Genomic DNA, 139,797 nt, shown 5'->3' on the forward strand with positions numbered 1-139,797 from the left:
GCGGGGCTGAGCGCGGGGCGCTGGGGCAGGAGGGGGCGGGCGAGGGGCAGCGGGGCTGAGCGCGGGCCGCTGGGGCAGGAGGGGGCGGGCGAGGGGCAGCGGGGCTGAGCGCGGGGCGCTGGGGCAGGAGGGGGCGGGCGAGGGGCAGCGGGGCTGAGCGCGGGCCGCTGGGGCAGGAGGGGGCGGGCGAGGGGCAGCGGGGCTGAGCGCGGGGCGCTGGGGCAGGAGGGGGCGGGCGAGGGGCAGCGGGGCTGAGCGCGGGGCGCTGGGGCAGGAGGGGGCGGGCGAGGGGCAGCGGGGCTGAGCGGGGGCCGCTGGGGCAGGAGGGGGCGGGCGAGGGGCAGCGGGGCTGAGCGCGGGGCGCTGGGGCAGGAGGGGGCGGGCGAGGGGCAGCGGGGCTGAGCGCGGGGCGCTGGGGCAGGAGGGGGCGGGCGAGGGGCAGCGGGGCTGAGCTGGGGCAGGAGGGGGCGGGCGAGGGGCAGGCAGGGCAGTGCCATGTGTACTTTCCGGGAGGGGAGCAGGCGGCCCAACCTGCTGGGCGCGTCCCGCGGTGAGTCAGCGAGGGACCGGGCCGGGACCGGCCGGGCGCAGCGCAGCGCAGGAGCGGGCCGGGGCCGGGGCCGGGGCCGGCGGCAGCAGCATGGCGCTGAGTGTCAGTGTGAAGCGGGTCACGCAGCTGCCGGGGGCCGGGGAGCGGCAGGTGCAGCTCAGCTTCCGAGGTGCGGCGCGGGGGTCGGGCGGACAAACCCCGCGCGGGGCGCAAGCGGAGCCGGTGTCAGGGCGTCTGGGTGCCGGGGCGCAGGGGGGGGTTGATAGTCGGGGGGTGTCTGGGTGCCGGGGCGCAGGGGGGTTGGTAGTTGGTGGGTGTTGGGGCGCAGGGGGGGGTTGATAGTCGGGGGGTGTCTGGGTGCCGGGGCGCAGGGGGGGTTGGTAGTCGGGGGTGTTGGGGCGCGGGGGGGTTGGTAGTCAGGGGGTGTCTGGGTGCCAGGGCGCAGGGGGGTTGGTAGTCGGGGGGGAGACAAGGTGCCAGGGCACGTGTTGGTAGCCAGTGGGGTGTCTGGGTGCCAGTGGAGAGGGGGTGGGTGGTGTGTGTGTGGGGGGTTGGTAGATACGGGGTCTGGGTGCCGGGGTGTGTGCATGGGGTTGGTAGATGTGGGTCTGGGTGCCAGTGTGCAGGTGGGGGGTTGGTAGCCGGGGGGTCTGAGTGCCGGTGGTGGTGGTGGTGGTGGTGGGGGGTTGGTAGCTGGTTGGGTCTGGGTTCTGGGGTGCAGGGGAGGGTTGGTGGTCAGGGGGGCTGGGTGCTAGAGTGCGGGGGGGGAGGGTGCTTGGTAGCTGGGGGGTCTGAGTGCCGGTGGTGGTGGTGGGGGGGTTGGTAGCCGGTTGGGTCTGTGTTCTGGCACACGGGTGGGGGTTGGGAGTCGGGGGGGATCTGGGTGCGGGGGTCGGGGGGTGCCAGTGTGCAGGAGGGGATGTTAGTCCATGGGGGGGAGGCCCCCGGGAGCCAGTGTGCTGTGGGGTTGGGAGCCAATGTGCAGAGGTCTATCATGGGGACAGGCCAGTTTCTATCTTCTGCCCCTGCCCAGGGTTCTGCGCTGCCTGGTTCCCCCCCTCCTCTCGTGGAGAAACCCTCCTGCTCCCAGGCTCTCCTCTAGCTCAGCTGCCCAGTCTCGTCTCCTCAGCGCTCTGGGCCTCAATCCCACCTGCCGCTGAGCGTCAGCAGCCTTGGGTTTGGTGAGGGGCCCTTTGCATCATGGCTAGGGCTCCGGGCAGGGATCTTGCTTCTTTTCTCTTCCGTGCCAGCACCTTGGACTCAGCGTTGGTTTTGGTGCTGCTGGGCTTGGGGTGAGCGTATCTGCAAATTGTGCTGTTTTCTCCCAGCTGGCTTTGGAGCTGTACAGTCCCCGGCAGTGGTTCAGCCACAGAGGAGAGGAGTCAGCACCCCATCTCCTGCAACAGCCCGTATCCACTTCCCTGGCAGGGCGTGTCCCTGACAGCAGCCTGCCCCCTTACCCCAGCAAGTCTCATCCCCTTACAGCCTTGCCCCCCCTCCCAGCAGGTCTCATCTCCCTGCCACAGCCCCCTTTCCTTCCCCCTTCCAGCAGGCCATATCCCTCTGGGAAGGCCTGTGGCTTGGTCTGCCCTATGCAGAGTTAGGTCGACATAAGGCTGCTTACGTCAGTGTCCACACCTCAATGCTGCCTCTGCCGACCTAAGACCCCCGCTACACTGATCTATGGTGAGAGGCGCAGTGCTTAGGTTGATGTGGTTAGGGCGACACAGTGTCTGTATAGACACTGCATTACTTACACTGGCTGTTGGCAGGCAGCCCTGGGGTGGGCTGGGGGCTCCAGCTGTGAGCCCCCTACAGGCTGGCAGCTGGAGCCAGAGCCCAGATGTGAAATAATTGCAGCTATGAAACTGACAAAAATGTCAATTTCACAGCTGGTAGGCTCCCTGCTGTGAAATTGAGCCCAAGGGGGCTCACAGCTCAGGGCTGGGGGAGGGAGGCCAGCCGTGAACCTGGCACCTACCTGACAGCGGGGGGTGGGGGCGTGGGGAGGGCAGATGTGAGCCCTGTGCCTACAGCTGAGGCTGTCAGCCCCAGGGCTCCAGCTGTCAGTGCCCCACAATGCCCCACTTCAGTCGATGAAAGCTCCTGGTGAGGATGGGACAGAAGGAGTATAGCATGGACATGAAGTACCACTGTAATTACTGTGGTGGCTGTATACCGACTTAACTTATGTTGACTTAATTTTGTAGTGCAGTCAAGTCCTATGCCCAGTGCTTAAATTCTCATAGAGTATTTCCTGGAGCCCTGGGGCTCAGGGCATCTGGCCTACGGGGGGTGCTGGAGCTTGGGGCTTCTGCCCTGTGGATTTGCAAATATTTACTGGAGCTTCGCTCCGGACAGCTCCACGTGAATTGAAGCCCTGCCTGGGCCTCATGGCCTGTTCTCTGCAGCCCGTCTTGTGCCGATCCCAGCGTTCTCTCTCTGCAGCAGTTCTGTAGGCCTGGGCGCTGCAGTTTCTGAGCACAGTGGCTAGCCCTGCACTGCACAGCACCCCAGAGCCGTGGAAATCTTTTAATCATAATGGACGCCCTGTTGCACCATGGGAGCCAATGGATCCTGTGACTCATCTATGGGCTTTCCTGCATAGTAGCCCCATTGGGGAAGCTCACTTAATATGGGCTGCGGGGGGCCCAGGGACCAGGTGGGAGTGATCAGGATCAGCTTAGTGCTGAAGGGAGGAGATGGCAGGGAAACACCCCCAGTATCGAATCTGCCATGGTTCCCTCTGCTGGAAGATGGAGGAGGGGAGCTTCAGCTCCAGCAGGAGTCCCTGGGTCCCCACACACTAGCCAGTACCCACATGCTGCAGCCTGGGAAAGCTGAAATGAACATGAGACCCAGTCCTGAGATGTGCTGAGCACTCCAGTACTGGGCTCTTAATGAATTAGGCATAGCTTTGGCATAGCTAAGTGTTCTGGCCTCCCAACTGGCAGATTTTTTATTTCCTGGCAGTTGGGGCCCAGAACCAGGAGGAGGAAACTCTGCATCTGACCATTGTCTTAACATTCTGCGTGTGTTGTTTCCCCAGGGTTTATTCAGAAGACGAAGAAGGTTCGCTGTGGCCAGGAAGCTGTCTTCGGAGAGGTAAGGGAGCATGGGACAGCAAGTGTGTGGGGCTAGGCTGAGCCATCTCTTCATATCCTTGGTGAAGTCCTGCCCAGGCTCGCCCTGCGGTGACCAGATGAGCTGGATCCATAAGGAGCCTGACTCAGTCCTCCTGTCCTGGGGCTCTGAAATGAAGCAAATGGCCGAGAAGGGTTCAGCTCCAGGCAGTCCTTAAGCCCCGCACTGCAACCTCAGGCCCGTGGAGTCCTGGAGCAGGGTGGAGATGGGGTTGCAGGGGTGGGAGGGTGTCAGTTATCATTCAATGGATTTTTGTAAAAGAAAATTACCAAACACAAAAGAATGTCATGGGCTTGGCAGAGAGGTGCAGCTCCTCAACCCCAGCAGCAATGCAGCTACTGCTCTAGAACAATGGCGTTTCCAGAGGAAAGATCCCAAGTCATTTACAAGCTATAAATAGAGAAATAACCAGCCCTGCTAGCCCGGCTGCCGTGTCCCTGGGCTGGGAGGCTCGCTCCCTGCTGCGGTGCAGACGCACCCCTAGAGACCAGTGCTACTTGCAAGCTGAAGCAAGGGGCCCAGTGTCTCCCCTTGCTGTCTCATTGCAGTGCGCTGGGTCTCACTGGGCCGTTGGAGGGGTGTGAAGGAACGCGTCCTTCCCCCTGCAGGTTCGCAGCACGGCCATTAACGCTGACATGATGACTCTTGGGGGAAGGCGCGGAGGGAAGCGCCCGCTGACTTTGATAAGCGCAGGCTTTCTAGTATCCAAGGGCCAGATTCTCATAGGTAGTGAGGCCTTGTAGGTTCTGTCTACACTGCAATAAGACAGCTGCAGCTGACCCTGTTGGGTGGCTTGGGCTCCTGGAGCTTGGGCTGCGGGGCTGGTTAATTGTGAGGGATGGCTGGGGGGGAGGAGATGGGGAGCGAGGGGTATCAAGTGGAGGGGAAGGGATGGGGAGTGAGGGGTGTCCGGCAGAGGGGAGGGGATGGGGAGCGAGGGGTGTTGGGGGAGGGGAGGGGACGGGGAGGGGGGGAGGGGAGGGGACGGGGAGGGGGGGGTGTCGGGGGAGGGGAGGGGATGGGGAGCAAGGGGTGGCTGAGAGGAGGAGCTGAGGGGGGCGCGGGTAGGAGAGGCTCTCTCTTCAGTCACACCACAGAAACGGCAGGTGTGGTCCATGGATGTTACAGGCTGCACAGCTGCCCGGCTCCTTAGGGTCAGGTTCTCCCTCTCTTGGGGGCTGTTTCACACCCACCTGCCCAGTGCCCGGAGAGCTGGGATCCCAGAGGCGGCTCTGGCCCTGCCTGCACGGTGCTCCAGCCCCTCCTCACCCAGGTCTCTGTGCTGTGAGGGGCGCCTGGAGGCGGGGCGCCGGCTCTGCCCACACTCCTCTAGTAGGGATGGGCCCAGCAAGCCTTTTCAGTGTGTGGCAGGAGCAGCCTCGCTGAGTGCATGAGTTGGCCGGTTCGTGGTGAAAGCAACTCCCCATTGCCCTGGTTCTACGGGAGGCTGAGGCTCCCAGGCGAGAGCGCCCCGAATCTGGCTGTCAGGTGTGGGGAGTGGTGCAACGCAGCCTCCTTTCCGGGCTGGGGAGTCCAGCTGGCCCCAGAGCGTCAGAGCGTGGCAGGAAACCTGCTGCTTTGGAAGCTGCACGTTGCCCTGGGGGCCCACAGAGGGAAGCAGGGCGCACAGGGCAGCCGGCCCCAGGCTGGGGAACGGCCTGCCCTGCCCTCTCTCTGTGTGGGCTGCCCTCTCATGTCCAGCACAGTGCTCTGCGGTGGCACTTAGCGACCCCGGGGGGCTGGGCCATGTTCTCAGCACAGCTGGAGTCCCTTGGCAGGGCTTTCTGGCTGCTCCTGTTTGTACTTAACATTACTTCCCTCCCGCCTCTCCAGTGTTTGTTATCAAGAAACTGAAAATGCGGAAGGGAGTAATGCTAAATATAGACAGGAGCGGCCAGAAAGCCCTGCCCGGAGCTGAGTCCCAGAAGTGTCACTGCTGGGACCTGGGGCAAGTTCAGGGTGAGGGTGGCTGACAAGGGGAGGTGGGGAAATGGGTGCACACCCTGTTTTATAGGTTGTAAAGGCGGGGTTTTCAGCCAGAGGGGGGATTCTGCTTGTTTTTACATTGGGAATTCAGATCTCACCCCACTTTTCCCTGGTAGACTCCAGGGCTGACTGGAGAGCTGGGAGGCTTATGAAATCAGAGCCCCTAGGTAAGCACAGCTAAGTGGTGGAGAGAGAGGGAGCTTTAGGCCTAATATTTGAAACACTTTGAACTGAATTTGTTTTTTTATTGCCTGTTTAATTCAAGTGCCTGAATAAACAGTGTGAAGGAAAGCTCTGTTAAACACTCAGCACCCAGCCCTTTCCAATAAGGCTAAAGAAGTCCCAGTTCACTTCCCTGAGTCCTCCAACTAGACCTCCAGCAAAACCATGGGAACAGGAGACTTGAGACCTAAACAGGGAGAATGTCCCCTGCCCAGAATAGTCAGTCTCCCTCCTCTGTCCCCCCGGCCCATGCCTAGCGCTGCAGGGCCCTGGGGCAGTGCTGGGGGCCAGGTGCCCTGGCTCATCCTCCAATTGGCTCACCTCTCCTTTTCTGCTCTTGGCTGCAGGATGGAGTTGGGCTTATTTTGCAATTTATATTTTAGCAATTTTATTTTGCAGCCTTGCACCCCCTCACTAGCTGTCCTTTGACAGGGCCTCACGCCCAGTGGAAGGGCGAGGAGGGGAAGGCAGTGGGTGTCCCAGCTCTCACTTGGAACACATGGGGTCTTCCTGTCCTAGGGCTTGGCTAGACCAGGCAAAGAGCTCGAGTCCCTGGAGCACCTCAGGTGCCCACTACTGAAAGGCTCTACCCCAAAGAAGACTCTGCGACCGTGAAGCCAATGGGGTGTATATTCTCACTCATCCAGGCGTTTATTACAGAATCTCTCACTAGAGTGGGAGCGTTAGGAGGAAAATAACCTAGGCCCTAGGAAATGGGGACAAATTGAGAATTAGTGGTGATCCCCTGTGTCTGTGAGGTGCTGCAGAAGCTCTGAAAATTCACCGTATGTTTGTGTTTGTTTTTAGCTCTTTCGCTGGCCACATTATGGGAAGCTCATTATGGAAGAGATGCTGCTGGTTAAAGTTTACAACTGCAGTAAAGTTTTCAGTAACAGGTAGGTTCTTGTAAACTGGATGACCTGGGTAAATAGAGGCTGGTTCACCTGACATTAATCCCAGAAAAAATCACGCAAAACCTGATATGGGATGCAGTCGGGAAAGACTGAAAGGATCAGAACATAACACCAGTGAGCGTGTGTATGTTTTAGGGAACATAGGTCTTGTCAAACAAACTTGATTTTTTTTATGAGATTGCAGATTTGGTTGAGAGAGGCACCCTGGTGATGTCATATACCTCGACTTCTGTAAGGCGCTGGGCTTAGCACCGCACAACTGTCTGATTAAAAACTTAACATGGTACAAAATCAATGTAGCACATATTGGATGGGTTGATAATTGGCTAACTGGTAGATCTTAAAATGCAATTGTAAATAGGGAATCATCATCTAACGGAGGGGTTTCTAGAGGGCTCTTGTTCTTGGCCCAATGCTCTTGAATATCTTTATGATCAGGAAGAAAATATAAAATCATTGCTGGTAAAGTTGGCAGATGACACAGATACTGGCAGAGTGGTATGTAATGATGGGGGCAGATCAGTTATCTAGACTGATCTGGGTTGCTTGGTAACCCAAACAACATGCAGTTTATAATACAGCCAAATATAAGATCATACATCTAGGAGCAAAGAACATAGGTCATGCTTAGAGGATGTGGGACTATCTGGAAAGCAGTGATTCTGAAAAGGACTTAGGGATCATGGTGGATAATTAAAGAACATAAGTTCCCAGTGAGATGTTGTAACTAAAGAATATTGAGTAGGATTAGGGAGGTGGTAGTGACCTCTATATACAACATTTTTGGTGAGCCCATTACTGGATACTGCGCATAGTTCTGCTGTTCAAAAATAATGTTGACACATTGGAAAGGGCTCAGAAAAAAGCTACAAGAATAACCTGAGGCCTGGAAAATCTGCATTACAGTGAGAGACTTAGGAAGTTCAATCTATTTAGAGAAGATTAAGAGATGGTGTGATCATGATCTCTAAGTACCTGCAAAGAGAGAAGATTTCTGATATCAGGGAGCTCTTTAATGTAGAAGAAAAAGGCATTACAAGATCCAGTGGCTGGAAGCTGAAGCTAGATAAATTCAGGCTAAAAATAAGACACAAGAGTTCACCAGCAAGGGTAATTAGCCACTGGAACAGCTGACCAAGTACGTGATGGATTCTCTGTCACCTTCAGATTGGAGGTTTTTAAAAAAAAATCTGCTCTAGCTCAACCACAAGGCATTGGGCTGCTGCAGGAACCTCTGGGGGAAGTTCTCAGGCCTATGCTGTGCCGGAGGTCAGACTAGATCATGGCGGTCCCATCTGGCCTTAACAGCTACAGTTCCTGGTTTTGTAATGTTTGGTTCTGAGATAATCACAACATCCCTGAAATGTCTTTACCCTATCTCTTATTTCTTTCCCCCCCATCTATTTGTGGGAAGATGTAACACACAGTGTCTTTGTTCTTTGTTCACATACATTAGTATAGGATATAAGAGTATCAAAAGTCAAACCCAAAATTCTATCTCAGGCTAACAAACAGGCCTATATACTAACAGTCCTCCAGGAAATACTCTGGTAATATTATAGATACAACCACGATGTGAGTTGCCAGGGTGGAGACTGTACGATGAGTTACCTCCTTAGCTCTGATAAGTAGCTGAGACTGAAACCATAATGGAATGTTCCCCCTCTGACTGTTGTTTTGTTGTAGACTGCTTGGTACCTTAGTCATCAGCCTTCAGCACCTAGTGACATCTGGACGCCTGACCCTCAGAGAGGCCCTCGTTGACAAGAACCACAGCATCACTGGGGTAAGGCATGTGGTTACCGTAGCATTGGTTAGATGTTAGAAAGCACCAAAGGAGAGAGCACCAGGACACCAGAAGGGTCCCAGGTGCACAGCCAGCAAATGTCTGACTTGTTAAAGTTTGTCCTGCTCTCCCGTGCTCTGATTTCCTCATATCAGAAAATATCCAGCAACTCTGTGTAACTTGGTTAAGGCCTCATCCTGTCAGAGATCAAGAACAGTTTAGACAAGACATTATTGGGAATGAGGTACTGAGAAGTCCTGCAGAATGCTGGGCTTGATATGGCCTCGTGGGGTCTTTTCCAAGCCTATTGACTAGGGCATTTTTCTATGTGAATATGCACCAAATAACAGTTGTAATGAGACGTTGCTAGAGGCTACTCTGCCGTGCTGACCTTTATGATCTGAACTGAGGTCATCCCAGGTGCTTCCTGTTGCTCTTGCTGACATGTGGCTTTTTTGTGGCTCATTAGTTTTCACATTGACAATCTATCATGTTAGTTGATACTAAATAGGCCCGAGTGTGTATAAATCCTTGAATTTGCTTAAAGCTGAACCATAGCGCAGGGCTATGAGGTCTTACTAGACAGCCTGGCCAAGCAGGTCAGAGGACTGGGATCTGAGTTAAGGAGAGAGAGGCAGAGCTGCATGGAGATGGGGACATCACTGTGAACCAAGGCCAGAGGCCAGCCCCTCAGCTGATGTAAGTCAACACCAGTTTATGCCAGCTGAGGACTGGCTGTTTGTTTTTAAAGATAGAAACGGGGACAAAATTGTAATAGAAAATGATTTTGATTGAAAGAAGTAGAAACGTGGGAATTCTGTTCATTTTCATTCTGGGTGTCTCTGAGACAGACCGTGTGTCCTGTGAGCCAGGGGCCTCAAAGGAACTAGATGGACGGTGAATTAGAAACACGAGCCATTACAAAGCAAACACAGAGAGGATTTATTAATGTGTCAGTTTCGAGCTGGAAGCTCTGCCAGGGGCGTGGCTCAGTGGTAGCAAAGGTATTCATTTGCGACTGGGAGGCTGGAATGTAGGCAGCCTAATCAGAGAAGTGGCTGGGGAGAAGCTGGGAGGTATCACGCATGCATTGGAGTGTGGGAGCAAATATAGAATGATGAGGCAGCAGCAGAGAGAGACACTGAGAAGTTCTTTGAAGCAGATCTGCTTGCCAGATGTGTCGGCACATTGGAAACATCCAGAATGGTTCCCGGGGGAACTAAGTAGCCTGCTAAGGCTGATGGGGATCGGCGTTGGCTTCTATGGCTCCAGGCTGGGCTGAGCCCCCAGCAAGCCTCAGGGTCAGGAGTGTGGTGATGGCCCCCACTGAGCCTCCATATTACATGGAAGCTCAGGTTCCCAGCAGCCCTTGGGCATCCTGGACTAAGCTCACCACAGTGGAAAACGATAACACAGTTCGTAATTTTGCATTCTTTAGCTATGTTTTGGGGTTGGCCCTGGATCTGAGGGAGGGGACCCAGAGATCTCTCTCCTTCTTCCGGCTTTTTTTGTTACAAATGGTCAAATAAAGAAGTTACACTGCTGGAACTGCATTTAACACGGGGTTTTTATGGAGCCATTATCCATGAACCGCTTGTCCAATTCACTTCTAGCTTAGCAGGGAGATTCTACCCCAGTCCCAGGGCTAATGTAACAATTTGGAGGCTGATGTGACTTTTTGGGTCAATTGTGGATGCAGAGTAAAATAGCACTTAGATTGGAAACTTAATTGTGGAACACCAGTTGCCACTCCACAACACGCAGTGCTGCAGAGGAGCAAGATCTCTCCCGCTGAAGTTACAGGCTACGCTTCCTTTGCCTGCCGTGGAACTTTACGTTAACCTCACGTGTCTGGAGATTAGCTCATTTAATTTTTCATTCGATCCTGACTGGCAGGTCCCCTCAGCCAGTGCTAAACAGTCACTCCAAACTTGGGAAAGGCCTTCTGCATAAAGATGGGAAATCTCTTCTTGCACTTGCTGTATAGCAACCTAGATTGTTATGACTCCGGGAAAAATACCTGCTGAGATGGTCTGGGAGATGATTCTGAGCCCCGGGCAAGTGAACAGCTATGGGAGTGAGGTTTTCCTCAAAGCAGAACAGCCACAGCCTGATCACCTCTAGGCAGAGCGACCTGGAGTATGCTCCCCTTGTTTGTTCACACAGTACATTGCAGTGGTATTGTCAGTGAATATGTGAACCACTGAGTCTCTGATATGGTCCTGAAAAGCGCAGCAGCCTTTGTAGATGGCCCGAAGCTCCAGCTCATTGATATGGAATGAGACCATCCTGAGCCATATCTGAAGGGGGCAAAAGCGCAACCTTGCAAACTGGACCACCTGCGTGCAAGTGGACATGCAGCCCAAGAGCCTCAGGCATGTCCAAACTGTCGTGGCAGGCTGAGACTACAGACTGAGGCAAAGCTGGTGAACGGTCTGAAAATGGTCGGTCAGCAGAAATGCTCTCGATATCGTGGAACCTAACAGGGGCCCAAAGAACTCAATGTTCTGAATGGGAGCCAAGGTCGACTTTCCAGTGTTTAACATGAGACCCAGATGGCCAAGCAAGCACAGCGTGGTGCTGACGTGAGTGAGAACTTCCTTTGTGGCTCTGCCCTTCAGTAACCAGTCATCCAGATATGGGAAGATGTGAATTCCCTCCTTCCTGACCTACGCCGTAGCAACAACCGTGCATTTGGTAAAAACCTAGGAGGCAGAAGAGAGGCCAGATAGGAGCACTGTGCACTGAAAGTGGCACTCTGCCATGACAAATTGAAGGAACTCTCTGTGGCTCAGCAAAATCACCACATGAAACTAGGTGTCCTGACGGTCCAGAGCCCAGACCACTCGTTCTGAGACAACGTGGGGAGGGCAGTCGATAGTGTGACCATTTGGAACCTCATGTACCTGATGTATTTGTTGAGGCCGCAAAGGTAGGTAGGTCTCACCCCTCCCTTGGATTTGGGTACCGGGAGTAGGAGCTGTGACTGCGGTGTTGAACAGAACCTCCTTCACTGCTCCCAAAGCCACTAGAGAGCAGACCTGCTTGAGGAGCAGTATCTTGTGAGAGGGGTCTCCAGAGGGATGGGGAGGGAGGGAGGGTGGGAGGAGGTGTGAAGAGGAACTGGATGGCAGATCCCAATCTGCTCGTCCTTAGGACCCAGCTCTTGGTGGTGATGGAGCCCCAAGCAATGTGAAAGCGGGCCAGCCTGTCCACTGAGGGGGGAAAGGAGGAAGAAGGAGCCAGGGCCAGATTAACCTTTTGTAGGCCCCAGCGCCTGGACCATGGCCCCGCCCCCTGCCTGCTCTGTCCCGAGGCCCTGCCCCTGCTTGGCCTCTTCCTCCTGAGGCCTCCCCGCTGCTCGCACAAGGGGAGGGGGCGGAGAGGAGCAAATGACAGGCAGGGCCTTGTGGGGAAGAGGCCGAGTCTCGTGGCTCGCAATCAGCTTACCCTGATGGGCTGCCCGCAGGCCAGAGGTTGCCCACCACCGCGGTACTGGGAAGAGCAACTACTGGAACAGTGCTCTGGACCAAGGAGTCAAAATGGACGCTTGGAGGGTGCCAGGGGAGTGTGCGTGAACTGTCTGAACCCTGAACCTGACTGCTTTCTCCTGTGGGCTCTATCCCTCTTTCTTGGGTCGTCTCATTGCCTCGGATGAGGGAAAGACTGAGCAAACCTGCACTGTGGATAATACTACTGTTGCTGTTGAATTCCACAGTAGCACCTCTGCACCGCCAGCACGCACACCCCAAGGACCAGAGGTAGCCCTGGAGTCTCAGAAGGAGTGCAGCATCTCATCGGTCTTGTCCGAAAATAGCAATTGGCTATCGAAGGGCTAATCCTCGATGGCTTGCTGGACATCGGGGGCAATGCACGAATTGTGTAGCCAGGAAGCTGCCCTCACAGTGGCCAAGGTGTCCGCGACATGTAGCACGGACTGCAAGGACGTCTTAGCCACCAAGTAGCCCTCAGTGACAAATGCCTGAAGTTCCTCTTGGGAGGCCTTGGGCAGCTGGACTGCGAACTTTGACACAGCTGGGCAAGCGATGAAATAGTGCTGAGACAGCGAGACTTGCTGGTTAGCAATTCGCAACTGTAAGGAAGAGGAGGTGTAAATCTTCTGCCCAGGAGATCCAATTGTTTAAAGTCCCTGTCCTTGGAGGTGGACTTGACCCTGCCCTGCTGGGCTCTGTTATTCATTGCAGTTCTGACTAGGGAATTTGGGGCCAGATGGGAGTAAAACCCCTCAAATCCCTGTGTGGGAATGAAATAGTACTTCTCCAGGCGGTATTGAAGTCAGTGCGCTCCAGAGGGCCTTAGCTGGTTCAAGGAGTGCATCACTGATAGGAAGGGTGACTCTCCCTGGGGCGGATGGCTGCAGGATAGCCACTCATTTCTGGTTGGTATCTTTCAAGAATTCTGCTTGGATTCCAAGGGAAGCAGCTACACTACACAAAAGATCTTGGTAGGCCTTAAAATTCTCCGGTGCCGAAAGGAAGGAAGAGCCAGAGAGTACAGCATTGTCTGGAGATGAAGACGAGACCTTTAAGTGGGCCAGAGCCGGATCCTGTTCCAGGGCTGATGGACCTGGACGGGATGACTCTGGAGGCTCTGCAGAGAGGAGGACTGCTGGTGCCAGGCCTGCAGGACTGAGGAGCATCCCAGGGAATCCATGGAGGCCACTGACATGGATAAGGCATTGGTGGCCAGTAGGTGCTAGGTCAGTGGCCTCCATCTTGACCACAAGACATGCGCCAATTCTAATACCTGTTACGGGCTGTCAGCGGCCCCTGATGCTGGTCATGTGATGGACAGCAGGAGGATGATGACCCGGACTCAGACGCAGAGGAGTCTTGGGATCCGAGAGATAAGGGCAGAGCGAGACCACAGGGAGTGAGTCACCGGTCTGACTCCTCCATTGCCAGAAGGAGGCAGGAAGTGGCATTTCTGATGGAAGCAGTACCATTGGTACTGAGCATGCTGGTGCCGGAAGCGGTGTCGGTGCCAAAGTGAGTAGCAGTACTGGAGTGCCTGACGGTACTGATGCTGAGGCCAGTGAAAGTCGCCACGGAAGCCTTTGCAGTGTCAACAGTTCCCGGTACCTAGGTCCCCCACACTGACCCCAGTACTGGCCCTGCCTCCACAGCCTGTGAAAGGGGAAGATTGGGGTGTGCTGCCGACAGACGCAAGGGCTCAGGAGCTCAGTCAGTCGATGGGGCTATAGATCAGTGATTCTCAACCAGGGGTATGCGTGCCTCTGGGGTACACAGACGTCTTCCAGGGGATACATCAACTCATCTAGATATTTTCTTATTTTTACAATAAGCTACATAAAAAGCACTAGCAAAGTCAGTATAAACTAAGATTTCATACAGACGAAATAAGAAAGTAAGCAACTTTTCAGTGATAGTGTGCTGTGACACTTCTGTATTTCTATGTCTGATTTTGTAAGCAAGTAATGTTTAAGTGAGGTGAAACCTGGGATAAGCAAGATAAATCAGACTCCTGAAAGGGGTACAGTAGTCTGGAAAGGTTGACAGCCATTGCTGTAGATGATGCAGCCCTGGCTAAGTCCTGGACCAAAGGAGAGGTCAGGACTGAAAGGCAGGGGTGGTCTGTAGCTGCCTGATAAGCTGCTGATGTGGAAACAGTACTGGCATCTCCCTCATTGGTACCGGTCTCAATGGACACCCAGAGGCTGGAACCGGAGTCATGGTACAGAGTTTCTAACCTCCTACCAGGGAAGGGTTAGAGGCACCTGGGCCAATCTGTGTGGACTCCATGCTGGTCCACGCTTTTCCTGGGGGAGGTGGAAGAGTCACCCTGAGATCTGGAGTGGTCTAGATTGGTCTTATGTGACCTTTTCCTCAGCGCTGTCAGTGGGGAATGGGTCCTCCATTTCTTGGAGAGGTGCCTGCTCTGGAATATGAAGTGTCAGAGCTCTCAGAACCTGAGGGGAATCTCTGACCCAATAGGGCCTTGGTGCCAAAGCAGGCTGCGTGTCCATTCGAGGAGAGTTTGAGAGCATGGTGTGCTGGGATGTTTTTGTCTGTCCTGGTGACCTGGCCAAAGAGCATACAAAACCGCTTTTGAATGTAGTGAGCGATTTGAGGAGGGCCAGAGCTCTGCAAGATTATGGCATTTCATACAAAGTCAAACCACTTTATGCTCAGAATTTGGTGAGGATGACACATATGGAATGTATCAAGCCGCTCCAAGTCTGCTTCTAGGAGGGTTCAGGTTTCTGACCCATATAGCAGTACAGGCAGGACCCAGCTTTGATAGATCCTGAACTGTCTCTCCGTGCAGAGACATTTTTTGCGTCCACAGGTGAGACATGGACTTCATGCAGGAGCGGTAAGACCTATTTGTTGGAGGATGTCCAGTTTGCTGTGAACACTTTAATTCTGTTTGCAGCCTATGTAGGCGAACTTGTCAATACTCTCCACAGTGCATGACAGCATCGTCGGCATAGTCTTAGCTGGTGAACGTTTCTTGACCAACCTTTTCTGACATGTGGAGCGGCATGTCCTAATATCCAGTTGATAGCTTGACCTAATAGTGCCAGGGCAACAATACATTCCTGTCACATGTGAGGTTGTGTTGAGGACAGTGAACCAATGCGCACACTTGCAATGGGACTGGTGTGAAAATTGCGTGCCAGATTTAGCAGAACATCTGGGATGCCAGCTCTTTTTAGTGCAAGCCAAAGCTCTCACCTGTCGACCAAATCAAAAGCAGGCTTGATGTCGATATATGGCACATGGAGCGGGCAGTTAAATGCTTGGTGCAGTCAGAAGCTGGAAGCTAAGAACAGCATCCATTATCAACTGCCCAGCAGTGAAACTTGATTGTTGTGGATGACAATGTCTGTCAAGGAGTGGCTGCATCCTACCAAGCAGGACGTGAGTGAAGACCCTTACGGGGACTGTAGCAATGAGATTGGCTGGTAGTTGCCACATTTGGTGCAAGATCCTGTACCCTTGTACAGGGATGCTATGATGCCATCTTTCCATTTTGCTGGCACTTGGCCTGGTGCCCGCACTTTTAAGAACAGTTGATGCAGGCCAGTGCTCACTGTTTCTGAGGCATTTTTGAGCAGCTCAGGTGGAATACTATCAGGTCCAGCAGCATGTTGATTCCATAACTGTTGGATGGCCTTTTGTACTTCCTCGAGCGATGGAGGATCAGTATTCATCCCTGGGTGTGCTGCTGTATGGTTAGCCAGGTCATATAGCTCTGGATAGTTGTTGGCAGGTGTGTGCTTTCATCATGTGTTTTCCATCTGTCCAGGTCCTCGTTGGATAGTGAGTAGGGAGAGCTGTCTGGTTTTGTGATGAGGATGTTAGAAGATGTTTATGGCTGCCAGCCAGGTGCGCGATAGCTTTGTAGGCAGGACAGGTTGTTATACTTCAGGCTGTCCTCTGCTTTGTCGGCCAGGGAATTGATACAGATCTCACAGTCATGTTGTGCTAAGGCCTGGAAAATGCCTTTCAACTGTTTAGGTTTTCAGACAGCTCCCTGCTTGTTTACTGCCTTTTTCGCTCATCTATCAAAGTCCTCTTCAGAAAGCCAAGATGTCTTGTGTGACTTTCTGAAGCCGATTGTTCCAGAAACAGCCTGTGATATAGTGTTACGTATACCACTCAATGCGATCTCCATGTGGTCTGTGTGGTCATGTGCTCTTTAACAGCTGGTGTGTATTTCACAGCTTTAACAGGATCCTTGGTGAGACACTGGACATTGCTAGTTTGCAAGGGTTTCACATCCCAGAAACTCTCCACCTTTCTCCCTGGTGTCAGGCGTGGGTGCCAGGCAGTCAGGCCTGGTGATTGGAGCAGAGGTTGAAGCCGGGTGGTTATAGTCCATGGACAAGCCAAATCAGTACCATAGCTGGAGTCCAGATGCAGGCCAAGGTCAGAGCCGGGGGTCAGGAGGTGGATGCAGGGTGGAGCAGGTCAGTAATAGAGCTGGAGCAAGGTCAGGGTAGGACATGGGCAAAGCTGGAACAGGGATCGGGCCAGGAACAGGAACCGGATCTGGAGCAGGCTGGGAGTCTAGAGAGTCTGCTTCACAGTGAGGCCACAGGAGGGTTCCTGGCTGGGTAGTGCTGTTGCATGGACTAACTTGCAGCTCTGACATTGGGGAAATATGTGAGTCTGGGGGTCAGCTGACCCAGGCTCTGCTCAGGCATAGGCTGCTGCCGCATGCCTGAGGGCTGAGTCACTTGCAGGCTCTGTTGGATGGGAGGTCAGTGCAGCTGAGAGAGCAGCCCTGCTATGGCTGCAGGTTTGCCTCACACCAGGCTTCTGCAGCCATGTACCCTGCACTTCCAAGAGATGCCTGTCAGCTTGGTATCCAAACGCTGAAATTCCCACCCTGGGCTATGCCTCTCCGTATGGACACTGATGGTCTGTCTGGCCTTGTGTCTCCTCCAGCATCCAGGATCTCTGCTTCTGACCAGAGGTTCTCATGAACATCATGTTAATTTGGGGTCAGGCTGCTTATCCCAGGGACTGTGGAGAAAGCCATTCCTATCCCAGTGTGGCACTCCCAGCTCCTGTCCCACTGCCTCTGAAGCTTTAGGCCAAGACAGCTTTTTTCTGGTTCTCCTCCTCTTTGTTGTTATTTTTCTCTCCTCCTACATGCAAGGCTAGTCCCAAAGCAAAGCACACCAAACCCCTGAAGAAAAACACTCTCACCCTTCTGACGAGGAGGAAATTGTGACGGATTGGATCACAGAAACCCCCTTTGGGACAGCCACCTGATGTGCTGAGACTACCTCTGAGCCTGTTTCCCCTGCCAGCTTGGGACTTCAGTGCCCTGCCTGGTTGTGCCAGACTGCTACAAACCTGGACCCAGGTCTGAACCCACATCCCCCCAAAACTGCAGGCTTAACTGAAAACAGCCTAAGCAGTGCTCCTGTCTCCAACACCCAGATGCCCAGTTCCCAATGGGGTCCAAACCCCACAAAAATCCGTTTTACCCTGTATAAAGCTTATACAGGGTAAACTCATAAATTGTTCACCCTCTATAACACTGATAGAGAGAGATACACAGCTGTTTGCCCCCCCCAGGTATTAATACGTACTCTGGTTTAATTAATAAGTAAAAAGTGATTTTATTAAATACAAAAAGTAGGATTTAAGCGGTTCCAAGTAACAACAGACAGAACAAAGTGCATTACCAAGAAAAATAAAATAAAACACGCAAGTCTAAGCCTAATACAGTAAGAAAACTGAATACAGATAAAATCTCACACTCAGAGATATTTCAATAAGCTTCTTTCACAGATTGGACACCTTCTTAGTCTGGGCACAATCCTTTCCCCTGAAACAGTCCTCATTCCAGCTCAGGTGGTAGCTAGGGGATTTCTCATGACTGCAGTCTCTTTTGTTCTGTTCCACCCCTTATACATCTTTTGCATAAGGTGGGAATCCTTTGTCCCTCTCTGGGTTCCCACCCCTCCTTCTAAATGGAAAAGCACCAGGTTAAAGATGGATTCCAGTTCAGGTGACATGATCACATGTCACTGTAAGACTTCATTACCCACTTGCCAGCACACAGGTATACAGGAAGACTTACAAGTAAACACAGCCATCCACAGTCAATTGTCCTGGTTAATGGGAGCCATCAAAATTCCAAACCACCGTTAGTGGGCCAGACTTTGCATAATTACAATAGGACCTCAGAGTTATATTTCATATTTCTAGTTTCAGATACAAGAATGATACATACATACAAATAGGATGACCACACTCAGTAGATTATAAGCTTTGTAATGATACCTTACAAGAGACCTTTTGCATGAAGCATATTCCAGTTACATTATATTCACATTCATTAGCATATTTTCATAACATCATACGGAGTACACCGTCACAGAAATCTCCTCCCCTTCTCCCGCCCCAAAGAGCCAGCTTCCAATGGAAAGGGAGATCTTTGGTTTCTAATGAACTCCAAACACTCAACGGAGCTCTCCACAAACCGGGAGTGAGAGTTTTAGAATCCAGTCCCTGGCAATGAGGAAATGGCTAGATGAGGCCATAAGGGCCTGAGAAGAGATTATCCACATCAGGGCCCACAGGAGCGAATCCCTGATCTTCTCTCAAATTACTTAGTTAGATTCCTCCATTTCTAGACACCCCCAAAAGGCCCCTATTTCATGTGGGAAGGCGGGGGCTGCCCTGCAGCACTGTAGGGACTGGACGCTAAAATAGTCTGAAAAAGGATTATTTCCTCCCAGTAGGCACGCCCAGAACAGCCATGGCTGGGGCAGTAAGCCCAGGATAGGAGGCTCTGGAGCAAAATCTCTTGGGAGTCTCTCTGAGTGCAAGTCTAACGGTACATGCAGAATGTGTCCGGGAACCAATTATGGGCCTTCCCGTGTCTGTATCCTGCCTGTGTGATGCCAGCTGTGCAGCAACTAAACGTGCCTCATGCTTAATGGGCTGCTTCGCAGTGACGAGAAGCAGCCTGTGGCTCCGAGTCGGGGAAGCTGATACCAGAGCTGTTTACAGTCCAGTAAGCGCAGAACGATGGGAGCGAGTAAGAGCAGAATGCCTGGCGACAGGGCGAGAAATGCCATCTGAGGGACTACAGGTCCCAGTGTCATGTACAGCCATTTCTTCCTTTTTGTTCCTCCAAGGGCTGCTCCCCTGGCTCTTCCACGTACCAAGCCAAAATTGTCCCTCAGCCGGTGAGCGGCAGTGAGAAGCTGCCAACTCAGACCTTTCTGCCAGCGGCTGGAGAGACATGCAATTTCTTTTCCCTTTGTCTATGCGGGTCTGACTGGGGGAAGGTTGTGAGGAAGGGTCACTACCCAGGGACATGGCTAGAGCAGTGGTTCTGAGTCGAAATGAGCTGTAGGTGTCTCTGAGAGCTGTTGGTTCAGGGGTCTGCAGACACAGGCAGACATCACTGCAGTGATATCACTTGCTTCCTGTTTTGAAGTCTTATCTTGCAACCATATGGGCTAGAGCAGTGGTTCTCAACCTGTTTACCATCGTGGGCCACACAGGCAGCTCTCTGTTATATGGGCTGCATCCACACAATATATATACTATCTGTACGGCCCTGAGGATGTCACATGGCCCGCAGCTGTGTGCTGATCGGGCCACAAGTGGCTGCAGGTTGAGAACCACTCGGCTAAAGTCTTCATTTTTTGAAGGAAAGCTGAAATTCTGCAGTCTAAGGTGGTAGGATCCTGAAAAAAGTAGTGGCTTGCAACACCTGCACCTGCAGAGAACCAATAGGTCAGACGGGGCCTTCTCCTGGTTTCCAGCCGCTGACCTGATTGAAGATATTTCCTGTGTGCTCCTCTGCTAGGTGTGGAGGTAGGGGTGAAAGTAATATAAACTTCTTTCTGGTAAAGGGGCCCAGCTCCGGGCCCCGGAAGGGGCGGGGTCTCAGGGGGAAGGGGCGGGGCTGGGGTCAGCCTCCCCCAGCCAGCCCATCCTAGCTGCCTGACTCCGGCCGGGAGCCCCTGGCACTTTTAAATCGCCTGCCCCGGGGAAACTGCCCCTTTTGCCCTGCCCCTGTCGGTGGACTGGGGGCGGGGGGGGGCAAAAGGGGAAATGATATTAAAGCGCTGCCTCAGTGCTTTAGCATCGCTGCCCCTTCCCCGCCCCCTGTTAGTGGCAGCCCTGCCGGTAGGCTCCCTACCAGCAGGCCTGCCGATGGGGACGGGGAAGGGGCAGCAACAGCCGTGTTTTAACATCTGCTGTGTACGAGCCAGTACCGGCTTCTTACCAGTACACCGTACTGGCCCACTTTCACCCCTGTGTGGAGGTGCACACGGTTCTCACAGAAACGTCCTGGAGGGGAGGATCTATTAATGGGGATTCTCTATATTCTGGTAAGGAGGAGAGGATGGAAGATGATCAAGTACAAGCAGGAACTGGCGAGAAACTGTCAAATGCAAAAAAGTTGCATTCAGTGACATCACATAATGGCAGACAGCTAACAAGTGACAAATGTTCTAAGCGCTTATATAGAAATGCTAGACGTCTAAATACTAAGATGGGTGAAATTGAGTGCCTGGTATTAAATGAGGATATTGATATAATAGGCATCACAGAAACTTGGTGGAATGATGGAAATCAATGGGACACACTAATACTAGGGTACAAAATATACAGGAATGACCGAGGAGGTTGTGCTGGTGGGGGAGTGGCACTATATGTGAAAGAAAGAGTAGAGTCAAATGTAGTAAAAATATTAAATGAATCAAACTATGCCACAGAATCTCTATGGATAGTAATTCCATGCTTGAATAAAAAGAATATAGCATTAGGAATATACTGCCGGCCACCTGACCAGGATGCTGATGGAGACTGAAATGCTCCAGGAGATTTAGAGAGGTTATAAAATTTAGAAGACTCAATAATAAGGATACGATTTAATCATGAAGGTCACAGAAATCACGGATTCTGCAGCGGCAGGGCTGGAGCAGCGGCCCCCGGGCTGAAGCAGCTGCCAGAGGTCGGCCCTCAGCAGCGCTCTGACTGTTAGTCTCTCCCTCGCCCCTCTCCCGAGTATTTTTATTAAAAGTCAGGACAGGTCACAGGCTTCTGTGAATTTTTTTTTATTGCCCATGACCTGTCTGTGACTTTTACTAAAAATACCTGACAGAATCTTAACCTTACTCAATAATACTGGTTTCAGAGTGGTAGCCGTGTTAGTCTGTATCAGCAAAAACAACGAGGAGTCCTTGTGGCACCTTAGAGACTAACAAATTTATTTGGGCATAAGCTTTCGTGAGCTATAATCAGAGGTGAAAGTAAGCTGGTACGCCCTGGTACAGCGTACCGGGGTGGATCGGCTTCCCCAGGTGCACTTTAAAGGGCCTGTGGCTCCCAGCTGCGGCTGGAGCCCCCGGCCCTTTAAATTGCTGCCAGAGCCCTGCTGCCGGAGCCCTGAAGTAGCAGCACGCGGGGCTGGGGCAGTAATTTAAAGGGCCTGGGGTGGTAGCGACGGCCGAGCCCTGGGCCCTTTAAATCGTCCCCAGAGCCCTGCCACCGCTTCCCCAGGGCTCTGGCAGGCTCCGGGGACGATTTAAAGGGCCCAGGGTGGTAGTGGTGGCCGGAGCCCCGTCCCCGGAGCCCTGGGGAAGAATTACAAAGGGAGCTTACAAAACTGGGCAACAAAATGGCAAATGAAATTCAACGTTGATAAATGCAAAGTAGTGGACATTGGAAAACATAATCCCAGCTATATATACAAAATGATGGGGTCTAAATTAGCTGTTATCACTCAAGAAAGAGATCTTGGAGACATTGTGGATAGTTCTCTGAAAACATCCACTTAATGTGCAGCAGCTGGTCAGAAAAGCAAACAGAATGTTGGGAACTGTTCGGAAAGGGATAGATAGTAAGACAGAAAATATCACAAGGCCACTATATAAATACACGGTACGCCCAGATCTTGAATACTGCTGCAGTTCTGGTTGCTCCACCTCAACAAAGAAACGTTACAATTTGAAAAAAAAAAAACAGTGAGGGGGAACAAAAATGATTAGGGGTATGGAACAGCGTCTGTATGAGGAGAGCATAATAAAACTGGGAGTTTTCAGCTTGGAAAAGAGACGATTAGGGGATATGATGGAGGTCTATAAAATCATGACTGGTGTGGAGAAAGTAAATAAGGAAATGTTATTTACTCCTTTACATAACACAAGACCCAAAGGTCACCCAATGACATTAACAGGCAGTAGGTTTAAAACGAACAAAAGGAAGTTTTTCTTCACACAACACACAGTCAACCTGTGGAACTCTTTGCCAGAGGCTGTTGTGAAGGCCAAGACTATAACAGGGTTCAAAAAAGAACTAGACAAGTTCCTGGAGGGTAGAAAGAGATTTGATGTCTATTATAACAAGAAGTTAAAGTATTTTTTTACATGGTTTAAGCAAGATGTGATTTTTTTTGTGGTAAAAATTATGTCTGAATTCGGTTTATATATATATTAATTATTAATTCAGGGGGTCTCTACCTTTTTCTTTCTGAGGGCCCCCCATCATGGTATAAAAACTCCATGGCCCAGCCATGCCACAGCAACTGGTTTTCTGCTTGTAAAAGCCAGGGCCGGAGTTAGGGGGTAGCAAACAGGGCAACTGCCTGGGGCCTCGTGCCACAGGAGCCCCTGTGAAGCCGCATTGCTCAGGCTTCGACTTCAGCCCTGCGTGGCAAGGTTAAGGCCTGGGCTTCAGCCCCATGCAGCGGGACTTCGGCTTTCCGCCGAGGGCCCCAGTGAGTCTAATGCTGGCCCTACTTGGCGGACCCCCTGAAACCTGCTCACAGCCCCCGCGGGCTCCGGACCCCTGGCTGAGAGCTTCTGTGTTAATTGACAGTATTTTTTTTTTTTGTAGCATGGGGGAATCTGTCTGTCTTGAAGGATTTGAGGGGACTAAGGTTTTGCAGGTGGTAGTGGGATAAAAATGCACGAAACAATGACAGAGCAGGTGGGAATGGGCATAGTGGGGCGGGACGGGAGAGGGATTTTAAAAAATTGTCCCATGCAGGGCTCTAGCCTCTACCACCTGAGCATACTTTCCTTCTCTTTCTCACTTGTGGACAGAAGATCTGTCTCAGCTGTCAGCTGTAGAGAGCCCCAGCTGAATGAAGTCCATAGGAGCTGCAATATCTCTGATTGGATGTCCCCAAACTGAGTAATCGCTGGTTGTTTCTGAAAATTGTAGCCATAGTGCCCACTCCTGCTCCCACTCCAACTGATGTCAGTGGCAAAGCTGCCCCCTCTTTTGACCTCCGGGAGCTGCAGGTGAAGTTTATGTAACAGCATTGCTGGTTAAATCCACCTCCCCTAGGTGGCGGTTTAGAACAGATTCGCTAACTTGGTTATTAGCACATTTTCAACCCTATTTTGCATGAAGTGAAGGCAAAGACAGTAATGGTTAAAGCCATATTAGCTGGTCATGACCAAGCCCTGGGCCCCTCTCTCATTTCCCAGTTTGCACAACCCCTCAAAGCCAGTGCACCAAGCCCATGGGGGAAAGCTGCTAATGGTGCATTTTAAACTTGGAAACCTGAGCTTAGCTTAGTTTCCATTTGTCCCTGGGTTTGGGAAACTGCAGGGAGCTGTGGCTGGAAGTGGTATTGGGCAAGTACAGTATCGTCTGTTGAACCATCAGACAGGGATTCTGCACAGCCAGGCTGCCTGTTCCTGCTGGCCAGCCAGGAAGGAAAGCCCTTGACAGCTTTCTTCACTTTTCCTTCTTATTTGTAATGTCCTTTCTCCTCCCCTTTGGTGTGTCACTGGGCAGTCTCTGGCTGCTGTGCCCTTCATGCATGTTGCTCTTTCCCTTCCTAGATCTATATCGAGCTAGATTTGCGTTACCAGCCTCCTGATGGCTCAGCGGGTACATGGCATGAAGAGGATTTTGTCTACCAGATGAAAGACAGGTACTGAAAATAATGGAAGAGGAAAAAATTAGGCCGCTTCTGCACTCCCATCCTTGTTCCCTTAGGGCCTGTCCGCAGTGGCTTTTTACAGTGCTAGTGGGATGGTTTGAGACAGATTGCCTGGTCAGACATAACTGTTTTAGCTGTGTGTAAGATCAGTGCAGGAGTCCAGACTACTCGCCGGGACGTGGGATTGCAAACCACTTGGCAGGCATGGGGTAGGTGTCAGCATCCAACAGAGCTGCAGCCTTGTCTTTTTCAACACTGGGCGGATAGCCTGCACCTCCCTTCAGTGCTGGCTGGTCTGTGCTGCCCTGCAGAAGACCATGCAAGTAGGAAAGACACTAGTCAAAGTGAGAAGGGACGAAGGGTTACAGTGGAGACAGGGGTAAGTAAGTACTGGTCCTGGCAATCCCCAGAGGCTGTGCAAGATGGCACACAGACTGGCAATGTGGTGTGGGTGCAGAGGAGTCAGAAGGGGGAGTTATCATGGCTGTCTTTGCTCTGAAATTCTGACCTGAGGAGCTCAGAGGTTACAGTGGCGGGTGTGGGGTAAGGAGGTGGCCAGATAGTGATGCTGTACAGAGTCTGTGCAGTCTGCAATGAAAACAAAGGCCTTACAACAGGGAGCAGTTCAGTTAAAGCGAGAGCAGACTCGGAAGCATGTGTTTGGTGAACAGCAATAACAGGCTGGCTGTTTTGACTAGTGTTTCTGTGTCTTGCAGCTCCGAGTTAATTATCCGCAATGCTGGATTCGAGGAGCTGCAGTAAGTACCCTGGGGGCCTGTGCCCTCTCGGAGCAATGCGCAGGTGCTCGGGGATCGGAGAAGCAATGCTTCCTTGGTTGACTCCCTGCTCTTGCCAGGGCAACCTCACACGAGGCTGACAAGTATGTATGTGTTTCCAGGACAGCTGACGTGAAGCGAGCTCATGAGCTGGATAGGAAGGCCACGGCACTGGGCAGGAAGCTGGTGAAGGGCCTGGAGAGTGATGATGATGATGAGGAGGAGGAGTACGACGATGAGTCTGATATGGAGTTCTTGGGCATCGTCTTCAGCCCTGTCAAGAGGTACCTGGCACATGCTCCTCTTCTCTCCCCCAGGCAAGGGTCAGTGCTCTGCATGGCCTTTTGCTTGGTGAAGGTGTGGGTCTCTCCACACAGCTGGGCCCAGGGGCCCATCCCCACTGTGCTGGGGTACTCTGAGGAGCTGAGTCTTACCCACAGGCCTCTGGGGGTTCAGTCCAGCCTTGTTTACCCTTCCTGCAGCCAGTAGAGTAGCTGGGTGGGAGCGGGGCAGCGGCCGCTCCCCCACTGAGCACAAGTGGCGCCTTGTCAATGTCTTGGCGCCTTTTAAATTTTCCCCAGTTGAGGGAACAGGGGGAGCGATCCAAAAAAGAGATGCCACCCGCTGCAGCGCTTTTACTTACCCGGCGGCGCTCCGGGTCTTCAGCGGCACCTCGGTGGCGGGACCTTCACTCGCTCCGGATCTTTGGCGGCACCTCGGTGGCGGGACCTTCACTCGCTCCGGGTCTTCGGCGGCGGGACTGTCCGTGCCACCGGAGACACCCGGCGCGAGTGAGGGCCGGCCGCTGGGTGAGTAACAGCGCCGCAGCGGGTGGGGCCATTTTTTTGGATCGTTCCCCCTGTTTGCTCCCCCCGGCTACGCGTCTGCCTGCAGCCTGTGTCCGTGTGTGCAGCCAGGCTGTGGTGTTTCTGCTCTCCAGTAGCAGGACATGATGGTGCCCTTGGGGAAATGTGGCCTCTTCATGGAGCCTCCAGCTGAGCCACCTATGGAGGGCGGTTGCTTGGAATTGCTGGGGCTGCCTGGGAGGAGTGTTTGGAGTTTCCTTTCCCCGTGCTCATGTCTTGGCTGATGGGCCCTTGGTCTCCAGCCATTACAGCTCCACCGTAGGGGCGTAACTGTGTGATCAGTGCCAGTGGGCAATGACGCTACTTCTGCACCTGTGCAGGCTGCAGCCCCAGTAAGTTACAGGAGGGTTTTGCTTAGAGGCCTACTCAGCTAGTTTGTTTCCCTTGCAGCCGTTCCAGACGCCTCTGCAAGTGGGACCTGTTTGCCACTCCTAGACCACAAAGCTTCCAGGTATTGTACTGAAGACCTGCAAGTCATGTGCCTCCCCTTGGATCCCTGTCCCGAGCCAGGTCTGCTACGGTCAGGGCGGCTAACCGCCAGGCGAGTGTCTCCCTTCAATGTGTAACAGACAGGCAGGCCGCCATTTTCTCTGCCCCTCCGCCCTCTCCAAGGAACAGTCCGGCAGTTCCTCTTTGCCACATCCCTGCTTCCTATTCCATGTTAATCACATACTGGCCTCAGCAGAGCTCTCCTTTCCTCATCTGATGTATAAGCTCTTAAACGCCTACATTTCCAACCCCACTGGCCGGGCCCAGATGGGTGTTGATATTTCCTTTCATTGCTGGTGGGGTTTCTCCATGCGGAGGCTGAGAGTCTGTGTGAACATTCTGCACGGGATGGAAGTGGTTCCAGAATGCATCCTTTGAACAGTGTGAGCCAGGATTCTTACTGGGCCATAAAGTTAGATATGAGTTTAAGGGAGATTAGAAACTGCGAACCCAATGTGGGGAGACCCATCAGCCTCTTGCTGTCTCAGCTGTTAAACAGCGCCCTGTAGTTTAATAATAACAACAGTAACAGTGCTTCTGTAGCTCTTTGCATCCTCCAAGTGCAGTGTAGATATTAACTGGCCCTCATAGCCCACCTGGCAGGGGTTTTCATTCCCATCTTAGGGACGAGCAAACAGACACACGGAGATGCCACTGTATCCCAGCAATGAACATGGCCCCAGGAGGTTACGCAGCTGGCCTGAGCCCCACTGCCACTCAGTAGCGGAGCCGTCACTCCCAGGCCAGCTTGACCATGCTGCAGGGGCAGTGCCCATTCGGCTGTAAATGTTACGGTTCTCTAACCGCTGGCTATTTTACAGTGTTTCTCTGGACACTCTAGGGAACGCCTAGAATATTAGGGGGCAAAGGCTCTGCCACTCATCAGTGGAAAGGTAATTTGGATTGTAGTCTTTGATTTCCCATTTGTCCTGCTCCTCCTGAGCATACCGTCACATGTCTAAGGCGGGAAGTGATGCTAATGACCGCAGGGCATTTTAAAAAGCAGTGAAGGGTCATGGGCTAACGGGTGGGCTGTGTCTCTGGAAGAGCTGGCTGCAGGAAGGAAACAGGCGAGCTTTCCTCTCATTGGTGGCACTCCCAGCTCCTCCGAAAGGACCCGTCAGGGCATTCCTTTCCCATGTTTCCACAGATCGGGATCAATGTCATTGAAGCCCAGAAGCTGGTGGGGGTGAACATTGACCCCTTTGTGGTGGTGAAGGTTGGAGAAGAGAAAAGGCACACAGCAACGCAAAAGTCAACGAACTGCCCCTTTTACAATGAGGTACGTGGGGTGGGCCAGGGATTTTATTGGTAGAGTGTCCAGAGCCACCTGCACAGGTCACGGTGCAAAGAAGGGACCAGGGACACTGCAGTGTGGCTGAGAGCAGGCTGTGCTGCTGTTACTCTCCACAGCCCGGGTCACAACACAAGCACTGCTTACCCCCAACCAGGGTCACGGGGAGCGCACAGCCCTGCTTGTACCCAGCCAGGGTCACGCGGAGCGCACAGCCCTGCCTACCCCCAACCAGGGTCACACGGAGCGCACAGCTGTGCCTACCCCCAACCAGGGTCACGGGGAGCGCACAGCCCTGCTTGTACCCAACCAGGGTCACGGGGAGCGCACAGTCCTGCTTGTACCCAACCAGGGTCACGGGGAGCGCGCAGCCCTGCCCGCACCCAACCAGGGTCACGGGGAGCGCACAGCCCTGCCCGCACCCAACCAGGGTCACGCGGAGCGCGCAGCCCTGCCTACCCCCAACCAGGGTCACGCGCAGCGCACAGCCCTGCCCGCACCCAACCAGGGTCACGCGGCGCGCGCAGCCCTGCCCGCACCCAACCAGGGTCACGCGGCGCGCACAGCCCTGCCCGCACCCAACCAGGGTCACGCGGAGCGCACAGCCCTGCCTGCACCCAACCAGGGTCACGCGGAGCGCGCAGCCCTGCCCGCACCCAACCAGGGTCACGCGGAGCGCACAGCCCTGCCCGCACCCAACCAGGGTCACGGGGAGCGCACAGCCCTGCCCGCACCCAACCAGGGTCACGGGGAGCGCACAGCCCTGCCCGCACCCAACCAGGGTCACGCGGAGCGCACAGCCCTGCCCGCACCCAACAAGGGTCACGCGGCGCGCGCAGCCCTGCCCGCACCCACCCAGGGTCACGCGGAGCGCGCAGCCCTGCCCGCACCCAACCAGGGTCACGCGGAGCGCACAGCCCTGCCCGCACCCAACCAGGGTCACGCGGAGCGCGCAGCCCTGCCTACCCCCAACCAGGGTCACGCGGAGCGCACAGCCCTGCCCGCACCCAACCAGGGTCACGCGGAGCGCACAGCCCTGCCCGCACCCAACCAGGGTCACGCGGCGCGCGCAGCCCTGCCCGCACCCAACCAGGGTCACGGGGAGCGCACAGCCCTGCCCGCACCCAACCAGGGTCACGCGGAGCGCACAGCCCTGCCCGCACCCAACCAGGGTCACGCGGCGCGCGCAGCCCTGCCTACCCCCAACCAGGGTCACGCGGAGCGCGCAGCCCTGCCTACCCCCAACCAGGGTCACGCGGAGCGCACAGCCCTGCCCGCACCCAACCAGGGTCACGCGGAGCGCACAGCCCTGCCCACACCCAACCAGGGTCACGCGGCGCGCGCAGCCCTGCCCGCACCCAACCAGGGTCACGGGGAGCGCACAGCCCTGCCCGCACCCAACCAGGGTCACGCGGAGCGCACAGCCCTGCCCGCACCCAACCAGGGTCACGCGGCGCGCGCAGCCCTGCCTACCCCCAACCAGGGTCACGCGGAGCGCGCAGCCCTGCCCGCACCCAACCAGGGTCACGCGGAGCGCGCAGCCCTGCCTACCCCCAACCAGGGTCACGCGGAGCGCACAGCCCTGCCCGCACCCAACCAGGGTCACGCGGAGCGCACAGCCCTGCCCGCACCCAACCAGGGTCACGCGGCGCGCGCAGCCCTGCCTACCCCCAACCAGGGTCACGCGGAGCGCGCAGCCCTGCCTACCCCCAACCAGGGTCACGGGGAGCGCGCAGCCCTGCCCGCACCCAACCAGGGTCACGCGGAGCGCACAGCCCTGCCTACCCCCAACCAGGGTCACGCGGCGCGCGCAGCCCTGCCCGCACCCAACCAGGGTCACGCGGAGCGCGCAGCCCTGCCCGCACCCAACCAGGGTCACGGGGAGCGCGCAGCCCTGCTTGTACCCAACCAGGGTCACGCGGAGCGCGCAGCCCTGCCCGCACCCAACCAGGGTCAGGCAGCACGCACAGCCCTGCCCGCACCCAACCAGGGTCACGCGGAGCGCACAGCCCTGCCCGCACCCAACCAGAGTCACGCGGCACGCGCAGCCCTGCCCGCACCCAACCAGGGTCACGCGGAGCGCGCAGCCCTGCCTGCACCCAACCAGGGTCACGCGGAGCGCACAGCCCTGCCTGCACCCAACCAGGGTCACGGGGAGCGCGCAGCCCTGCTTGTACCCAACCAGGGTCACGCGGAGCGCGCAGCCCTGCCCGCACCCAACCAGGGTCAGGCAGCACGCACAGCCCTGCCCGCACCCAACCAGGGTCACGGGGAGTGCACAGCCCTGCCCGCACCCAACCAGGGTCACGGGGAGCGCGCAGCCCTGCCCGCACCCAACCAGGGTCACGCGGAGCGCACAGCCCTGCCCGCACCCAACCAGGGTCAGGCAGCACGCACAGCCCTGCCCGCACCCAACCAGGGTCACGCGGAGCGCACAGCCCTGCCCGCACCCAACCAGGGTCACGCGGAGCGCACAGCCCTGCCCGCACCCAACCAGGGTCACGCGGAGCGCGCAGCCCTGCCTACCCCCAACCAGGGTCACGCGGAGCGCGCAGCCCTGCCTGCACCCAACCAGGGTCACGCGGAGCGCGCAGCCCTGCCTGCACCCAACCAGGGTCACGCGGAGCGCGCAGCCCTGCCTACCCCCAACCAGGGTCACGCGGAGCGCGCAGCCCTGCCTACCCCCAACCAGGGTCACGCGGAGCGCGCAGCCCTGCCCGCACCCAACCAGGGTCACGGGGAGCGCGCAGCCCTGCTTGTACCCAACCAGGGTCACGCGGAGCGCGCAGCCCTGCCCGCACCCAACCAGGGTCAGGCAGCACGCACAGCCCTGCCCGCACCCAACCAGGGTCACGCGGAGCGCACAGCCCTGCCCGCACCCAACCAGAGTCACGCGGCACGCGCAGCCCTGCCTGCACCCAACCAGGGTCACGCGGAGCGCGCAGCCCTGCCTGCACCCAACCAGGGTCACGCGGAGCGCACAGCCCTGCCTGCACCCAACCAGGGTCACGGGGAGCGCGCAGCCCTGCCCGCACCCAACCAGGGTCACGGGGAGCGCGCAGCCCTGCCCGCACCCAACCAGGGTCACGGGGAGCGCGCAGCCCTGCCCGCACCCAACCAGGGTCACGCGGAGCGCACAGCCCTGCCCGCACCCAACCAGGGTCACGCGGAGCGCACAGCCCTGCCCGCACCCAACCAGGGTCAGGCAGCACGCACAGCCCTGCCCGCACCCAACCAGGGTCACGCGGAGCGCACAGCCCTGCCCGCACCCAACCAGGGTCACGCGGAGCGCACAGCCCTGCCCGCACCCAACCAGGGTCACGCGGAGCGCGCAGCCCTGCCCACCCCCAACCAGGGTCACGCGGAGCGCGCAGCCCTGCCTACCCCCAACCAGGGTCACGGGGAGCGCGCAGCCCTGCCCGCACCCAACCAGGGTCACGCGGAGCGCACAGCCCTGCCCGCACCCAACCAGGGTCAGGCAGCATGCACAGCCCTGCCCGCACCCAACCAGGGTCAGGCAGCACGCACAGCCCTGCCCGCACCCAACCAGGGTCACGCGGAGCGCACAGCCCTGCCTACCCCCAACCAGGGTCACGCGGAGCGCACAGCCCTGCCCGCACCCAACCAGGGTCACACGGAGCGCGCAGCCCTGCCCGCACCCAACCAGGGTCACGCGGAGCGCGCAGCCCTGCCTACCCCCAACCAGGGTCACGCGGAGCGCGCAGCCCTGCCTACCCCCAACCAGGGTCACGGGGAGCGCACAGCCCTGCCCGCACCCAACCAGGGTCACGGGGAGCGCGCAGCCCTGCTTGCACCCAACCAGGGTCACGCGGAGCGCACAGCCCTGCCCGCACCCAACCAGGGTCAGGCAGCACGCACAGCCCTGCCCGCACCCAACCAGGGTCACGCGGAGCGCACAGCCCTGCCTACCCCCAACCAGGGTCACGCGGAGCGCACAGCCCTGCCTACCCCCAACCAGGGTCACACGGAGCGCGCAGCCCTGCCCGCACCCAACCAGGGTCACGCGGAGCGCACAGCCCTGCCTACCCCCAACCAGGGTCACGCGGAGCGCGCAGCCCTGCCTACTCCCAACCAGGGTCACGGGGAGCGCGCAGCCCTGCCCGCACCCAACCAGGGTCACGCGGAGCGCACAGCCCTGCCCGCACCCAACCAGGGTCACGGGGAGCGCGCAGCCCTGCCTGCCCCCAACCAGGGTCACGCGGAGCGCGCAGCCCTGCCTGCCCCCAACCAGGGTCACGCGGAGCCCGCAGCCCTGCCTGCACCCAACCAGGGTCACGCGGAGCGCGCAGCCCTGCCTGCACCCAACCAGGGTCACGCGGAGCGCGCAGCCCTGCCTGCACCCACTAGTGTCACCCAGAATGCACAGCCCTGCCTACACACAACCAGTGTCACACGGAGCGCACAGCACCTCCACAGGTGAGCCTCATTCAAGACACACTTGACATGGCTGTGTCCAATCTCGGGGTTGCGATGGGAGCGCTGTGCTCAGTTTTCTCTCTCTTCTCTTGCAGTATTTTTTGTTTGAATTTCATGAACCAAGGGAAGTTTTATTTCACAGACTCATAGAGATTTCCGTAAGTATGCCCTGCTGTCCACACCCCTTTGGGTCACATTGGCAAGAATCTGTGTAATGGCAACAACTGACATGCTGCACTGAGGTGCCGTGTGTGTGTGTGTGTGTTTATGGCAGCACCTTCCACCTGGAGCTCTTCAGGCTCTTGTACAAAGTTAGGGCACCAGTATTACGCCCATTTTACAGGTGGGGAAATTGAGCCACAGACAAGTTAAAGCACCTGTCCATCATCACACAGCAAGTCAGTGGAAGAGTTGGAAATAAATCTCAAGGGGTCTGACTCTCATCTCTTACTTTAGCCAGTAGACAATGCTGCCTTCCTTATAGGTAACACAAGCTATATGTGCAGCTATAGGGCCTGCTCCTAAGCCCATTGTAATCAATAGCAGTCTGTAACCCACTTTACATCTTATGTGTTGTTAGGCAAGCGCCTTCAGCAGCCGAGGTAGAGCAGGCAATGGTAGTGTTGTTGCTTTTTTCGCCATATATAGCAAGTGTGCCCTCTTACGTGTTGGTACTGATTGGGCCACAGCATCCGATCACGTCGATATCCCCACTGCACGCAGTTTGTCAGTCTCCTGCTTTCATAGCGCCCCACAGGGTTACATCTGCTTGGCAAATGCCAGTTGTAATTTTATACCGTTAAGCTATTTCAGCACAACTGTTCGTAGGGGTCCCCTGACCCTCCAGCTGAGACTGACCCAAGGGAGAGTTCCTCCCCAGCCTTGACTGAGCCCCCAAGGGAGAACCAAGCGCCCCTTCCTCACAGTAAAATATCAGGAGAAATGTGCCCAGATTCTTTCCCCCAGTTCATTTTTCCATTTCCGGCTATACTTACTTGTCTGCAGTGTAGTTGTAGCCGTGTCGGTCCCAGGATATTAGACAAGGAGGGTGAGGTAATAGCTTTATTGGACCAACTTCTGTTGGGGAGAGAAAAGCTGTCGAGCCACACAGAGCTCTTCCTCTGGTCCAGGAAAGGTCACGGGGCACTCTACCTTGAATGGGTCCTAGAATATGAGCTAACTAATTCTGCTAAACAATCGGTTCCACCTGGCATGTAGCTGTGACACTCGGAGAACCTCTCCCAGACCTGAGGAAAAGCTTATAAAAGATATTACCTCACCCACTTTGTCTCTTGGAGAGGAGTTGACATTTTGTAGCGGTTTTGCTCCCCCTACTAAGGGCACCAGCTGCTCTCAGTCCCAGTCAGATGGAGATTGAAGCCAGTGGCACCCCAGGAATGGTTCCCATTGCCTGTCCCCTGGCCTGCAGAGGGGTGTAACATGCTGGTGGGAAGGAGGGGCTTTCTGACTCGGCCACCCTGGCACGTGTATAAATGCCAGCGCAAGGGGAAGGCAGGGCAGAATCAGGCCCTTGAAAGACTCCGAGGCCTGAAGCTCAGAAGACTCACCTGAGGCTCTTTATAATAAGAGGGTTAAAAGCAGCACCTGTTCGTTGAAACGTAGGCCGGAGACCAGAGATGCTAGTTCTTCTTCCACTGCAGCCTGCTGCCCTCCACCTGTGGCCAAGCAGGGCACCCCTCCCTGCAGGAATGTGCTCAGCCCTGTCACGAAGGAGAGGCCAGCCTGGCTTGGCACTGGAGTGATGCCATCCCAGCTCAGGCCTCCTCCTGGCCATGGATTAAGAGGTTGGCTCAGTTCAGTCCAGGTCTTGGCCCATGGGCAGGAATGCAGTCAGTTCAGGCACATGAAACGTCAACGTGGGCCTCACTGGGCCTGCAGTTGTTGGGGAGGTCAGCCTGGCTTGAGCCTGGGCCTGCACATGAGAGCGGGGTTGGCACGGTTCAGGCCTCAGGCGGGTCTGGGCACACGCAGCAGCTTGTCTAGGGCCCAGGGGAGAAGTCAGCTTGGCTCAGGCCTTGGCCTGGGCTCCTTGGGTGGTCGGCCTGGTGTGGGCCTTGGCTCAGGAGAGGGTCAGTTTGGACATGAGGGAAAGGTTGGCTGGTTTGGGCCTTTGATCCAGTCCAGTGGGGAGACTGGCCTAATGTCTGGGGGAGGTCACTCAGCTTCAGGTCAGGTCACAAGCATGCAGCCATCTGTGTCAATGAAGTGGAGCTCTGCTTGCAGGATCCTTCTGTTCGTAGCAGCCTGTCCTCTCTGCCCATTCCTCTCTGAGCAGCTGCACTCCGCCCTGTTGACAGCCGTGCCATTCAGTGGCTGAAATGCATTTGTGTGTTATGTGCAGGTTTTTCATTCAAAGAAGATCCCGTTCCTGGGAACACGCATAGGAACATTCAAAATTGACACAGAGACAGTGTACAGCCAGCCAGGTACAGTGTGCAGAGCCTTGGGGCTGCTGCTCTCGCTTCCCTGTTTTATCCCTCCACATTGTTTGAGGGGCACCATTTCAGATTTTTTTGGGGGGGAGGGGAACTTTAACCATGATTCCAGGGGCTGCTTGGGCACCTGAAAAATCTTGTTTTTTTGCAGATAATAACTTAGAAATTATTATCTGATAGGAGCACTGTATCGAATTCCTATATAAAGAAAGAAAATTAAATAAATATTAGACCCACTCAGCTGTAATACTAAAATGTTCTGACATCTTGTGTCAATTCACCTAAGGGACACTGGTTAGGTTTAAAATTTTAATGTATATTTTTACTTTGTTACTAACTCTTGAATATAACAATTGAACCAATTGCAGAAAAATCTAGATGACTTTCTATCACTTTTTTGCAGTTCACCAAAAGCTTGGGATAGATCATTTAACTTTTGGAAATGTCCTGCTAGGCCAAGGCCCCGTGAGTTTATGCTGCACCTGCCTGGGGCTCTAGGGGTGTTACCCCACTGCAAATAATAGCCTAGAATCTGACACTTCCAGGTCACTTTCACCGCACTGCCAATCCCAAATGTTCAAAAATCATGAATCAGGCTCACCAAACATCATGAGATTGGCTTAAAAGTGAGATGATGTAAAAATAATAGATGGGGTGGTCTTTTTCTTTGCCTTCTGCTTTTTGAGCCTTTAGGGTGCACTGGGGTCACATTTTGAAGCTTTCTCCACAGCCCCGAGGGCTAGAACCTTCATTTTTCTTTAAGAATGAAGGCTGAAATCACCACATCTCCACTTCACTCCAGCAGCTGGGGCTTTAAGGAAAGCAATAATTATCCTGAGACTCATGGCAAAATCATGAGAGTTGACAACACTGCACTTCAGTTTAAAGGCGAGTGACTTTCCAGAAGGCTCCGAAACACAACACTCCAGTGACTGAGTGGCGGTTCTCACAGGAGAATATTTAAAACCAAACACCAAGAAAATTCCACATTTTAAATTTGAGAGAAAAATTGAGACTTCTGGGGTATATCAGGGCCACTGCAGGCAGGAAAGGAAAATAAACAGGCACAGGAGCTCTGGGCAGCTCTTACTCTTGAAAGAAAGTTGGAGGGTCAAATCTTCTAGTCTTTAATTAAGTAAAACTTCTATTCCCATCAGCGCCTCCATAACTATGCTTCACATAGGCGCTGACTGCGTGGGTGCTCCAGGTCTGGAGCACCCATAGGGATAAAATGGTGGGCGCTGAGCACCCACCGGCAGCCCCCCTATCAGCGCCCCCTATAGCCCCCCAGTGTTTGCTGCCCGCAAGCGGGCCCCACTGATCAGCACCTCCCCTGCCTCCTGCCCGCCATGATCAGCTGTTTTGCAGCTGCAGGAAGCTTTGGGAGGGAGAGGAAGGAGCCAGGGTGCGGTGTGCTGGGAGAAGGAGGTGGGAAGTGGCAGGGCGGGGGGGGGGGGGGGGGCGGAGCAGTGGTGGGAAGAGGTGGAGTTGGGTGGGGCCTGGGAGGAAGGGGTGGAGTGGGGGCAGGGTCTGTGGTGGAGCACCCCCCAGGACATTGGAAAGTCAACGCCTGTGACACTTCATACTTAAATATCTGAGCCATTTTATCCAGGATTACCCATCTTGAACCCGGTCGGGGTTTTCCCAGGGCGCTAGTTCCAGCACAGTAGGATCTTTGATTTCAGAAGTGCAGAGCTAGAGTTTCTTGGAGAACTGGCAGTGGTGTGATTAGGAATTCACAGCTCAGAGTCCCTGTCCTTATCTCTTTAGATCACAGGTTCTTTCAGAAGTGGGCTGTTATCAATGACCCAAGGGACACCAGGGCAGGAGTGAAAGGATTTGTGAAGTGTAACATTTCTGTCTTTGCACGAGGTGATATAATGGGCTCCCTGCCCACTTCCTCTAGCAGCCAGAATGAGGACATTGAAAAGTAAGTCTGCAGGGCCGTCCCTAGCTATTCTGGGGCCCTATGCAGCCCCCCCCGCCCCGGTAGGGTGTGTGTGTGGAGCCCCAGGCCTCCGCGGGGGGGGGGAGAGGGGCTTGTTTGGGGGGGGCAGGGGGGAGCCACCCCCCAGCACTCACCGGTGGCGCGGCTGGGGCTGAATTGCTGCATTTCCTGAAGCCCCTGATGCAGGCCATTGTCTGAGATGGGAGACCAGCTGAAATGGGCCCTTGGCCTAGCAGTTCCCACATTTCGTGTGTTCTTGGGCTTTGTCTTGCTGTGGTGATTTACTGTGACCAGTAGAACAATGATTATTTCTTCTAGGAACTTGCTGCTGCCTAAGAAAGTCCCAGCTGAGAGACCATGGGCCAAAATCTGCATCAAGGTTTACCGAGCCGAGGGCCTGCCCACCATGAGTGCTGGAATCATGGGGGGGTTCTCAAAGATTGTGGGCGAGAAGAAAGTTTTCATTGATCCATATGTGCAGGTCTCATTTGCTGGGCAACAGGTAAGTCTCTGCTTGGGCATTTGGGTCTCTGTATTCCACCGGGAGGCCTGGGCAGACCCTCTGGTTTCTGAATGTTAAGCCCCACATCACTGTCATCTGTGCAGTTGAGCCATTATTTCGGAAATGCATATGAATGGATGTAGGGAGCGTACTGAAACTTGGAGAAACAGTCTGCGCCAATCAGAGCTTGGATAGGGATATGGTTAGCAGCAGCATGAGCCAGTAATAAAGCAGGAAAGTCATGTGATTAGGGAGAATCTGAGCCTGCATAGGTTCATTGTGGAGAGGAGCTGTCGATGAGATACTGATGCCGCAGCCCAGACTCTGAGGACCTCCTGTCCCAGCCTGTTGTGATAGTGCAGGTGGCTTGGCTATCAGACCTAGACAGACACAGACGTTTCTAGAACTCCTCACACTGCTGAGTATAGGAAAAAGCTCAAAAGAAATCCCAAGGATGAAATCACACAGACTGTTCCATGTCTGGCTCCCTTGGGTGTGTTCCATGGTGTCTGGATGCATTGAAACTGCCCAGCCAGCTCTGTCCTGTACAGCCCCAGTCTCTGTCCCGCAGAGCCTGATGTGACTGCTGCTCCACCCTGTGACTCTGTCCTGCCCTGAGGCCTGGAGCCTTTGTTAATCAGTCACATGGTTGCGCAGCTTTTCCCTCACACCTGTAGTGTGGTGCAGAGTCCTCAGGAAATGCTTCGCTCCTGTTAAACCCAGAGACTGATTACAAGGTGCACGAGAGGACAGGAGCTGCGGTCCACCCAGCTTTGAAGCTAGCACTCTCCTGTTGTGCACAGCTCTATATACAGGCTAGGTAAGAGAGGTGCAGGCTGGAAGAGCAGCTCCATTGTTTTTCTTATAAACTGAGTCATTTGGTCTAAGGTTAGTGGGACAATAAACACGGGGCCTTTGTATAGCTTCTCTTCAGAGCAGGACAGCACCTGAGGACATGACATTTACTTCTCCCCCATTTTACATCTTCTTTCTCCTACCCCTCCAGGACAAGCCATCCCCCTCCCCCTCCCTTAACTCCACATGGCAGGGCTGGCTCTGGCCATTAGAGGGCTGGAGCCCCTCTGCGCCGACCCTTGCTCAGCTGTGAGTGCTCCTGCCTGAGCCTGGCCTGCATGTGCTCCAGTGCGCTGAGCTCCCCCATGCTCAGCTCCCGCAGCTGGCTGAGGGTGGTTTATGCAGCATCTGTGCCCTGGCGGCTGCTGCCACTCACCAGTGTTTTAGAATGACTCTCCTCGTGTTTGCAATGAGGTCAGAACAGAGCACACACTAATGGGGAATCCAGATTTTCCCAGAATGCCTCAGTGATTTCTCTTGAACTTGTGGCTGGCTTTGAAGCCACTTGGAGTTCTTTAGCGGTGCGCTGTGCAGTTCTCATGTCTTCCTCTGCCCCAGGGGGAGACCTCGGTGGAAAATGACACTGCAGAACCAGAATGGAACGAGCAGATCAGCTTCATTGAGATGTTCCCTCCTCTTGCCAGAAAAATAAAAATCCAACTGTTAGACGATGCAAACATTGGGGACGTGGCGCTCGCTACGCACTTCATTGACTTGCAGCAGATATCTGATCCTGGGAGGAATGGTGAGGAACCCGCCTCTGTCCTGTCCCCTGCCATGGAGCTATCCGGGCAGCACCTCGAGCGTCAAATATGATTTTGCTCCCCCATCCCCGCTCCATGTACCTGCCACAGTCATGTATGCCTCTATCTGTGGGGTACACAGGTCTGTCTGTCGTGAAGTGCCCAGGTCTGTTGGGGGGTGGGGGTTGGGTCTGTCTGTGGTGAACCACCCATATCTGTCTGTGAGTGGGCTGTCTGTGGCGAACAGCCCTTGACTGTCTGTGGGTGGGGTGTCTGTCTGTGGTGAACAACCCTTGTTTGTCTGTGGGTAGGATGTCTGTGGGGATATGCCCATGTCTGTCTGTGAGTGGGGTGTCCATCGGTGGTGAACAGCCCAGGTCTGTCTAGGTGGAGTGTCTGTCTGTGGGTGGGGTGTCTGTCTATGGGGATATGCCCATGTCAGTGTATGTGTGGGGTGTGTGTCTGTGGTGAACCGCCCAGGTCTGTCAGTGGGTGGGGTGTCTGTCTGTCTCTGGAGGTGTACCTGCCAGTGAAGGCAAATCCTGAACCATTTGATTGCAAGCATTTGTGTCCCTGCAGGCTTTAACCCCACCTTTGGCCCAGCCTGGGTGAATCTGTATGGCTCTCCCCAGAACTCGGCTCTACGGGATGTCCACAAGGATCTGAACGAGGGCCTGGGGGAGGGCATATTCTACCGCGGCCGCATCCTCCTAGCCATTTCTGTGGAGATTTTCAGCAGCCCCAGCGCAGTAGATGGCAAGAGCAAGGAACTTCTGAGGGGCACCCTGAGCAAACTGACACTGAACAAGAAGAAGAAGAGTAAAAAGGCCAAGGAGAAATCCAAGGCCAGCGCCAAAGAGCAGAGCCAGAGGCGAGATGGGGACGATGCTGGCAGCCCCGAGGAGGCAGAGCAGCCCAGCGAGGTCACTGTGGAGGTGGAGGAGCTCCATCCGCTCCCAGAGGTGGGCGCTCTAGGGACTGATGGGCCATTCCGAGGGAGGGGCCAGGGAAGGGGCCAGGAGCTTCGGGTTTACACACCGGCTGAGAGCTGTGTGTAAACATGCCGGCGCCGGAGTAACTAGTAACTCACACCTGCTGCTCTTGCAGTGCCACTCGGAGTGTACACGTATGTGGGATGAGAAGGGCCCCAAATGAAGAGATCCAAGCTAAAATACAGAGGGGCCCTTCCTATGCCAAGGGAGTGTGTGCTCTGGAAGCTGCAGGTGTGCCTTGCGGCTGGGTCCATTACTGTGGAGCGCTTCGGCTACCGGCGCTGATTTTTCCTTTTCCCCGGGGTGCTCAATCCCCCTTCGCCCGATGCCCCACCCCCACGCCGCCCCTTTCCCTCAAGGCCCCGCCCGCACGCCACCTCCTCCCGCCCCCACTCTGCTCCCTCCCCGAGGCCCCTGCTCACCCACCACTCTCCACCCTCCCGCAAGCCCCTAACCGAGCTGCCCTGCAGCGGTTCGGCGGCAGCGCGATGCCCCCATCAGCTGATGAGCGAGGCCAGGGCACAGCTGTGGCTGCTGGGTGCGGAGCACCACTGTCTTTTCCTGTGGATGCTCCAGCCCCTGAGCACCCACAGAGTCGGCGCATCTGGCTTTGGCGGAGGCCAGTCCTGTGTCTGCAGCTCTGACGCTCTGCTTTTAGAAACTGAGCTCTGGCCTCGGAGAGCGGCCACCGCCCGTCGCAGGCAGGGCCCTCTGGAGGCCTTTCACTGACAGAAAGCCAGTGCAGTAACTGAATATTTGCATTGGGACTGGGCGCAATAGGCAAGGCTCCTGCCCCCACCACAGAGTGTTCTCCTGAGCTTACCTCCCGCTCGCTAAACCCTTGTCATTGCTGGAACCTACACACCTGCCATTCTGTGGGAAGCTGGTGGAGTGAATGCAGGACAGGTTGCTCAGGGCACTCAGTCCGCTGGGCCATGCTCCCACTGCGACCAGCAGAGCAGCCCTGCCACGCGCCCTGGCAATTGCCGTTCTGGAGCCTCTGAGTCAGCGGGGTGGGTGAGGTTGCTATGAGCTCAGCACAGGGTAAATAAAGTTGTAACTCAGAGGAAAGGGGACCTGTGGAACCCGGGGGACAAGGGGCCTCAGTGCTGGCCCCTCCCCCCACCCCAGGGACCCTCACCACTGGCCCGGACGATCATTGTACACACCCTCTGTCACCTATTTTGTGAACTTCTAGTAGGCTTCCCTCTTCTAAGAAGCATCATTTCCATCCTGCCCGCCCTCAGCCTGAGCCAGCCAGCTGCTATCTAGCTCCATGTCTCCATCAAGCACTGGGGAAGTAGGGAAGCCTCCATCTGGCTCAGTGACACAAGGAGAGAGAGCTGAGTCCATCAGTAGTTGTCAAGGTTCCTTCCCCACTCTGAACTCTAGGGTACAGATGTGGGGACCTGCATGAAAGACCCCCTAAGCTTATTCTTACTAGCTTAGATTAAAAACTTCCCCAAGGTACAAACTTTGCCTTGTCCTTGAACTCTATGCTGCCACCACCAAGCGTGTTAAACAAAGAACAGGGAAAGACCCCACTTGGAGAAGTCTTCCCCCAAAATATCCCCCCAAGCCCTACACCCTCTTTCCTCGAGAAGGCTTGAAAATTCACCAATTTGTACAGGTGAACGCAGACCCAAACCCTTGGATCTTAAGAAGAATGAAAAATCAATCATGTTCTTAAAAGAAGAATTTTAATTAAAGAAAAGGTAAAAGAATCACCTCTGTAAAATCAGGATAGTAAATACCTTACAGGGTAATCAGATTCAAAACATAGAGAAGCCCTCTACACAAAACCTTAAGTTACAAAAAGACACAAAAACAGGAATATACATTCAATTCAGCACAGCGTATTTTACCAGCCATTAAACAAAAGGAAACCTCACGCATGTTCTAGCTAGATTGCTTGCTAACTTAACAGAAGTTCTGAGTCTGCATTCCTGATCTGTTCCCGGCAAAAGCATCACACAGACAGACAAACCCTTTGGTTCCCCCCCATCCAGATTTGAAAGTATCTTGTCTCCTCATTGGTCATTTGGGTCAGGTGCCAGACAGGTTATCTTAGCTTCTTAACCCTTTACAGGTGAAAGGATTTTGCCTCTGGCCAGGAAGGATTTTATAGCACTGTATACAGAAAGGTGGCTACCCTTTCCTTTATATTTATGACAGTAGTGTACTGGCACCTTAGCCTTTAGACCCTCTCGGGCTTCCCCTGTGGCGTCACATGAGCACTGAACCAGGGGAGGGCCAGGACTGAGCTCTGGGAGATAGAGCGATTGCTCTGCCACAGCCTCAGGGATCATAGAATCATAGGAGTGGAAGGGACCTCAAGAGGTCGTCTAGTCCAGTCCCCTGCACTCATGACAGGACTAAGTATTATCTAGACCATTCCTGAGACGTGTTTGTCTAACCTGCTTTTAAACATCTCCAATGACGGAGATTCCACAACCTCCCTAGGCAATTTATTCCAGTGCTTAACCACCCTGACAATTAGGAAGTTTTTCCTAATGTCCAACCCAAACTGCCCTTGCTGCAATTTAAGCCAATTGCTTCTTGTCCTGTCCTCAGATGTTAAGGAGGACATTTTTTCTCCCTTCTCCCTGTAATAACCTGTTATGTACTTGAAAATTGTTATCATGTCCCCTCTCAGCCCTCTCTTCTCCAGACTAAACAAACCCAGTTTTTTCAATCTTCCCTCATAGGTCATATTTTCTAGACCTTTAATCATTTTTGTTGCTCTTCTCTGGACTTTCTCCAATTTGTCCACATCTTTCCTGAAATGTGGCACCCAGAACTGGACACAATACTCCAGTTGAGGCCTAATCAGCGCGGAGTAGAGCGGAAGAATTACTTCTTGTCTTGCTTACAACACTCCTGCTAATACATCCCAGAATGATGTTCGCTTTTTTGCAACAGTCTTACACTGTTGACTCATATTTAGTTTGTGGTCTGCTATGACCCCCAGATCCCTTTCCGCAGTACTCCTTCCTAGGCAGTCATTTCCCATTTTGTATGTGTGCAACTGATTGTTCCTTCCTAAGTGGAGTACTTTGCATTTGTCCTATTGAATTTCATCCTATTTACTTCAGACCATTTCTCCAGTTTGTCCAGATCATTTTGAATTATATACTCCTATCCTCCAAAGCCCTTGCAACCCCTCCGAGCTTGGTATCATCCACAAACTTTATAAGTGTACTCTCTATGCCATTATCTAAATCATTGATGAAGCTATTGACCAGAACAGGACCCAGAACTGATCCCTGCAGGACCCCACTCGTTAGGCCCTTCCAGCATGACTGTGAACCACTGGTAACTATTCTCTGGGAACGGTTTTTCAACCAGTTTTGCACCCACCTTATAGTAGCTCCATCTAGTTTGCTTTTCCCTAGTTTATTTATGAGAAGGTCACGCAAGACAGTATCAAAAGCCTTACTAAAGTCAAGATATACCACGTCTACCACTTCCCCCCCATCCACAAAGCTTGTTACCCTGTGAAAGGAAGCTATGAGGTTGGTTTGATACGATTTGTTCTTGACAAATTGATGCTGTTACTTATCACCTTATTATCTTCTTGATGTTTGCAAATTGATTGCTTAATTATTTGCTCCATTATCTTTCCGGGAACAGAAGTTAAGCTGACTGGTCTGTAATTCCCCAGTTTATCCTTATTTCCCTTTTTCTAGATGGGCACTATATTTGTCCTTTTCTAGTCCTCTGGAATCTCTCCCGTCTTCCATGACTTTTCAAAGATAACTGGTGACACCATTCTGCAGCAGCTCTTTCCTCTCTGCCGGGTCCTGCTAGTCAAGGCAGCCACTCCTCATGGCCCATGGGATGCAGGTGCTGCTGTGTGAGGGCCATGTCAGCCTAAGCCCCAGACCCAGTAACCATTCTCAGATCTCAGGGCCCGCTGCTCTGCCTAGGACTATTTTTGACATGACCCCTGTGACTGTTGGACTGATTGGTGTCTCCTTGTTTAGAACTCACTGGGAGTGAAGGAAGAATTCCTCCTCTACGCTGCCTTCTTTGAGGTGACTATGATGGACCCCTCCATAGGCTCCAAGCCCGTCCATTTTGAGATCTCAATAGGTAAATGTTTCTGATGCTCCTGTTTTCTTGAATTAGAAGGAACAAAATGAAAATATTTTTGAGCCTCATCAAAATATATTAATTCCCAGCCAGATTAGTTCACAGTTCTGGCTATAAAGTGCCCTAACAGGTACACAAAACTGCACAACATGAATGTCACAGCTAAAAGCACCCTCGAGGTTACAGGGTGGAAATTCCTGGTGCAGGTTACGGAGATAAATATTCTAGCTACCTCAGGCCTTTTCAGAATGGATTAGAGATTGTCCAAATTCCCGGGGAACATTCCAGAGTTAGGGTTTCGGCGTGGGGGACGCAGTCAGGATGGGAGTAGGGGAGAGGGATGGTGAGAAGGGACTGCAGAATAAGGGAGGGGAGCAGGAGGGGGAAATAGGGGAGTGGAGGGAGAGAGAGAGAGCGGCTGGGAAGCTCAATGGTTGTGGAGTGATGCCAGACAGCTGAGGGCATCAGAGGGATGGGGCAATTGGGGAAACAACCCATGGAAAAAGATTTTTTTTTTTAAAGTCCAAAGTCCCAAACTTCGGAGTTAAGTGAATGATGAGGCTAGGAAGCTGCAAAGGCTCCTGCCAGCTTCTGCTGCTGCTTCCCACATGGAGTGGGTTGGGTGGGAGAAGGAAGGGAAGCTGCTGAGCTGGGTTGGGTCCTTCTGAGTCTAGTGAGAGTGTCAGGGGGCTAAAAGGCTCCCTATAGTAAAACTGTGAACTCTGAAGAATCTAGGAGGAGTGCATGTCTGGCCATCCAGAGTCTCCAGCTTGTATGCACCGTATTCTGATGGCTGGACATTAAGGCACTTCTAATGTCAGGAACACTGGCACTTGCTTCTAGTTCTCCAGTGGCTGGACAGTAGCAGTCTGTCACCTCTAGGCTACGGCAGATATTTAGTTTAAAATATGAACAATAAATGTATTTGAAAGGGAACTATGGGAAAGCTGAAGAGGTTGTGACCAAAATGCCTAAGAAAGGTGTGAAAGGAGAAGGGCCTGAAGACAAACAGCCTTTGCTGGATCCCAGTTCAGACGAGGAGCTGGATATTGAAGTTATGGCCCCGAGTCCAACTTTACAGAATAAATCCATGACAGAAAGCCAAAGGCCAGAGCCTACCGAATATGACAGGTGAGTCCTCTTCATGGTGCTCGCTCACGTCAGCCCCTTCGCAAAGGTGCTTTGGATTCTTATTCATCCCATAAGGCATTAACAGGTACATGGGTGTAGATGGTAGGGCTCATAGCCCATCATGTTCCCCTCTATTCGACATTGGTGAGGCCTCATCTGGAGTACTGTGTCTAGTTTTGGGCCCCACACTACAAGAAGGATGTGGATAAACTGGAGAGAGTCCAGCGAAGGGCAACAAAAATGATTAGGGGTCTGGAACACATGACTTATGAGGAGAGGCTGAGGGAACTGGGAATGTTTAGTCTACAGAAGAGAAAAATGAGGGGGGATTTGATAGCTGCTTTCAACTACCTGAGAGGTGGTTCCAGAGAGGATGGTTCTAGACTATTCTCAGTGGTAGAAGAGGACAGGACAAGGAGTAATGGTCTCAAGTTGCAGTGGGGGAGGTTTAGGTTTGATATTAGGAAAAACTTTTTCACTAGGAGGGTAGTGAAACACTGGAATGCGTTACCTAGGGAGGTGGTAGAATCTCCTTCCTTGGAAGTTTTTAAGGTCAGGCTTGACAAAGCCCTGGCTGGGATGATTTGATTGGGGATTGGTCCTGCTTTGAGCAGGGGGTTGGACTAGATGACCTCCTGAGGTCCCTTCCAACCCTGATATTCTATGGTTCTATGATTCTATGTTCCACCTAGCCAGCGAGATTCTCTAGTGAATCAGTAGGAGTTGGGGGCTCCTCACTTCCATTGATTTGAATGAACGTTTGGGGCCTAAGTGCTTTTGATCCCCCAGCCCTAGATGCCATACTTAGATAGCTAAAGGCCACTCTCCCCAGGAGAGCAGTGGTTCTCCCTCTGGTGGCAGAAATGCCATGCTGGGTACATTGAGTGTTCAGCATCTCAAATGCCGGATATGAAGTGTTCCAGCTGAGGGTGGGAGTGGAGGATTGTGGTGCGTCTCTGGTACAGGGAATCCTCCCGAATGGTCAGGGAGATGATTGCTATGGGACAAAAGACAGGAATTTAGCTCTTCTGATCTGGTTTTGGAGCTGTCTAGGCACCAGTGTCGGTTGAGCCTTCACCCCAGAGGGGGTTCAGACCAGCTGACTGCCATAGACACCAGGAGGAACTCAGTCGCGTTCCCACTTCCCCTGGCCTCATGGGGCTATTCTCCCATTTTATTGGGTGGGTTAGGCCATCTTAGACTCCACTGAGCTTCGTCCTGTTCTGTTGAGGCTCCTTTTACTCGTTTGGGATGGCAGAGGACAAATCCTTTGGCTTCAAACTGTGTTCATCCTGCGATGGCACAATGTCCATGAGAGAGGAGAATGCTCAGTGCCTTTTCTGCTGCAGAGAGAGACACAGCCTTGAGCATTGCTCTGCATGCTGGGGCTTCACCAACTGCACGCTGCACTTTAGAGAGCAGCTCCAAACCCCAGCTGGTGGAAGTGCTCATGCAGCCCTCCTCCTGCCTATGGGATTTGCTGTTGGGGGTTCAAAACTGGTGCCAGAGTCTAGTGTCAGTGGCCAGACAAGCTTGACCCCCAAAGAAGGTTCAGTGTCTAGGGTCTTGATGAAGTCATTGTGTAAGACAAGTTAAAGCTATGAGGGTCATTCCAGGCTGCCCTGGAGGAGTTCTTTGACCTCCCCTGTCAGGGTTCTTGTGGCACCTTAGAGACTAACCACGAAAGCTTATGCTCAAATAAATTGGTTAGTCTCTAAGGTGCCACAAGTCCTCCTTTTCTTTTTGCGAATACAGACTAACACAGCTGTTACTCTGAAACCTGTTGGGGTTGGCTCTGCCATAAGCACTGCATCAGCCCTTGCATCCAGCCCATATGGCAGGATCTCTGAGCTAGATTCATAAAGGTACTTCAGCTCCTTGATCATGGACTTAGGTGCCTAAGTCTCAGTTTTAGACTCCACTGAGGTCCACAAAACCCTCACTGAATCCTGTGGGATCTAAACTCACTCGGTGCCTAAGTCTTCGGGGTAAAAGTCCCATTGGCACCTGTGTTTCTGTCTCTGGGTATGCACACTGCTGCCTCCCTTTAGGCATTCGGACACCTGTCTCCTGCCGAAGCCCAGAGCAATCCATGAATCTGAGAAGATAAGTTTTCGCCCGTGAGGCCTGATATGTGGGGGTTACTCAGAGGTCACCTGCTGGGTCGGGTCCCATGCAAAATCTGCCTAGAGGAGGTGCCTAACTTTGTAGTTAGAGCAGTCACCTGGGATATGGGCAACCCAGGTTCAATTGCCCTGTCTGCTGAAGCAGGGGGAAAATGAGGTCTGAACATGGGTCCCACCCCGCTCAGGGGTCAGTTATGGGTTATTCTCATGTGGGGCGCTCCTTAATCTCTCCTGTTGATGTTATTCCACTGTGCATTATAAAATCACTGGAGAGGGGGACTGAACGCTGGGTCTCCCACCTCACATGGGTGCCCTGGCCACTGGGCTATAGAGTCGTTCTCTCTCTCGCTCTGGCCCAGTGACGCTAAGGATTTGTCCCCAGTGGAACAGCTTCACAGGAAAGACTGACAGAGCCCTGCATCAGATGATCCCACAGCACAGAGGTTAGAGCAGCCCCCTGAGCACCAGAAGACCCCAGTTCAAATCCTTTTATTCCCTCTGGTGGGTCTCCCACATCCTGCGCGAGTGCTCTAACCACTGGCCTAAACGTTATCACGTGATGGCGCCCCTCCTCCTCGGCTGTTCTGTGTGGACTTAGGCTCCTACCTGATTCATTCTCACAAGAAACGCCCTGGGCGCCTGGGGCGACCTGACGTCCCAGATCTGGATCACAGAGAGGAGCTTCCCTGCAGCCTGGACTTAGGCACTTCTCTCTCTGAGCGGGACGGGGCGCAGCACTCACTCCTATAGCTGGCATCTCCCACTGGTTAGTCCAAGCAGCTCCTGCCTAGCATACTGGCTGCTGTGAATGGCATTCTAAGGCACCTGTTTCTCCCCAGGCATTATACAGGGAGCCCAGGTGCTTGATTCAGGCTTTGTGGATCCCAGTGTGTTCCTGTGATTTTCTAGGCACCTGAGAGCTCGGCGCTGCAATGCTCAGCGTCACCACGCCTACATCCCTTGTGAATCTGGGCCTCTGTTCTCAGCACTGTGCTGCTTTCTTGGAGCTAAGGCCGCAGCAGCAGAGCCATGCATCCCATGGCTTGGTTCCCCAAAGCGACTGACATGTATTAGGGTGGCTCTGAGGCTGCTTCAGTCTCTCAATGTGCGTTGTAACCTGCTCTGCCTGCTGCTCTTAGTTCTTACAGCTGCCTGCCCATGCTGCATGAGAAGCCCTGTGTGTACGTCTGGAGCTATTGGGAAGATCATACCTGGAGGCTCTACAATTCCAACTGGATTGTCAAAATAGCAGAGCGCCTGGTAAAGTATCGCAGTGACTGGGAGACCCCACTGCTTCCCCTCGCACTGCTTCCTCCTGTCGCTGTTTCTTGGGCTTACTGATTTCTTTGAGGTTTATTTTTAGCAATTTTTGAGTTTTACGTAGATGTCCAATATTTGGGGGTGTTTGGGGCTTTCTCTTTGTATGTACTGTAACGAGTGATTGTATCTCACATACGTGACTCCTGGCAATAGTGTATACCGAGAGTGCAGTCTCTTTGTAAAGTTCTGCAGTGTGCTTTAACAGAGCACTTCTTCAAACAGCACTACGTTAAAGTGCACTAGGCAGACTTCAGTGTGCATAAGCAGGTTCTACATGGGCCAATTAATGAGCCACAGGTTGCTGTAGTCAAGCTCTTAGATACAAATAACCGTTTCTGGTGTTTTCCCAGTGTTCATTGGAAAAACACTGGTTTCATTTTTTTTCAGGGTATTTCATTGGTGTTTATCAGTTAAAACAGAAAATCAGAAGCCCAAAGCATGTGTCGTTAATCTGTCAGGAATTTAATACCCTCCTCCCCCACTGCAGTCAGGGCCTCTTGCAGGATTGAGCCCTGACTGCTCACGTGCATTTGATCATGAAAAGTACAGCATGTGCAATATTGAGATGGTGGGAGCTGGATGAGCTGTTCCATGGTCTTTCACATTCTCTTTCTTTGCATGCGAGCAGTCTGCCATCTTTGGAAACGTGCTGCATTGTTGTGTTTTGTGATGCAGGTTCTTTGGGGGAACTGTTGCGAACCACAAAGGAACTTGTTTTCAGCCTTAATTTCTCTAATTGGAGTCAATACTTAGGGCACAATTGCTTCCTGGGAACTGGGCATTGGTGTTTGGGCTGAGAAATCTGAAAGAGCCATTTGTGACCATATGTGCCATTTGTGACCACTTCTGTTCCAGGACTGGTTTATAGAGTGTAAATATAACAAGTAACACTCATATACCTGGTTTCCATATCACTGATTCTCCTCCAACAGGAAGCTGACCTGCAAGGCCCTAACATTTGCTACCTCTTGGCAAAGGGGCCCCAAGGTTATTTTAGGCAAATTCTTTGGGGACTTGACACGAAGGCACTCCTCTCCCTGCTGCATGTCTGCACTTGCACCCAGGGATAATGTGAACGTGGCGCTTGTCTCAACAGGAACATGGACTGTATGACGTGGAGACACTCCTGAGGAGGCCAAAGTCTAAAGCAGAAGACAGACTCAAGCAGGTGCTGGAGGAGTTTGTAGCTGGATGCAGGTTAATGAGTCTCTGCTTCCTTTGGTTTCTTTCTGAACTCTTTATTTGCATGTCAGTGAATGTTCCCGGACACCACACTCTCCCCAGACCTCGCCCAGCCTGTTCTGCCCTAGTCACAGGTGTAGGCCAAAACCCATAATTTTTCAGTCACAGTTAGAGGTGTATCGAAATGTCCCAGAACTAGGGATCAGATCACACCTAGCTCCAGATTAACTGGTTGGGAACCTAGTGTGACCAACTATGGAGGATAGAGCCCTGGTGAGTTCTAGATAATCATCGGTGTCTTTAAAAACTGAAGGTTGGATTCACAAGGTCCTGTTTAATGCACAACTCAAATGCTGCTAAGGGCTGTTGGTGGCTGGAGAAGGAAAAGCTGTTCAGAGGGAGGGGGGATGTTAGTGGTTTCCCTTGAAATGCATTAGGTTCATGTTTTTGGAGCCGTGCCCTGCCTGAGGGATGTGGAGAGCGTGGTCCTGGCTCAGGGCTCACAGGCTCTCTCTAATCACAGGCAGTATTCACTGAATGTGGAGAAAAAACCAATGACACGTCCAAACAACCTTGACAGATGTCGGCTGAAATCCCTGACACACAATATTGTAAGTGGGGTAGGGTCTGTGGGGTTGAGGGAGGGAGGGGCTTTGGGTGGTCACTGGCTCTGAGAGGAGTTTGGGGAGGGGGACAAGGTGGAATTGCCATCATGGGAGACGTTTAGTGCCTGTTCTGCTGGATCTGAAGGAACTGTGTGTCTGCATGGCCATTGTTATGTGCCCATCACCGCAGCCGCCTCCTTGCTGCTCCTGCAGCCGGATCCTTGGTGCAGTTCTGCACAGGTGTGTGGGTCTGCCCACCTGGAGCGCCCTCGAGACTGATGGGGCTTGGCTGTCTGGAGCAGCTTGCAGGATCAAGACCTTAGTCAGTAAAACTGAGCTACTGCCTGTCTGCAGGAGGCCGTCCCTTTACCTGCCCAACTCAAGATAATCCCTGAGTAAGCTGCTAAGCCTCACTCTGTGCCCTGAAGGGCGGCCACCTTGCAGAGAGGGGTGGTTCTAATGCCAAAGGCTCTCTGTGACAGTAGCTAATAGAGTCTGTGGATACCGCCCCGTCACTCCCCGCTCACTCAATAGGAGCAGGCGTCCATCTCCCCACGGATCCTGTCCTGGGTAGGGGCTGGCCCCAGATGCTTTAGAGGAAGTTGTCAGGCTCCCCACAAGGGGCAGTTCTTCAATAAGCAGCCGCAGAGGCAGTTTGTTCTGTGGTTGGTTTATGCCCCGTACTGATGTTATCCTAGTCCATGTGACTCACACACGTAAACATCTGGGTCCTGTCTGTCCTCGTGCGACCCAGCCCAGATTCCGGAGGGCTCTGGAATCAGCCCCTGGAAAGGGGAGCCAGGGCAGCTCCTGCAGCTGGCAAAGGCCTCGGGAAGCATGCCAAGGGGAACGTGAGCGGTGAGGGCCCCATGACTGCCCCCCTGACACTTGCCCTCATCCTGCCCTCCTTGCATGTCCATGAAGAAACCCCTTGCTCACCTTGCACCTGCCCAGGGAGATCCCACTCATCCACTCCCCCCTTGCCCAGGGAGGGTTCCCCCTGCCCACCCCAGCCCCTGCTGCTGTGCCTGTCATACTGACATTCTGCAAGCTCTGCTGCCTCAGGAGTCACCAAACCCTAGTGAAAATGCAGCCCCCATAGCCTTTCAAACACTCATTGCCTTTACACTGTCCTGCCCCGCTCAGCTCGGCTGGGCAATGTGGGGCTGGGTTCCTGGGTGCGGCTCAGCGACAGGCTCAGTGTGGGGGTGTGGCTGGCCCGTGTGGAGCCCGGTTCCTGGGTGCGCCTCAGCGACAGGCTCAGTGTGGGGGTGTGGCTGGGCCGTGTGGGGCTGGGTTTCAGTGACAGGCTCAGTGTTGCTGATAAATTGCTGGAAGTTGGTGGTGGTGATAGTTTCGAGGAGACCTGTCCCTGCTCCGTGGCTGCTCCTGTCCCCTGCCCGCTGGGAGCCGTGAGGCCAGTGAGAACTGTGTTGGAGATGGACCCACAGGCTTGGGTCCACCCCGCTGAGCGCAGCTCCTCAGACAGGCCTCGATGTGACCACGTGGCCTCGGGATGCTGGTGTCTCCGGCCATCTCGGTGGGCGTCAGGCGCGCTCCAGGCGTGTGACGGGTGTGCTTGGTGTTCAGATCCTGTATGCGAAGCAGGGGCTCCGCGTGAGGAGGCGGCTGACTCGAGCCAACGTGAAGGAGAAAGTGAATGATGCAAAGAGAATCCTAGGGAAGCTGCGCTCCCTGGCTAAAGAGGTACAATGTGCGCTGGCCGGGACTCCGGGCACCCCCCACTTCTGGGCGGGCAGGCGAGGTGGGCCAGGCCCCCGCTCCCTGGGCGAGTGGAGACTAGGCTCTCCTTCTCCCCACCCCCATGGATGGGCGGGGGCTGGGCTCCCTCTTTCCCAGTTGGGAGGATGGGGGCTGGACTCTCTGCCTCGCTAAGCAGGTGTCCTCCCTACTCTGAATTATTTTTTCCAATTGTAAACACTCCTGTGAGCTTGGGGTCAGTGCCAGCGAGAGCTCAGGCAGCTGTGGCCATGCCTGCTCCCCGGAGTAGCTGGACCCTCACCCAGAGATTGTATTGTTAGATTGTATTATACTGCTCAGCCACCAGGTGCCACTGTGTGCCACAGACCTTATTGACGCTCGCAACAGCCATTCCTGGCAGTGCATTAGTGTCTTAAGGTGAACACATCCCTGGTGCACCTCTGGGGGTAGGAAGCTCTGTGGCCCGTCCGTATCTGGCACAAGAGCCTGACATGCTTGTAGCAGCCCTGTAACCTGCTCTGTCCAAGGTGTACGTGATAGAAGACGATAGAATAAATGGTTCTAAGTGATGGAGAAATAGTGGATCTGCTGGGATTTGTGAGCAGAACCTAATGACCCCCGGCCTATATGTGACATTGCTGCTGTCTGTCCCTGCCTGGCCTGGTCTGACACACAGTCAAATCCCGGCCATTTGGCAGCAGGGCGCTTGAACAGGGAGACAATCTCCAGTTCTGCTGTCTCAGGGTCTCTCCCCCGGGGGAGCCGTGTTGAGCACATTCTGCGAATTCAGAGCTTTCATTTAAAACAATTCTGTTTCTTTTTCTGTAGCAGAAATGTGGGCCTTTCTATACTCAAAGTTTTCTCACAGTTTAGATTTAATCAGTTTACAAAACTAATTCATTAAACCGGTGAAAACATAGTGTGGATACTCTTAATTGGATTAAAACCAGATCTGCCTCAATGTAAGTCTTAATTGATTCTTTACTGAATTAAACTAAATTCATATAAACTAGGATTAATTTGGGCTGTGTGTGTGTCCCTGGTGGGTATTGCATGGGTTTAACTCCCTTGGTTTGGATTCGCACCTTCAGTGATATGGATGCAGCTTTGAACATAGACAAAGTCTGCCTCTTCGCAGTGTTAACTAATGAGATGCTGCCCTGTTAATCCAGCCAGTAGCGAGCTGTTCCCAGCCAGCAATGAGACAAAGGCAGGAATTTACTTCACCCCTTTCCTTACCTCAATGAGATGTGAACTTCAGCACCTGTCAAAGCCTTCTAAGTGCTAGCACCAAGCACTGTCTGTTTACCTACAAACGGACTAATTTCTTAAAACCGACGTAATTATTTCTGTGCCGGTTTGCGTGTGGACACTAATTTCAGAATAAAAGGGGCTAAAGTCAATTTAGCAAAGGGAACTTTAATTGCTTTTATTCTGAAATTAGTGTCCACACACAAACCGGCGCCAAACTAACTACATCGGTTTTAATTCACACACTTTTCGTTGTTTCATGCAAGTTTGTGCATAGACCACACTGCTGAGGCAACCCTTTAATTGTCTGTTTTTCTTTAAAGTGTCCATGGAGGAAAGAACTAGTGTGTCCTTCTTGTGTTTCCCTCTGAGGAGTGAAAAAAACCTGGAAGATTTTTTTTTAAAAGGTTGTGGTTTTTATGTTAGAACTGTCCATAAAAGGCTGGAATCTGAGCAATTAAGAGGGGGAAGAGGTTTTTTTAGCTAGTGTTTAAAAAAACCTCTCTTCTTTGTTTGTCTCCATAGTTGCCCTGGTGCCCCACTCTGGGCCTGTGCCATACGTTTACCCCGTACAGTTTTGCACTGCGGCGACCGCACAGGACACATTGTCTTAATGTAACCTTCCTGCTAGGTGGTGTCAGCAGCAACAAGGGCCAGATTCAATATCTAGGGGTTCCTCTTCACATTGCAGAACAGAACCGGCTCGAACCCCGACCCAGAAATCTGGGAAAATTACACTCCCCCACACCCCGGGCATCTCTGAAAGACAATACTTCCCCACTTACAAGCACTGAGTCTGTGTATAACAACTCACACTCCCCACGTTCATTTAGGAAAACATTGCAACAATAATTCAAAAGCACGTAAACCATAAGCAAACACCCACCCCACAGTACATTGGGCAATGTCCTTTGCCTCAGTTTGCCACCTTGCGGTATGAAAGTCTGATGGTCGAAAGTCCCTTTAACACGCCACTCCCCTTTCCCTCCGCTCCACACAGCTGGGGTGTGTTCATGTGGGTTTGTCTCCCACCCGTCAAGGGAGGGCCATTGAACAATGCCTCTTGCTGCAGCTGCTGTCCTTGCTGCTCTCCGCCTCGGTCCACTACTGCCGCTGTTATCTCTGCTGCTGCTTGCTGGCACCGCTACAGTGCCATGTGCTGAGGTTCCAGTGCTTAGCCCAGCTCTTCGTGATTTCACTGGTGCTGCCTTCCACTGCAGCTCTGGCCCCACACCAGGTCTCAGGCTCAGCCCCTAGACCTGCTCATCAGTGATGTCAGCTGTCGTGACCACTGAACAGAAACAAGGCCTCTCAGCTGAGTCTGATCAACTCCATTTTTAAACACTGGAGAGAGAATGTTTCAAGTGGTCTCTAAGATGCTTTAAACAGAGTGTGGAACACCTGTTCTCACCCCCCTCTAACTTTCACTTGGAGTTGGCACCCCTGCCCCTGCGTAGCAAGTGATGTTCAAGTTAGGGTGATCCCCTCAGTCAGGGCAGGCTAAGTACAGTTCTTCTGCCTGTTGCTTCTACAATAAGGACTCCCCCTGCATTTTAACCCCAAACAGCCCAAACTGATCACGTTGGCAAAGCAGCTCTGACTGCTGAACACCTAGGATGTGTCTGTGCAAATACGGTCTGCTCCTGAAGTCTTTTCCCTCAGTTCATCACTAGATGGCAGAGGAGAGCTCATCTGGCCCTGGCTCACATTAATATAGACACGCCTTCTGTCACAAACACTTGGGAGAAAAGATTCAGTGCCCCATTCATCTGAGGGCACAGCAAGCTCTCACTCCACCCGCTCTGATCTCCCCAGGAGTCTGTCAGTGAGAACAGAGAAGGTTGGATATTCCAGATATTTTTAATGAAAAAACAAGAGCATCGCAAGAAATATACAACTCTATGCAAAAATCTTTGCAGGTCACCTTTAAAAACTGCCAGGAAATTAAATGCAAAAACCTAAGTTAGGATACACATTTTAAATGTCAAAGTCAGGAAATGCAGAAGTGAAGTTCACTAAGCAACATTATCTTTGTATCTTGTATATTGCACCTACTAAGAGAAATAACATGTATTACGTAATCAAGATTTTCAAAAAATGTCACCTAAAGTTAGGCCCCTAAAGCCACAGTTAAGCACCTAGCAAGTGACTTGATTTTCAAAAGTGCCAAGCACTCAGCAGAGTGGGAGTTTTTCCATTAACTTTGGTGGAAGCCAGACTGGATCATCTATATTCCCTCATGGGGACATTCTCTCTGAGACTCTGCATTGCCAATATCTTCCAGCCCCAGTGCACGCTCCCCGATGTCCTACTCTGGATGTTCAGCAATAATAAGCGAGTGGCATGCACAAGAATTCCTGCACAGAATGTCCTCTACTCTGTAGTAGAAGAGGAGAAAGGCAAGGACTGTGCAAAGATCCAGACCGTCTTTTTAAAGGTAGAGTTTATGTGAAAAACCTAACCATATTCCTGCTTATTTCATTCCATGTTCGTCTCCCTTCCTTCAGCAGCTCTAATTATTGGTTCTGTATCTGAGAGAGAATTTGTAAGACTAGTAAAAGCCAAACAGTCTAATTGCATAGTGAGAATACTGCTCGTTTCTATACCAGGTCCAAACAAGTGAGCTCCTGGACTGGGTAAAGATTTACTTGACTTCTCCTCTCACAGCGTGGTTGTTTTCATTTAAAAAAAAAACCAGCACAAAGCATTTGGAACGTTTTGACATGGGAACATTTCATCATTTGCAGAACAGAATGTTTTGGTTTTTGTTTAGAAACCACTTCATTTCAAAATTTCTTTAATATTATAAAAAAGGTAGAATTGGAAGGAAATATTTTGATTTTATGGAAACAAAATATTTTGATTGTGAAACACATTTTTTTTAAAAATTTTGTTTCATGTGAAGTTTTGAAAGTTTTGGTTTCCTTCTGGAACATAACATTTTTTTTGAGATTGTGGAATTTCCCAAGAAACAGAAAATTTGATCCCTGCCCAGCTGCCCTTCAGACCCACGTGTAAAGCTGCAGGCACAGTGATGGTGCACTGCTAATCACCGGCGTGCGATATAGTCTCTGATGGCCTGTGGGTCTGGATGGGAAGTGAAACTAACCTTCTGCACTCCAAGGTCCCAGGGTCACGCACCGGAGAGATCTTTGCGAAACTAGAGATCTATATGTGGCTGGGGGTGACCAAGTATGTGAAGAACAGCACTGCAGAACTGCCCGAGGAATTCAAGCCCATCTATGAGAGCGGCCAGCAGACAGAGCAGCTTCCAGCACACATGCCGCCCAGCCGGCTCAGCAGGGACGGTGAGCACAGACTGCCCTGGTTACTCTACAGTCCCACTGGTGGCTAAACTGAAAACAAATGAGAGAGCAGTGAGCTGAGCGAGTCCTGCCTGGGCGCCTGGATGTGGGCTCCGCCAAGAGCCTTTTTGGCTTACGGGAATGTGTGTTTGCCACAGCAGCATTCAGAGTGCTGCCGTCTCCTTCTGTACAAATGGCAGACACCTGCTAGCATGGGGGACAGAGAGAGCAGGGCACCTCAGCCTGCCATGGACAACCTGTGTCCCTAGGGCAGTGGTTCTCAACCTATTTGCCATTGTGGTCCGCATCCAATACTACCTCTACGGCCCTGAGGATGTGTCATGGGCCACAGCTGTGTGCTGATTGGGCTGCAAATGCCCCACAGGCTGCGGGTTGAGAACCACTGCTCTAGGGTTTAAAGTTCTGGCAGAATGTCACAGGGACCCCCCAATGAGAAAAGGGCACTGTGACTTCATAAGCTACTGGAGAGTCGCTGGCTGGGTCCCGATTTCTAGGGTGTGTAACCTGCTCAAGACCTGTCCAGTAATTCACTGGCTTTGCTGAGGCCTGATGCAGCTCTGAGGGGCACATGTTCATAGCAAATCATTCCAAAATTAACCCCCCAAAGACTCTAGAACACTAGATGTCACTGGGGACAAAGAAATTAACCAAAAGTGGACTGCCTAGCCCAAGCTATATTGAGATATACTGATCCAAAGCACTTCAGCAGACACCTGTAAAGGTGCTGTCCCCTGCCCTCCTCGCCTCTGAGGGCCACCCCCTCTCCCTCTGGGCCTGCCTGGAAACTCTCTCCCAAGAGTGCCAAGGGCATAACTACTCGGATCTCATAGCAGCCAGTGATTTCTGCTTTTTCTTGCCAGACTTCAGTTACTTCCAGCTGCGAGCTCACTTGTACCAGGCTCGGGGGATCCTGCCTGCTGACGACAATGGCCTTTCAGACCCATTTGCAAGAGTGGTGTTTTCGACTCAGTGCCAGACCACCAGGGTAAGGTCTCTCTGGTCCTACTGCAACCCATCTCCTTCACCTTGGGAAACGCACCTGTGGACCAAACCAGTTACTGCTTGCAGTGTTGGAAGCTGGCATCACAGGAGGAGACTGTCCAATTACCTGACTCCAGCTGTGGAGACGTTTTCATGCCCTCTGAGTGTTGGGATTTTTCTCTGAGACTTTCCACACTCTGTTCCCAAGGAATTAGCTCAAATCTGGACGCGTCACTGACAGTTTTTTATTGGCATATAGCAGTCCTGTGCTGAGGGGATGTGTTTAGGGGTTTGCCAAAGCACACAAAAATCAATCAGATTGTATACATATTCTAAACCAAAGTGACTCATGCACATTCCATGTTACATTGTATCACACTTTGTAATTGGGTTACTAATTTTGGTAACCAATCCCTGTACAGGTCATGAACTGTCCACAAGCTGCTAGTAAGCAAAGCTGCAGATTATCATACGTCATTCTTCTTACTCTTTCTTTATCTACTAGCCACAGGCTATTTACAAGGCCACCTGTGAATCTGTGGCTTGTCCACTGTTAATCTCGGTTTCCTTTCATTGTTCGTGCCAGGCCTGCACTGAGCAGTGTGAATATTTAAGGAATCTTCGGTGACAACAGTTGTATCTGAGGGAGACTGGCAAATGCCCAGATCAGCCCCCAGAATTCTCTTATCTCCTGCTCTTGAAGGCATTGGCCATGCGCACACTGCACTGAGAGGGGTGTGTGTGTGTGTGTGTGTTTTTGTGTGTGCTCTATAGTCCCTCTCGCCCTGCTTTGGGGAAGGGATGTCTGCAGCCTCCCCCTCCCCCTCCCTACTGCTTCCTTAAAGGGCCATTTTAAGTATGAACTTGACTGAATTCAAGAGACTCTGCTGAGCTCTATTAATCCTGATCGCTCTCCATGCAGACCTTGGAGGAAACCCTGAGCCCATTGTGGAATGAGCTACTTTTATATGATCAGCTGATTATTGATGGGCGGAGAGAGGATTTGAAAACCGAGACCCCCGTTGTTGTCATCAATATCTTTGACCATAATAAATTTGTAAGTATAACAGAATGACCCTGGCCCTCTATGTCCATAAGCTCAGTGTGTGCAGGAGTCTGGGGAAAGCTGAGGGAATGTCTGTCCAGATACAGGACGTCACATGGACGACTGCACCAATTTGCTCTGCCTCCGCTCCTGTGATTAGATCTTACCTATACCGGCAGCTCGAAGCTGCAGGGAGGTTGGAGCCACCAGGAGTGGCTCTCTGGGGAGGGCTTTGACAAGCTTCCTGTTGTCAGTCTGCTCTGGTGGTGCCAATCAGTGGAGTTGTGTGTGTGTGTGATGAGTGAAGCCAGCCGAGCTGGCGCCAGCCTGGAGAGGTGAGGAGCTCGTAGAGGAGAGGATGGTTCACATGCAAACACTGAGCTGGATTCTGGTTTGCAGTCTGGAAAGCAGCCAGACCTGCCAAGCTGCGAATTACACTGTGTGGCACAGTTCTAAGTCAGTGCCCAGACAGGCCGCTGCACTGCCCCAGCTCAGCCTGTGCACAGGAGATGTGGCAGGGGCTTGCTGTGGTCCAGAGGCCCAAAGGCAGAAGTCCAAGCAGGTCTGTAACAGTCTTACCACACCCACTGTCAGCCCCCCGACTGCCTCAGCTTCCTCCTTCCTTAGTCAAATCACCTCAGCTGGTTCTTTAAGTTACTCTCCCATCTGGGGCCTGCTTTACTAACCTAGCAAGTGCAGTTTAACTCCAAGCTAGACTCTCAGCCACCTTCCCTGCAGCTCACTAGGCCCAGCCTGGGTGCCACAGTCCATTTGGTTCCTCCAGGCTCATAATCCCCTTGGAAGGTTTTTGAGGTTGTGGCTCACTGCAGATAGCTGCAGCTAAGCCTCTCCCTCTGGCTGGTAGGGACAGCCTCTTTCTCAGCTTTCAGTGACCCTTGTATCAGGCCTGGCCCAGGCCTTCCCCGCCCCGATCTCCCCATCTCTCTGAGAGAACAGGCCCCCTCACACATAGCCCTGCCCTGGGCTACCATCACATGATCCCCGGTCGCCTGGCCCAAGCCTGAACCCATCACATGGGCACCCCACTTGGGGGGATCACTGGACACAGGTGGGGCTGATCCCAGCACGTCTTACAAGCCCAGCCCGCCCTGTGACAAGCTCTGAGCGTGCTCTAACCTCTGCTGTGGCTGGATGATGCAGACCTGCCCTGACATCTGGTTTGGTGCAGCCGAGAATCTGGGCTATTTTTCACTTACAGACCCAAGTGGAGGTGTCGCAGTCTATTCGTAACACACTGAATGTGACTGTCAAACTGAACCACAGCATGATCATGCTAATATGCGTTTCCCACCGTTCCTAGCTGCCTCCGCTGGTGCCAAAGCCCAGCTGTCCCCACCCAGCTGCCAAAACCTCCTTGACGCAGCGCAGTTATGTGTCTTCACTACCGAGTGCAGCACCACAATGAAAACTGAAAATGTACAGGCCTTGTAAAATAAACTGAACCGAATATCACATTAAATCGTATTACGGTCCCAAAAAACTGTTAACATAATGTTGTTAGGGTTGCAAAGTCCAGCTCTTGAAAGCTAGGAAATGCCAGAACTGGCAACCTGCCTTTTGATATGGTCTTTCATTACATGATCACCTACTGTCTTTTTCACAGGACCCTTGTGTCCTGCAGTGCGCAGGGTGGACGGTGCTCAGGGGATGAATCGGGGTGTGTAACAAAGGAGGCTGTTGTCTGTAGGCCTTGCCGCATGCACACTAGAAGTTGAAAGGTGTATAGGAACGAGGCAGTGGATTGCAGGAAGAAAGGCTAGTCTTGGGGCTAAGGCGGTTGAATGGAGACCTGGATTCCATCCTTGTCTTTTCCACGGTCTCTCTGTGTGACGTTGGTAAAGTCACTACACCACAATTGTGGCAGGTGGCCACTGTGTGTTCCTCGTTTTGTGGGTGTCCAGCTTGAGACACTTGAGGCTTGATATACAGACGTGCTGCGTATTCACAGCTGCAGCTCAACTCGTCGGGTGCAGTGGATGCTCAGCGCCTCTGGCAGTAAGGAAGTGTGGCTGAATAAATGAGCAAAGGGCTGGGCTTCAGGTGGCCCTGAGTTCTGGTCTTGGTTCTGCCACTGATTCTTTGTGTGGCCTTGGCAAGTCACTTTGTCTTCCTGGATCAGTTTCCCAATTGTAAAATTGGCCACACACTGAATACTGAGGATAGAAAGAAACGCGGAACAGGTTCCTGAACGCTGTCCATGCTGTGCTCAGAATAGGACATGGAGCATGTGGAAAAAGCAGCATGTGATCACATAACAGAAGCCTGTCTAATAATAATGCAAACACACAAGGGCACTGAATTATGGTGGCTAATTTGGTCATTTCCTAACTTTTGAGGGCTGGACTTTGCAACTTAAATACCCTTAATTTAACATTTTTTGTATGTAAGAATATACATAGATGCATGCATTGTCTTACACACACGGCTTTAATTCTCAATAGTAGTCACAGGTTTTATTATTTACAGACCATCCTAGATATACAGATAATTTACAAGCAAGGAGACCAAGCCCATACTGTAAATAACTTGAAGTCTCACTCTGGTAGATACAGGGCATGCAATGATTGTTGAAATGCAGGAAGGCAATGCTGCATTGTCAGTGAGAGGAAGGCGTTTCTTGCCTTGTTCTGTATTGCACCCATTTCTGTGGTATCTGGTTACATTTTCCACAGTTCAGATTGGGCCATTAGCATTGCAGATAAGAAGAGCCAATCCCTATGCTCTCCTGAAGCCCTCACCTATAAAGATAACAAGAGGAAGACTGGGTGGTCAGCTAAGTGCCTAGGGTTTTATGGTTCTGTCTGCGGAAAGCCCAGGAAGCAGGGCCAGCTCTAGGATTTTTGCCGCCCCAAGCAAAAAAATTTTTGGCTGCCCCCACTTTTTTTTCATGCCCTCCCCCAGCTCCACCCCAACTCTGCCCCTTCCCCAAATCCCCGGCCCCGCCTCCTCCCCTGGGCGTGCTGCATTTTCCGCCCCCATTGCTTCCTGCAGTTCCCCGCCCCCTGCAGGCCCCCTGCCCTAGCTCACCTCTGCTCCGCCTGCTCCCCTGAACACCCTGCCGCTCCACTTCTCCCCCCTCCCTCTCAGGCGAGGGAGAGGCAGTGCGCTCAGGGGAGCAGGTGGAGCGGAGGTGAGCGGGGGGGAAGAGCAGGAAGTAATGGGAGGGGGGTAGAGGAACCGCTCCCTGCCCCAGCTCACCTCCGCTCCACCACCGCCGCCTCCCCTGAGCGCCGCCGCTTGGCCCCTCCCTCCCTCCCTCCCAGGCTTGCCGGGCAAAACAGCTGTTTGGCGTGCGGCAAGCCTGGGAGGGAGCGGGGAGAAGCGGAGTGGCGGTGGCGTGCTCAGGGGAGCAGGCAGAGGTGGAGCAGAGGCGAGCTGGGTCGGTGGGGGCACGTTTCTAGGGGCGGCATGGCTGGCGCCGGAATGCCGCCCCTAGAAATCTGCCGCCCCAAGCACCTGCTTGTTTTGCTGGTGCCTGGAGCTGGCCCTGCCAGGAAGGGAGGTGTGGTTTGAGCCCTTTCTGAATGTACGCCCAGTGCTGAGTGCCCTGCCTTGGGCTCCCTGCAGCAGTTTGCTGCAGCAGTGCGTGGTGGTCAGAGATGGAGAGAGAGTCTTTCCAGTGACTTTGCAGAACTTACACCTGGTGGGGATTAAGCCCATTCTGGCATGTTGTACTGGGACCTGAAACGCCGTGAGAATGCTGAGGCAGTATCCAGTGGCTGCTCCTTCTTGTCTGTAGGGTTCTCCAGAATTCCTTGGCCGGGCCTTTGCTACTCCACAGGTGAAGCTGGTGGATGAACCATACTGCAAACCTGCCCTGCAGTTTTTTGACATTTACAAAGGACCCAGAGCAGCAGGGGAATTAATTGCTACCTTTGAGCTCATCGAGCTGGATTACAGTGGCTACTTGGAGGTAACTGGCTTCTCTGGGGTAGCAGTGTGGTAAGAGGTGCATGGCAGCTTGTTCCAGCTGCTTCCTGCTGTCTGGGCTGGGCAGATTAACACCTGGGGCATGATGCTGGGCTCCCTGCTCTAGCCACATCCTCAAGCAGAGAGGAGCACTCTCATCGTGGGAGGGCCCCCCAGTATCAATGGGCAGCAGTGAAGGAGGAGGACAAAGCTGGAGATGGGAGAGATGGGTGTGTAGGTGGGTGAGGGGGTATTGTGGGGCAGGAGAGACGAGCTTCTTAATTTCTGTGTGGCCTGGCCATTTCCATCCGTCCAGCCTTCAGTGCCCAAAGACGTGGAACCCAAGGAGCCAGACTTCCTGGAGGACCCCCGTTCTGGACGCTTCATTATCCCAGAGGGAGTCCGGCCCATCCTCAAAGAATTCCGCATAGAGGTACTGTGGCTTTCAGTAGAGTTCTGAGCAGAGTTTCCTCTGACTGGTACCAGTGCGCCGTGACTTTATGGCAGGGGGTTGGGGAAGGGACTGACACAATACCTGGGACTCAAACATGTCTGTGCTGCCTCCTCACGTCAGGGACTTTCGCAGGCCAGAAGTGAGTGTGGCTTGGAACTGGGGCGACATCTACCCACCAGCCCTATCACATTTTGGGGTGCAATCCAGGCTGGAGAGGGGCTGTCATCACCTGCTCTGCATCCTGGGGTGCCTCACAATGCTTTGCTGCTGTATCTCACACCCTGGGCTCCTCGCAAACAGCCAGAGAGCATGCAGGTCACTTCGAGTGTCTGCGCATAGCAGCAGCCTGCCAACAACACTCCACCAGCCTTGGTTTCCACTTGCTGGGTGACCCAATACACTTCCAGTCCTGGACTTTCCCCAAATGTATGTTCTGCACTCTCCAGCCCTCTCCTCGGCAGTCCAGATATTGGAGGTCCCTTGAGCCTTGTAAGGGGTCAATGTACAACAGGTTGTTACCTTAACTGCAGTTACTAAACAATTTAGTTTAAACACACTACTGGATTAGTTTTGATTAAAGAAGAATAGAACAAGTTTATTTAACTACATGGAGAGAGATTTTAAGTGAGTACAAGTATAAGGCATGGAAGTCAGAAATGTTTACAAAAGACATAAAGATAAAGCATTTTCTAGTCACTAAAACTGAACAAATAGACTTGGTTCAAGGTGAAATCCTTATTACATGTTCTCAGCACGAAGGCTGGCCAAATTCTGAGGTCGGAATCCCTCCCAAAGTCCAAAGGCTAGTTCCTTGGTCTTCTCAGGTGAGAGAGAGAGACAGACAGACAGACAAACCTACCGGGGGTGCTTTTGCCCCTCCCTTCCATACTCTAGTCACCCTTTGCAATGCATTTTCCTGAGTGTCACTAGACAAAGTTCCTTCCAGCTATGAGGATGGAGACACAGGGGTCTCATGGGGAAAGAGCTTCCATGTTGTTTGTTAAAATGCAGATCGATTTGTTCCTGCCCCACTTCGCTGCCAAAGACTGGCCATGTGACCAGTGATGGTCAATCAACTTTGACGACACCTGGCTAGAGGTGTCAGCTTGTCCTTTGTCTTCGAGAAACTTGTTTACCCCTCCCCAGGCTTGTCTGGTGAACGCATGTCAGTCACAACTTTAACTTTACATGTCATGTTGCTATATGTGTTTCACCAGTATATTATTGACGAGTGAGTTTAGTTTTCAAATGCTACCTGACAAGATGTATTTTGTATAGAGACGATCGCAGTGGTGTGTAGGGTCACAAGCCCCCATTTCATCCAGCATCTCACCTGGAAAGCGTCCCATGTTGTTTGATTAACTCCCGATCACACTGAACAGAGGAGCCTGGCTGTGAGACAGCGCCGTTAGCTCTCACTCATCTGCCCCCAAATTGCTCTGCTGAGTCTGCCCGCCTCCACACTGGCACATTCATTTGCTGTTGATGAAGTGTCCAGTGTTTTCCTCCTGGGAGCGTCTGGGTGGGTGAGGAGCAGCCCTCACTCCTCCTGTGTTGGAAAGAGGGGTCTGACTGCCAGGGACGTGGGAAGGGTTAGCAGATGGTGATGCTGGTTACCTGTGGGGATGAGGGACCATCTGGCAGCTGGACAGGGTGTAGTGAGATTAGTACTGGGGTTAGGTGGGTGGATTGGGGGTGATCGTCCCTCGTAGGGGTGAGGGATTGGCGGCTGGGAAGGCGTGTGTGAAGAGCGCTGAGTGCCTAGAGCAGCTGACGCACTTGGCTCCTGCTGTTCAGATCCTGTTTTGGGGCCTGCGAGACTTGAAGCGTGTGAACCTGTTTGAGGTAGATCAGCCCCAGGTGATCATCGAATGTGCCGGGAAGAAAGTGGAATCGGAAGTGATTGTGTCATACAAAGAGAACCCCAACTTCAACGAGCTGGTCAAATACATCAACGTGGTAAGTAGGGAGCAGTGCTCACTGCCAGGGCCCGGGCTGCAGTGCTGACACCCCCGCTAGCTCTGGGGTAGGGCTTTAGCGAGGAGGGGAGAGGCAGAGTTTCCAAGGCCCGTGTTTCTGGAGAATGGGCACATACCTGCAGACTGGGTTCAGCCCCAGCTGGGTTCCCCCTCTGAGGAACTGGGGCCCATTAAAGACCAGCTGCTGATGGGAAAGAACTCTCCATGGCATGAATCAATTCAGCCAGCATCAGGGACTGCCTGCTGGCGAGGCATGGGCAGGGCTCTAGTTCAGAACTGAGGTGCTGGGTCCCAGCACTGGCGCTGTCAGGACCTACCTGCATAGGGAGCATCAGGGCCGCTGTGCTAGGGGCTCACCAGGGTGTAGCTGGTGGGAGCGCAGCCCGTATCTGCCAGCTGGACACGAGTGAGCTATAAGCCAGGCTCTGAGCTGTCTGCGGGACGCCCCCCCGCAGCCCTGGTGACAGTATGAGAGGCTCTTTTGCAGGAGCTACCAGAGCAGGTGTACCTGCACCCACCCCTAAGCATCTTTGTGGTGGAGCAGCGAGCTTTTGGGCGTACCGTGCTGGTGGGGACCCACGTGGTGTCCCATATCATGAAATTCTCTCCCAAAGAGCTGGAGGAGCTGGAGGAGGAGGCAGAAAATCCACCCAAAGGTGAGTTTCCTGGTTTGAACTGTGCTATGCAGCCCCCTCACATGGCAGGGTGGCACTGGGTTTTCCACTGCCAAGTGCTGCAGGGGAGAGCGGGACTGTCCCAGCATGCAGCATGAGTGCAGCGTTTCCTGCAAGGCTGGCATGTCCCCATTGCCCCTCCCTCACAGGGCAGTGCAGCAGAGGTGCGATTAGGCACCCCTCGGCTAATCCAGGCAGGGCAAGCTGGGGCGGAATTCAGGTCTGATGGTCTCAAGTGTCTTGCTGGGAGGCTGTGGACTCTCTGTGGTGCTGGCGTGAAGAGTCTGCAGACTGAATTCCTGCAGGGGTAACTCCTCACCCCCTCAGACAAGGCCGTTAACCTGTGGTGGGGCTCAACGAAGTCCCCTGTGGGGCTAGGGATCATGTTGTGGTGTGAAGCAGAGAGGCTTCCTCCTGTGAGCCTCCTAGTGCTTTCCTGCATCTCCCAGGATGGTATTCAGAAAAACCAGTCCCAAGCAGCCTACTGGGGATGAAGTACAGCCTACTGGGTTGTAATGCAGGCCCATGGGGGCAGGGTCACACAGAGTAACACGGTGTGGTGGGGGGTAATGCCGGCATGCAGTGACCATTGTGATTGTCTAGCCTGACCTGCATAGCACAGGCCAGAGAATCCCGCTCAGTAATGGCATCTCCTGCAGGCAGGTTCCTGCTCTGTTCAGAGGAGTGACCCAATCGTATGGCAAGGTCTCTGTTCCTCTGCACTGACCTAAGCCTACTGCCTGAGTTGTCCAGGGCAGGCTTTATCTCCTTGCTTGGCTGCCTCTGGCTCAGGGCCAGGGAAGTGTCCAGAGCACCTTTTTCCATTTGCTCCTGTGTGTGAGAGCCGTGGGTGGGGTTTAGGGCCCCGAGCAGACCTTTGTTGGCAGATATTCGCTAAGAGTTTCTGGGCCAGACCTCTCATTACCAAGGCCCAAATATGGGGTGCAGTGTGAGGAGCGTCCAGGGAATGCGAAAGGCAGCAGGACCCCACCCTGCTGTGTGAATGACTCCTGCAGCTTCATGACGACGCCTTTCTGGTGTAAAATTTCAGACTGAAAGTGCGATGGGGGTAACATAGGTAATTTGGGGATTACAGGAATGGCCTCCCTTGCAGTGAGGTGCACCTGAGAGGTACGTCTGTGCCCTTCGCTCAACAGCCATTTGTAATTGGTGATGAGACCTTGGAAGATTAGACAATGAATGAATGATCTTCTTCCTGTTGGAATTCATAGTCTCCATCTTTCTCGCTCAGCACGGAAAGCCTCTGCTCGACCCAACATCTCCCAGACTGTGATCAACATTGGCCTGACTGCAAGCGAAATGGGCAGCAAAGCAAACCCCCTGAATCTGGTGAAGGTAAGTGCGGTGCCATGTTGACAGTAACCTTCACGTTACTATTTGAATGGAAATGCTGCTTGCCCGAAATACCTTCTCTGGCTTTGACGTGGATCTTATCTCTAGGTCGTACCAAAGAATAGTAACAGTTCAGAAGCGACGGTCACCTTCTCTGTTTCAGTGTCGTCTAACAGATTATATGGCAGCATAATTCAGTTTCCGGTATAAGCCTGATTTTGATGGACTGCCCCTCTAATTTCCTCACCCCCCGCCCATCGTTTCAGCTTGAAATGGCACTTGCCTGGGCTCTAAGGAGAATATACGTGGAGAGGTGACGTTGAGGTTAATCCGATGAGGGGTTTCTGGGATATGAGACTTGGAAAAAATTAGTTGTATTTCACTTTCTGAAAAATTCTTCTCGTGTTTATAAAGTCGTAAGTGCCATCTCATTAATGGCTAAGTCTGGAAACTTCTGAGCTGGTCGTTCAGTTGCCCTGGATGGGAGGTACCGCAGACAAGCATGGGTGCAACATTTCAGAATCATTTCTGACAGATTCGTATACATCTGAGCACTCAGCCAGGTTCCAGCAGAGTTTCTTTGCTTCCCTGGTTGTTATATGAATTGGCTTGGAAAGATGCAGCCTGTGGAAGCTATAAACTCCATCACCATTGCCAGTCTGAATCCGGCTGGTCACAGGCTCCCATAGCTGAACTTGATTTCATCAAGCAGGCTAAATACTCTGCTGTGGAGTGTTTGATTTGAAAATGTGATTTTCACTGACATATTTCACTTCCTATCACACCGATAATTCTTGCAGAGTATAGTTTCTGTATCGGAAGAGAATCTACACCATGTTGCTACATGTCAGATTAGAGATGCCAACCCAGCGCCCTCGCTCCAAACCCCTCTACATTCAGATGTGGGGAGCGGAAGGGAATTGTACAGCTCTGGCCCATATCTCATTAAGACATAAATAACTTTTTACAAGCTTATCAGTATGTTAAAACAATGCCATTGGAAGGTTTTAATTATAATAAAACAAAAGCTGTTGGAAAACCTAGAAATTCAGTGCTAAGATTCAGGTTGAAAAAGCAAGGCACTGAAGTCAGGAAATTCATAGCTGGGCTTCCACAAACAGCTTTTGCTCTGACCCATATGAATAGCCACCTTCTGCCTATCCACCAGCAGTCTCCCTGCCCCATCTCTTACAGCCATGCGGCACCATGACCTCAGTTACATTCCAATACAAACCAGGGTGCCGGAACTACTGGAATGATGTCAGGATTGGAGTTACATTGTTCTTTATAGAGCGCCAAAAGTAAACAAGGTGCTTTACAGACAAGGAATTTGGACCCTGCTTTGTACTGAAAATGTCATCAACTACCATACTGTAGAAATCCCATTAGAAGAAATCCAAGACTCTCAGCACAAGCTCTTGAATATCCTCCATGCCTTGGCACCTATGAGAATTGCCCTGTCGGTCAATGAGGCCATACTAAGACAGTGCAGCATACCCTCACCTTCTGTGCTCCTACCCCCAAAGGTGTGGAGAGACTCTATTATGTGCCAGCCAAGGGCTCAGAATTTCAATTCTCACACCCAGCTCCCAATTTGCTCGTAGTCAGGCTGCTTCAGAGAGATCCAAGCAGCAACGTCCTTGATCTATGCCAACAGCTGAAGAGGGGAAAGGCTTAGACCTACTGGGAAGGAAGGTTTCCTCCTCCCCTGGTTTACAATTCTGGATAGCCAGTTATCAAGCCCTATTGGCTAAATAAGACTTCCTTAACTATGCTAAGTTCGAGGAATTCATCAACAGTCTTCCCCAGCAGGACTGGGCCCATTTCCAAGCTCTTATTGAGGAAGATAAACTAATAGCCAGAACTGCCCTCCAGTATGCAGTTGATTCGGCCTATACTACCAGTAGGCCATGGCTACAGTCATTGTCACATGAAGGGAGTCCTGAATTCATGCCTCCAGATTCCCCAGGGAGGTCCAGAACATCATTGAGGACCTCCCCGTCAATGAATTACACCTATTCAGTGAGAAGACAGATGAGTCCCTACATACCCTAAAGGACTCTAGGGCCACCCTTTGATCTGTGGGCATCTACACACCTGCCTCTCAGAGGAAGTTTCAACACCAGTCAACCAGTCAATGGTAAAGGTATCAACACTTTTATCATCAGAGAACATACAAACCACCACATAAATAGCAAAAGGTTGAAAGATCCCAATTTCCCATGCCTCCTGCACCAGCCTTGACATCTCAATCCCAACCCCCGATCTCTTTTTGATATGAGCTCAAGAGCCGTGAACCACTGAGCCTAACACCTCATGACCCCACTACTCCATTCGGGGGTCACCTAGCACTCTTTTTTGACACTTGGAGTGTGATAACAGTGCTGAACGTCATCCCCTATGGCCATACGATTGAGTTTGTAATGCTACCTCCTCTAAAACCTCCTTACCCAACCCCTTCGGGGGCCACTCTCATGACAGCAACCTCACTCAGGAGGTGAGTTCCTTACTGCAGCAAGGAGCAACAGAGCACATTCCTCCACAATACCGGAGCACAGGTTTTTACTTGATCTACTTCCTGATACCCAAGAAGAAGGGAGAGTGGAGACCAGTCCGTGGCCTCTGTCACCTCAGCTGCTTCATCCACAATCTCAAATTTTGCATGGTCACATTGGCAGTGATAATTCCATCATTAGAAAAAGGCACGTGGTTCACAGCTCTCGATATGAATGATGCCTGCTTTCACATTGATATTCATCCTGCCAACAGACATTTTCTCAGATTTATGGTGGGATTGCACCATTTCCAATACAGGGATTGCACCATTTCCAATACTCCAAACTACCCTTCTAGTACTACCCTTCAGGATAGCTACCACCCCCAGGGTATTTACGAAGGTCTTTTCAGTGGTAGCTGCTCATGTCAGAGCTTGTTTTTCCATACCTCAACAACTGGCTCCTCGCCACCAGATCCCGCCAAGAGGCATACACATCAACGTTTATGATGCTCCGCCTCCTTTCCTCACTGGGAGTCAGTGTAAACATCGAAAAAATCTGTGCTCACCCCCCTTTGGACTTAATCAGAGCAACCTTGAACTCTGTCACCGCAAAGGCGTATTTGTCCACAGACAGGTTCCAGACTATGACCAAGATCATAGCTCACATAATGAGCAATCCTCAAGTAAAAGCCAAGACATGTTTGTCCCTACTCAGCCACATGGCCTCCTGCACCTATGTCACTCCATTTATGAGACTCCACCTTCAGTGTCTTCAAGCATGTCTATGGTTGGTGTACTCACCGATCTGCCACCCCTTGAACCTTCTGCTCAGGGTCCCTGCCAAGGTTCTGTCTTCCCTCCTATGGTGGACAAATCCTTATCACATATGAATAGGTGTCCCCTTCATTCCCTCTTCTCCGGAGAAGACTATCATTACCTACACGTCCCTCATAGGCTGGGGAGTTCATACAGGTAACAACATGACACATGGGTTAGAATGCACATTAATGTTCTGAAACTTCAGGTAGTAAGAATTGCATGTGAATTCTTTCTTCCATTCATCCGCTTTCACCATGTCCTGATAATGTCAGATAACACTACAATTGTATTCTGCAGCAACAAGCAAGGGGGAGCAAAATCTGCCTCCCTGTGCACAGAAGCAGTTGGCCTCAGGAACTGGTGCCTCAGCAGTCAGATCACCCTATCTGCAGCCTACCTTCTTAAGAAACAGAATGTGCCCACAGATTCCCACAGCAGACCCTTTGTGATCAGTCAGGAGTGGGAGCTCCATGGCGGGTGCTACGTGACATTTTCACGCAATGGGAAACCCCAGCCAGAGATCGATTCGCTTCTCAGACTACCACCAAGTGCACCACATACTGCTCCAGAGGAGCCCTTGGTTATCACTCCCAGGGCAATGCTCTCCTTCTCTCCTGGTAGGGCCAGCTCAGTCTGCTTTCCTCCTGCTACAACTCCTGCTACCATGGGTGCTGCACAAGATCCAACAAGACAGGGTGATGGTCATCCTGATTGTCCCCTTCTCGCCCAGACAGATCTGGTTCCCCAACCTCTTGTGCATGTCGGCTCACCCACCGATTACCATTCCAACATTCCCTGAGCTCCTGACCCAGTGCAATCGCACAATCAAACACCCCGATCCACAACTGCTCCACTGCAGGGCATGGTATTTGGAGGGGCATCATCTCTAGAACATGCATGCTCCTCAGCCATGCAGGACATCCTCTCTAATAGCAGAAACGACTCTAGTAGAAAATGTTACCTGGCTAAATGGAGATGATTCTCTTCCTGGACCCAGTGAAGAGGTGTGTCACCAGACGCTGCAGACATTCCCCTCATCTTAGACTATATCCTGTCTTTAAAGACATCAGGTTTATCCGTCAGCTCTCTAGGAGTCCACCTAGCAGCCAGCAGTGCATTCCATCCTCCTACTAAGGGCCACTCTGTTTTTGCATACCCACTAACCAATCGACTCTGGAAAGGCCTCCTATGAACCTTTCCGTCTTCTCAAAAGATCACAGCACAGTGGGACCTGAATCTTGTTCTCTTGGTTCTAACAAGCCCCCCTTCAAGCCTTTAGCCACTTGTTCCATGTCCCTTTTATCCATGAAAGTCACCTTCCTTGTGCTCATCACTTCAGCAAGAAGGGGCTGTGAACTCAGAGCCGTGATGGCAGACCCTCCATTCCCTGTGTTCCACAAAGATAGTTTCCTTACACCTACACCCCAAATTTATCCCTACAGTAGTTTCAGAGTTTCACCTTAATCAATCCATTCACTTGCCTGCTGCCCCCGGGCGCTCCCCGCAGGCGATTTACAATGGCCCAGGGCCCTAGCAACACAACGGAGCTGAGCAGTGTCTGCCTGCTCACTCCACGTGTCTGCTGGCCCCTCCCTGTGGCCCGAGGGTGGGGCTGTGCCTCCACGTGCTTCCCCCACCCCGAGTGCCCCTGTGGCCAATGGGAAGCTGCGGGGGCAGTGCCTGGGGGCAGCAGCGTGCGGAGGCCCCCTGGTCTGCCCCACCTTGGAGCCCCAGGTAAGCTCCACACCCCCTGACCCCCCTCCCAGAGCCTGCCCCCCCTCTTCCCGCCCCCCCTCCTGCCCCCAACCCCCCTCCCAGAGCCTGCACTCCCTCCCAGAGCCTGCACCCCTCCCCCCTCCTCCCTTCCAGAGCCTGCAACCCCACCCCTTCTCCTGCACCCTTGCCCCAGCTCAGAGCCTGCACCCAGCACCCTAACTCCCTCCCAGAGCCTGCACCCCAATCCCCTACCCCAGACCTTCTCCCCCATCCAAACTCCCTCCCAGAATAGGGTGACCAGATAGCAACTGTGAAGAAATGGGACGGGGGTGGGGGTAATAAGCACCTATACAAGAAAAAGTCCCAAAAAACGGGACTGTCCCTATAAAAATGGGACATCTGGTCACCCTACCCCAGAGGCTTAGGCAGATGGGGGGGGGTGGATTTTGGGGGGGGAGGCAGAGTTTGGGCGGCATGAGTGACATTATTGGTCTGCTGGGAGAATTTGAGGACTAGCACTGCCCCTAAGGTAAATTGCGTTTGAGACCCCTGCTCTACATACTGATCAATCTTATACTTCTATAATCCTACAATTTAACTCTATTTAGCATACAATGATTATATATAACATAACATGGTAGTGAATCATAGACTATGAGGGTTGGAAGGGACCTCAGGAGGTCATCTAGTCCAAGCCCCTGCTCATAGCAAGACTAATCCCCAATTAAATCATCCCAGCCAGGGCTTTGTCAAGCCTGACCTTAAAAACTTCTAAGGAAGGAGATTCCACCACCTCCCGAGGTAACGCATTCCAGTGTTTCACCACCCTCACAGTGAAAAAGTTGTTCCTAATATCCAACCTAAATCTCCCCCACTGCAATTTGAGACCATTACTCCTTGTCCTGTCATCTGCTATCACTGAGAATAATCTAGATCCATCCTCTTTGGATCCACCTTTCAGGTAGTTGAAAGCAGCTATCAAATCCCCCCTCATTCTTCTCTTCCGCAGACTAAACAATCCCAGTTCCCTCAGCCTCTCCTCATAAGTCATGTGTTCCAGTCCCCTAATCATTTTTGTTGCCCTCCGCTGGACGCTTTTCAATTTTTCCACATCCTTGTAGTGTGGGGCCCAAAACTAGACACAGTACTCCAGATGAGGCCTCACCAATGTCGAATAGTGGGGAACGATCATGTCCCTCGATCTGCTGACAATGCCCCTACTTATACAGCCCAAAATGCCGTTAGCCTTCTTGGCAACAAGGGCACACTGTTGACTCATATCCAGCTTCTCGTCCACTGTAACCCCTAGGTCCTTTTCTGCAGAACTGCTGCCTAGCCATTCGGTCCCTAGTCTGTAGTAGTGCATGGAATTCTTCCGTCCTAAGTGCAGGATTCTGCACTTGTCTTTGTTGAACCTCATCAGATTTCTTTTGGCCCAATCTTCTAATTTGTCTAACCACACAATAAATTAACAATAAACTAAAATCATTGGCTACAGGCTGCTGTCAGGGCACTGGCTCTGCCTTCCTGATTCTGTGCCCCTGTCTCAACCAAGGAGCATGTTAGACCAGCCTGGAGGCTGCTCTAGCTTCCATCCGTTGACAACGGTCCGAAGGGGCCACCTGCCAGCTGGGAATAGCTGGAGCACAGTTGTGGGTCAGAGGCTGCTGGGGACTCCCTGAGGCTAGACGTATCCCCAGCAAGGGAGTTAGGGCTGAATGCCATCCCCACACCACGAAGGACAGAGCAGGCCAGAGAGCCTTGTCCAAGGTGCTCTTTAGCCAGCTATCTCCTTGTGACTTGGGGTTTGTGTTTGTAAATGACGTGATCGGGAAGAGCATTACTTTCACTTAGCAGCCTTAGCTGGTGTCTGACGGAAAGGTTTTGTTGATTGAATATTTAATCTGAAAGAGTGCACTGGGGAATGAATGGTACATCCATAAAGGGCCCGTCCTAGAAAGGTCTAATTCTCTGTCCCCCAGATGGAGATAGCCTTCATCCATGGTCACCCTGCACAGCACCTGGAGGGCTCTCGTGTCAAACTGGTGTACCTACTTTAATGGACTCTCTTCCGCATAGCTCCTGCCTGTTCGCTGTGTGCTGTTATCCTGCACTTGCTGAGAGAGCCAGGAGCTCTGGCATCGCTAATACCTTGGATTGTCTTTCTGGTGGGAATAGTGCGGCTTTGGTAGAAATGCACAAAACCTGAGCCACAGGTAGCCATGTGTTATTGTGGTCTTTGGGAAAGCTGAGCCCCTGGGGTGGTGCGGGACAAAGCCTCTCTAATATCAGGCACCAATACAGTCCACTACATATGACTCACAGAAACCCGTGCTTGGCCCTTTCCTGGTTCTCAGCCCTTTGCTATGTGTTCTTAGGCTCCTCTGAAGAAAATTCCTATCAATAAACTCATAAAAAAAGAGGATGAGTTTGAGGAGGAAAAGCCAGAGTTGGAAGAACTGGATTGGTGGTCTAAATACTATGAGTCCTTAAAGGAAATGAGCAACCAGGTAATGGTCTGTCACTTCAGTTCCTTTGTCCCTTATTGGCATGACAGCCACAAGATCAGTGGGAATTAAATATCGCCGTACTTGTGTGGATCCAGCCCCTCAGCTCTGGCCCTGGTCTCAGCATTTCATTGCTGGTTTGCGAAGGCAGCTCCCAGCTCAGTATGCTGAGAATCCCCTACTCACCCTGTGGACACCTAGCTCAGGGCTGAGAGTTCGGCTGGGTGGCAGGGTGCCCAGGGGTTGGTGCTGCAGTGCTGAGCGAAGCGGCACCTAGGTACCTTCTGAATTTGGCCCTAAGTGCCTATGTCACTCCTGAAAATTGGATTTGGGCTCCAAAGTCGTGTGTGTGTGTGGGGTGTTACACATGGCTTCACTTGTCCTGGACAGTCACACTGCAGTAATGGGGATCTTACTGCTCCTTCCTAGCCATCCTCCAGTCGGCCCCGAGAGAATCAGAAGTGTCTCCGAGGTTCTTTTTCTACAGCCTGTCTCGTTGTTCACTGGGCAGCTTTGGCTCGTGAGCTGAACCCAGCAGCACGTAACTACCGTGCTGTGCCCCCCCCCCCAGTAGCGTTAATCAATCTAGTAATCCCGGGTAATAATGTTATCAGGGGAGGGGCCACTCTGGCATGAAATGGGCTAGGAGCATTCGCTGGCTGAGCAATGCGGTAACGTGTGTGTGTTTCAGTGCCATAGTGACGAGGAGGATGGGGACAACGACGACCCGAATGAGGCAGGTGAGTTCTCAGACCAGCCAGGCAAACACAGGCTTTGCTGGCTTTTCCAAATCCTGACCTGACGTCAGAGGCCCCTGCACACGCTGGTGCTATATTTCAGACAGCTGTTCAGTTGGAAGCAGAGTACAGCCCCCAAGCTGATAGCACTGGGGGCTAGAGAGATTGATGCTGGGCAGTTTCCCTGGCTCACACAGATTGTGCCCCTCAGTCTGATAAAACAGTGCTTTTCGTCAACAGATCTCCAACTGCTTCAGAATCTTTTTGTTTGTTTTACTATATCCAAGCCCTGGCATAAACCCTCCCCTGCCCAGCCACTGTCATCTCTCCTAGTCTTATGCCAGACACACCATTTGGACAGTAGGCAAATAGCCATTCGCTCTGCTTTCTGTACCAAGTCCTCAGTGACTTTCTGTCTCCTTTGTTGCTGGCCTCTGTGCTGTGCAAATGCCCCATGTTCTTCCATGAAGGTAAATAGTGGAAATGCTTTTCAAGGACAGTTCTTACAAGACATTGATTGTCACGTTGCACAATGATATTTTATCGTGTTTTCAAGCGACTGTCTGAAAGCAAAAGCTATTGCTGAGATTATGTCATGGGGTGACATACAAATCAGAGAGAAAAATACCTTGTTTGGAGAAGTCAGGACATTTAGTGATCTTGTTAATGCCCTTTGTAGATGGAGGGAACTTAAATGCGGACTCTATTGATGTGGAAGCGGAAAATGGAGTGATGGTGGAGGCTGAGCCAGTGCGGCCCAAAAGGAAACTCATAGCTACGCTGCAGGTAAGTCTCCGAGGGTGACTGATCTGCTCTGTCTCAGCTTATTCCCTCCTGCTCCTTCTTCCTTACGTCCCCCCAGTTGTGACAGCACAGATCCTAAAGGGGAAAAGCGAATCAGAATGCTGACCCTCAGCCCTGCCATCTGTTCGCATGCACAACTCCCTTTACCTTTGATGGGGATTCCACCGGAACAAAGCGCCTGGTCCGGCTCGGTGCTGAGTGCCCTCATCTCCCTTGGACACGGTCCAAAATGTCATAGAACCAGGGCGGGAATGGGCCATGTGGTCAATGGGGGAAATCATCCTTAGATCACATTAACTCTTTCCTTCCCTTTGGGGAGACTGAGCTGGAAGGAAAGAGCCTAAATAACTTGCAGTTTATTTCAGATCTACAACTCAGAGCTGGAAAACGAGTTTGATAATTTTGAAGACTGGCTGTATATCTTTCCACTTCATCGGGGGAAGGTGGATGAGGATGAGGACGGAAATGAGGATGAGAACTTTGTGGGGAAGTATAAGGTACTGTGTCATTTGAGTGCCATTCATGTTATGCGTGACAGCAATGCATGAAAGAGGAGAAAGCAATTCGCAATGTAAGAACATTTTGGAACATTTTTATCCTTTTATCCTTCACTAAGAAAAGAACTGGGACACTAAATTCCTTCCTTATAGCGTGTAGTCAGGAGGAATGCCTTGTAGCATAAAGTCTCCTGCATGAAATTCTCATGGCAGATCTGCACTGCAGAAGTTTCATGCCATTCCTTGGGCACCATGGAACCGAAACAAGCAGTAGCCCCTAGGGCAGTGGTTCCCAAACTGTGGGGCATGCCCCCCTAGTGGGGCAAGGAGGAACATTCGGAGGGGCATGCAGCGGGACCAGGGCCAGCCCCCACAGGGGGTGAGGAGGGAGCGCCATATAGTTCTGCTCTGCTCCCAGCTCCAGCTCCACTCCGTCTCCGTCCCCAGCCCCAGCTCCATCCCCAGCTCCATTCTGGCCCCAGCCCCAGCGCCAATCCACCCAGCTCCAGCTCCACTCCGTCCCCAGCCCCAGCTCCAATCCACCCAGGCCAGCTCTGCTGTCATTCGCCTTCAGCCCAAGCTCCTCTGCTGAGCCAACTGTGCAGTAATGGGGGGAAGGGGGGGTGCAGACAGATTCCGTTACTGATGGGGGAGGGGGCGTGACAGGAGAAGTTTGTGTACCACTGCGCTACTAGGAGATGCATGAGGCTTAACCACCGACCACAGTGGCTCTGCCCACCTCTCCAGTGTCTCTGAGCTCACAAAACCGCCTCTCCCTGACATTTGGGGCCTGCCAGCTTTAGTTTAAGGTCTGTTTGAGGCAGTATTTAGCTGTATTTAGTGCTCTGTTACTGCTGAGTGTTTATTGTCTGCCTCTGGTGAAATTTAACCTGGATCATGCCTGGATGGTGCCGCCCTAAAGATGGCTTAAATAATGTGCATCAAAGTAGTTGGAGGGGAGGGCATGGGTCTGCTGTGTTGTGTTGACACCCCGGGCTATGAATTAGCAGGTAATCCTCAGCGCTGGCCTGTGTGGACATATGTTCTGTTACCCTCCTCCCTCTGATGTCACTAGTCTTTAGATGGGAAGCTGTCTGGGGTAAGGACTCTGTACAGGTCTTGGCTGGCACCTCTGCATGCCACCATGACACATGATTAGTTATCATTTGTACTATTACTTTGGAAGTCCTTCCTTCAGCAAAGTCCTTTTCCGCCCATCCATGGTCTCCTGAAGCGTCCGCTCCCGAGACTGACTTCAGAGGAGTGATTAGGAGGTAACTGTGAATAGCCTGGCTCCCTGCCCTTCTCTGCAGGCCAGCCCCAGGTTGTCATGGGATGGGGGTAAGTTCCCTGCAGAGTAGCCTGTCTCTTAGGAAAGAAGATCAAGTCTGCTGACCTGAGTGTGTGAGAGAGGCCCTGGCTGTCTCTCTGGGAACACAGCACGTTGTGTAACGCTATCTCGAGAAGCCAGGGGCTATCTGGCCTGGTACAGGGCACAGACACGCATGTAATCTGCCAGTTTCAATTTGACACAATTGAGACGGTGCTATGGATCAAATCCTGGGCATTACAATTTGCTTGAAATATTTTCTGTAGAAGGGTATTGATCCCCACAATGTTGCTGTTCCTGTTCAATGTCTCCACTGCAGGGTTCATTCTTTGTTTATCCTGCTGAGGAGGCAGGTACAGAGCACAAGATCTCACAGGGTGTTCCCAGAAACAGACCCATCAAGGTGCTTGTCCGAGTTTATATTGTTAAGGTAAGTGACTGCACTGAGTCCTGGAGACCTTGTCCAGATCAGCAGCTAGAGAATCCCTGGCCATCCCACAGCCTGTATTCATGGAACCAGCAAAACTGAGACTGGAGAAGGCCTTGCTATTGGGTCCCAACTAGTCGCTTCATTTCCAGCCAGCCGTTTGGCCCATAGCAGCATTGGTCCCCACAGGATCTTTTCTAGAGCTTTGTCCAGTTTAGAGTCAAGTGTCTGAAGTGCTGGGGTTTCCACCCTCCTCCCTAGGGAGACAATCTGCCCACTCCCGAACCTCCAAAGGGCACTGGAACTGCCGATGGGGCATTCCCCATGCTCTGCCTAGAGGCAGTACCTGGGAGATGAACTGGCAATTCTGCTCTCGCTCCCTGGCTAAGGGCTTCCATACTGATACATGACTAGCGTGTCCTCGAGAGATTCATCTGCTGCCTGTGACGGACAGGATCGGAGGTCTCAGTGCTCCACCTCAGAAACTCCTCAGCAGCCCTGTGCCCTGCACGTACTCTCACTTGACCTGGACGTCACGGCTGTGGCTGTGGATGTCAGCCCCAGCGCCTCCTGTCTTGTGTATTTTAGGCAACGAACCTGGCTCCTGCAGACTCCAACGGCAAGGCAGATCCCTATGTGGTGGTAACGCTTGGGCAAGAGCAGAAGGACACAAAGGACCGCTACATCCCTAAGCAGCTCAATCCTGTGTTTGGCGAGTAAGGAGCAAGCTTTATCTTGGGTCATGTTTAACGGGAACAGCCTCTTCCCTGGTGCATCTTGGAAAGGCTGATGGCTGGGTCGCTGCACAGAGCCAACACTCTGAGCTCAGTGTGACTTCGGGGCTTCTTTCTCTGTCCACTGGAGACTCTGTTACATTGGCACGTTGTGTAGCGCTATCTCGAGAGGCCAGGGACTGTGTCTCACACAGCAGCAGCTCTGATGGGCTCTGCCCAGGGCTTCTGTAGGTGCATGTGTCTGACTGGCCTTCCACTCATATAGGCAGAACATCTGGGGTGTTGATACAGAAGCACCCCTAAATTCCATACCTGAGATACGGGCAAAGCAGCATAGTACCTCTAGAACCTACACTCAGGAGGGAACAGAGAGCAGGGAAACCCCTTTTTCCAAGGGGAAGAAAGGAGAGCCCCAGGCCTCTTCTCGAACAGCAAGAAATGGTGAGCAGAAAGGAGACCCCAGGCCCCTGGCAGCCAAAACCAGGGGAGCATTACACATCGTGACAGTGCAGGAATATCTGTGCAGCAGCAGGCCCCAGCTCCTTTGTGTGTTTGTGACTCCAGTGGGGACACTCGCTGTGTTGCTGCTGCGGACTCAGGATCATGGGATTCGGAGCTTGGCCGTGGTTTCTAGGGTTTGATCTCCAAGGGAATCCTTGGGGCAAACATTTAGAAATGGAGGGCAGAGTTCCACACGCACAAATGTGCTCCTGGATGTGCCCCCAGGTTTGCACACACAGTCAGGGTGAATGTGGTGCAGATGGCTCACTGAATTGTACCCTGGGTGGAGATCTTAGCTTGTCCAAAGCGGGGGAAAGTAACGGGAGGCCATTGTAACCCGGCAGCCTATTATATCCCATTGTCATTGAAACACAGAGCAGAGTCACTGGAATGATGTACAATGAGCTCTTTGAAGTAAAAGGACCTGCTGATCAGGGCTGCCCGGCTCCTGCTGAGGTTACAGAACCAGGAGTGTCCAGCCCTGTGTGTGGCAATGTGTTTGGAGCAGGGAATTAGACAGGAGAAGGTGCTGCCCCTTCTAGATATTTCCTTCCTGGGGAGCACCAGGCAGCTTGCTCAGGAGCTGGCGAGTTCTGTGGGGCAGGAAGACCGGAGCTTCACCAGCACTGCGCCCACAGACATGCGGTTCTGCCATCAGAGCCGGGGCAGGGAGGGAAACGTGCTTGATTTCCATCCTCTCTGCTGACTGAGTGTCTCTTTGCTTTGTATTCAGAGTTCTGGAACTGAGCATATCCTTTCCGATGGAATCCGAACTCACTATTTCAATATTTGACCATGATTTGGTTGGGTCTGATGACTTGATTGGGGAGACGAAGATTGACTTGGAGAACCGATTCTACAGCAAACACCGAGCTAACTGCGGAGTGGCCTCCCAGTATGACACGTACGTTCCAGAACACGGGGCTGGCATATATGTCTTTCTTTCATAAAATCATCCATGTTGAGGCTAGGAGGAACCCTTATGACCATTTAGCCTGATCTCCCGTACTACACTGGCCAGAGAGTTTCATCCAGGGTTTCCTGCGTCCAGCCCATCACTTCTGGATGAACTCAAGCACTCTAGTTACGTAGCATGGAGCCCTGCTGATGTTATGCTGGATGGTGCTGATGGCTGCCATCAGTCACAGACTTGGGTCATGTCTACACTAGCACTTATGTTGGCAAAACTTTTGTTGCTCAAACGTGTGGAAAAAACTCCCCCACCCCTGCAGGCGACATAAGTTTCGCCGGCATAAGCACTCCTGTGCACAGTGCTGTGTCAGTGAGAGACACTCTCCGGCCAACAGAGCTACTGCCGCTCATTGCGCTGGTTTTATTACGTCGACAGGAGAGCTCTCTCCCGTCGGCATAACGTGGCTACATGAGCGATCTTACAGCGGCACAGCTGTATCGTACAGCTTGCTGCTGTAAGCTTGTATGTGTAGACATGGCTGAAGTTAAAGCTTATGGGTGTGCTAGGCACCTTTTGTTCAATGTAAATGGAGGGAGCAATTAAATGCCCCCTTGTGTAGTGACAGCGGAAACAGTATAAGCCACTGCTCAAGCACTGGCAGCATGGCAAGGCCTGAGCAGAAGTTAAGTTATGTGAGCTGTGGGGTTTCCCTTGGGATTGGCTGCAAATGCAGGGCCTGGGGCATTGATTGGTTGTAGCTGTGTGTATGGCTGTGTGAGAGGCAGAAAGCCAGGAGAGAGTGAGAGAAGCAGTGGTGAGTGTGGTCCTGGGGAGGAAGGACTCTCTGGAAAGGCAGCCTTGGTTCTTCGTCAAGTAGATGCAGCCATGTATTCCACTTAGGTGTATGCGCGATCAGCGCACCGAAGCCAGAGAATTTTCCTAGCAGTACGTGTGGGAGGTGGCGCTCATGACTTGTGATCATAGTCCCTCCTCTGGCTATATGAGGCGGTGCCACTTTGATCCCGCTCAGTTCCTTCTTAACGCCTGTGGCTGGAGTCGAGCTCTGTGGTTCTTAACCTCACAATTCCTATCCCTTTTTGTGACCTTTAAGTTGTAGATAGCTGTATATAGTTAGTTCACAGTCCCCTAGAGTTAATATAGTTAGGGTTAGTTAAGTTTTCACCAGGATTTAAACAGTGTCCATTGTGCAGGGGAGCGATCTGTAACAACGACCCCTACATGAGGTGCTTGCTCTGCTTAGGCGAAGCGCACGTCAAGACGTGGTATTCAGTTTGTAAATCATTCACCTAATGGACTCAGGGAGCGAGGGATCTTCATGTGAAGCAGCATCTGCTTGAAGAGGCCATGCGGCCTGCTTTGGCTCAGAGGTCGCCCTCAGGTTCAGAGCGTGTTGCCACTTCACGCTCTGGAGCTGGTGCCTCTCTCAGGAGATGGAGAAGATACTCTCCGTCGAGTGCACCGAGGAAATGGTCTCATAAGACCAGTCGAGACCACTCCAGGCCTCAGGGAGACTCTTCCTCCTCCAGGAGGAGTATGGACCAGCACCGTGTTCCTCCCGGCACATGGGATAGAGCAGGTCCTTCCAACTGCTCCCCACAACTGTGTAGTGAAGGGAGAGTCCCTGTACTGTCGGCTCCGGTTCCGGCTCTGGGGCATCCGTTGAGTCTGGTGCCAATGAGGGAGATGCAGACACCAGCTCATGCCACGCCAACGGCATAACAGGTGGTAATGGACCTCTTCTGCCTTTCCATCCTGATTTCTCCCTTGGTCCAGGACTTTGTCAGGGCTACATCATTTATAGCTGGGTGGGCTGCTGAATGTTCTGTGCCAGGCACACCGGCCACTGCTGGGGCACCCTCCCCACCGCAGCAGAGTTTGGGTGTGGGAGGGGGCAGGGGGTTGGGGCACAGGACGAGGTGAGGCGGACTCTGGGCGGCTCTTACCTGGTGTTGTCAGACGCCACCGGTGTGGTGCTCTGCTCTGTCCAATGTTGATAACAGTCGACTGCGTGTGTGTGCTCCCTCTGTGCGCTGCCCTGGCTCTGCACAGATCGCTGACACAGCAGACCCCAAGAGAACCCCCAATGACCACAGACTCCAATAAGGTACGAAGGCACCCGGCCAGGTTTATTGCCAAACAAAACACAGTCTCTAGCTCCCTGGATCAGATGTCTACAGTTCTGCTAGTACATATGTGCTCCCTGACAATGGACACAGCTCAGTCAGTGGTGGGACACTCCATTGCCCCCTAGGCTGGACAGAGACACCGCCCCAGGGATGCATTCTTATACACAGGTACAAACAAGTTACACATCACTCCTGACATATCGAGGTGCAACCCCTCTACGCTGTAAGGTGCCGCCTCTCACCTTGTACATGTTGGTTCGAACAAAACAGCTCTATCCACCATATTACCCTTTTGCCCCTGTCTTTAGGATGGGTCCGCCTGTCCCTTGTTATCTGTGTGGAATGTGCAAGTATCGGAGTGTTCTGGTATCATCCTGGCATATGTTTATATCTCTAGTGTCCAGTACCTTTTAGATATGTGTGTTTTTGCAACGTCAGCCCTTTCTTTGCCAGCATCTGTGAGCAGGGTCTGCCTCTGGCTCACAGCTTAACTTTGCTTTATGTTAGCAAAGTCTTGACCATTACTTTAGCTCAGGCCTTAGGCCTCATACCGGCCTCTGATACAAGGGTTTATGTGTCAGGGCCTCATCTTACTACACCTGGGGGGCTCCCCGGAAGTGGCGACACACATCCCCCTCGCTCAGCTGCTAGGCGGAGGCATGGCCCGGCAGCTCTGCAGGCTGCCTCTGCCCAAAGCACTGGCTTTGCAGCTCCCATTGTCCGGGAGTGGCGGCCAATGGGAGCTGCGGGGGTGGTGCCTGCACTACAACGGGCTGCCATTGAACAAAAGGGCTCTACATTTAAAAAAAAATTACAACTTTTAATGCAAATAGACTAATTAAGTGACAGAGCAAATGCAAATCAGCAATGCAGAAATCTGGATGTGCTCCAGGAAACTAATGCATGTACTGGTGTGTGTGTGCAGAGACCTGCACATTTACCAGCGAGTCTGCAGGAGAGGCTCAAACTTGAAATCTCAGGTGCTGCAACATTGGCCAACCCAAGTCTCTGAAGAGATCTCTTGAAAATTGGTACATTTTGCATGTGGCAGCCAAGAATTATTATAACATGAACTACAAATACATTCATACTAGTTATTCATGAATATAGTAATGATCCATTGACATCATTCATCATCATGATCATTCCTTAAACATTTTTGAAACTGGGGTAATTCCCAAACAAAAAATTCCGTTACATTTATATTAAGGTTCCTAAACTAATCTTTGCCCCCCACCCCTCGAAAGCCCCCACTCAGTTGTACTGGGGCAGATTTTGTCTTGCTAAGTTGTTTAGACCCTTATAAAAAGAGCCACAGAAGAATAAGATAAGATTTCAATGCAGGGAAGTTTGGAAGTTCGAACAGAACAGGTTGCATGTGAGCTTGCCATTTCTACAAAAGAGGACAGGACTTTATCACTTTGGATAGAGCCCCATGTATATGGACACCCTCCAGCAACTTTACATCCAGAATTTCCCAGCAAAGATCACTGCTGTCATTTCTTCTATTGCTTTTATTTGGCTAATGGGTGAAGTGAGGTGGGAGATTTCTCTTCATGGGCCTGTTACTGCCTCATTATCCAAGAGGGAGAGGTTCTTAGTCTCTTGATAAGCCAACAGCTTGCTTCATAACCTTCCCTAGGGAGCCTATAGGGAGTGCTTTCGCAGTACTCTGGCAGCCCCACCCGCCTAGTGGAGAGTCTGCCAGAGGAGGCAGTTCTCACATCCCAGTAGAACTATTATCTATCGTGGCTACACCAGGGAGAATTGTGTACGTTTGAACCTCCTCTCCCCTCCCCACAGAGATGGCTATAACATGTGGCGAGATGCTTTCAAGCCCACCCAGATCTTGGAGAGTTTGTGCAAGAAGAGCTCTCTCCCCTCGGCAGAGTACAGGCGGGAGGAGGTCAAAGTGAACAACAAGATCTTCAAGGTCCCTCCTGAGGCTTTCCCTGAAGGTACCGTGTGTGTCTGGGGGGAGAGTTAACTCCAGGTGTTTTCAAGGGTGACCAGCTCTTGCCTTCTGTCAGGCCTTCAGCTGTGCGAGGCTCATGTCTTGGGGTGCACTCTGAGCCCCCCTTTCCTAACTGACTGGACCAACCACTCAGCCACTGTTAGCACGTTCCGAGGAGCTCCAGCAGCATGTTCAGAGCTGCACAGGCCACGCAAGACAATGTGGCCCCTGAACCAAGGCGTTCACAGTTGAAGGGCTGATTGTGAACCCCGTACTCACTTTGGTGAGCAGTCACTTATGTGAGTTTACCCCCTAACTATGAGTAACTGCTCACTAATGTGAGTGGGGTTCACAATGTGGCCTCGGATGAGACAGAGAATGGAGTTATACCAAGTGGCAACGTGGCCCAGACTGTGCAGTCCAAACACTAATTCCTAGCTGGTGCTTGAGCCTAGGGTGACCAGATGTCCTGATTTTATAGGGGCAGTCCCGATTTTGGGGTCTTTTTCTTATATAGGCTCCTATTGCCCCCCACCCCCTTCCCGATTTTTCGCACTTGCTGTCTGGTCACCCTACTTGAGCCCCATGGACCAGCTGCCCTGCTGAGCGTCAGCCCTTCACGCAGGCCGTGTGTGCTAGGTTTAGTTTTATTGTTTCTTTTAACACTCCCCCTGAGAGAGCTTTGCTTATTTTTCATTGAAGCTACAAGGGACAGTCCCTGTATGCAGCTGTTTGTGACCAGCTGTCCATCGTCAACATGCTGACAGATCTCCTTACTGCGTTTTCTTTGTGCTTTTATTTTCCATTATCCTTCATCTCATTCAGGCTGAACCGCCTGTGCCTCACGCATGCCTCAGTCTCACTTACACCTGGAGGGACGCTGGATTTAGCTGCATAGGCTGAGCTGAACATGCAGCATACGGAAAATACCACAACCCACTTATCCCAACACCACACATGCGTGTGAAATGCAGCCTCCCATGAGAGCGTTCTGCTGGTCAGCAGAGATCTGGGGAGTTGAACTCCCCCAGAGGGCAGGGACCCTGCTCTGGGAGGTTTGGTTCCCCCACTTCTCCTGTTCTGGGGGGTGGGGTAGCAGGCGCTCACTGTCATTTTCCCTTGTTTCTCTTTAGTTGAATCTTTACTCAAAAGATTTCTCCACCTCACTCTGCTTTCTTCAAAAGCAGCTCTCTGGGCCTTTTAACCACTTCTCCTCTACACAGCTGTCCCCTTCTTCTTCCCCCCATTCCGTTGTTCTGTGTAGACGTTTGGTGTGCTAGGATGCTCCCGCCTTCTCCCTTACAGCTCTAGTCATCATTGTTAATCTGGCTGGCCGCATGTCTTTAGACCCTTCTGACTGGCTGCCTTGTGTTCTAGAGGCCTTTGTAAAAGACAAGAGAGAAATGGATGACGAGACTTGGTCAGCATATGATGAGCAGAAGGCTTTGTACGTCCTGCAGCACTGGGATGAGATGCCAGAATACGGGTACAAACTGGTCCCGGAGCATGTGGAGGTTCGGTCCCTTTACAACGCAGAGAACCCTGGACTCGTGCAGGTGAGACTAACACATTTATTCACACCAGAGTACCACTGTGTTCTAAGCCTAGAGAAGCTCTTTGGGCCGGCTGGTCACACCCTTAGCCAGAACACGACTGTTCTTCACCATCTCCTCCCTGGGGCTTTGTCCAGTCCAGCAGGAACTATCCCAAGCAATGGAGTTCCCACCTCTGCCCTTGGCAAACTGTTCCACACTGGACTAGATCTCATCAACAACAAAGGTTTCCTGACATTCAGCAGTTTCTCCCCCCATATCTTGCCTGTCTTGTCTACGTTTTCCTTTGCTCAGATTTGTTCAGCGACTCCTAACTCCCCCTGCAGCACCATGGGCAATTCTTCACCATATCTCAGGGTCACACCCTTCAACTGTTTGTCATTTTTCTGATAGTGAAGTGACCATCACTGAACACAGTAAATCATTGCCATCTCCTCGGAGCGCAGGGCTTTTCATCCTATGGACAGCAGCACACTGTGCTTGGAGAGCAGTGTGCTCTAGACTGTAGTGAATAGGGCACTGGACTGGGAGTCAGAAGACCTGTATTTCATTCCTGGCTCTGCCACTGATTGCTGTGTGACCTTGGGCAAGTCACTTCCCCTCTCTATGCCTCATTTTCCCCTCCCAGTCTTTGCCTGTCTTGTGTCTTTATATTGCATGCTCTTCAGGGCGGGGACATCCTGGCACAATGGGGCCTTGAGCTTGGCTGCAGCCTCTAGGCACTGCTGTAGTACAAATAATAATAAAAAACTAAGGACCCAGCGATCAGTTAAAGTGCAGCCACTTCTGGGGAAGAACTTGGCAGCATTTTAAAGTGAGCAACAGCACGGCTCAGTGGCTTCAAGTAAGGAGCTGAAATTAGACAGAATGTAATGTAGATAGGCATACATCATAGCTTTTAAGGCAAGAAGGAACCGTTGTGCTCATTTAGTCTGACCTCCAGCATAGCACAGGCCAGAGAACCTCGGCAGGTGATTTCTGCTTGCTGTATCCAGCCCAGTAACTTGTGACTGAGCTAGAGCAGGTCATCTGGAGAGAGACATCCAGTCTTGAGTTAAAGACTTCAGGTGAGAGAGAACCTGCCACATCCCTGGTAAGTTGTACCAGTGGGTAATTACCCTCACTGCTAAAACCTTTCCCCTTATTTCCAGTCTGAATGGATCTAGCCATTGGATCTTGTTCTGACTCTCTGCTAGACTGAAGAGGCCTCATCCATCTGCAGTCTTCTCCTCTCGTGGGTGTGTGTAGACACTTTTTAACGTTCTCTTGGCTGAGCTGAATACCTTGATCTCTGTTAGTCTCTCGCTATATGGCAGGTTTTCCAGACCTCAAATCGTTCTTGTAGCTTTTATCTGAGTCTGCTCCAAGTTTTCAACATCCTTTTTGAAGTGTGGACACCAGAACTGGGCACAGTATTCCTGTAATGGTCTCACCAGTGCCGTTTAGAGAGGTAATGTGCACCTCTCTGGCCTTACTTGATATTCCCCTGTTTATAAATCCAAGGATTAAATTCATCCTCTTAGCCACATCATTGCACAGTGAGCTCCTGTTCAGTTGGTTATCTGTAAGGACCTCTTCAGTCTCTCTCAGTCCCTGTTTTCCAGGATACCGTCCCTTATCTTGTTAGTGTGGCCTGCATTCTTTGTTCCTCGATGAAGGACCTTATATTGGTTGAATTAAAATTAGGTCAAGTGATTAAAAAAAATTAATTGCAATTAATCACATGATTAATCACACTGTTAAACAACAATAGGATACCATTTATTTAAATATTTTCTACGATTTTCAAATATATTGATTTCAATCACAACATAGAATGCAAAGTGTACAGTGCTCACTTTATATTTATTTTTGATTACAAGTATTTGCACTGTAAAAAAACAAGACGTATTTTTCAATTCACCTAACACAAGTACTGTAGTGCAATCTCTTTATCATGAAAGTTGAACTTACAAATGTAGAAATATGAACAAAAAACCTGCATTCAAAAATAAAACAATGTAAAATGTTAGAGTCGACAAGTCCACTCAGTCCTACTTCTTTTTCAGCCACTTGCTCAGACAACCAAGTTTGTTTACATTTGCAGGAGATAATGCTGCCCGCTTCTTGTTTACAATGTCACCTGAAAGTGAGAACAGGTGTTCTCATGGCACTGTTGTAGCCGGTGTTGCAAGATATTTATGTGCCAGATGCACTAAAGATTCATATGTCCCTTCATGCTTCAACCACCATTCCAGGGGACATGCGTCCATGCTGATGACGAGTTCTGCTCAATAACAGTGCAAAGCAGTGCAGACCAACGCATGTTCATTTTCATTATCTGAGTCAGATGCCAGCAGCAGAAGGTTGATTTTCTTTTTTGGTGGTTTGGGTTCTGTAGTTTCCGCATTGGAGTGTTGTTCTTTTAAGACTTCTGAAAGCATGCTCCATACCTTGTCCCTCTCAGATTTTGGGAGGCACTTCAGATTCTTAAACCTAGGGTCGAGTGCTGTAGCTATCTTTAGAAATCTCACATTGGTACCTTCTTTGCATTTTGTGAAATCTGCAGTGAAAGTGTTCTTAAAATTAACAGCATGCGCTGGGTCATCATCCGAGAATGCTGTAACATGAAATATATGGCAGAATGCTGGTAAAGCAGAGAAGGGGACATATAATTCTCCCCCAAGGAGTTCAGTCACAAATTTAATTAACGCATTATTTTTTAAACAAGTGTCATCCATATAGAAGCATGTCCTCTGGAATGGTGGGCGAAGCATGAAGGGGCGTACGAATGTTTAGCATATCTGGCACGTAAATACCTTGCAATGCCGGCAACACAAGTGCCATGCAAATGTCTGTTCTCACTTTCTGGTGACACTGTAAATAAGAAGAGGGCAGCATTATCCCTGTAAATGTAAACAAATTTGTTTGTCTGAGCTATTGGCTGAACAAGAAGTAGGACTGAGTGGACTTGTAGGCTCTGAAGTTTTACATTGTTTTGCTTTTGAGTGCAGTTATGTTACAAAAAAAGAAATCTACATTTGTAAATTGCTCTTTCACGTCAAAGAGATTACCCTACAGTACTGTATGAGGTGAACTGAAAAATACTATTTATTTTGTTTCATTTTTACAGGGCAAATATTTGTAATAAAAAATAATATGCATTTTGATTTCAGTTACCACACAGAATACAATATATATGAAAAGGTAGAAAAACATCCAAAATATTTAATAAATTTCAATGGGGTATTCTATTGTTTAACAGTGCGATTAAAACTGTGATTAATCGTGATTAATTTTTTTAAATCATAATTAATTTGTTTGAGTTAATTGCATGAGTTAACTGCGATTAATCAATAGCCCTAATTAAAATGCTTGCTATTTGTTTGAGGCCTGCTTACCAACCGCCCCAGAGTGGTCTGTATCAGTGACCTGCCCTCTTCTCTGTGTACCACTCCACCAGTATTTGTGTCATCGTCACACTGCATAAGTAACAATTGTATGTTTCCCCTTAGATAACTGATAAAGATCTAGAATTGGGTTTGCCAAGATATCACGTTAATTTGACGAGTCCTATTTAAAAAAAAAATACACCACCAACAAATGTGGTGCTAAGTACATAACTATCCTTTAGTTCCTGGTGTCAGCAGTCCCATGATTTTGACCAGGATTGATATCAGGCTAATCTAGGCCACCCGGTTTGACTTCTTTAAATATTGGCCGAACATCAGCTTTCTTCCTGTTCTCTGGAACAGCCCCAATATCATCTGTCAGAAGTTGAGCCACTTCTTTTAAAACTCTTGGATGCACATTGTTCAGATCTGCTGATAGAAAACAAAACAAAACATAAATTGCCCCAAAGGGAACTTGTCCAGGATTCCAAGTTATTGCCCTGCTTTGCAAAAGTGTTGGGAGATCTTTATAGCAAAGAAGAAGAAAGAGCGTGAGAGGCAGTGAATCTCCTCTGTGCATGTAGTCACTGCCATATGTCAGGGCTGTGGGCATGCACACATCTAGTTAGATCAGAAGTGGGCAAACTACGGCCCGCGGGCCACATCCGGCCCGCAGGACCCACCTGCCTGCCCCTTGAGCTCCTGGCCTGGGAAAGCTAGCCCCCAGCCCCTCCCATGCTGTTCCCCCTCCCCCACAGCCTCAGCGCCCCATGCTGCTGGCGCAATGCTCTGGGAGGCCAGGCAGCGCAGTTGCAGAGCTGCGGCCTGACCCGGTGCTCTGGGCGGCGCGGCTGGAGCGCCGCCAGCCACTGGTGATCCAGGCAGCGCGGTAAGGGGGAACGGGGGTTTGGATAGAGGGCAGGGGAGTTTGAGGGTGTGGTCAGGGATGTGGATGGGGTCAGGGTGGTCAGAGGTCCCGGGGGGGGCAGTCAGGAATGAGGGCGGGGGTTGTATGGGGTGAGAGGGGGCAGTCAGGGGTGGAGGGTCTGGGGGTGGTCAGGGGACAGGGAGTAGGGAGTGGTGGATGGGGCAGGAGTCCTGGGGGTCCGTCAGGGGATGGGGGGGTTGGATGGGGCAGGAGTCCCGGGGGAGCTGTCAGGGGGTGAGAAGCAGGGGGGTCGGATAGGAGGTGGGGGCTGGGCCATGCCTGGCTGTTTGGGGAGACGGCCTCCCCTAACCGGCCCTCCATACAATTTTGGAAACCCGATGTGGCCCTCAGGCCAAAAAGTTTGCCCGCCCCTGAGTTAGATGAACTGATTCTAAGTGCAGAAGTGACCCCCAGTATAACTGAGGCCATAGGATCTCCCTGTGTTTGAACTAGAGCAGATATTTTAGAAAAACATCCACTCTTCATTTAAACGTTGCCAGTGATGGAGAATCCCCCACAACTAGAGCGGAGTGAATTGGCATCTGAGTTAGCACCACTGAAATGAGCCAGGCCATTCACCCCTCAGAACTGTTCTGTCAGGTTCTCCGCAGATGGAGCACCCCCCCACCCCCACCCCGTGTCACTCACATTACCTGGTGGAGGCATTCTTCGCACGCTGAACAGCTGGAGACTGACTGTTTGTAAATGACAGCTGAGACTCTAGAGAGCCTGCACCCCGGCTAGTCCCTCATGCTCCCAGAGGAGCACTCAGGGTAATGCCGGGTGCAGGAAACGAGACAGGACAGCAGAAATCGTACCTTCAAAAGTGGCAGCCGGGGGAGGTGAAGCACAAAGGGCAACACCAGGCATTAATGATGTACTGTGTGTGGCTCCATCGCTGTGTGCTGCTGAGATGCTGTCCGGGGCGCAATCCCAGCTCTCCATCTCACCCCCAAACGCCTGGGGAGTACGGCTACGGACATCACCAGTAACATGGCAAGAACCAGGCTTGATGATGGACCGCAACACGCTGGCAGCATAGCCAAAGCTACAGCATCACATCCCCCGACAGGGAGCTGAGAGTCTCTCTGTACGGCATGGATGAGACCACACCGACGTTCTGCAGCTAGGCTCCTGGATCTCGCAGGCTGGCTGGATCTGTGCAGAACTTGGGTGAGAGCCCTGCAGCGAGGAGGAAGTGGTTGTGGTGACTCAGCAGGTAGCCCTCGTCCTTAGCCAGGACGGATTCAATACACAGGTATGTGGCTGGGGCGCTCAGCTCTGGATGAGCTGTACAATGGAGAGCCTTATCGTACTGAGCAAGGCCAGTCTTTCAAAGGCAGCACCTCACTTGCTGATGCTACAGAACTGCATTGGTGTGTATAGATGCCAAATGGCTAGCTGGCTATCGCAGGAGGCAGGGTGGCCTAGTGGCTAGAACACTGGCCTGGAACTCAGCAAACCAGAGTTCTTTTCCTGCTTCTGGTCATATGGGTGATCTTGGGCAAATCACGTCACCTCCCTGGGCCTTAGTTTCCCATCTGTAAAATGGGGCTAATGATACTGATGTCCTCGGTACCGCACTTTGAGATCCTATGTAAATTCAGTGATCATCTCATCTGATCTCCTGTTCAGCACAGGCCAGAGAACGTCCCCACAATAATCCCTAGTGCAAGGCTTTGAGAAAAACAGCCAATTGATTTCAAAATTGTCAGTGATGGAGAATCCACCATGACCCTTTGTAAATTGGTCCAATAGTTACTCACTCACTATTTAAAAATGTTCACCTTATTTCCAGTCTGAATTTGTCTAGCTTCAACTTCCTTCCATTGGATCATGTTAGACCTTTCTCTTAGACCTTTCTCTGCTAGGTTGAGAGCCCATTATTAAATATTTGGTCCCCATGGTGGTACTTATAGACTAATCAAACGCTTACCTTAACCTTCTCTTTGTTAAGCTAAATAGATTGACCTAAGTCTCTCATGATCAGGCAGGTTTCTAATCCTTTAATCTTTCTTGTGGCTTTCTTTGAACTTTCTCCAATTTATCAACATTCTTCTTGAATTGTGAGCACCAGAATTGGACCCAATTCCAGTAGCGTTCACATCTGTGCCAAACACAGAGGTAGAATAACCTCCCTATTGCTACTGGTGATTCCCCAGTTTATACATCCCAGGATCACATCAGCTCTTTTGGTCACAACAGCACAATGGGAGCTCATGTTCATCTGATTGTCCACCACGATTCCCAAATCTTTTTCAGTGTCACTGCTTCCCAGGATAGAGCCCCCCATCCTGTAAGTATGGCCGACCGTCTTTGTTCCCAGATGTATACATTTACAATTAGCCCTGTTAAAACTCATATTAGATTAAATCTCAGGAAAAGCTTCCTACCTGTAAGAACAGAGGACAATGGAACAGACGCCTAGGGAGGTCATGGAAGCTCCTTCACTGGAGGTTTTCCAAAGGAGGCTGGAGAGCATCTGTCTTGGATGGGTTAGACACAACAAGTCCTGCATCTTGGCAGGGGGTTAGACTAGATGACCCTTGCGGGCCCTTCTAACCCATGGTTTTATTATATTGTTTGCTTGTGCCCAGTTTGCCAAGCAATCCAGAATACTCTGTATCAGTGACCTGCCCTCTTCACCATTTATCACTCCCCCAATGTTTTGTGTCATCTGCAAACTTTATCCGTGATGATTTTATGTTTTCTTCCAGGTCATTGAGAAAAATGTTAACTAACATAGGGCCAGGAACAGATTTCTGTGGGACCCTGCTAGAAACACACCCAATCATGATGATTCCCCATTTACAATTGTATTTTGAGACCTATCAGTTAGCCAGCTTTTAATCCATTTAATGTGTGCCATGTTAATTTTATATCATTCTAGTTTAATCAAAATGTCATGCAGTACCAAGTCAAGCGCCTTACAGAAGGCCATGTATGTTATGCCATCACTATTACATTTATCAACCAAACTTGTAATCTCATAAGAAAAAGATATCAAGTTAGTTTGGCAGGGTTTGTTTTCCATAAACCCATGCTGATTGATTATATTACTCTCCTTTAATTCTTTATGAATCAAGTCCCATATCAACCGTTCCATAATCTTGTCCAGGATCAATATCAGACTGATGGGAAGCCAAGCCGCGGGGTGAGATGTTTTAGTAGAGAGCAAATTAAGGTTGCCACTGACAAGTATAAAACATCCAGTGAAGTGATGCTTTTGTGAGATAGAAGAGAAGTGTTCTATTTCAGTTTTACATAATAAATAACTTTATTCAATCATTTTGTAAGGACACTGGTGAACCGCATGGTAACAATGTCCTGAGCAGACGTTATTTCTTAAAATACTCCCCCCCGCCCCTGCCATAAGGAGACATTTTAAATACAAGCAACTTCTACAATGTGGGCAGGCCTTTCCCAGCGATGGCATGTGCTCTCCATGTCCTGATGGGCTTGCCTTGAGGGTTGCCGTGACCCAGAAGTGTGAGGAAGGGTCAGTGGTGTTGGGAAGAGGGTTCTCTGGAGGTCAGGGAGTGGGAGAGTAAATCTGTTTGTGAATTCAGCCTTGATGAATCCTTTGAAGCAGCTCAGCCCTTTCCTTTCTGCAGGGCTCCCTCCACATGTGGATTGACATGTTTCCAAATGACGTCCCAGCACCTCCCCCTGTCAATATCAAGCCACGGCTGCCAATCAGGTACAGGCCTGTAGGAGATGGGGACAGAGCCATTTCAAACCCAGTGTTTATACTGCAGCCTGGGGTCCTGCTCTGCATGACTCCCATGCAGTCTGTGCCCCCCCGAAGGGTGTGGCTGGGTGAGAAGGGCAGACTAACTGATCCGTCAGCCTGGGAGGCTCACACTGCTTCAGCTCTGGGACCCTGGCACATCTCCATGGTTTCCTCTCTGTGCCGGTGCAGGGGGGCTGCAGGCCTCACCTCATCCTGCTCTCCCGAGGGACTCCCTCTGTCCCTGCATGCCGTGTGGCTGAGAGGAGAGAAAGCTGCTCCTGCCTCTCACACAGACATGGCTGGGAGGAGAGGTGTCCCCTGGGTTTACGCCTGCTCCCAGCAGAGACCAAACCCCAGACAGCAGTGTCCGAGCTGAAGCAGTACCACTGTCCGCGCACAGCTCAGCACTGGTGCCTCAAAAACCCAAGGCTGGGCCGTTACTTTTCTTCTTGCTGCTGTTTCTGCCGGACACGTGCTGGGCAGATTCCAGGACGCTGGAGATGTGCTTTGGTTCAGACACTTCTTTGTACTAGAGTCTGCAAAACTGGGCCAGTGTGACATGAGAGGGGCCTTCTGCGAGGTGTCCTGGGCCCCTGGCCTGAGCTGCAGAGGGCACAAGCACAGCACTAGGCTGGGTGGCCGGGCTGAGTGGGTGCTGCTGCAGGCCATTATCCCATGGGGGTAGTTTCGCCTGGCCCTGACAAACACACTGAGCTGGAATGTGCTTCTCTAACCTGCCCTTGGCTTTCCCTTCTGGTAGTTACGAGCTACGCGTCATCATCTGGAACACAGACGACGTGGTTCTTGATGACGTTAATCCAATAACAGGAGAAACCTCCAGTGACATCTACGTGAAAAGGTGCCCGAGTTGATGGGGAATCGAATGACAGGAGGGCCAGAGAGGGCCAGAGAACGACTAGCTGGCCTGTCCAGTCTGACCCTGCTTGGATACTGTGCAGCACTCCCTACTGCCTGAGTCCCACAGACATCACCAGCCTCTCCTCGTATTTCACCAGCCATGGGACCTCCACCTCCTGGGGGAGACTAACTCACTGTCCATTTAGTCTATCCATAAAGGCCTGGGCCCTGATACCAGCCCACACTTGTTCTTCAGAACATGTCAGTCCTCATCCCTATGACCCCTTAGCTCTCTGAGCCGACCCAGGCACTGTCTCCCCTTTACATGGTATGCAGATTCTACACACCTTGGACCAGCTTACCAAAGCGTGCCATTCCTTCCCGCATTTTTTGCATCAGCAACTAGTTGTGGGCTCAGTTCCTATTATTTAGAAAACCAAGTGCCTAATTTGTCCCCATAATCAGATATTGGACCATCTAAATGGTGGGGTTTGCACCCCCAAAAAAGAGAGGTTGGAGAGAAGCCCCTTTAGAGCCCTCGTAATGGTTGTGGCCCAGCATAGACCTTGAACCCCTGACATGCTCCTGTCTGCCATTCAAATAGTTGAGCCTCGTTGGCTAAGCCCATTATTATTCTGAATAAGAGTTTGTTGCTGTGAGGTGCTGTCGAGCAGTGACTGAGCACTACCCCTTGGCCTGGGACCCTTGCTCCACCACCCTGTAGCTTAGTGATGCTGCACTTGGGTCTGCTTTAACATGACAATTGATGTTAATTGAGCTTCTTCTGCAGCTGGATCAAAGGTCTGGACCATGAGAAACAAGAAACAGACGTTCACTTTAACTCCCTGACTGGGGAAGGCAACTTCAACTGGAGGTTTGTGTTCCACTTCAACTACCTCCCAACTGAGAAGGAGATCTCCTATAAGAAGAAGGACTCCATCTTCTCCCTGGAGGAATCTGAGTTCAGGGAGCCAGCTGTCCTGGTCCTTCAGGTCTGGGATTATGACAGGATTTCAGCGAATGACTTTCTAGGTACAGTATCCTCCTGCTGAGAGAAGGGGCTGTTTCTCTGTGCCTCGCCTTCTGCGCCTGCCCAGACCGCCTGCCCTGAGCTTTGCAGGAAATGGCTCCCAGTCAAGATGAGCTGGGGCTGCAGGGAGCTCACTTGCCCTCTTTTGCATTTGCAGGCTCCCTCCTGGCCCACTGGTAGAACTTCTGTTTACAGCACCAGGGTTCTACCAGATTCCAGTTGACTCATGGCATTGGGATTAAACTCTCTCATTCAGACAAGTTATTCATCTTCTGACCCATCTCTGCACTGTGCAGTACTGTTCCCACTAACCGTGGAACGGGGGGCGAGTGAGCAGCTTCTTCCAAAGCTGACTCCACTGGGGTTCTGCATAGTGACCTTCACCTTCTCTCTGGCTCTTGCCTAGCCACCTTCCCTCTGCCTCTGAGCTCCCCCTGTCCAGGGACTTGGAGCCCTCATGCGGCTTTTGAAATACTATTGTGTCCAAGGGTCAGCCTGAACCAGGGCCTTTGATTGAAGGGGGAAGCCTTCAGCTAGAGGTGGTGGCTGGTGATGCTGATGGCACTTAGATGGCACCACTTAGATGCATCCGATGAAGTGAGCTGTAGCTCACAAAAGCTTATGCTCAAATAAATTGGTTAGTCTCTAAGGTGCCACAAATACTCCTTTTCTTTTTAGATGGCATGGTGGCAGGTGCCTTAGAAATACCAGGACAGACTGCTGACAAGTCTTCTCTCCTTTCAGGATGTTCCTTTCATTCTCAGACTGTGCAGCAAATGCTCCCCACTTCCATTGTGCTTAAGTTATCCAAACTTTGAACCTCGGCACTAAACAGTAGGCCCTCTGAGGGGAACATAAGCATATGGATGTGCTATACTGCAAGCATAATAATACAGAAGGTTGTCAATTTTCTGCTGAAACAGTTTTGTTTGAAAATGCCAATTCATTGAACCTGAAGTGTTTCTTGGATTCATCTCAGATTTAGCCATTTTCAGTGTGTTCTCTGGGAAAGCTGCCACCTTACCAGGCTGCAAATGAGCCCAGAGTTCATGGGGCCACAGCTCTGAGACAGCCCCACCGTATAGGCTGCCCCGTGCTCAGGAGACCCCAGTCTTCCAGAGTCTAGGGCTCCAGGACACACAGCCAAGCAGGGCTTCCAGGCTCCTGCTGTGGAGCCAGGAGCCTGAAAGCCCAGGGAGCCCTGGCTCAGCTCTTGGTTTCACAGCCGGGAGCCTGGAATGGCTGAGAACTCCCTCTTCCAGGCTTCCTGCTGCAGAGCCAGGAGCCCAGAGCCAGGGTGTCTTGTTCCCATGGTGAGGATGCCCCAGAGCTGCAGGCCCTGGGAGCCTCTGGTGCTGCTGGGTGAAACTGACATAGAGGTTCTGCTCACAGCAGCAGTGAAACTGACAAGAATGGCATTTGCAATATTGCTGTAGCAGTGGTGGTCCCAGGATATCAGAGAGACAAGCTTGTCTCTTTCACCAGCTGAAGTTGGTTCAATAAAAGATATTACCTCCCCCACCATGTCTCGTCAAGAATGTCAGTTTTATTCAGCTGCTGTCAGAGTCCCAGGAGCTGTTGTGTGTGGGAAACAGCATGCGTCAATGTTTCCGAAATAATTTTTATTCAGGATTTCTGGTTTTCAGGAAATTTCAAAAAATTTAGATTCGTTATGATTTGGAACAAAACCAAATTTCTAAAAATGAAATTTCCTGTGAGCTGCAAATCCTGCATTTCGTCCAGCTCTAGGCAACACCTTTAACCACGACAAAAGCTCCTTTTATTCATTAACCCATTGCCAATCAATTCAAAAGGCTTCACTGCCATGGAAAGGCATATAAAGCAAACCTGCTCAGCAGTAAAAAGAACGAGAAGTACTTGTGGCACCACAAATTTATTTGGGCATAAGCTTTCAAAAAGCTTTCATGAAAGCTTACGCCCAAATAAATGTGTTAGTCTCTAAGGTGCCACAAGAACTCCTCGTTCTTTTTGCTGATACAGACTAACACGGCTACCCCTCTGAAACCTGCTCAGCAGTGCCATCTACTGATGGCAAGAAGAGAACATTAGACCCAGAACATCGTGGTATTTCTGGGACATGAGCTGCTTACATTTGTGACAAAGACACAAAATGAGGGAAACAGAACAGGAGGGAGCTGGCGATGGTGCTGGCATCCTGGCTGTGGCCTAAACAAAGCGTTCTCCCACCCCAGTGTCAAGATTTTATCATTCTGTACTGAACATGAGGGACAAGCTGGGGCATGAGAAGAAGGTAGATTTAGACCTAGAGGTACTGATGAGAGGCACAGTGTGGCACAGCTCAGGTGTGACTCTGTGTAAGAGACAGTGTGGTCAAATGGCTAGGCCGGAAGAGTGGGACTCAGGAGATCTGGTTTCTGTTCCAGGTTGTGCCACCAACTCAGCATGTGAGGCAAGTCACTTCCTCTCCCTCCAACCCTCAGTTTCCCCATCCCTAAAGTGAGGATAACACTGTTGATGGACCTTTGCTTTGAGAGCTACAAACAGAAATCACTGCCTCTGGTGGGAGTGTTACTGATTCTCTGGGGACTGGGATGGGTGCAGGCCAAGCAGCATGTTGATGCTGGCCCTAATGTGTTACTTGCATTGACACAAATGATCGACCCCTGAGGTTCTCACTTCCTGCCTGTCTTTGAAGGGTCCATTGAACTGAAGCTGAATGACATGGTGCGGGGAGCCAAGAGTTCTGAGCAGTGCACCATTAAGATGGCCAAGGAAAAGGCCATCCCCCGCTTCTCCATCTTCCGGAACAAGCGGATGAGGGGCTGGTGGCCCTTCATCAAACTGAAAGACCAGGAAGATGAGGAGCGAGAGGAGCGAGAGGCCAAGGAGAAGAAGAAGAAGAAAAAGAAGAAGAGGAGGTCGATGAAGCCAGAAGACATTGAGTTTGCAGACCCCAGTGGGAACAAGTACCTCCTGACGGTAAGGAGCAGGAGAGAGGGGCAGAGCCCCTCTGCTGTGAGGCAGTGAGTGCTCAGTACCTGCCTGCCTGAGTTGTGGGGAGTGTGAGGCCTGCAGCTGGCACGGACTGGGCCATGGCTAACTGCAAAAGCTTTGTAGTGGGCGTGGGGCTGCGTAGCTCAGTGCTCTCAGCCTCCAGCTCAGCACTGTTCTCAGCTTGTCTGCTTAGCTGAGCAGTCTGCTGGGGGCAGCAGGGTCTATGGGAGGTTTTTCCTGCCGTGCAGACGAGAGGAGGAGGGCTGGTGTGAAGGCATTGTCATTGGTGGGGGTGCAGCTGCTTCTCTGAGTCCCCTTTTCCTGGGCACAGGGCAGCCTCCTCCCCGGGCTGGTTCCAGCTTCCTGCCTGGGTTAGCAAGAAGTCAGGCCTGGTTCCCCAGTGAGCTCCAGCTGCCTGGATCTCACAGACGTTTCACCCTTCCCTGCCTGGTCTGTGATTCCCGTCAACAAGCACAGGAGAGGGCATGGGGTTGGCTGCCCCAGGGTCCCCCTGGGACTCAGACAGAGCCTAACACTGGCAGTTACTGAATCAGCCATAGCGGTGAGATGTGATCATAGAATCCTAGAATATCAGGGTTGGGAGGGACCTCAGGAGGTCATCTAGTCCAACCCCCTGCTCAAAGCAGGACCAACCCCAACTAAATCATCCCAGCCAGGGCTTTGTCAAGCCTGATCCTAGACTTGGCGAACATTTCCCCCGAAGGCCCTGAGCAGTCTCCTGTGGTTTGACTGAGGACGCTTCCCCCAAGGGCAGGAATATTTGGTAGCCGGGGATGTGGGGCTAGGAGCTGAAATGGCCCCTGACCGTGGCAATGACTAGTTGGAGTTTCCCAGCAAGGGAGAGGGTAGCCAGGAGGTCCTGGGACTCTGAGGGGCCATGGACAGGGCATGTGAAAATCAGCAGGTGTGGGGAGAGGTGCAGCCAGGATCTCAGCAGGGGGAGGGGGAGGGGGCGGGGGCTGCAGCCTGGCATGCTGCTGATATGCCTGCACCAGGTTCCCCCGCTCGCTGCACAAACCAGCCAGGTGCCAGGAGCTGAGGAAGCATGCCAGCAATGCGCCCGTGTTCACAACTCCACGCAGCAGCACCTAGCGCTGTCCCGTTGGGACCCGGCCGCGCGGTGGAGTGCAGGCTGGGTTCAGTGTGCCAGGAGGAAGGTCGTGTTCACTCCCGGTGGGCTGCTGGACAACGGCTCTGGCTTCTCTCACTGGGCAAGTGGAAGAGGGAGGCCTTTTGTGCCTGATCTCTGGAGAGGGCAGTCATTGTGCCGAGCACTTGTCTCGAGTGGTCATTCACCGGTCCTATAGAGTATATGCTCAGGAGGATATGTCTAAACCACCAGGAACGGCACTGTGACGGGGGGTATCAACCCGCACTGGGCAAACGGGGCGGCACTGCTCGACACGCCGACCCCCCATGACAGGCACAGTGCACAGAGCCCTGTGCTGGGCAGCTCCTGCCCTAGGAGATGAGCCTTGAGGAGGTGGCTCCATGGGCAGGGCAGCCTGCCAGGGCTCTGGTGTCTGGATGCTTCCTTGACTTGCTCCTGGTGGTGCTGGCGAGAAGTGAGTATTGGGAGTGCTGTGAGAGGCTCCGGAGGGCACTCCATGCAGGAGAGTGGGACACAGAGGCCAGAAAGGCCCCGAGGGGCAGATTTTCAAAGGTATTTAGGTGCCTATAGACACAGATTTTCAAAGTGCCTGAGCAGGTTTGGTGCCTGACTCCCACTGAGCGACTGTTGAAAACCTGGCCCTGCGACTCTAGACGAGACAGTATCCGCCTGGCTCGTCCTGAAGACATGTGTGTCTCAAGTGTGTTTCTCTGCAGGGTAAAGTGGAAGCTGAGTTCCAGCTATTGACTGCGGAGGAGGCTGAGAAGAGCCCCGTTGGTCTGGGCCGAAAAGAGCCTGAACCCCTGGAGAAGCCCAAGTGAGTATCAATCATAGAATCATAGGAGTGGAGGGAACCTCGAGAGGTCGTCTAGTCCAGTTTCTTGCACTCATGGCAGGACTAAGTATTATCTAGACCAATCCTGACAGGTGTTTGTCTAACCTGCTTTTAAACAGCTCCAATGATGGAGATTCCACAACCTTCCTGGGCAATTTATTTCAGTGCTTAACCACCCTGGAAGTTTTTCCTAATGTCCAACCCAAACAACCCTTGCTGCAATTTAAGCCCAATGCTTCTTGTCCTGTCCTTACAGGTTAAGAAGAACAATTTTTCTCCCTCCTCCTTGTAACAACCATTTATGTACAGGAAAACTGTTATCATGTGTCTCCTCGGTTGTCTCTTCTCCAGACTACACAAATCCAATTCTTTCAAACTCCCCTCATAGGGCATGTTCCCTAGACCTTTAATCATTTTTGTTGCTCTCCTCTGGACTTTCTCCAATTTGTTCCCATCTTTCCTAAAATGTGGTGCCCAGAACTGGACACAATACTCCAGTTGAGGCCTAATCAGTGTGAAGTAGAGCAGAAGAATTACTTCTCATGTCTTGCTTACAACACTCCTGCTAATACATCCCAGAATGATGTTTGCTTTTTTTGCAACAGTCTTACACTGTTGATTTATATTTAGCTTGGGATCCACTATGACCCCCAGATCCCTTTCTGCAGTACTCCTTCCTAGGCAGTCATTTTCCATTTTGTATGTGTACAATTGACTGTTCCTTCTTAAGTGGAGTACTTTGCATTTGTTCTTATTGAATTTCATCCTATTCAGACTATTTCTCCAGTTTGTCCAGATCATTTTGAATTTTAATCCTATCCTCCAAAGCCCTTGCAACCCCTCCCAGCTTGGTATTGTCTGCAAACTTTATAAGTGTACTCTCTATGCCATTATCTAAATCATTGATGAAGATATTGAACAGAACCGGACCCAGAACTGATCCCTGCGGGACCCCACTAATTATGCCCTTCCAGCATGACTGTGAACCACTGATAACTGCTTTCTGGGAACAGTTTTCCAACCAGTTTTGCACCCACCTTATACTAGCTCCATCTAGGTTGTATTTCCCTAGTTTGTTTATGAGAAGGTCATGTGAGATAGTATCAAAAGCTTTACTAAAGTCAAGATATACCACATCTACCGCTTCCCCCCATCCACAAGGCTTGTTAGCTTGTCAAAGAAAGCTATCAGGTTGGTTTGACCTGATTGGTTCTTGACAATTTGCTTTTACTTATCACCTTATCTTCTAGGTGTTCGCTAATTGATTGCTTAATTATTTGCTCCTTTATCTTTCTGGGTACAGAAGTTAAGCTGACTGGTCTGTAATTTCCCCGGGTTATCCTTATTCCCCTTTTTATAGATGGGCACTATATTTGCCCTCTTCCAGCCCTCTGGAATCTCTCCCGTCTTCCATGACTTTTTGAAGAGAATTCCTCATGGCTCAGAAATCTCCTCAGTCAGCTCCTTGAGTATTCTAGGATGGATTTCAGCAGGCCCTGCCAACTTGTGCCATGTGCATGTGCCAGGCAGAGAGGCACTGGAATTTCAGGCTGGGGTTTGATACCATGCCTGCTCTCAGCTTGGGTCTGCCTGCGGCTGCACACAGGCACTGAGGGAAAAGGGAGGAGCTTTCAGGCTCAGTGGAACCAAGATCAGAATCCAGGGACTGTTGGGGACTCCGGGGCTCAGGCTGTAGACAGTGAAGCCATCTCCACTGAGGGTGTGGGCTGAGTCCCTGGGGCGGAGCCATCCTGGCTGAGGCTGCAGGTGGAGTCCCTGGAGCAGAGCTGTTCTGAGATATTTACTGAAACAAGCGATAGGGCTTGTGTATCACCGTAGTTGCACCTGCACTAGGAGGGTTCACTGATGTAACTACGTTGGTTTTAGTGAGCTAGTTAAATTGGTGCAAAAATGGAGACCAGCCTTACTAACGAGGCCTTAGTTAGCTGCTCTGGTGGCTCAGCTGCCAGTGCAGTCATCCTGCAGGCCCTGCCGGTGTGTGCTCTGCATCCATCAGAAGATGAAAAGGGTGGGGGGGAGAATGAAAAGTCCCTCCCTCCCCCCAGGAGAGCCTATTTGTCATCTGCAGCGTGGGTGCCTTGCAGAACCCTGGTCTAGTGCTGGGTCCAGGCTCCAGAGAAAATAATACAAAAATAAGAATACCGATAACAATAAGTAAATACAAAGATTTTGTGGTCTGTTCAGAAGTGCCTGGCAGTCTGGATTTAGCCCACAGTCTGCCTATTAACTACCCCGGTCTAATGTCTGTGCAAGAATCCTACGAAGCCCCCAGATTGTGCTGGCAGTGAAGTGGATGCAGGGAATGGGGTCCTGTTTTGAAGGAATACATTGTAGGCACAGGCATCAATTTGCGTTTGGGGGCTCAGGGATACAGGCTGATCTGCACTGATCTGATACCTGGTTATTCGCAGCCCATGAGTAGCAGCAGCTAATGCTACGTTGTAGATTTCCAGGGCACTGAATTGGACTGGGTGGAGCTTTGCTTTGCTTTGGCTGAGCTCAACGGCCTTTTCCATTCTCTGTTCTAGCCGTCCAAAAACATCCTTCAACTGGTTTGTGAATCCCATGAAAACCTTCATCTTTTTCATCTGGAAGCGGTACAAGAAGTACATCATTGCTTTGGTCATTATTGCTGTGGTGACTATCTTCCTGGTCCTTTTACTCTACACAATGCCTGGGTACATCAGCCAGAAGATCATCAACGGATAAGTGCGGTCAGAGACTGGTCTCCCCAGAGGACCATGGCTGTTGCTCCAGAAATTGACACTTTATACCAAATATTTTAAGGACAGGTTGCCAGTGGCTGAAGGTGCTGGGACTCTTTGTAAATGCTGCATCGGGAGGAAGAGGAGTGGAGAAGCTGCCCTTTCTGGGTAGTTGTATTTCACACTTAGAACTTGTGATACACTGTGATTATAGCACTGTGGAGCAGAGCGATAATGATTTGGGTAAAATGTTTGGTTTTCATTAGTTGGGAGGAATCTGTCCCAGCTGGGGTTGGCTGTGGGGAGATTTGCAACGAATATCAGCTCTGTACCTCTCTCCCTTGCACTAAGCAGAGGAGCCTCTCTTAGAGCAGTGGGAGGAGCGGTGCTGCTTTCTCTGCATGGCGTCAGTGTAATAACGCGGAGTAGGGTGACCAGATGTCCCGATTTTATAGGGACAGTCCTGATTTTGGGAGGTTTTTCTGTTACCCCCCACCTCCATCCCGACTTTTGACACTTGCTGTCTGGTCACCCTAATGCAGAGGCTTTTCACCCAGAGAACTTAGCGCACTTTACAAGGTGGCGGAGCGTTCCTGTCCCCTTTGTACAGATCAGAGAGTCAGGGCATGTCTGCACTATGGAGACTATGTTGCGGAAGGGGTTTTTCCATTGCCATAGGACCGACAGCTGTGCTGACACGGGGGATTAGGTTAGAGCTGTGTCAGTCAGGAGGTGTTTTTTCACAGCTCTGACTGAGTCAGCCTGGCGGTCAAGCGTAGACCAGGCCTCAGTGGCAGAGCTGGGACCAGCAGAGTGATAAGTAGAGAAACTAGAGAGGAGCTGCAGCAGGCCAGCAAAGTGAGCAGGGGAAAAGAATGAAGGAGCCAAACTGTTCATGACCCTCACCACGACTTGGGTAGGGGTGAGGGACAGGCAAAGTCTGAGTCCACCTGTGAGCTGGGGTTTCCCAGCCAAGCGTGCACCCCAGCCCGCCCTCCACACTGCTGTTAAACACGCTTCTTTCCATTTAGTAAGGCTGGACTTGAAGGTCTTTTTAACCCTTGTGTTAGACCTTTACTCCCTCTGGAATAGAAAACCCCAAAGGATCTGACCCATTACCTGGTGCTTCTCATCCACTCAGCATTTGCTAGGGTTTCCCAGCTGGCTTTCAGAGGCCTGGTCTGTACCCAAACTTAGCTCAGCCTAGCTACCTGGCTCAGGGCTATGAAAAATGTCACTTCCTGGGCGCTATTTGGGTTGCCTTAACCCCCACTGTAGATGCAAGAATTCTCCCATTGACCCTGCTGCTGCCTCGCGATGGGGCGGGTTAACTAACAAACCCGCCTTGCGTTGCTGTAGAAAGTGTCTACACTGCAGTGCAGCTGGCGCGTTTGTAGTGTAGACGTACCTGGAGAGTGTAATGGCGACTTGTTTGTCTGGTTCAGACTCCATCCCAGGGCTTCCTTCTCTCTCATGCTAACTGATCTGGGGGATTAACAGTCACTCCTGTATTGTTGTGTTTTGCACCAGATTTGTAGATATTTATATGGATGGTATTTATATGAACAGTGCAAAGTGGCACCAGACTGAGGTAAATCAAACGTCGAGAAATATCCTCAGACCAGCTTCCACCTTTGCTGCATTCTTTGTGCTCTGGGTACTGATTTTACTGATACAAGTCAGTAGGGATAAAATTTTATCATGGTAAAATTAAGCAAAATTCATTGAATAGTCATGGTAAAAATGTACAAAATCAGGGTATGGTTGGAGGAGGGGTGGGCTGAAGCTGAAGCCTGAGGGCAGCGGGGGCTGACAGACCGAGTTCCCCTGCCCTGGGGCTGGCACTGAAACACCAAGCCCTGCCACCCTGGGCTGGCGCTGACAGCCAGAGCCGTGTCACCAGGGGGCTGAAAGCTGAGCCTCACTGCCCTGGGGGCTGACAGCCTGAGACCCCCACCCCGTGGGGCTGACAGCCTGAGTTCCACTGTCCTGGGGGGATGAAGCCAGAGCCCGGCCGCCCTGGGGGGAGGGGTGAAGCCAGAGCCCGGCCGCCCCGGGGGGAGGGGTGAAGCCAGAGCCCGGCCGCCCCGGGGGGAGGGGTGAAGCCAGAGCCCGGCCGCCCCAGCGGGGAGGGGTGAAGCCAGAGCCCGGCCGCCCCGGGGGGAGGGGTGAAGCCAGAGCCCCGCCGCCCCGGGGGGAGGGGTGAAGCCAGAGCCCGGCCGCCCCGGGGGGAGAGGTGAAGCCAGAGCCCGGCTGCCCCGGGGGGAGGGGTGAAGCCAGAGCCCGGCTGCTCGAGCTGGCACAGCTGAAGGTGAAGTCCCAGAAGTCTTTTAAAGTCATGGAATCTGTGACCTCCGTGATGAAATTGTGTCCTTACCATTCTGCGATGATCAATTGTAAAGTGATAGAAAAGCAGAGGTGGGATAGACATACCCACCAGATGTATAATAACAACACAAATGGACAGTTACTCCTAGCCAGAGACGTGCTGCAGACACATGGTGTTCGTAGACGTGCTCCCCGGCTTATCTAGGTCTGGCACTGGATGGGCAAGGGATGCTGGCGTAGTTCTGGGGCTAGCTGTGGGCTCTATTCCCTTTCCTGTCTCTGAGTGCCCGCCTCAGGTGTTTGGCCTCTTGTCCTTACCTGGCTCAGGTGTGATCTCACAATTCTCCCCCTCGCAGGCCAGGACCTGGCTACCCTGCTCCATGTCCCAAACACTGCTCACCTGGCAGGCCGGACGGGTTTGGGCACCAGCATTTTCTCCCTTTGGAAGCCTGTGGCCAGTGCTGGAGTGATGCCTTAAATGAAAGGGCTCGTCTCTACAGCGGGGGAGGCCTGGTCCACATGAGGACACTCGGTCGGTTTAACTACATGGCTTGGGTGTGAAAAATCCAACCCCCTGAGCAATGCAGTTAAACTGCCCCGACCTGGTGTAGACCGCGGTAGGCTGACAGGCGAATTCTCCCTGGCTACACCTCGAGGGGAGGGGAGCACCTACGCAGATGGGAGAAGCCCTCGCGTCGGCATAGGCAGCATCTTCACGGAAGAGCTCCATTAGCGCGGCTGCAGCATTTTAAGGGTAGACCCCTCACTGCGCGGGGTGTAAATCGACAGCGCTCCGGCGTGCTGCACACTCGCTGTCCAGGAGGCCCCTGCTGCTGTGCAGACATACGCACGAGCTCTCTGCTCTAGCTAGTGCACTACAAACAGTGTCTCGGGGGGAGCCGTGGCCGCACGGGCTAGCAGTGCCATGTAAATGCCCTGGGGTCCAGGCGGGTTTGCGCTCGGAGCGACTGGCCCATGCTGCCACTCACCGCTGCCCGTGATGCTATGGCTACACTGCTGGTTTTAGCACACTAGCTCGATGAGAGCAAGTGCGAGTGTGTCTGTGCAAGCTGCGAGTCACACCCCTACCTCCGAATGTAGACGTAGCCTGAGTGTTCCCAAGTGTGCTTTGATCCGCTTCTGTTTGAAAGAGCGGTGTGCTATACCCCGCTAGTGCACAGGAGCGTGCTACACCCCCCCAGTGCAAAGCAGCAGCGGCCACACAGACAGGCCTGGTCTACCCTGAAACTTCTGATCAGCAGAGTGACAGCGCGCGCCCTGAGTGATGTAGCTCTACCAGGCTAACCCCCGGTGTAAACGTGGCCAGGTTGATGGGGAATTCTTCCATCAGCTACCACTGCTCAGTGAGACCCCCAGGCTCAGCCCAGCCTAAAGCCTCAGGGGCTGCGGCTTAGGCCAGTCATATGGATTTCCTGGCACTTTCTTACCTTCCACCCCAGGAGAGGGTAACGGCAACAGCAGCCTCAGCACCCACCTTGGGTTCAGCTGCAAAGCCCCTTACAAGCCCCAGGGGCCAGGAGAGACTGCACGGGCCCTTCCTGTCCCACTCCTGCGCCTGCACTGACACCAGCCACAAGTCCAGGCCGGCGGCAGCAGGGCCTGTGCGCCCCAGAGTGGGGCTCTGACCTGCTGCAGCCACTCAAAGAGGGCCACTTCCCAGAGCCCCTGGAGAGATTGTGGCTGAGTCAGGCCAAGTGCCCCTGGACTCCTGCTGCCACGTATCCCCCGTCTCACCCCCACACCCTGCTGCCATGGCGGCTCCCAAGCCAGCATGTGGGGCCTAGCCCCACACATGGGCTAACTCGGGGGTGTTTAAAACTTCACGGCACACTAGCTTGGGCTTGGTGCAGCCGTCACACCCACCACGCACCTGCATGCACAGATGTACACACGCGCATGAGCACACACCACCATACCACACGCACACAGACGTGCACGTGCATGCTGAGGAGGGAGCCTGCATGGAAGCTCCCTGGAATACGTCCAAAAATCTCAGCCCTGTGGTGGTGGAGTGTGCCGGCTGGGCTTGGCCCACCACTGCTCCAGCCACCTCCACCCTGCTGGGACCTCAGCCCTTCCCTTCTGGCTGCGGAGCTGAGGCCTGGCCTCAAAGCACTCAGGTCGTAGGCAGGTGTCAGGGCTAATGCTAGCCTCAGGCAGGGCCTTTGTGTTCACTGCCAAGAGCTCCCTCTTGCCTTATCCCCTGCCTTGCTGTCCTGGACACAGGGCTCTGCAGGAGGGGCCAGGCCCAGCCACGGGAAGGGAAGTGGTAAGTGCGCGGGTGCCTGCAGGAATTGCCAGCACATAGCCAGAGCGCCTCCCTATATGCTACTCTGCCGGCGGGAGGGCATTGGTCGTGGGGCCGCAGAGGCCTGCGTTCCTGGGGCAGATTTCGACGTGGCTGTTGTTTCTGGCGGTGTGGCTCAGGGTGCATAATGGCACAGTCCTTCTCCCCAGCATGTGGGGCAGTGGGCCAGCCCTGTGGGGAAGGCGGGTGTTGGAGGTGGCATAGCAGGTGTCTTGGAGGAAACTGGGGGCTTTGGTGATGGGATAGCTTTTGTAGGGGCCCTTGGGCTGGGTGGAGTGTTGTAGCGGCAGAGGTTGTGGGTGGGAGCAGTGGTGCTAGAAGGGCATTATGGGGGTTCCATGGGAGCTGGGTGGGCATGGGACAGTGGGGGACATCCAGGGGTGGGATAGCTTGTGGGCCACTTCTGGGCTGCTGTCCAGGAGCAGAGAGTCTGAGAGTGCCCTCTCCTCTTTCATCATAAGAATATAAGAACGGCCATACTGGGTCAGACCAAAAGTCCATCTAGCCCAGTATCCTGTCTTCTGACAGTGGCCAATGCCAGCTGCCCCAGAGGGAATGAACAGAACAGGTAATCATCAAGTGATTCATCCCATCGCCCATTCCCAGCTTCTGGCAAACAGAGGCTAGGGACACCATCACTGCCCATCCTAGCTAATAGCCATTGATGGACCTATCCTCCATGAACTTATCTAGTTCTTTTTTGAACCCTGTTGTAGTCTTGGCCTTCACAACATCCTCTGGCAAAGAGTTCCACAGGTTGACTGTGTGTTGTGTGAAGAAATACTTCCTTGTGTTTGTTTTAAACCATCTGCCTACTAATTTCATTTGGTGACCCCTAGTTCTTATGTTATGAGAAGGAGTAAATAACACTTCCTTATTTACTTTTCCTACACCAGTCATGACTTTATAGACCTCAATCACATCCCCACTTAGTTGTCTCTTTTCCAAGCTGAAAACTCCCAGTCTTATTAATCTCTCTTCATACAGCAGCCATTCCATACTCCTAATCATTTTTGTTGCCCTTTTCTGAACCTTTTCCAATTCCAATATATCTTTTTTGCACGCAATATTCAAGATTTGGGCATACTGTGGATTTATATAGAGGCAATATGATATTTTCTGTCTTATTATCTATCCCCTTCTTAATGATACCCAGCATTCTATTTGCTTTTTTGCTTCCACAACAGCAAAACATTGAGTGGATATTTTCAGAGAACTATCCACAATGACTCCAAGATCTCTTTCTTGAGTGGTAACAGCTAATTTAGATCCCCTCATTTTGTGTGAATAGTTGGGATCATGTTTTCCAATGTGCATTACTTTGCACTTATCAACATTGAATTTCATCTGCCATTTTGTTGCCCAGTCACCCAGTTTTGAGAGATTCTTTTGTGGCTCTTCAGTCTGCCTGGGATTTAACTATTTTGAGTAGTTGTATCAGCTGCAAATTTTGCCACCTCACTGTTTACCCTTTTCCAGATCATTTATGAATATGTTGGAACAGTACTGGTCCAGGTACACACACCTGGGGGACACCACTATTTACCTCTCTCCATTCTGAGAACTGACCATTTATTCATACTCTTTGTTTCCTATCTTTTAACCAGTTACCGATCCACAAGAGGACCTTCCCTCTTAGCCCCCCTCAAAGAATTCTAGTACATTGTGAGGCATGATTTCCCTTTACAAAAACCATGTTGACTCTTCTCCAACAAATTATGTTCATCTATCTGTCTAGCATCAGAGGGGTAGCCGTGTTAGTCTGGATCTATACCAACACCTACAAGATCTTAGAATCATAGAATATCAGGGTTGGAAGGGACCTCAGGAGGTCATCTAGTCCAACCCCCTGCTCAAAGCAGGACCGATCCCCGACTAAATCATCCCAGCCAGGGCTTTGTCAAGCCTGACCTTAAAAACTTCTGGGGAAGGAGATTCCACCACCTCCCTAGGTAACGCATTCCAGTGTTTCACCACCCTCCTAGTGAAAAAGTTTTTCCTAATATCCAACCTAAATCTCCCCCACTGCAACTTGAGACCATTACTCCTTGTTCTGTCATCTGCCACCACTGAGAACAATCTAGAGCCATCCTCTTTGGAACCCCCTTTCAGGTAGTTGAAAGCAGCTATCAAATCCCCCCTCATTCTTCTCTTCTGAAGACTAAACATCCCCAGTTCCCTCAGCCTCTCCTCATAACTCATGTGTTTCAGTCCCCTAATCATTTTTGTTGCCCTCCACTGGACTCTTTCCAATTTTTCCACATCCTTCTTGTAGTGTGGGGCCCAAAACTGGACACAGTACTCCAGATGAGGCCTCACCAATGTCGAATAGAGGGGAACGATCACGTCCCTCGATCTGCTGGCTATGCCCCTACTTATACATCCCAAAATGCCATTGGCCTTTTTGGCAACAAGGGCACACTGCTGACTCATATCCAGCTTGTCGTCCACTGTCACCCCTAGGTCCTTTTCCGCAGAACTGCTGCCTAGCCATTCGGTCCCTAGCCTGTAGCGGTGCATTGGATTCTTCCGTCCTAAGTGCAGGACCCTGCACTTATCCTTATTGAACCTCATCAGATTTCTTTTGGCTCAATCCTCCAATTTTTCTAGGTCCCTCTGTATCCTATCCCTACCCAGCATTCTCAGAACTACACATTCACCAAGCATTCTCCAAGCGTTCACCTTCACCAAGCATTCTCAGAACTATGATACCCACACGAGGAAATAAGGAAACAGATCAACAGAGCCAGACGTGTACCCAGAAGCCTCCTGCTGCAAGACAAGCCCACAAAAGAAACCAACAGAACTCCACTGGCCATCACATACAGTCCTCAGCTAAAACCTCTCCAACGCATCATCAGTGATCTACAACCCATCCTGGACAACAATCCCTCACTTTCACAGGCCTTGGGAGGCAGGCCAGTCCTCACCCACAGACAACCTGAAGCATATTCTCACCAGGAACTACACACTGCACCATAATAACTCTAACTCAGGAACCAATCCATGCAACAAACCTCGATGCCAACTCTGCCCACATATCTACACCAGCGACACCATCACAGGAACTAACCAGATGAGCCATACCATCACCGGTGCATTCACCTGCACGTCCGCCAATGTAGTATACGCCATCATGTGCCAACAATGCCCCTCTGCTATGTACATCAGCCAAACTGGACAGTCCCTACATAAAAGGATAAATGGACACAAATCGGGTATTAGGAATGGCAATATACAGAAACCTGTAGGAGAACGCTTCAACCTCCCTGGACACACAATAGCAGATTTCAAGGTAGCCATCCTGCAGCAAGAAAACATCAGGACCAGACTTCAAAGAGAAACTGCTGAGCTTCAGTTCATTTGCAAATTTGACACCATCAGCTCAGGGTTAAACACAGACTGTGACTGGCTCGCCAACGACAAAAGCAGTTTCTCCTCCCTTGGTGTTCACACCTCCACTGCTAGAAGAGGGCCTCATCCTCCCTGATTGAACTAACTTTGTTATCCTTAGCCTGATTCTTGCTTGCATATTTATACCTGCCTCTGGAAATTTCCACTACATTCATCCGAGGAAGTGGGTAGTCACCCACGAAAGCTTATACTCCAATACGTCTGTTAGTCTATAAGGTGTCACAGGACTCTTTGCCGCATCTATGCGTCTGACAGTTTTGTTCTTTACTATAGTTTCAACCAGTTTGTGTGGTACTAAAGTCAGGCTTTCCGGCCTGTAATTGCTCAGATCACCTCTGGAGCCCTTTTTAAAAATTGGCGACACATTAGCTATTCTCCAGTCATTTGGTACAGAAGCTGATTTAAATGATAGGTTACAGACTACAGTTAGTAGTTCTGCAATTTCACATTTGAGTTCCTTCAGGACTCTTGGGTGACTCCCATCTGGTCTTAGTGTTTAATTTATCAATTTGTTCCCAAACCTCCTCTAATGACACCTCAATCTGGGACAGTTCCTCAGATTTGTCACCTAAAAAGAATGGCTCAGGTTTGGGAATCTCCCTCACATCCTCAGCCATGAAGGTTTAGGGCCATTGAAGGGTCACAGGGAGCTGACTGGCCACTATTTTTAGGGTTCATAGTCTTGGGCACCCAGGAACCCTCGCAAGGGTCAGGGCCCCACTGGGCAGAGACACTGTGAAACCTGCTCTGCCCCTGAGAACTTACCATCTGCATGGACAGGGCAGGCAAAGGGGTGAGAAGGAAGCAAAGGCTCAGGGTTTGTTGTGATGATGGGGGGGATGGTGCAGGTTGAATGAAGAGCATCTAGGAGCAGTGCTGGGTGAGGGCAGAGGGTTCGGGCATTTGCAGGGTGCAGAGGGAGCCTTAGCCAGCACAGCTATGAAATAGCCTGTCTGTTATCTTCACCCGTGCGCCGCACGTGTTGGGCCCAACAGTGGTGGCCTGACAAATGAAACATACAGCTTGTAGTAGGAAGAGAGCCTGAGACCAAAGGCCTGGTATGAGGCAGGACCTGCTCACAGAATCTGGCAAGAACAGGGCTGATATTGCAGAAATACACATTCCTAAGCACAGAGTATTCACGCAAACACATCCCGATATCAAGGATGGTACAAAAACGTTCCCCAAGGATAACAGGAACACACTGACCCCTCCTAAAAGATAAGGTCAGGATGACAGTACGTAATAGAGATGTTCTAATCGAACCAACATGTACAAGGTGATAACTAGCCATGTCAGGGGGCAGTAACTATGTCAGAGGAGTATAAAGATGTACCTCAGGGGGCAGCAGCAGTTCAAATCTGGCAGCAGCCCTGTGGGCAGAAGTGAAAAAGAGACGCCAAGGCCAGAAGGAAGCACTGTGCCCATCTGGTCTGTCCTGGGTAACATGGGCCAGAGCTCCTCTCAGAATTAACCCTGGTGAACTAGAGCAGATCTCTTAGAAAAACATCCCAGGTATAAAACTTGCCAGTGATGGAGTCCTTGGCAAAGTGTTCCCATGGTTAATTACCTTCACTGTTAAAAATAGGGCCCCCTTTCCTGTCCGAATGTGTCCGGCTTCACATCCCAGCCACTGGCTCTTGTTAGACCTTTGGCTGCTAGATTGCAGAGCCCATTATTATTATTAAAGGCTAAACCTCATTGACATCGTTAAAAAGATACTCAGGTTTGAAATCTCTCTAAGACCACATTACAGTCTCAGGAGCATTCAGAGCCACGAGGGGCAGCTGCATCAGCTACGCTTCAATGGGGAGGAAAATATAATTAAACATACTTCCTCCAACAAATTATACTGGAAGAAAAGAAACTCACCCTTGCAAGAAAAAACAAATACCAGACCCTAAAAATACAGCCTTTTTAATGAAAAACCTATTATGATCAGAACAACTTCTTGTTCTCCATGATAGAATTCTTTATGCATAGAATCAAACAGGCTACACATAAGAGAAGAAAATATAAAACTCTAGCAACCAGTATCAAAGGAAGAAAGATCTGCTACTATCACACCATCAGCTTGACTTTCCCCTAAACCAATTGCAAAAAGAAATGGTTCCTCACTGTCACTGCGGTTCTTTGAGATATGATGAAGACGTGTATTCCACTTCGGTGTGTGTACGGAGACGGAGATTTTTCCCTAATGGTACCCATAGAGGAGCAGTGCTCATGCCTCACGGCTGTGGCCCCTCCCTGGGCTATGTGAGGTGGCACCACCCCAGCCCCACCTCAGTTCCTTCATGCCAAAAGCCCATGAGAGGAGACACCAGTGCAGAGGGGGTGGAGGTTGGGTTGTGGAAAACATGTCTGCATCACATCTCAAAGAACCAGTTACAATAAGTAACCGTTTCCTCTTCTTCGAGTAGATGCAGATGTGTGTTCCACTTGGATGACTCACAAGCAGTACCCCAATCTGGAGGCGGGGTTCAGAGTCCACTGAAATAAGGATCACATGACTGCCGTTCTGAGGCCCGCTCTGCAAGATGCGGTAATAGCATAATGGTCCGTATATGTACTTATGGACGACCACAAGGCCGCCCTGCAAATGTCCAGTAAGGAAACGTCACTAAGGAACGCTATCGATGTCACCTGCGCTCTTGTGTATTGAGCCCATATCCTCTGAGGAGACATAGCCAGAGTTATCTCATACACAGCCCTGATACAGGATATTATCCATCTAGAGATGGTCTGTGCAGGGACCACTTGCCTCTTCATGCTGTCCACATATGACATGAACAGGCGAGGCGTGTTAGGGGGCTTATTTCTTCACCCACTTACTTCCTTGGTGCTTCTTGCATGAACAGAGAGCAACAATACCCCAAGTCCAAAGGTGCAAACAATTCGATGTTTATTGGGGTGAACTTCCAGCAAACATGATTCCAGTTTCCTTCCTTAATGTCCCCCTTCCCAGCTCTGACACCACAAAGCCTTACACCTGTGGCCCTATTCCCATTCCTGCCCTTAGCAGGACATGATTCCAATTTCCCCACCCCCATTCCCTGTTCCCATTCCCCCCCACTCCCCACACACTTCCTGATTGACTGCAGACTATATAGTAAAACTTGAGTTCTGCTTAGCTATACCTTAACCAATCATTTTCCTGAAATTTAACTAACCAATCCTAACATATTGTAACATGATTATGTAACCAATTATATCCCACCACCTTAATTAGTTTACACCCAGCAAAATTAATTATACAGCAGACAGAAACAATCGCCGAACCAGACAGAGATTATACAGACAAACAATAGGGAAATGGGGACTACAGTGATAGAACAACAAAGAAATGAGGATTTCACATCCCAGCTATTGATAAGTGAGTTCTTGCCAGACAGGATGCTATCAAACTAAGGTTTCAGAGTAACAGCCATGTTAGTCTGTATTCGCAAAAAGAAAAGGAGTACTTGTGGCACCTTAGAGACTAACCAATTTATTTGAGCATAAGCTTTCGTGAGCTACAGCTCACTTCATCAGATGCATACTGTGGAAAGTGTAGAAGATCTTTTTATATACACACAAAGCATGAAAAAATACCTCCTCCCACCCCACTCTCCTGCTGGTAATAGCTTATCTAAAGTGATCACTCTCCTTACAATGTGTATGATAATCAAGTTGGGCCATTTCCAGCACAAATCCAGGTCTTCTCACCCCCTCCCCCCCACAAACACACTCACAAACCCACTCTCCTGCTGGTAATAGCTTATCTAAAGTGACCACTCTCCTTACAATGTGTATGATAATCAAGGTGGGCCATTTCCAGCACAAATCCAGGGTTTAACAAGAACGTCTGGGGGGGGCGGGTAGGAAAAAACAAGGGGAAATAGGTTACCTTGCATAATGACTTAGCCACTCCCAGTCTCTATTCAAGCCTAAGTTAATTGTATCAAATTTGCAAATGAATTCCAATTCAACAGTTTCTCGCTGGAGTCTGGATTTGAAGTTTTTTTGTTGTAATATCACAACTTTCATGTCTGTAATTGCGTGACCAGAGAGATTGAAGTGTTCTCCGACTGGTTTATGAATGTTATAATTCTTGACATCTGATTTGTGTCCATTTATTCTTTAACGTAGAGACTGTCCTGTTTGACCAATGTACATGGCAGAGGGGCATTGCTGGCACATGATGGCATATATCACATTGGTGGATGTGCAGGTGAACGAGCCTTTGATAGTGTGGCTGATGTTATTAGGCCCTGTGATGGTGTCCCCTGAATAGATATGTGGGCACAGTTGGCAACGGGCTTTGTTGCAAGGATAGGTTCCTGGGTTAGTGGTTCTGTTGTGTGGTATGTGTTTGTTGGTGAGTATTTGCTTCAGGTTGGGGGGCTGTCTGTAGGCAAGGACTGGCCAGTCTCCCAAGATTTGTGAGAGTGTTGGGTCATCCTTCAGGATAGGTTGTAGATCCTTAATAATGCGTTGGAGGGGTTTTAGTTGGGGGCTGAAGGTGACGGCTAGTGGCGTTCTGTTATTTTCTTTGTTAGGCCTGTCCTGTAGTAGGTGACTTCTGGGAACTCTTCTGGCTCTATCAATCTGTTTCTTCACTTCCGCAGGTGGGTATTGTAGTTGTAAGAACGCTTGATAGAGATCTTGTAGGTGTTTGTCTCTGTCTGAGGGGTTGGAGCAAATGCGGTTGTATCGCAGAGCTTGGCTGTAGACGATGGATCGTGTGGTGTGGTCAGGGTGAAAGCTGGAGGCATGTAGGTAGGAATAGCGGTCAGTAGGTTTCCGGTATAGGGTGGTGTCTATGTGACCATTGTTTATTAGCACTGTAGTGTCCAGGAAGTGGATCTCTTGTGTGGACTGGACCAGGCTGAGGTTGATGGTGGGATGGAAATTGTTAAAATCATGGTGGAATTCCTCAAGGGCTTCTTTTCCATGGGTCCAGATGATGAAGATGTCATCAATATAGCGCAAGTAGAGTAGGGGCGTTAGGGGACGAGAGCTGAGGAAGCGTTGTTCTAAGTCAGCCATAAAAATGTTGGCATACTGTGGGGCCATGCGGGTACCCATAGCAGTGCCGCTGATCTGAAGGTATACATTGTCCCCAAATGTAAAATAGTTATGGGTAAGGACAAAGTCACAAAGTTCAGCCACCATGTTAGCCGTGACATTATTGGAGATAGTGTTCTTGACGGCTTGTAGTCCATCTTTGTATGGAATGTTGGTGTAGAGGGCTTCGACATCCATAGTGGCCAGGATGGTGTTATCAGGAAGATCACCGATGGATTGTAGTTTCCTCAGGAAGTCAGTGGTGTCTCGAAGGTAGCTGGGAGTGCTGGTAGTGTGGGGCCTGAGGAGGGAGTCTACATAGCCAGACAATCCTGCTGTCAGGGTGCCAATGCCTGAGATGATGGGGCGCCCAGGATTTCCAGGTTTATGGATCTTGGGTAGTAGATAGAATGTCCCAGGTCGGGGTTCCAGGGGTGTGTCTGTGCGGATTTGATCTTGTGCTTTTTCAGGGAGTTTCTTGAGCAAATGCTGTAGTTTCTTTTGGTAACTCTCAGTGGGATCAGAGGGTAATGGCTTGTAGAAAGTGGTGTTGGAGAGCTGCCGAGCAGCTTCTTGTTCATATTCCGACCTATTCATGATGACAACAGCACCTCCTTTGTCAGCCTTTTTGATTATGATGTCAGAATTGTTTCTGAGGCTGTGGATGGCATTGTGTTCCGCACAGCTGAGGTTATGGGGCAAGTGATGCTGCTTTTCCACAATTTCAGCCCGTGCACGTTGGCAGAAGCACTCTATGTAGAAGTCCAGTCTGCTGTTTCGACCTTCAGGAGGAGTCCACCTAGAATCCTTCTTTTTGAAGTGTTGGTAGGGAGGTCTCTGTGGATTAGTATGTTGTTCAGAGGTATGTTGGAAGTATTCCTTGAGTCGGAGATGTCGAAAATAGGATTCTAGGTCACCACAGAACTATATCATGTTCGTGGGGGTGGAGGGGCAGAAGGAGAGGCCCCGAGATAGGACAGCTGCTTCTGCAGGGCTGAGAGTATAGTTGGATAGATTAACAATATTGCTGGGTGGGTTGAGGGAACCATTGCTGTGGCCCCTTGTGGCATGTAGTAGTTTAGAAAGTTTAGTGTCCTTTTTCTTTTTTTGGAGAGTTTCCTTTTACATCTTCTAGGCACTTCCCTTTCTCTGGAGACAATAGGCATTATCAGGACAGGTTTCAGAGTAACAGCCGTGTTAGTCTGTATTCGCAAAAAGAAAAGGAGGACTTGTGGCACCTTAGAGACTAACCAATTTATTTGAGCATAAGCTTTCGTGAGCTACAGCTCACTTCATCGGATGCATACTGTGGAAAGTGTAGAAGATCTTTTTACACTTTCCACAGTATGCATCCGATGAAGTGAGCTGTAGCTCACGAATAAATTGGTTAGTCTCTAAGGTGCCACAAGTACTCATTATCAGGACAGGATTGTATTCATAACAGCCCAATAGCACCTGATTTCAATGTGACTGGTTTGGAATGTGAGGATGTGACCTGTCGCTTCCCAGCTTATGGCTGCCTCTGTTGCTTAGCCAAAGGCCTTAGCCTAAGCACAGGGCCTCAGACTGTCACAGTAAGAGAAGGACCTTACACTGGCAGACAGTGATTTTGATTCTTTCTTTTATACCTCTAGAACTAGCTAAGTGATAAGAATACACCTAAATTCTTAGAGTATAGGCCTTTACAGACAGGCCTGAATATCTATATCCTAACAAGGCGAAACACAAAACAGTTTAGTCCTGTCTAGATAAAAGGTTTGACATCGCCTGACATCCAGATATGGAGGTGCTGTTCTTCTGGGGAAGAGTGCGGCTAAGGGAAAACCATGGGTAACTGCACCATCTAATTCAGATGAAACTGAGAGCCCACCTTGGATAAAAACTTTGGATGTGGTCACAATGTTGCCTTGTCCTTGGAGAACTGAGTATAAGGAGACTCTGCTGTCGGAGCCTGCAACTCCCACACCCGCCTTGTAGAACATGGTTACCAGGAATACGGTTTTCTGACACCAAAGGAGCAGTGAACAGGACACTAGGGGCTCAAGTGGAGGGCCCAGTACCAAGTGGAGGGCCCAGCCACCAAAACCATGTTTAGGTCCCACAAGGGGACCGGTTCACATACCGGAGGGTATAAACAGAGAAGCCCTTTTAGATTCTCATCACCACAGCATTGGCAAAGACTGATTTTCATTGAATAGGGGAATGAAACACTATTGTGGCCAGATGCACCCTCAGTGAACTGATCGCAAAGCCTGATTCCTGAAGGTGTAGCAGGTTCTGCAAGATGAACATTTGCTCTCGAACGCTGTTTGTTTTTAATGCGGGTGAGGGCTGAGAATCCATTTTCACAAAGGGAAGTGGGAGCAAACGGAAGGCGGACTCGCAGAGCATGGTTACCCAGTCAGGGAATTCACCAGACGTGTGCAACCAGAATTCAACACGAGGCATGGGCTTGTGGGCACGATTCACATCGGTGTTGTTTCTCCGCTCAGTAAATTCCTCCTCCTCTTTGGGAATCATTTCAAGCAATTCCCCATCAGGAGATAAAAAGGGATTTGTGATCCACATCATTTCAGTATTGTTACCGTGTGCTGATGTACGTTCTGAACTGGTAAGAAGGGAATCCATGCGGTCTGCCATCAAAGCACCAGAAGTCAGGTGTTCAAAAACTCCTGCAGGCATGGAGACATGATCCTGGTCCCTTTGTGCACTCGCTTCTGCCATAGACCCAGCTTCTCAGTGAACGCAGTCACTTTGTTTGACTGGTGCCCTTGCATGCTAATATTAAGTTGATTCAGGTGGTGAAAGATATCAGCAAGATAAGCAAGCTGAGCAAGCCAGGTCTCTGAGAACTTACCTGATCTGTGCATTTGCTCTTCCAAAAACCCCATCAGAGACTCACGAAGCTCAAAAACGCGATTCAAACCCTTTCTCTTGGAAAGCCGTCTGACCTCAGTGTTCAGGAGAAGGCTGTGATGCAATTCACCTATTTCTGCACACATTGCCCCCAGAATATGTGCATTCGCTTGGTGTGTTTTGATAAAGTTAACTACTTTTATTGTCTTGTCAAGTACATCTTTCAGGTCATCCGGCCTCTTTCTCATGGCCAGGTTCTCCCTGTGAACCATGCAGTGCCTTACTTTTGCCAGTGGTGCAACATCTGTAATTTTTTTTTTTGCAACCCCCTTATGCCTCCCCGTCATTGCAGCAGCACTGTCTGTGCACACACACTGCCCCCAGTCTAGGTTGTTGCTCATCATGAAATTCTCCAGACACTTAAAAATCCCATCACTTGTTTGTTTTTGTCGGCAGTGATCTGCAAAATATCAGTTCTCCTATTTTCCCATCACAGATATATCGCACAGAAACCAACAGCTGAACCTCACCTGACACATCCAAAGGGTCGTCTAGTTGTAAGCTGTATGTCCCACTTGCTTGAATCCTGGTCTTTCACGTCAGCTACAACCTCTGTAAAATCCTTTTAAGGGTGTCGTTTGATACTGGCACATTCTTCAGTCGATTAGCAGCTTCATCCCCTAGCATTTCACGGCACACTTCAATTGCAGCTGGCATCAGTAATTTCAGCAATTGTATGTGGCTTTCTGGTTTTAGCAATTCTAATTGTCACCGTGTAGGATGCTTTGAGAGCCTTCTCTTGCAAGATTCACCCAGTTTGTACCGTCTTTTTTGCGTTATAAGCAATTCCACTTCCTTTCAAAATACTCCGTTGGCTTGTCAATGCTTTCCACATGCACGACCTCAGATGTCTTTTAATTTTTTTGGCTTAAGTGCTTCCTCAGAAAGTACTTCTCCACAAATTACACCCTGGGGTTTTGATTCTCCACCCACCCACCCACACACACATAAAGCCAAGTTCAATGTAGCTGTAGTCATATTCCCTCAGGTTCTGTTTTTTTGAAGAGGGTTCCATTTCGCTTCTTTCTTTCTCTTCTCTCTGCGTTGAGATGGTTTCTGCTTGGTGAACAGTTGAAGCAGACGGAGTCGGTTTACAAATAACAAACGTAGCCATTACAGAAATTAAACGGAGTAATTCTAGTTCACGCTTGCTGCTGAACAGTTCACTAGCAAAGGCACCACAAATGGGGGAGGGCACAATTTAAAGGTTCTGGGGGGCATGTAACCCCTCACGTGTTGCCTCTTGATCCAACAGAGGTTTTCAAACTGTGGGGCACGCCCCCCTCGGGGGGCATGGAGGAACATTCGGAAGGGGGAGAGTGGCAATGCCAGTTTGAACTTTTTGGGTAGAGCCCCCACAGACCGGCTGAGCTGAGCGGGTTGGAGGTGGTGCTGCCCCGCCACACTGGGCTGGCCCCCCCAGAACATTCCTCTGTGCCCCCTAGGGGGACACCTTCCGCAGTTGGAAAGCCTCTGTGCTAAATGGAAGGCAGAAATCTGAGGGGAGGGCATGTGACCCTGTGTGCCCCCCAGGTGTCGCCTCTGGTTGCTGGGACATTCACGGACCCATCCTCCCCGATTATATTGGTGGACCCCTAAGTGTCTGCAGCATAGGTGCCGACTGCATGGGTGCTCTGGGGCTGAAGCACCCATGGAAAAAATTGTGGGTGCTCAACACCCACCAGCCACCCACCAATCAGCTGTTTGGCGCCTCCCCCCGTTCCCCTCCGTGCCTCCTGCCCGCCACCGCAGTGGTATAGCAGGGGAAGGGACTCCCAAGGCCAGGCCAGCAGGGCAGGGGCATAGCTGGCACTAGCCCCTAGGCGCTCTGCCTCCCAGACCCTCTGCTCTAAGCGATTAGCCCCCGAGCCAGGGACGGAATCCAGGAGTCCCAACTCCCCCACCCCAGGGCAGCTCAGCCCCCTGCCTTATCTCTTCTCCAAGGCCACAGAACTGCACTCTCGCCCCGTTCCCAGCCTGTCTCCACCCAGCCCAGCAAATCAGCTGCCAGGGCTGTATCGCCCGCCTCCCTCAGCAGCACCTGCTGCACTGTGTGCAAGGTTGTGCCGTGGGGCACTGAGCTGCCCAGTGCCCCAGGACCTGGCATGCCCACCATGCTCCTCATGAGGTGAGTGGGGGGCCTTCCCTGGGCCTGCCCCAGCAATGCTGTGGTGGGTGCAGGGCTGGGGCAGGAAATCCTGGCTGGCGGTAAAGCTGGGGGGACTGGAGATGGAGAGTTGGGTGTCTGTAAGTACGCTGGGCCCCCCCATCTCTGGCCAGCTGTGGTTGGGGGGGTCAATATCTGTAAGTACGCTGGGCCCCCCCATCTCTGGGCTGTGGTTGGGGGAACAGTATCTGTAAGGACGCTGGCCCCCCCATCTCTGGGCTGTGGTTGGGGGAACAGTATCTGTAAGGACGCTGGGCCCCCCGTCTCTGGGCTGTGGGGGGCAGTATCTGTGAGTACAATGCCCCCCCGTCTCTGGGCTGTGGGGGGCAGTATCTGTGAGTACAATGCCCCCCCGTCTCTGGGCTGTGGGGGGCAGTATCTGTGAGTACAATGCCCCCCCATCTCTGGGCTGTGGGGGGCAATATCTGTGAGTACGCTGGGCCCCCTATCTCTGGGCTGGGGGGGGCAATATCTGTGAGTACGCTGGGCACTCCCCCCGTCTCTGGGCTGTGGGGGGCAGTATTTGTGAGTACGCTGCCCCCCGCACCTCTGGGCTGTGGGGGGCAGTATCTGTGAGTACCCTGGGCCCCCCCCGTCTCTGGGCTGTGGGGGGCAGTATCTGTGAATACGCTGGGCCCCCGTCTCTGGGCTGCGGAGGGGAGCGGCAGGCGGGTATCTGTCAGCAGGCTGGCCAATATCTCTGGTGTGGGAGCATGTTGGGGCCCCTACCGTGCCAAGGGCATGTGGCTGGTGTTTGGGTTTGGTTCTCGGGGGGTGGGGGGGTTCTCTTCACTCAAAGGCCAGGTTGGGACAGCGCTGCTGTCAAGGCAGCTCCTATCTCAGTTCTACCAGCAACCCAGGGATTCCCAGTGCTGGCAGCCCTGCATGGGCACGGAAGGAGCAGAGCCGGGGGAGGTGCCAACCCCCAGCACAGTTGGGTGAGGGGAGAATGTCTGGCTCATCACAGTGTCACAGACCCTGCACTGCTGGTGGCGAGTCTCCTGCAGCCCAGGTCAGAGGGTCCATTGAGAGCAAGGGGGTGGGTGTCCAAGCCCTGTCTTAGCTGCTGTGGCAGGAACTAGTCCGTGTAGCGCCTGGCACTGTGGAGTGTGTCTGTGTGGCGGGGGGGGGGGAGATAGGGCTGTGACTGGTCAGGGCCTGGGGAAAGTTGGTACATGGCAGGATGGGGAAGGGCTGGGATTGGTCAAGGCACAGGGTGGGGCAGGGCTGGGATTGGTCAGGGCGAGATTGGTGCATGGCAGGACTGGGTTCTGATCTCACTGGGGGTCTGACCTACCATCCCGCAGCCCCAGAGCCAGGGCAGGTGAGATGGAGAATGACCAGGGCACAGAGCAAGCTCCCATAACTGCCTCTCCTGGGGCACGGCCATTTGTCCATCTGGACCGTGGGTATCCAGCCTGGCATCCCCCAGCCCCAAACCTGCGCCTAGTGTGTTGGGGCCCAAAGCACCCCTAAGTTACAAACACACAGGCCCCAGTCTGTGTTGGGTGCTGCCCCATCCCCATCCCCTGGCCAGCTGGAATAGTCCTTCCCAGAGAGCATTGATCCCTCTGGTACCGGCGGGAAGGGGGGGGAATGAGGCACAGGCTAAGGGACTTGGTCATGGTCACATGGGGCACCTGTGTCAGCTAGGTTTGACCCTGTGCCCCAGGCTGGTGCATGACCTATCCCCTCCAGTCTCTAGTGGGAAGCCCTTGTCCTGTGTGAGCATCTTGGGGTGGGGGGCAAAATCCATCTGTGCCCAAATAGCCTCTGCAGGGAAGGGTCTGTGTGCATGGCGGGGTGCCTGCCATATGGGGGAGGCTGCCTTTTGCCCCAGGCCTCCTGCACTAAGCCACTAGACCCCCTCCCTGCTCGTAACTGGGGCTAGCACCCAGGAGGGACCCAGAGGAGGGCAGCCCCTGTATTGTGTGTGACCTGCCCCGTTCCTCTTTGCAGGCTGGGACTGCTCTGGGTGGTGGTGCCCTGGCACGTGAGCTCCGTGTCCTTTCCCGATGGTGAGTCTTCTGGGGTGCGGAGGGAGGGAATCCTGGGACTCGGGGGGCTTAGAATGACTAAGCCCTGTTTGGGGTGCAGGGACAGGGACTCTGATGACTACCCCAGGGCCCGGGGGGAGGGGAGAACCGGGGAGCCCCTGGGGACAGCTGTGACTGGGGGCGGGATAGGAGATGGGGTGGGCGGTACAACACAGGTGGGGCTGGTGGCAGAGGTGGGAGGCTGGGGCTGGGGCTGGCAGGATGGGGCAGCCCCTGCTGTGAGCACAGCTGGCCCCTGACCTGGAGCAGTAGCCCTGAGTGGGGAGCCGGGGTCCCCCACCTGCCACACTGAGGGGACTAGGCCTCTGGCGCTCTGGAGTCCCCTGGCCAGGCATGGTGCTGAGGGGGGTTGGGTGCTGCCCCAGTAACACTGCCAATCCCCCCAGGAGCTGCTCGCACTGAGTGCCGGGGCCGTTACTTCTGGATCTGGCTGGACAAGGCGTTCGTGGGGCAGAGCCGCTGGCGCTATGGGGTCTACAGTGAGTGGGGAGGGGTCACAGGAGGCTTCCTGGCTCTTTGGAGCAGAGGCTGGGGCAAGGTGCAGGCCCATGGGTGGGGGTGGCCTGGGATGGTGCATTGGGGGAGGGGTCATGTGGCGGGGGGTGCCTGGGCGCAAGGTGCCGGGGGTGGGGCAGGTACTGGTGGGGTCCCAGCTGCTCTCTCCCCCCAGCCGAGTCGGGGCAGTACATCGAGGTGACACAGCAGCTGGCTTCGCAGTGTGGATTCATGGCAGGCACTGACCTCCGTGGGAACCCCCAGATCCGCGTCTCCTTCCTGGCTTGTTCTGTCCTCAACACGGTGAGTGCCCCTGGTGCCCAGGCCTGCCCTCCAGGAGCTGGGGGGCCCATGTGTGACTCCCAGCCCCCACCCCTGTAACTCACTAGACCCTGCTCCCCTGCCAGCACTGGGGAGAGAACCCAGGAGTCCTGCCCGAGCTGGGCAGCCAGTTCTTCTCCCTCTGGTACTTGATGTCTGGGTGCCAGCGCTGTGCCCCCTGCCCCCAATCTCCAGTGCTGGAGCAGCCCTGAGGCTAGGCAGGCTCTAACCTGTAGTCTCTTTTTCCTGGGGGACCCCAGTTTGACCAGGATTTCAGCCTGCAGCTGCGGGTGGAGGTGACAGGCGCTGTGGGGCCCAGCGTCCCCTATGACATGACCATCAGCTGCCCCCTGGGAGCCCCCTGGAGCCCCCGGGAAATTGTCTGCGAGGAGAACTACATGGAGGTGAGGGGGGGCCATGGTGGGGGATGGGGTGGTGGGGAGGACTTGTTTCCTAGTAGGGGTTCCTAGGGGCAGGCCCCAGAGCCGCTGGGCGGGGCGATGCTGGGGGCGGGGTTCCCCGCAGGCCCCTGTATGAAGTGATGCTGCCAGAGGGTACCATTGCAAGGTTTCTTTCCCCAGCCTGAGCTGGCCCTGTCCTGTTGCAGGTGTCGGTCCGGCGGGCTGTGCCCAGCATCGCCAGGGAAGTGCTGAATGAGGACTGGATCGCTGCCTGGCCAGTGGTGAGTGGGCTTGGTGCAGCTGTGGCATCATGGTCCCTCTAGCAGCCCCGTATGGTGCCCCGAGTTTGGCATGGGTACCTAGGGAGCAGCGTTGTCTCTGGCACACCCTGCCCACAGAGCAGCAGCAAGCCAGGGCACTTAGCTGTCCTGCTGCCCCACGGCCATGGACTGTGCCAGGTATCGGCCCATCAGCTGCCCAGCAGGTGCAGATTCCCCAGGGCATGGCAGAATCTAAGTGCCCAGTGGGTCCAGCCGGATTGCCCCAGCCATGTAACCTGGTGCCATGGGTATGGTGAGCTGGGCTGGTCCCGACGGGCTGAAGCCCTTAAGCTGACTACAGAGCCATGATCTGTGGAGGAGGATAGCCTAACAGTGCCGGGACCCCTGCTCCCTCCCCAGCATATGGGGGGACTCACCCTTATGTCTTTCCCCCTCACAGGCCCAGGGGGCGCTGAACCAGGTGTGGCAGGTTGTCTTCCACTTCCAGAATGGCTCCTTGCTCAGCATGCCCGCCACGCAGGCCCACAGCATGGGCTATGGGGTCAACACCACAGCCACCCGTGTCCTCTTCCGCACGCCCTACGGCACAGCTCAGAGCGAGATCACCTCAGTGAGGGGGCCTGGTGGGGAGGGCAGGGCATGGTGGCCACAGTGAGGTGTGGCTGGGGGGCGGGCTTGGGGGCACCGTGGGGCCCAGTGGGGTGCGTGGGAGCAAGGTGCACAGTGGGGTGGTTGGGGGGGCACTGTGGGCCCAGTGGGCTGTGTGGGAGCTAGGTGCAGAGTGGGGGGGATGGGAGGGACACCGTGGGCCCAGTGGGGCGGTGTGGGAGCTAGGTGCAGAGTGGGGGGAGGCTGGGGGGCACTGTGGGCCCAGTGGGGTGCGTGGGAGCTAGGTGCACAGTGGGGAGGCTGGCTGGGGGGACAAGGCTGCTATCAGGAGTCTCTGGGAGCCTGGCTCTTGCTGGCACCAGGTGGCCTCTGGCTACATGGTACGCTCATGCCCAGCCCCTGGTGGGGAAGAAGGAGCAGTCAGGTGCTGATTCAGCAGTGGTCCATGCCAAGGTGCCCCTGGGTCACTGCCAGGGACCAGTCAAATCCGGTCATACCAAGGGTCAGACTCCTGGGCTGGCTGGGGAGGGAGAATGGGGGGGACCCTGATGGAGCCATAGGACCCCTCTCTGCCCCTCCACTGACCCACTCTCCACAGGTGGAGGGGCTGGAGGTGGAAGTGGCCAGGGCGACAGTGTTCTACAAACAGGCCTGGATGATCCTCATGGTGGACACAGCTGTGGCCTGCCCCGTCAGTGAGTCCTGGAGGGAGCCCAGGGCTGGACCAGCAGGGGCTGCGGGGCGGGAGTGAGGGGCACCAGCAAAGCTGGGGGGAGGGAGCCCAGAGCTTGGCTAGCAGGGGCTGTGAGTCGGGAGTGAGGGGCACCGGGAGAGCTGTGGGGGGGGGGGGGAGGCTCAGGGGACCAGTAGGTGGGGCTCATGGCCCCCTGTCCCTAGATTCCCCCATGGTCAATGCCACGAGCCTGAGCTGGGTGACGCCGCGGATCCTGCCGTCCCTGGTGCTGTGGCCAGAGCAGTACCAAGACGAGGTCCAGATGGGCCTGGATGGTCGTGTGATCGACGCGGGCACTGTCGCACGCAACGGCTACACCTTCCTGACAGACTCCAAGCTCATCCACATCGTGGTGCCCATCGGTGCTCCTGGGGGCCTGCTGCAGGTCAGTACGCAGGTGCCCAGGCATGAGGCAGCACAGCTGCTGGGCTTGGTCCTGCACCGAGACCCCTGTGACTGATGCTTCCCACTCCCCTGGTGCAAGGGTCCCTGTTCCAAATAGCTCACAGCCTGCCTAGACAAAGAGGGAAAGTGAGGCCCCCGGTCACTCAGCAGGGCAGTGGCAGAGACGGGGAGAGAACCCAGGAGTCCGGTCCCCAGCCCCCCCAGCTTTGACCCACTAGACCCCACCCCCCTCCCTTAGCCGGGATAGACTCCAGGAGTCACAGCATGGCCTGGGGTGGGACACTGGCCTGGATCTCCAGTCCGAGACCTGTTCCCATTAACTGCTGCTGCCGCCCAGTCTGTGCCCAGGGTGAGAGATGCTGTCAGCCTCCCCCTCCCTGCAGCAGCTTCTCCCAGCACCCCTGGCTCCCCAAAGCTCCTGAGAACTTGGAGCAACGGAGCTCTGGACCAGGTGCCCCCTCCCTGGTCCATTCCCTCACCCTGCGGGGCTGCAGGTTGGAGCGTGTGTGTGTGCAGGGGAGGGTCAATGGAAGAGCTGGTCCCGGTTGTCCCATGGCTGAGCTCTCTCCTCCCAGGAGGGAGTCAGGGGCCACCCCATGGGGGTGTCACTGCTCCCCCTCCTCCCCACAGAGCGCCCTGGTGGATAATCGCTATGGCACCAGGTACAGCATCCACCTGCTGCTGGACCGGCACTGGCAAGGGGATGAAAGTGACCAGACCCGTCACCGCAGCTACCGTCCCATCCGCACCCCCTTCTCCCCACAGACGCCCCGAATCATCGACGGTAGGTGCAGCTCCTGGGATCCCTGTGGCCTGGCCGAGCCCTGCTGCACACGTCCCCAGCTCCATGAGAAAAGGGGTGCTCAGGCCACGCGAGGGAGATCTGGAGATCAGGTTCCCAGGGGAGCTCTGCCTCTCTGATGGCCCGGGTCTCTGTCCCCGCGCCCAGATCACTGTCCCCCCTCTGCAGCAGAAGAGCCCTCTAGCTCCTAGCATGGGGGGACCCCTCACCCCACCTGGCGAGAGCTCCCAGGCCCCTGCGAGCTGCCAGCTTTAAAGGAAGTCCCCTTCCACAAGAGCCTTGACCATCCTTTGCCCCGCTGCCCATCCCAGCCCCTGCTCCCGCAGTCAGAGCTGCCACACGGGAACTGGGTCTAGGGGCTGGTTTGGTCTGGGATGGGGGGGGAACACTTGTCACTTCTCTGGGCAGAGGGAACCGCTCCGCCCCCGCTTGGTTTTGAATCGTTTGGATTCAGCTCCTCTAACCACCCAAAGGTCAAAATCCCCCATTGGGGTTTGCTCCCTGCCCCCCACGCCCTGTGCTGCTGAGCACAGAGAGACCTCTGGCATCTGAGCTGGAGGGTCGGGGGGTGGGGGGGGGAGGAGGCGGTGGAGATGGCTCCTTCTTAGTCTACAGGGGGGTGGGAGAGGGAGCCCTAGAGGTTGACTTTAGTCTAAAATGGGGGGTTAAATGTCCCTTGTGGGACCCTGTCACTCCCCACTCTGGGGAGGGCTTGGCTCCAGAGTCCCTGTCTTGGCCTCCTCTCCCCACCTGCCCCCACTGACCCTGCGTCAGACCCTGGCCACCAAGGGGGCTTTGTGAGAGGGGGGAAAGGCCCCATCTTTGTACAGGGAATTACAGCCTTTAGACTGGGTCTGGAGCATGGCCCCTTGACCATGTTGGTCCATAGGCTGAGTGAGCCCCTGGCTTTGTTACTCTGCGCCAGACCGTCTGGCTGCAGCGCTGTTGTTCCATGCCCCGGCTCTCCAGCGAGTCCAAACTGCCGTTCAGAGCCGGACAGATGCAGGGACACACGTAGCCTTTGACAGGCAGCATTTCTTGGGCCCCTGGAATGCGGCGTTGAGGGAGCCTGGCTTAGTCTGGGAAAGCGAAGCCCATGTGGCCAGCACTCCCTGCCCTGCTTTGCCCAGGCCCCTCGTTCTGTCCGTCTGACGCGCTGGGGGCAGCTGAGTTCTTTACGCTGTGGGTCCCTTAGCTCCACGCAGCCCTGGGCTAATGGGTCTCCATGACAACCTGGCCAGGCCTACCTGCTGCCCACGTGACTCCAGCACCTGGCCCAGAGGGGCAGCAATGCAGAGTGAATGGGGAAACTGAGGCATGCAGAGTTTTCATAAAACTATTACAAAAATTCCCACATGCTCACCAGGCAATGTTAGGATGAGCCGCTGCTGGTCTCAGCCGGGCTCATCACCCTGGGCATGGGGTTGCCAGCCTGGGGTCATGGCTGCTTGGGCTGGGGCACTGGCTGCATGGGGGAGTGTTCCAGTGAACCCCACCGCCCGGTGCACCCCCGTCTCCTCCCCCAGACACCGTGGCAGCACAGCGTTATTTCAAGGTGCGCCTGGGGCACTTTCTGCCCGATGTGGAGCTGGTCTCTGTCTCGGTGGGCGGACGTCCCTTCAGCCACCCTGAGGCCGAGGACCGTGGCTTTGACCCCCACGAGGCCCCCAACCCCAATGGCACCAAGGCCTTTGGGCTGAGGGTGCCCTTTGCCGATCCCTTGGTGCAGCAGCAGGTAACGGTGGTGGGGCATGGGGTGGTGAGGAGGTGGCATGGGGGGCCAGGGCAGTGGGCTCCTGTGCACATGGAGGGAGGGATAAGCTGCTCTCCTTCACCCTGGTGCTCGGGGGCTGCCCTGCCCATGCAGCAGCTGGCTTGGGGGTGGAGGCTGGCATGGAGGGGGGCGGAAGAGGAGGGTCCCAGTCATCAGGATGCATAGCGCAGAGGTGCCCTGGGGAGGCCCACTTCACTCAGTGCCCCATGGTGTGGGGGCTGCACTAGCCTGCCTGCGGGAGAGCTGCAGGGGGGGGAGGCGAGGAGCGGTTGTCTAGATCCTCAGCCCCACTCTGACCCAGTCTGTCCTCCTGGCAGTACCTGCATGGCCCCCTCAGGCGTTACACTCTGCACCTCAACTACACCCTGCGGCTGCTGCCCACGGGCGAAGCCTTCACCCAGGCAGGGCTCATCACCTGTGATGTCCCAGACGTGGGTGAGTTGGGGGAGGGCCTGGCTGGTCGGGGGGCTGGGGGTGATGTGGGGGGCAGTGGGTAGCTGTGTGGGCATGGGCTGGGGTGCTGTGAGTGCAGCGAGGTTGCATGGACAAGCAGGGCCTGGTGTTGGTATGAGTGGGGGGAAATATGGAGGTCGGGGGATGGGTGGGGTTGGCATGAGTGGCAGGTGTGTGGGGGGGTCCTGTGGCTCTTGGGGTCAGTGGTTCAGTGTCCCTATTCCTCCTGGCCATGGTCTGCAGCTTCCCACATCCCAGAGCAGGGCCTGGCTGAGCCCTTGGCTGTGGGCTGCTCAGAGTGACTGGACCCATATTTAACCCCTTCTGCTCCTGCTAGTGCCCCCCAGCTTCCAGGGCTCCTGTGAGGCTGGGGCACTGGCCCTGCTGATGACCCACGGGACACTGGACCGGTTCTGGATTCCCTATGTCGGGGAGCGGCCCCTGAGCCAGCTGGCTGCCCCCCACAGCTACAGAGTCTCCGATGATGGTCGCCATTTCCACCTGGCTGTCCCCCTTCTGGCGGCTGGGCTGGCGTATGAGGTAGGTGGAGGAGCTGGGGGGTGGGGAGGGGCAAGAGCAGTGGGGAAGGAGGATGGAAAATGTTCTGGTGGGGGTTGCAGTTCTCCTGGGAGGGAGCAAGAAAAAAGGCTGCCGGACACCTACTCTCAACCGGGGACAGCCACGTGTTCCCGTCGCTCTCCGAACACCGAGTTGCTCAGACTGCAATGGGCGAGCTTTCAGTCAGCAAACTCAGCTGCCCTGGGATGGAGCTGTTCCTCAGGAATTTGTCCAGGAAAAGTCAAAGCCAGTCATTTCCTCCTGACTTCTCCATCCTGGGTATGGAACAGCAGCATTTTCTAGAATTCAAAATGACCCATTTTTTCCTGGCGTGAAACTTTTTTGGAACTTTCATTTTGTGAGAAATTTTCAAACTGTTGAACTTTCCTGTGGCCTGGACACCCCAGCTCCAGCCAGTCTCCTCCGGACACAGTCTTTCAGCTGGGAACCCAGGGCAAAACCTGGGCAAAGATTTTCTCAGCCCCGACGCTTGCTGTCTTGGAGAAGCAGTAAGAAAACGGGTGAAGCCCCCTCATTTCTAACCCAGACCCATCACAAAGACCAAAACACTTGGGCTGGTTCAGGAACATTTAAATTTTTTTAATGTTTGGGACAAGTTGTCCCAGATTTTCCCACAAACTGTCACTTCTGACAAACTATCCCCGGTCCCATTTGTAGCTGGGGAGAGGGAACTGGTTTCAATAGGCACAATAGCCAACTGCTACCCCTCGGTGGAACCACATGAGAAAAGGGTGACTGTTGCCGTTCATGCCACCCAGCGCAGCCTCTGTCTCTCGAGAGCCTCGCTGTAGCAACAAAGAGATTCCCTGGCTTATCACTGGGATCTGGGTGTCCTGATGTGCCATCACAGAATAATAGAAATGTAGGACGAGAAGGGATGTTGATAGGTCACTAGACCAGTCCCCTGCACTGAGACAGAACCAAGTATTATTGAGACCATCCCTGACAGGTGTTTGTCTAACCTGCCCTTAAAAATTTCCAGTTTCCACAGCCTCCCTGGGTAATTTATTCCAGTGCTTAACCACCCTGACAGGAAGTTTTTCCTAATGTCCAACCTAAACCTCCTTTGCTGCAATTTAAGCCCATTGCTTCTTGTCCAGTCCCCAGTGGTCAGGGAGAACAATTTATCACCCTCCTCCTTGTAACAACCTTTTATGTGCTTGAAGACACTTATGTCCCCATCAGTCTTCTCTTTCCCAGACTAAACACACCCAATTTTTTCAGTCTTCCCTCATAAGCCATGTTTTCGAGACCTTTAATCATTTTTGTTGCTCTTCTCTGGACTCTCTCCAATTTGCCCACATCTTTCCGAAGTGTGGTGCCCAGAACTGGACACAATACTCCAGTTGAGACTGTATCAATGCGGAGTAGAGCGGAAGAATTACTTGTCGTGTCTTGCTTACTACACTCCTGCTAATACATCCCAAAATGATGTTTGCTTTTTTTGTAACTGTATTGCATTGTTGACCCATTTTAATTTGTGATCCAGTACAACCCCCAGATCCCTTTCCGCAGTACAGTACTCCTTCCTAGGCAGTCATTCACCATTTTGTATGTGTGCAACTGATTGTTCCTACCTAAATGGAGTACTTTGCATTTGTCCTTATTGAATTTCATCCTATTTACTTCAGACCATATCTCCAGTTTGTCCAGATCATTTTGAATTTTAATCCTATCCTCCAAAGCCCTTGCAACCCCTCCCAGCTTGGCATTGTCCGCAAACTTTATAAGTGTACTCTCTATGCCATTATCTAAATCATTGATGAAGATATTGAACAGAACTGGACCCAGAACTGATCCCTGCGGGATCTCACTCGTTATGCCCTTCCAGCATTACTGTGAACCACTGATAACTACTCTCTAGGAATGGTTTTCCAACCAGTTATGCACCCACCTTACAGTAGATTCGTCTAGGCTACACTTCCCTTGTTTTTTTTATGAGAAGGTCATGTGAGACAGTATCCAAAGCCTTCCTACTGCTTCCCCCTGTCCACAAGGCTTGTAACCCTGTCAAAGAAGGACATTAGGTTGGTTCAACATGATTTGTTCTTGGCAATCCGTGTTGACTGTTCCTATCTTCTAGGTGCTTACAAATAGAATGTTTGATGATTTGCTCTATTATCTTTCTGGGTGCGGAAAGCTGACTGGTCTGTAATGCCTGGGTTGTCCTTGTTCCCCTTTTTATAGCTAGTGTGACAGGGTCAGGCCAGATGGCTATAGGAGAGTAATAGAAGGCAGATATATTAGCCCCAGGCTAAGTAGGTCCCTTTTCCTACTTAGTGAAGGTTCCAGAACAATCAGGAACCTTCTGGAGACAATTAAGACAGGCTGATTAGAACACTTGCAGCCAATCAAGAAGCTGCTAGAATCAATTAAGGCAGGCTAATCAGGGCACCTGGGTTTTAAAAAGGAGCTCACTTCAGTTTGTGGTGTGCGTGTGAGGAGCTGGGAGCAAGAGGCACTAGGAGCTGAGAGTGAGAACGCGGACTGTTGGAGGACTGAGATGCACAAGCATTATCAGACACCAGGAGGAAGGTCCTATGGTGAGGATAAAGAAGGTGTTGGGAGGAGGCCATGGGGAAGTAGCCCAAGGAGTTGTAGCTGTCGCACAGCTGTTCCAGGAGGCACTCTAGACAGCTGCGTTCCACAGGGCCCTGGGCTGGAACCCGGAGTAGAGGGCCGGCCCAGGTTCCCCCCAAATCCTCCCAACTCCTGGTCAGACACAGGAGGAGTCAACCTGGACTGTGAATTCAGAAAAACAGCCAAGCTGAGGGCTGCCGTGAAGCTCCAAGGCGAGCAAATCCGCCAATAAGCGCAAGACCCACCAAGGTAGAGCAGGAATTTTGTCACACTAGGTACTATATTTACTCTTTTCCAGCCCTCAACTATCTCTCCCGTCCTCCAAGATAATCGATAATTGCTCAGAGATCTCTTCAGCCAGTTCCTTAAGTATTCTAGGATGTGTTTCATCAGGCCCTCCTGACTTGAAGACATTCTCACTTGTTCTTTTCCTCTTTTAGCCTCAGATCCTACCCCATTTACACTGATGTTCACTATGTTAGTTGTCTGGTCACGGCTAACTTTTTTGGTGAAAATTTTAGCCATTACTGCATTTTTCTGTCATTGTCTTTCCCTCCTCATTGAGTAATGAGCCTACCCTGTCCTTGGTCTTCCTCTTGCTTCCCATGTATTTGTAAAATGCTTTCTTGTTACCATTTATATCATGAGTTAGTTTAATCTCAGATTTTGCCTTGACCTTTCTAATTTTGTCCCTACATACCTGTAATGTTCTTTATATTCATCCTTTGTAATTTGACCTAGTATCCACTTCATGTGTGACTCTCTTTTGAGTTTCATGTCACTGAAGATCTCCTGATTAAGCCAGGGTGGCTTCTTACCATACTTCCTATCTTTCCCACGTTGTGGTATAGTTTGCTCTTTTGGCCTTAATAATGTCTCTTTAAAAACCTGCCAACTCTCCTGAACTCTTAGACTTAGACTTGCTTCCCATGGAATCTTACCTACCACTTCTCTGCGTTTGCTGAAGTCAGCCTTCTTGAAGTCCATTGTCTTTATTCTGCTGTTTTCTCTCCTACCATTCCTTAGAATCATGAACTCTGTCATTTCATGACGACTTTCACCCAAGCTGCCTTTCACCTTCAAATTCTCAGCCTTGTCAGAATCACATCTAGAATAGCGTCTCCCCTAGTTGCTTCCTTCACTTTCTTTAATAAAAAGTTGTATCCCTTGCATTCCAAAAACTTGGATAATCTGTGCCTTGCTGTGTTATTTTCCCAACAGATGTCTGGGTAGCTGAAGTCCCCCATCACCACCAAGTCCTGTATTTTGGATGATTTTGTTAGTTATTTAAAAAAAGCCTCAGCCACCTCTTCTTCCTGGTTCGGTGGTCTGTTGTACACCCCTGCCCTGACATCACCCTTGTTCTTCACCACTTTGATCCTTACCCAGATGCTTACCTGGTCTGCCTCCCACTTCTATCTCAACCTCAGTGCAAACACATACATCTTGGATATACAAGGCAACACCTCCTCCCCATTTTCTCTGCCTGTCCTTCCTGAACAAGCTGTACCCTTCTATACCAGCATTCCAGTCATGGGAATTACCCAACCAAGTCTCTGATGCCAGTTATGTTGTAATTGTGAGTACTCACTAGTATTTCTAGTTCTTCCAGTTTATTCTCCATACTTCTTGCATTCGGATACAGACATCACAGGTGTTCATTAGATTTCCCCTCAATATCCCTTCTTGTCTGTCCTTTGCCCCTCTACGATTGTCCATGTTTCCCCCAGATTCCAACCCTTCACCCACAGCTCCATGTTCTGGACTTACCCATGGGCTTTTGTCTCCTGCCCTTGTTGAATCTAGTTTAAAGCCCACCTACCAGGTTAGTCAATCTGTATCTGAAGATACTCTTCCCCTTCCTGGATAGGTGGACCCCATCTGTACTCAGCAGTCCTTCTGAGATCGGGATCTCATGCTTGAGGAAGCCGAAGCCTTCCTGGTGACACCATCCGCTCAGCCATGTATTGCCCTTCAGAATGTGTCTGTCTCTGCCCAGGTCCCTGTGCCCTTGCACAGAAAGATAGATGAGAACCCCACCTGCACCCCAAAGTCCTTCACTCTCCCTCCCAGAGCCCTGTAATCACTCTGGATCTGCTCTGGGTCATACCTGGCAGTATTGTTAGTGCCCACATGGATGAGCAGCCAGGGTTAGTAGTCAGAGGGCCTTGGCAATTCCTCCATAACGTCTCAGGTGCGGGCCCCTGTCAGGCAACACACCTCCCAGGATGCCAAGTCAGGCCAGCAGATGAATGCCTCTGTCCCACTTAAAAGGCAATCACCGAACATCACCACCCTTTGATTCCTCTTGGGAGTGGTGGCTGCAATCCTTGCAGCCTTGGCCTCCTTCACCGTTGCGGGGGATTCCTCATCCTTTATTGCCAGTGCAGAATACTAGTTTGTCATCTCTATGGCTGCAGGATTGGGAGCCAGAGTGGAGCACTGCCTGCTGCCAGAAGTAACTAGCAGCCAGATTTCTCCCTGTGAAGGAGCTGTTTCCTCCTGCCCTGGTGGTGCTACTGAAGTCCTCTCCAGCTGATTTCTTCGTCAGACTTGGAGGTTTCCATATGCATGTTTTCAAGGAATTCTTTGTATGCACGGATGCTTCTCAACCTAGCCACCTCCTCCTGTAGCTCTCCAACCTGTATCTTGAGAGGCATCTCTCCCCAGCTTGGCTTTCTATGACAGGCCACAGTCTCTGCAAATCCACACCAAGGCCTGGGTAGTGGCACCCATTGCTGGGTTCTCTGTCTGGACACAAGTACAGGTGGAGGAGACAGGAGCAGTGTTGGCACCGATGACGCGGCCTTTCCGAACCATAGCTGTATTCTTTCTCCCTCTGAAACTCCCCTGTTCGCCAGCTCTCCTTGGTCACTTAGCACTTGCCTTTGAACCCTTCTGCCCCCCTGCATCAAGGGCTGCATGAAGTGACACCTGTCCCTGCCCCACTGTGCCATGGAGGATGGGCAAAATCCAACATGCAAACTCATTGCCTCTGAGTGGGGAGTGACTCCAAGTCACACAAAGCAGCCAGTCTCTGCCTACAGCATGGCTCCTCTGAGAACAGAGGTGAAGGGGCTGGTGACCCATAGAATAGGTAGGGGGCCTGGCACCATGGGGACTGGGCTAACCTGCTCATCCAGCTCTCACTGGAGTTCTGGCTGGCTGCCTGCCTCCTTGGTCCCAGCCTACCTCGTGTCTTCCCCAGCAAAGCCTGGTGAGTAGCTCCTGCCCTCCTGCTCTCAGGATGCATGGGGGCAGGAGCCAGCTCAAGCACTAGTGATGCCTGACCTCTCCCAACCCCTGGGCTCTGCTGGGACCTGGTGAGGAGGGCTCCTGGCTGCTGCTCGGTCCACAGGTCACTCTCACACACTATCATACCCCCAGAGCATCTCCCTCCAAAGGCTGACGGCTCGGCTGGATTTCTCCTTGCGGGACAACAAGACTCGCTCAGTCCTGGCTTCCTTCGCCGTTGTCTGCACCTTCCCCACTGGGCAGTTGCTGGGTGAGTGCCTGGGTGGAGACCCCTGCCAGAAGCATGGGATGTCCCCTGTGGGGGTGGGTAGGGGGTGCTTCTGGGCTGTAGATTCCACTGGGGTGAAGTGATCAGTGACATGGGCATCCCTTCTCCACTAGATCTGGCTCAGCCAGTGGGGCCTGGCTGAGATTCCTTAACCCACCTCCTCCGCAGCCATTGGCCACACATCCTGACCCCAGCCTTGCCCCCAGCCCCACCCCGTGGGGAATGGCTGCCCCATCTGGGATTGGAGATCCACACTGGTCACAGGGCACAGACCCCTCCTGCACCGACCACCCCATGCATGGGATTTGGGGGGCAGCAGAGGGGTCTGAGAGCCTCATGCTCACCCAGTAGCTCCTGCTGGGAGAATAAGGGGTGATGGTGGGGTCTCTAGAGGGGTCTAGGCCTGATCCTGACTCTCTTTCCCCCCTTCCTGGGCACAGTGTGCCTGCCCAATGGCACCTTGGTGGCTACGGTGCTGAGCCTGGACACCAAGCCTGCCCTTGACCCGCGCAGGACCCACCTGAGGGACCCAGGCTGTGGGCCAGTGGCCTCCGATTCCTCGCGGGCCCTCTTCTCCTTCTCTCTGTCCTCCTGTGGGACCACACGGCGGGTGAGCCCCCCATGGGACGTACTTTCCCCTTGGGGGTGGGGAGGGCTGGCAGCTGGTGGCTGAGACTGGGGAGGAGCATCTGGTGACAGGAGGGTGGGTCTGATGCTGTAGGGCCCAGCAACTCTTGCTTAACCATGGTCTCATGCTGAGCTTGCTGGGATGATGGCAGGGCTCTGCCATGGGGTGGCAGCAGGGTGGTGGTGCAGGCTGGGTGTCTGTAAAGCAAGCCATCTGGAGTGCAGAGTGATGTGGGGTACAGGGCCTCCCCTCCAGCCCCACCAAAGCCAGAGGCCAGCCAAGATGGCTGGATTCACTCTCCTCAGTCCCCGTGTCTTAGCTGAGCCAAGCCCCATTGCCCAGAGAGATGTGTGTGCTCCTAATGCAAAGGGGGCGGGTAGACCTGGGAGCGCACCAGAAGCTGTGACTCCATGGGGCTGGCATTTCTAGTGGACTGGATTTTACTAGGATTCGGGTGCTGAGTTCCCAGGGGTGGGGGAAGCCCAAGGAATCCCAGCCTTCCTTGCTGTTGTGTCTGCCCTCTGACCCTCAGTCTCTCCTGCACAGTTCGAAGGAGGCTACCTGGTGTATGAGAATGAGGTGACCTTTATGCCTGAGGGGGTCCCAGCCACATCCCCCATCATCACCCGGGACTCATGGTACAGGTGAGGGACAGCTCTGGGGCTGGGAGGGGTGTCCTGGCAGCCGATGGCAACTGGCTTGAGAGCTCCAAAGTTCCCACCCACCTGGCTAAGCCAGCATATCCCTCTGCAGGCTGACTCTGCGCTGCCGCTATCCCTTGACAGAGACGCTCTGGATCTCGGCCCGGCGGCAGCTGGGGGAGGATGTGGCATCAGTGCCCCACCGACCTGTGGGTTGAGGTAAGTGACACCCCCCAGGCCCCGGGCACTTGCTTGGATCCATCCACCCAATGGGCAGGCCTTCCGCAGTGCCCATACCCCTCTGTGGCCTGGGAAGGTGGCTCCCAGCCCAGGGAGCCGGGGACACCTGGGGCAGGGTATGTCTGCCTCTGCTGCATTGCAGCTGGGAGCAAGCTAGAAAATCGCCATGTGGCCGCTGCGGCTCTGGCGGAGACTAGCCCCGAGCTCAGAGCCAGTGGGTCAGGTGACGTGAGAGCGGAGCTCTTGTCCAAGCTGCAATGGCCACACAGCTGTTTTTAGCACACTAGCGTGAGTGGATCTAGCGCAAGTCTCTGCTCAGGCTGGGCGGCTCGCTCCCAGGTGCAGTGTAGACACTTCCAGAGCCCCCCTGGAGCTCTGCCCTGTTCAGGCAGGACTCCTGGAGAGTTAGGCGCACAGAGGGTCGCGCTGCTCCATGCCCTGGTGTTTGCCTTGTAAGCCTCAGGAGGAGAGCCTAGCAGGGGAGGCCAGACAAGGTGTGAGCAGGTTGACTGGCCAGTCTCCTAGCCCTGCCCTAGAGCGGGCCACTTCCTTCTCCCTGTACTGGAAGTCTTCATGTGCTCCACCCCGTTACCGCGAGCCACGCCTACCAGCTCCCTGACTGCAAGGAGTCAGGAGTGACACCTATTGGCTGGGCTCCCAGCATCCTCTGGGGCACAGGTCTCCCCCCTCTGGGCTCCAAGGTGCAGTCACAAAGCTAGCCCCATGTCACAGCCTGACCTCCAGCAGGTGCTCAGTATCCCGTGGCAGGATGCAGATGGCAGAGCCCTGAGCATGGGTCCCGCAGCCCCCACCAGCCTGGCAGTGCCCATCACTGTGCTGCTTCCTCCCATGCAGGCCCTGCAGCCCCAGGGCTGGCCCCACTTTTGATCTGTCTCTTTCCTTGCAGGTGTGTGGGAATGGCAGGCTCCAGGCCTAACTCATGGCCCTTGGGCCTGGCAGCACTGGGCAACTGGCTCCCAGCTCACCAAGCTGTTAACAAAATAAACTCTCCTTGGCCCTCAGACCTTTTGGCTCTAGTACCTTTTTTAATGAAGGTGAGGGGGGTGGCAAGGACCACCAGGTACCTCCCCAAGCTAACAGGGTCATCGGCCTATAGAGGCTAGCAGGGTCAACCTCACCTTGACTCAGTGCACCGCATGGCTTGGAACACTTGGGACTCCATCTGTGCAAGGGGTTAACAAGCCAAGCCAGCTCTGAGCCCACCCATATGGCTGAGTCAACATCCCTGAGCTGACCAGAGCAGCCTCTACCTTGGGCTGCCCTGTACCAGGCCTGGCAGGTGTCCAGAGCTCCTCATCTAGCTCTCTCCCTTGCAGCCTGACCCCAGCCATGGGGCGTGGGGGGATGCAGAGTACCCACCCAGCCCTAGCTTTGCCTTAACGGTGGGCCGGGGTAACTTCCTCAGTAGCTGCTGACACGAGCACTTAATGCCAGCTGGGGAGCAGTCAGAAGGGACCCATGCCTGATGGTGCAGGGGGAACTAAAGCTGTCTGTGTCCTGGGAAGTGCTTGGCACCATACAAAGGCCAGGCCCCAGGGATGGCTGGGGCTGGGGAGAGGGGTGCTCCCAACCCCTAGCTAGGAGTTGAGTGCTTGCTGCAAACAGCGGCAGCTAATGGGCGTTTCAAAGGGCATAGCTGCAGCCTGTGCTTGGAGGGAGCAGGACTGGGGAGCGCTGTGTGCAGTTCGCCTGGGGGTTGTTTGGGGAAACTGTTTGCTTGTTCTCTGCATACTGGGGGCGTAGCTGGGCCATGGCCCCTGAGTAAGCAC

The 139,797-nt window shown here is 52.5% G+C and overlaps 2 protein-coding genes across 2 annotated transcripts; both read left to right on the top strand.

Annotated features, from left to right (window-relative positions):
• Nucleotides 1–640: 640 nt before the first annotated feature.
• On the top strand, nucleotides 641–104,862 carry LOC141997877 (fer-1-like protein 4). Its single transcript, XM_074970404.1, has 45 exons — nucleotides 641–719; nucleotides 3,600–3,655; nucleotides 6,710–6,798; nucleotides 8,503–8,602; nucleotides 23,928–24,019; nucleotides 24,745–24,786; nucleotides 24,927–25,088; nucleotides 26,061–26,121; nucleotides 27,310–27,441; nucleotides 31,986–32,048; nucleotides 34,253–34,337; nucleotides 36,117–36,276; nucleotides 36,613–36,796; nucleotides 38,210–38,396; nucleotides 38,974–39,356; nucleotides 43,373–43,481; nucleotides 44,414–44,612; nucleotides 47,878–47,998; nucleotides 49,155–49,255; nucleotides 49,764–49,851; nucleotides 51,436–51,552; nucleotides 55,103–55,255; nucleotides 55,943–56,126; nucleotides 57,005–57,129; nucleotides 58,048–58,182; nucleotides 61,931–62,104; nucleotides 62,417–62,533; nucleotides 64,352–64,513; nucleotides 65,021–65,189; nucleotides 66,460–66,563; nucleotides 73,971–74,102; nucleotides 74,791–74,839; nucleotides 75,516–75,622; nucleotides 76,006–76,137; nucleotides 77,787–77,897; nucleotides 78,483–78,610; nucleotides 79,863–80,033; nucleotides 83,993–84,147; nucleotides 85,521–85,699; nucleotides 93,610–93,695; nucleotides 94,489–94,587; nucleotides 95,377–95,618; nucleotides 98,294–98,577; nucleotides 100,441–100,541; nucleotides 103,109–104,862. The coding sequence occupies exons 1-45, from the start codon at nucleotides 641–643 to the stop codon at nucleotides 103,287–103,289; spliced, it is 6,090 nt and encodes a 2,029-aa protein (XP_074826505.1). The 3' UTR covers nucleotides 103,290–104,862.
• Nucleotides 104,863–121,410: 16,548 nt separating this feature from the next.
• On the top strand, nucleotides 121,411–139,028 carry LOC141997428 (uncharacterized). The gene is made up of 18 exons (XM_074969796.1): nucleotides 121,411–121,446; nucleotides 123,445–123,503; nucleotides 123,929–124,021; nucleotides 124,213–124,340; nucleotides 124,619–124,762; nucleotides 124,966–125,040; nucleotides 125,480–125,650; nucleotides 126,248–126,344; nucleotides 126,547–126,767; nucleotides 127,418–127,571; nucleotides 129,116–129,324; nucleotides 129,681–129,798; nucleotides 130,154–130,356; nucleotides 136,363–136,480; nucleotides 136,939–137,108; nucleotides 137,673–137,770; nucleotides 137,880–137,986; nucleotides 138,915–139,028. The coding sequence occupies exons 1-17, from the start codon at nucleotides 121,424–121,426 to the stop codon at nucleotides 137,983–137,985; spliced, it is 2,187 nt and encodes a 728-aa protein (XP_074825897.1). The 5' UTR covers nucleotides 121,411–121,423; the 3' UTR covers nucleotide 137,986; nucleotides 138,915–139,028.
• Nucleotides 139,029–139,797: the final 769 nt, after the last annotated feature.

The sequence above is a fragment of the Natator depressus genome, chromosome 13 (genome assembly GCF_965152275.1).
Source record: "Natator depressus isolate rNatDep1 chromosome 13, rNatDep2.hap1, whole genome shotgun sequence".
NCBI lineage: Eukaryota > Metazoa > Chordata > Testudines > Cheloniidae > Natator > Natator depressus.

Excerpts from the sequence above, each read along its gene's own strand:
- LOC141997877 (XM_074970404.1), top strand. The coding sequence starts at position 641 with ATGGCGCTGAGTGTCAGTGTGAAGCGGGTCACGCAGCTGCCGGGGGCC. Across the intron at positions 8,603-23,927 it reads AGAACCACAGCATCACTGGG|ATCTATATCGAGCTAGATTT; the intron begins GTAAGGCATGTG and ends TTCCCTTCCTAG. Across the intron at positions 47,999-49,154 it reads TCAAAATAGCAGAGCGCCTG|GAACATGGACTGTATGACGT; the intron begins GTAAAGTATCGC and ends TTGTCTCAACAG.
- LOC141997428 (XM_074969796.1), top strand. The coding sequence starts at position 121,424 with ATGCCCACCATGCTCCTCATGAG. Across the intron at positions 127,572-129,115 it reads GACGCCCCGAATCATCGACG|ACACCGTGGCAGCACAGCGT; the intron begins GTAGGTGCAGCT and ends CTCCTCCCCCAG. Across the intron at positions 137,771-137,879 it reads ACCCGGGACTCATGGTACAG|GCTGACTCTGCGCTGCCGCT; the intron begins GTGAGGGACAGC and ends ATCCCTCTGCAG.